This window comes from Mytilus californianus, unplaced genomic scaffold (assembly GCF_021869535.1).
Source record: "Mytilus californianus isolate M0D057914Y unplaced genomic scaffold, xbMytCali1.0.p SCAF_1, whole genome shotgun sequence".
NCBI lineage: Eukaryota > Metazoa > Mollusca > Bivalvia > Mytilida > Mytilidae > Mytilus > Mytilus californianus.
The window spans coordinates 27,193,733-27,337,911 of NW_026262581.1; the positions used below are offsets into that span (position 1 = coordinate 27,193,733).

A 144,179-nucleotide genomic window follows, 5' to 3' on the forward strand; every position below is an offset into this window, starting at 1 on the left:
GAGCATATAAATTTTGTTTTTAAAACCGGAGACAAATTACTGATTTCCAGTTATTGACCAATCTCAGTATTATCTGCAGTGGGCAAAGGATTTGAAAAAATTGTATTTAGAAATGTATTTAATCACTTAATTAGTTATATTTCAAATAGACAAGAAATCGTGTTTCTTTCAAGTTCATATTCGCCTTTTGAGAATACTAATGCAGGAGTTCAACAAGGCTCTGTATTGAATCCCCTACTATTCCTTATTCATGTATATGACATAGCTGGTAATTTGATAAGTCTAACTCGATTGTGTGCTGATAAAACAACCCTTTCTAATTTAAGTAATTGTCACACAATAGAGGATGTCTTAAATAGCGATTTAGAACAAATCACAGCATGGTCTAAAGATTGGCTTATTGATTGTAATCCTAACAAGACAAATGCTATGCTATTCTCCTGTAATTCTTCCCCAGATGATATTAAAATAGAACTTCAAAATCAAGTAGTAGAATTGTCTCCTGTTATAAACACGTTTTGAATTGGGCAAGCACATGAAGATTAAATTTCTTGAAAAAAATGAAATATGTATTGACTAGAAATGATCTTACTTGTATAAACTTAACACTTATAAGACCAATTATAGAATATGCACGTGAGTTATCATGGTATGGTTGTACTCAACAAGCTTCCGACAATTTAGAACATGACGTTAAGTTGGAAGCAGGAAGATTAGTAACTGGGTTGCCCGTGTTTGCTAGTCGGAACGTTATATATTTTCAGAGATTCAGGCCGACATTTGCTAGTGGACAGAAAAAAGTCCAGAAAGCTCAATATGTTCTATTCTTCACACAGTGGGACTGCCTCTACGATTTAAAATGCCAATTTTTGTTCAAATATCTAATTATAATTTGCGAAACAGTAATAATTATGTGCTACCCAGTTACAAATAGATATAACCAGAAAAAAACTTTTTTTTCCATCTACTTCTATCCAATGAAATAGCCTAAACCCCGACATATGTACGTCCTAGAAATATGAATATATTTATCTAAATTGATACAGACACAATTGCACACCAATCTTTATTATAAAGGACAGTTGATTGGATAAAAGTGATGGATTGCCACGCCTATATAAAAACTGAGATCCAATGAACTGACTTCAGACAGCTTCCAGTATATTCGAATTTCATAAAAAAAATATTGATATATCGCATTGTTTCAATATTGAAAGTGTTGAGTAACGTAGTTGAATTTTAGATTAAATTTGGGAAGTCGTGTACATCCCAAAGTTATTCAACATGAAGAAATCCAAAAGAAATCAGCTGGTTTTGAATTTTTTTAAGAGTTGCGAAAATTTAACAAATTAAAATTATGATACAGAATGATTTTTTTTTTAATTTTTTTTCCTCAACAGTGTTTGCTGAAGCATTTTTTCCCCGAATCCCGAATAGTTAATCATATGTTCCAGAGTTTAATACGTGTAAATCCCGAATTCACACAAATAATAAAGTCCCAACCCGACGTTCGTAAAAGGTCTGTTCTAGAGTTTAGTTTAATTTTCAGAAATTAAAAACAAACAAAATGTTTTACACAAATTCGGCTTCAGACACATTAATAATATAGATTACTAGCTGGACTGGATTGGGATAGAAAATATCCAATAATATGCATAAAATGGGCGTATGGCATTTGCGCCGATTTTTTAAATTTTCAATCTTTCATTTGCGCCGATTGTGTACAGGTAAATTACAGTGAATGTTATTAGTATTTATCGTTATAAAATCTTTCGTAGACCAGTTGTACATATGTTATGAATTGTAATTATAATTTTCGCACCACCCTAACCTATATGTATATGTCCGTACGGATGTCATCAAGAAAATCCAGGCCGATACTTATGTCCAAATGAGAACTCTTGAAATGCCCGTCACTGTACGAAAGTCAGAGAAAGAAAAGATGGATTTCATTGTTGGCAAGTACATGAATAGAAGAGATTACATTACATAAGATGCATAGTATATAATTACTCGGCAAAAGCAGATTTATGATTCACTGTACATATTCCGTTTTTTATGAATTTCAATGATGCGCTTTTGAACGCTGTAAATAGATTTTTACTTCGTGGTTTTAGCAGATGTAAAAAGAGTGCTCTTTCTTTTAAATTGACTTATCCTGCTCGAGATCCTACTTCCTACGTGGTGAGCAGGGGACAATATTTATATACATGTTATAATTGACAATTCATAATATATGTCCAACTACATGGCTAACGCTAGAGGTTTATAAGATTAAATAAAAAATTTGAAAGTTAAACAAATCTTAACTTTCACGGGAACTAATATTTTGTTAAAACGTTGTAGTGATCAGATCATCAATGATGTTAGTTTAAAAATAAGACGCCAAGGTCGAAAATAGTTCTAGCTCATAATGAAGAAAATATCAACCGTCTTATAGTAAGAAAGTATCCTCACGTACCCGAAGCTTGTGGACATATGTTGCTGGTGGATAAAGTCACACCGACTTACACTCGACTATTTCTCTTCGGTCACAAAGCTCGTTGTCGAAATCAACATTGGGGAGCTACCATTAGATTTTTACGGGAAGGGAGGGGGGGGGGGACTAAGATGAAAAATATTGTCCTGCATTTTTCTTTAAATATAATCTCAATGTAAATGTTGTCCTGCATTTTTATTTTACACTCTTTTTGGTTATTAATTTATCCTGACTTGTTTTACATAAATTTTCATTCTGCCTTTTCTCCTTGGAAAGTTGCCCATCCTGCCTTTTTTTACTCAAAACTCCTGTCATGCCTTTTTTCAAATTTCATTCTAGCCCCCCCCTACCCCCACCCCCACCACCACCATAAGAATCAAATGGTAGCTCCCTTATTTTGAATCATTTTTCCTCCCACAATAAAGTACAAACTAGCAGTAGTAGCAGTGTTTGACATTCCTTCATAAAATGAGCTGCGTGTCGACTTACTTTAGATATGCTTATTGTGAAATATAGTTAAAACTTATAAAGGTCTTTCTTCTAAAAAAGAATTTTCAAACATTAAATTATTATGAAGATTAGTACACTGTGTGTGTCCATGCAGCCGTGAGATATGGCACTATACGTATTTTCACGTCAGACAAACTTCTTCGTGCATGTGATTTCTTATTCGATTAAGTAATTTCAAAAGGGAATGGAATGCCAAGTGATTGATGAGCACATGTATAAACGTATATGTTAATTTATTATTGTGCACTGTTTGATATGGGCAACAGGGAATGCAACTTGCTGAAAGTCACAAATGATGACTAAAATATATCATGAAACAATTACCATTATGATATTTCATTTGACTTCTCGGGTCGGTTGACCATGAAATAGTGCATTATAGTTTTAACAAAGAAGTAATTCGGGATAAGAAGTGTCTAAATTGATAAGTTCTACATTGCATTTAAAAAAACCATTGCAAGAATATTGTGTAATTAGAAATCATCGCACGCTTTTGGAAGTTTAGTTTTGTCATGTTTCGTGCTTGTCATAAGACGATATTTCAGGGGTTTCGATTGTTAAACTAATTAAATCAAATAACGAACATATTCCATCTCAACCTGAGAAAGAGTGGCTCATTAACTTCTATCAATGTTTATCGTTTATAAGATGTTGTACTTTCAATGCAATTTATAAACGCAGAGTAACATTTTTGTTAAGAAAATAAAATACACAGTTACCTGTGTGTAAAATAATTTTTATGGAATAGTGACAGTTTTTAACGACCTTGACTGGCTCTACAGCCCTTGCACGGTCGGTCTAAATGGAAGCTTTCTGAAGATATTTGATAATACGTAAGCCAATTTATGAGTGCGTGACAAATTGTCACGAATGTCCAATCAGCTTTTCTTATGTACAAAGTTTGACGTGCGGTGATGTTTGAACAGTTTAAATGACATTGTAGTAGTATTATGACATTGTCTTTTAACATGAAAGGCTATTTACTGTATACTATTGTGACTGTGTTATCCTGATTCAAAACTTAATTGATTTAGAAAAAAGTATTTTGCAACCGCTGAGAAGTAGTTGAGTGTATTTTACATTAGCCTCGCATCCTGACCCAATCTAATACTTCGTCTACTGTCAAGCAGTTGGCCAAGATCCCACGCTAATTTTACATTTGTCATTTCGGAGCCTTTTATATCTTACTATGCTGTATGGATTTTGCTCATTTTTGAAGGCCGCACAGTGACCTTTTATTAATTGGTCATTTCTACGTTCAAATTCTCTCATTAAACATTATCCCATCATTACATAGATGATCAGGTGGAATATAAAAAAGAAAACTACATTATCGTATCTCGGATACTATAAAATATAATAAAGAAAACTTTAGTAAGATTGAGTACAACAAAAGCTTTGCCTTATTAAATCCCTGATGCTGTCTCCTTTAGACTGTCAAACACCATCAACCTTACTGTTAACATGGTATTATATGTGATAAATTGCTGTAAACAATAGTTAACTGAGTATTTACATGTATTCACAGTACGCACTTCCTATTTTAGCTGTGGTGATAGAAATCTTAATATCATTGATACACGTTTGAGAAATATGTGCAGTTTTTCAAATGCAGATTTAAACCTTGTTAATATCAAACCCAATCCCGCATGCAGCTGTGGCCATCCTGTTGAGGATAGTATTCATTATTTTTAGTGCCCTTTTCACGACGAAGCGTGAGAAATATTGTTTTCAAAATTTGAAAGATCTACTATGTCCATGTTGCTTCTACGGTGCCTTACATTTCAGCAAAACAAAGAAATTTTTGAGTCTGTACAATCATATTTTAGAAATACACAAAGATTTAGAACATTCAATTAAAATTCGGAATTCCTACTTTCCAACTCTTCACTCTAGTCCAGTTTTATATATTACTCTATATTATATTGTATTGTATTTTTTGTTTTTGAGACAAGGCCATATTTTGACAAAAGAGAAGCACAACTACTCCAAAGCGAATTGCGAGTAGTGGTTTCGTATTTCGTTATAGAAAAAAAATAATAGTAGTTTATGTAAAGTAACAACTCTCGTACGGTGTCGCGTTAATATCTTTTTAATAAATTGGTGCAATTGGATGCAAAAAGTAATAACCATACAATGTCAGGTTTGCGATATCAAACAGTAACCCAACAACTAAACAATTGAAATTCTAGGGATCAATATTTAACATTTGTCAGCAATAAGCAATTTTCATAAATAAAACATGATTTAGTCGAATAATTTGCGAGTAAAGAAAAAGAAACTACCATAGATTTGTTAAATATCCCAAATGCTTAATGGGTAAAAATCAGTATTCAGATGTAACCTTTTTGCATTAAACCACATTACAACAGAAATTGGAAAATAGGGCCTGGGAGTATTTCTATAAGACATTGTTGTTTTCCTGTTCTATGTAGCTTTCTTATTGGCAAACATGGTGATAGATTTTATAAATGCTGTCAGGCACCGACCATTGAAAAACAATCGATCTGTTTAAAAAAAGAAATGAAAATAACTGTTCGGTTGTTTTGTTTTGGCAAATAAGTAAAATGACCGTTTGATTTAAAATTATTCAAAATTATTCTGAAATAAATAAATGAAAATATTTGTTTTACACGTGAAAATGCTAGACTTTGTGGCGTAGGGATGTGATTGAGTGGTTTTGTTTACAATTATTTCCCATTATTTCGGCAGTGAAAATCTGCAATTGTTTCATCGTGTTGTTTGAATTACACATTATAACAAAACTATGAATATGACGGATGAATTTATAGTTAGCTGTTTAACGTCCAGTGGCAACTGTTATAGATGCAATATTAGGAGGACATTTAAAATTATAAATATGAACAAGGACATCCTTTGTTATGCAAACATGTGTATCACGGCAGAAGCGATGACCTACAGACCCTGTGTAACATGTGTATATTTAGGGTGGGGTTGCCCCAAATAAAGGGAGTATATACATGATAGATACAGGAAAATAAAGGGAAAAAAATATAAAATAACAAGTAACAATAACAAATAAATAGTCTTAGAAAATTAAAGAAAAGAGGGAAAAAGTATAGTTTTTTTGTTGTCAGAAAATACAATAGTGAAAACGCTAAATTATAATTTCATTTAAGAATTCGAAATTTTTCATTTGCCGGACACGCTCTTTTTTTGTGATTGTTTAAAGTCAAGTGCATTTGTAGTAAAAATAATACACAATCGTTTGTACATTGGTAGGGATTTATGTTTGGGGTTGATGAGGCACATAACGGGTAATTGTTTCTATTTGAAATTTCTTGAATATTTGTCTTTTTCGACTGATTTGATAGATGAATAAAAATATATCTAGAATCTAAAAAATGGTTTAAATACGATATATAGATAAAACTGTTATTCAGTCGATGTGAAAATACATGTGTTAAAAGAGAATACATTGTACATACAAATAATTAACAAAACTTTTGAACAAAAGGTCAATTGTAAGACCCCGAATATACTTTTGTTAAAAAATTAGATTAATTCCGAATTCCATCTAAAATAAATGGTTCATTTAGGTAAAAAAAAATGTTAATACCTTAGGCTATTTTCAAAAATGGTTGACTGAATACCCTGCAGACTGCAGTTTACTCGCACATTCACCAGGTAGTATTTCCACGGCTAACAAAATTCATAATCGTATCTTTTAATTTGTTGAAATTTATTTCAGTGTTTATTTTTCAAACTGTCGAGTCAGATTAAATTATAATTTATTAAATGATTTATTAAAAACTGAAATATGCATCCGATCTAAATTTAACGCCTATCATCACCTATATAAAAAGATTAAACAGAACACAATTCATGTTTTATATTTAAAAAAAAAACATATACGCTAAACGAAACTATGCACGCCAAGAAACGATGTACTCTAAACGATACGATATACGCTAAACGAAACGATGTACGCTAAACGATACGATATACGCTAAACGAAACGATGTACGCAAAACCATACGATGTACAATAAAAGGGCGCTTATGTTATCGTTTATGGTATAGTTTATGGTACATGGTTTCGTTCGTAAATCATTCGTTCAGCGTCCGTACAACGTTCGGTCAGCGTTTCGTTTGCATTCGTACACCGTTCGGGAAGCGTACGTACATCGTTCGGGCATCGTCCGTACATGATTCGGGCATCGTTCGTATTGTTAACTTTTACGTTACACGGACTGTACTACCTATGTAACAATCAATACCTCAGTCGAACTAGTTGAATTAGTCCATATGTCGCATAGCTCAAGAACAGTTCAATCAGGAATGTTGCATCTCTCCTCATTCATAATCCGGCTAGCTTCTATGGGTACCAGCCTTTTCTGGTAGCAAGAGACACGGCTTCTCCTAGATGTTGATTTGGTTTTAGAGAGTCTTGGCAAGAAAGTGGTTCATATAAGAAGAGGGAACACCCGCGAAAAAGATGCCAAGATCTTCGTAGCACTTCTTTTGTTAAACATGCATTGGTTGGAACTGCACTCAATTTTGGTGGCGTTGAGGAGGTATACTTTTATTTCTGATTTAGTTGAATTAGGACAGTTAGTAACCGGTGTGTCAGTTTTCATGGATTTGGTTGTGAGGTATAATGGTATTTCTTGTATTATGTCCTGGAATTCTGACGAATCGTTAGTTGTGAAGTTGTGTGATACGACTTATGTTTCTCCTTTTTTTGTCTGGATTGGCATAGATGATGATGATGATGTTGATGACGATAATGCTGATTAAGGGTGTTTGCTCTAAATACTATTTGTTAAATCTAGAGGCAAGGTTTCTCCCTGGGTGATATTAGTTTCGCCACAGTGACTTCAATTTTTTTTTTGCATACTTATTTTCCTTTTTGCAATCAAAATAAATTTCAATTTGCAGCGTCTTCGTCTCTTGGACATTAATTCCACATCTATATTTCATCTACATATCTACATCGCTATCTTTATTTTGACAAATGAACCCTTAATTAGAATAATATTTTTTTTACATTTATATATACTGTAAAATTACGCTTCAAAGGCAATAAAACAGTGAGTTTTTTGTGGACTTTCGAGAAGTGATTTCAAAATTCCTTTCAGGTTTACTAAAAGTTTTATTATAATATGCAACTACGTGCTCTTTGCTATCGTCACCAATTTGGAAAAGAATTGTTCAACTTTCAGTACTACTGGCATATGCATCTAGTATAAATTCCTTATCTAAAGTAGAAGTCCACAAGGGTGGTTGGGGAATAGAAATACGGTCACTACAGGTCTTCTTCCGACCAGCAGTAAAACCTTTGCCAAAGTGGGGCGTCCGTTTGGCTGTGCGGAATGTATCAAGAACGCAGCCGCGTCCGGTCAGAATGGGGACGTTAAATCCGATGACTCGTGTAGAGAGAGTGCCACGCTGTCTGCACGTTAAGAACCCTTGTAACAACTCTTTGAAGGGTCCGTAGTTGGCCTGTTGCACGGCTAAATTTCTGTCCCTATCCAATCACCCCCATTTTTTAGTAGTTGTCTAAATTTTCCCGACTTTCATCCCGGCCGGTCTCTAATTCAGGACCTACCTATCGTCTTTAACGTCAATTTGTTCTCCTCCTGAACATGCAAGAAATATTTGCCACTGGACGTTATGTTGTTTTCCTCTTATAGTTGATGTGTTTCCCTCGGTTTTAGTTTGTAAGCCGGATTTGTTTTCACTTAATCGATTTATGACTTTTGAACAGCGGTATACTACTATTGCCTTTGTTTGTCGAACATCTATATGGTCTATAGCGAATTGATAATACCCGCTTACAAAATCGAGTGTGCTGAACCATGCGTTGCCACTTAAATAGTCAAGGGAATCCTTTGCTCCAGGCAATGGGTTAGGACATGCATTCAAACTATCCAAATTGATTTTCATAAAATCACAGCACACTCTTATAGATGAGGCTGATTTCCTTACTATTACAAGAGATTGTTATAAGACAACAGGCTATCAACGGACCCCTCAAAGAGATGTTGTAAGGGTTCTTTAACGTTAAAAGGGCGTGACACTTTTTCTACACAAAGCATTGAATTAAACGTCCATTTTGAAAGGACGAGACTGAATATTTGTATCCCTCACAGCCAATCGGGCACCCAACTTTGGCAATGGGTTTACTGTCGGCAGGAAGAAGATCAAGGTGGTCATATGTCTATACTCCATTCATCCGTGGGTTGTGTAAATAACCATTTCATTTTTTCAGTCTAGATTTTCATTATTTTATATATTGATTGAGAACGTCTTGTTTCAATTTGCCTTATGCTTTCACATGTGATGGTAATAACTTGTAATGGCCTTTTGCGATTGATGAAGAATAAATTAACAGTCTGCTGAATATTCATGCTGAATATATAAATTTCCAGCAAAATGTTTGTGTCGGTATCTAGAAGTCATATATTGTGTTAATTGTTTAGTTGGGTCACTAGTTGACAGTAAGCAGGACTATTTGGTTTTATCAACAGGATTTACTGTTACCATTACAATGCTTTTAACGTTTTTTTTTCTTAGCACAAACCAACATGCATGCATCATTACTTGTGTAACACACTTATGGTTGATAAAAAATGTTGTTTGGTCAACTTTCCAATAAGTTTCTCTTCATATTTATTAACTGTTACCATTTAGATTGACACTTTTATCTTTTATTTTGTCAAGAAATTTCTATATCAACCTTACATAATATATTTGGAATCATTTATCTACAATATCATTAACACTAGAGTATTCAGATTGTAACTAACAATGTACACTGAATGAGGAAAGGCACAATTCTGTTCTAAGCTGACAGCTTTATTTTCAACAATATAAAAAAATCTGTATATAGTAAATAGTAGCCATTGTCGCTAAGAAATTGTCAAGTTATGGTTTAGAAAGTCAGACGTATTATTACTAATTAATTATGAAGTATCGATAACTATTTTTTATCCAAGCGTCATTGATTAGACTTTTGTAGACAAAACACGCGACTGGCGTTCAATTGTTTAAGCTTGGTATCTTTAATGATGTTTTGTATAAGACCTTACAAGTTCAACGAAACACAATTTCATTTAATAACATATGTCTGGCAATGTTCTCCATATAAATTTTCATTACATTAAAAAGATTTGTGTCACGGTTTCATGTTTTGCATGTGAAAATATCTGTTCGGCGTGGAAATATTCACATCTACGATTCGAATAGTTACATACCACTGCATCATAAATCATTTGCAATTCAATTGTTCTGTAAATGTAACATTAAAACAAAGTAAATAAAGATGACGGGCACCAACTGCTTTCGTATCCTTTTCTGCTACACTGCTAGCTAGAAAACAAAAGTGATTGATTGATTTGTGTTTACTTGTCGCCACCTTCGCACAAAAAAGGCTTTTTAGCGGCGATCAATAGGGAGAATTAAATGCCAGTTATTTTTGTGTTAAATAGCAAGCAATTAACGGACACCTTTTGCAATGAGCAACGTTCTATGTGGAAAATTAAGCAAGTTTTTGTCCTCTTTTATACTACCTCGAAAATTCTGGAACCGTAGAGTGCTCTAAAACAAATATCATGTTTCAATAAAAAAATAAAAGCTGCGGCACAATATGTGTTTTGCGGATTTATTCACACGCAGAGGAGTTGGAGCTCCAGAAATTTTCATCAGAATTTTATAGTATAAAGGAGCCTAGATGCATGATTTTTTTATTATTTGTTATTGGTTTGAACTAGCTGTCAGTAACTGTGAGTACTCTCAGATCTGTACTTATAGTGTCTTTTTGTTGTTAGGGATGTATAAGTACCATGCCACGTCCACTCTGTGCTTTTGTTACTTGTTTTTGTGCTTTGTATCTATTTGAAGAGTTAAGCCCTTTCCATTTTATAGTTTGTTCCTATGTTGTACTGGTACACCACTGTCCCAGGTTAGGTGGAGGGTTGGACGCCCGCTAACATGTTCAACCCCGCCACATTCTATATGTGCCTGACCCAAGTCAGGAGCCTGTTATTCAGTATTTGTCTTTTGTTGCTGTTTATCATATTTGTTTTTCGTTCATTATTTTGTACATAAATCAGGCCGTTAGTTTTCTCGTTTGAATTGTTTAACATTTGTCATTTATAGCTGACTATGCGGTATGGGCTTTGATCATTGTTGAAGGCCGTACGGTGACCTATAGTTGTTAATTTCTGTGTCATTTGGCCTCTTGTGGAGAATTGTCTCATTGGCAATCATACCACATCTTCTTATTTTTATATATACTAAAAATGTAACTATTGTCGCCTAAGAAAATAATTACTTCATTTAAACCTGAACAGATTGTGTAATTTTACTAGGATAATGTTCTAAAAATGTACGGTTTCAGTAGTATTGAATAATTACGCAGTCGGCTTTAAGCCGTTATAAATATTCATAGAATTTTTATTAATATCCTTTTAACAACTACATTAGCTAAGTAGGGTGATAAACAAGAAAATGGTATGTAAAACCTTACACATGAAAAAAGATACTTGTAAAGATTTGCATATTACTTATATAAGAATTCTATTAAAAAACAATTCTAATACATTATGAGTCATATGTTATAGGAAAATTTGTAAAATCTTATGAAATACATGTGAATAACTCATAGATACATTGGACATAAAATTGTAACAAGATTTGTTTGAATTTAAGCTCTTTTGACGTTATTGCACTAAACTATACGATAAACTGGATTGAACATGTTTATGTAAGAAAAAATAAGTCATTGAAGTTTACACACAAAAAAATGTTGCCATTAATGTTACTTTCTTTTTAATAGTTTATATACATGTTTCGCCAGTAGGTTTATCAGTAATTTTTTTCAGCAGCCTTTCTGTACAGTCTTTAAAATATCAAATTAGTTTCTCTAATTCTTTGGCAGTACAACCCTTTCTGGGCCCATTGTTTAAAACAAAATAATCAAGGAGTGGTTGCCGGTTATCTCAGTAGATGATTAGCTGAATCAAAGGGTCATAACCTTCATCAGCTCTGTGGATGAATCGAAATGTCCAAACGGGTGTTAGAGAAATTGACAACTTTCTATTTGTATGAAATAGAAATCAGAATTGTGGAAGGCACTCGTTGGGGATTTCAAAAATGAAAATGTATTTCATAATCATTCGAGAAACAGATTTTTACATAGTTACTCGTGGATTTTCAGATTTATCCAGTCTAGATAGTTAAATTTTCGAATCCTAAAGTCCTGGCCGAGGCTCCAACTTTAAAATTCGATAATATAATTATCGCGATTCGATAAATCTGATAATCCACCGGTAACAATGTTAGAATCTATCTATATATATATTGAAGATGTATCACATTTAAAGAGATACAAAATGGCAATGAATAGATGTTACACAAAAATCCCGCAAAGCGTTTTGTGGTCGTACTGGCCGACAAAGCAGCCAACAATGCAGTGGTGATGGTATCACGTAAATATTACATAAAAGTCCTTAAAAATGAAATTATACTTTACTACATTCAAGACCGTATAGATACAGAGTCAAATTGTAAATAATCAATGTCACTCCTACAGCTCAGAAGGTCCCCACTATGTTTTGGTTACCTAAACTACACATAAATCCCGTAAAATATCGTTTTATCTCGGCCTCTAGTAAGTGTTCTACTACTATTTTAACTAGTTCCTTATCTCCTTTGAAAAAAAAACTAACGTTTGTATTGAAACATAAAAAAAGTGGAATTAACTGTTTTTTTAGTGTAATAATTTCTTTGGATGTTATAGATAAATTTCGTGCCTTTGATATTCATTTTGATTCGGTTGAACCCCCAAGGGTGACTGGGGAATAGAAATATGGTCACCATTGGTCTTCCTCCGACCGGCGGTAAAACCCTCGCTAAAGTGGGGCGTCCGTTTGGCTGTGCGGGATGTACTAAGCAGTCACGTCCGGTCAGAATGGGGACGTTAAATCCGATGCCTCGTGTAAAGAGAGTGTCACGTTATTTGCACGTTAAGAACCCTTGCAACAACTCTTTGAGGGGTCCGTAGGTGGCTTGTTGCAAGGCTAAATTTCTGTCCTTATCCAATGTACCCTCATTTTCCTGTGGATGTCCAAATTTCCCCGACCTTCATCCCGGACGGCCTCTATTACAGGACCTACCTATTGTATTTATTGTTAACTTGTTCTCGTCCTGAACATGCATGAAATATTTGCCACTGGACGTTAAGCAACCAACAATCAATCAATCAATTGATTCGGTTGACCGATTTGACTTTTTCACTCTTTATACTTTATTATATTAGATATACTTACTGGATATGTGATGAGATTATGAAAGCTGTAAATTTTCTCCTTGACAATATCTATGTACGTTTCGGTAATAAGGTTAATCGACAGGTTGTAGGTAATTCTATGGGCACATATTGTGCCCTTTAATTGCATAAAACGTCATGTACTGTTATGAATCACAGTGTATGGCCAAACTCTGTTAAAACCTGTCTACATTCCATTTAATTGATAAATTCAACAACGCTTACCGTTATCTTGATAAGATTTTTTTCGTTAAATAATCAAGAATTTTTTAAATATACTACCGAAATTTACCAGAAGGAACTTACTTTAAATAAATCAAATATTAACAACAATAGTTTTCCTTTCCTAGATTTAGATATTCCCGTTTTAAACGTAAAAATCTACACACAAATTTACGACAAAAGGGACAATTTGTCTTTCCCTATTGTTAATTTTCATTTTTGGCATCGTCTTACGGTGTTTACATATCCCAACTCGTTCGCTATGCCATTGTCTGTAGTGACGTTTTGGATTTCAATGAAAATAATCTATGTATTAGTGGTACATTATTAAGTCAGGAATTTCGTTACCACCAATGATTTCCTTGATGAGGGTTGCTGCTCACAAGGAAACTAGTAAACCAAGAGTTCCAAGTGGTGAAGTTGAAATCATTCCTCCGAAACTTTTACGGACACTATCACGAGTTGGTTGACCGTTATGTAATATCTGTTTCACGATAACGGATATATTCCAATTGTCCTAACTACAATCCAGTTCCCCTTTCCCCCGAATGTCACCTACCTAAATAGACTTATTACCGGGTTTGTACTAACATGAGCAACACGACGGGTGCCACATTCGGAGCAGGATCTGCTTACCCTTCCGCAGCACCTGTGATCACCCCCAGTTTTTGGTGGGGTTCGTGTTGCTTCAGTTTTCTTTGTTGTGTTTTGTGTACTGTTGTTTTAAGCCATGGAGTTGTCAGTTTATTTTCGAGTTTGAATGTCCCTTTTGTGTCTTGTTTACTTAAATCCTTTCAAAGATACAAAGATTTGGTTTAGATGTTTGGCTGTATCTGTAGAAAACTTATTAACCGAGCCTGGAAATGTAGATTCGATACAGGTAAATTTATCAATCCTTTCAATAAACATATTCTAAAAGGTTATCAGTTCAACACTGTAATTAGATCTGTGAATATTATTTTTATTGGTATAATTATTGATTTTGTTATCAGTAAATATAAATCGTACTAGATATTATTGTTATAGACATATACACATTTACGGTTCTACAATCTGTGACACCTATATTTTGGCCTTATATAAGGTCATGTTTTTCTCTGACTGTTAATGACGTCTTTACACTAAATCCATTGGATGTGTACCGATTAATAGTTCAGTCTAAGAAACATGATTTTTTATTAGTTGTCATTGGCTTTGAAATAGCTGTCAGTGACTTCGAGTACTTTCAGATCTGTACTTTGTGTCTTTTTTGTTGTGAGGAATGTATAAATTCCTTATCCCATCTGGTCTGTGTTAGATGTTTTTCTGCTATGAATCTATCTGATGGGGTTAAGCCAATTTCAACTGATTTTAAGGGTGTGTTCTTGTGTTGTACTGTTGCTCAACTGTCCCGGGTTTGGGAAGGATTAGCGCCTTCAAACATGTTTAACCCTGCCACATTATTTACGTGCTTGTCCAAAGGCAGGAACCTATAGCCTGATATATGACTTTCCGTTTTGAATTTTCCTTCGAGTTCGGTATTTTTGTTATTTTATTTTTTCAGTAGTTGTCTTTGGATTATGTCTGTCATATTTGTTTTTCGAAAATTGTTTTGTTATATATTAGGCCGTTAGTTTTCTCAATTTTTAATTAAATTGTTTCATATTTTCATATCGGGACCTTTATAGCCGACTATACTGTATAGGTTTTTTTCTCATTGTTGAAGGCCGAACAGTTGCCTATAATTAATTACGTTCACTTCATTTTATTTTTGTTGGAATGTTGTCTCATTGGCATTCATACCACATTTCCTTATTTTTTTATATTTGGTGCGGAAGCTATGTATATTTTTTTTTACTTCACAGTTTTCCCTTTATATGTCTTCGTGCTTTATGTTCCTTTCGGTCGTACGCTTCTTGACGTGACTCGGTATTTAGACATCGTTGCATAATTTGTGTTGTTTTTTTATTAACCGTCTTTGTAAGATCGGATGTGTTTTATATTTGATGGTTGGTTGTTTTCTGTGGACTCACATATATAATGATTTGACTTCGCCATCTGAAAATCTTCTGCAACAGTCACAGACTTTAGAAAAAAGAACAGAATGAATCTTTTTGTCTGATTATTGACGACTGAATATTAATCCATTAAAGTTTATGAAATCGACTTCATAAATGGTAACACTTCTATATTTCTTACGAGATTTGTCCCTAAACTGAGACCTTGTATGAACAAAATTTTCAAAACTAATTTCGTTACCATAGTGTCTTTTCTTTTGCTCTCACAGTAACTAATTTTCAATCATAATGTGGAAATTTCATAGATAATTGACTTTTATCGTGCATGAAATCTTCTTATAACAAATCGACTTAATAAAACTGGTCGCATTATTCGACAGGCAATTAGTTTCTTTGATTTCTGTATATGGACATACGTTACTATCCGTCCTTCCATATACTGCTTTCATGATGCTTATCTTGGTACCGTTTGGACAGATAAAAATATCTGTCTGACCCTCGCATATATATGTAATGATTCTAGAATCCTCAGTCTGACCAGAGCATATGGCTGAATTATGAAGAAAAACCGATCAAAACAATTTGAAACTACATTTAAAGAAACACAAGAACGATAAATTTCACTAATTTGGAAGTATATTCGACTGCATTATTGACAAGCAGCATTCCTTCTGTAGAACATTATTTATTCAGGATAGGAAAGGTTATCGTTACTTCCGGTTTTTTTTTTTCATTTTTGAGAATTCGGAGTTCATGGTTTATTTGATGATAGTAAAATTTACTCTCATTTTTCAAGAGGATAAGAAGTATTTGACGTATTGTTTTGTTGCCTGGTCCAGTTTCTTGAGGTAAGGTATGGCAGTTCAAGACATATTATTGGGTGGATGAAGTGATAAAAAATTCACAGTTAAAAGCCTCCTACATAATTCATCTGATTTATGCTACACGATGTCATGCTATTTTTTTTAATTTTTTTTTTCGCTTATTTATTTTCACTTCTGTATATAATTGTTTCCTGAATTTGTGTTGTAGAATATTCAGTTGCATCCTGTCTTGTGCAAAGTTACTAATTTTAGGTCTTACCAGACCATCTTATTTATTTTCAAAATGCTCCTGAAACCCCCTCCCCCAAAAAATAAAAATCGTCCCCTAATAATATTGACCAGATAAAATATTAATTTTTGAATATATTATATACATAGAAAACAAATACACATAAACATGCACATGCACGATAAAAATCCTAAGTATTTATTTCGTTGATATTCGGAAGAAGTATTTTAACGATATATATAATTCATAAATTGTTTGTAAATGCTCCTAACGAAAATATAATTTTAGATCATTTAACAAAAAAATATTGGAATTTAATTCAATGTTTAAATTTGTATGATTTATAAATGTTTATCTATAATTATTTATCATGTTTTTATGTATTAGCATGCGATTTTAGAATTTTGTTTTATATTTGGGTATATAGAATATACATATAAATGTATGTTGTATTAATTGAAAACATTGCTACTGATAAATATAACGGATTCCACCGCGATACAGCTTTCTTAGAATTTGAATTTTTGCAGATATTCGGAATCCTCTGGTTTTATCCATGTAGTGCCATTAAAATATTTTGCCCAACAATCCCTACTTTTCTTTTCATGTTTTTATTACACATAGTTTAATAAACCGTATTTGAAAATCTTATAAATAGTACCCTTATGTATGGTATAATATTTGATAGTTTTTGAAAGTAAAAGTGCCAATGTTAAATGTATGAAAAATCTAGAGAGAATCACTTCCCGCCAAATTTTCTGAGGCTTATATCTTGAGAACGAGCACACGGACCCTTCAAGTTTTTCTGCTTTTTTAGATCCTTTATTCATATAATTTCAATTAACAACAGTCTTTTAAAAATCTTTTTATTTTGAAACAAAGTAGCGAACATCCTTAAGCAATCAGCAATCAATTAATATTATACACACAAACTCACGCATGTGCGATAAGAAAACGTATGGAAGGGTACAAAAGAAATAAATAAAATTGAGAATGGAAATGGGGAATATGTCAAAGAGACAACAACCTGACCAAAGTGCAGACAACAGCCGAAGGCCACCAATGGGTCTTCAATGCAGCGAGAAAATACCGCAACCGGAGGTGGTCCTCAGCTGGCCCCTAAATAAAATTGTGTGCTAGTTCAGTGAAAATGGACGTCACACTAAACTCCAAAACATATAAATGAACTAAAATTAAAAAACATACTAGACTAACAAAGGCCAGAGGCTCCTAACTTGGGACAGGCACAAAAAATGCGGCGGGGTTAAACATGTTTTGTGAGATCTCAACCCTAACCCTATACCTCTAGCCAATGTAGAATAAAGAAACACATATCAATACGCAATATAGCAATAAAACTCAGTTTAAAAGAAGTCCGAGTCCGATGTCAGAATAGGTAACAAAAGAAAATAAGCAAAATGACAATGATACATAAATGAACAAAGGACTACTAGCAGTTACTGACATGCCACCTCCAGACCTCAATTATACTGATTAAAAGATTATGTCTTCATCATATGAAAATCAAGTATAATCCCTCCCGTTAGGGGTTTAGTATCATACCATCCTAAAAAATATGAGAAGAACATAACCCGTATCATGCCAACAACTGGTTTTAGAATAAATGTGTTTATTTCCGATGCAAAGACCCTATGAGTGAATCAATATTAATACCAAAATATGCAATCCTTAATGACTTGACAACAGTATCGTAACTATATCCTTTCCGAATAAGTCTGTTTAAAGGTTTGGTTAGCTTTTGAGGTGAATGCCGACATTTTTGTGCTTTGTAAAGAATATTACCATAAAATATTGGATGTGAAATACCTGAACGTATAAGATGTCTGCATGTTGATTTATATTTACGAATGATGTCCTTGTACCGATGATAAAATTTGGTAAATGTTTTGACTAGTTTGTCTTCTTTCGTTGAACTCAAATACGTTGTTACATACACGAGCGAATCGAACAAGTTGAGATATATAAACACCATAAGATGGCGACAAGGGAACGTCACCATCTAAAAATGGATAATTAACAATAGGAAATAAAAAATCGTCTCTTTTATCATAAATTTTGGTATTAAGCTTCCCGTTTAAGGTAAAGATATCAAGATCCAGGAAAGGGCAGTGTTCATTGTTAGTATTAGCTTTATAAGTCAGTTCGGCAGGATAACTCTCTTTAGTGTACATACTGAAGTCGTCATTATTGAGAGCTAATATATCATCTAAATATCTAAAAGTGTTATTAATTTTTTGAATCAGACGTTGTTTCGATTGGTCCTTGCTGATTTTAGTCATAAATTGTAACTCATAACAGTACAGAAACAGGTCCGCAATAAGTGTTGCACAGTTAGTCCCCATGGGAATTCCGATAACCTGACGATATACGGAATCTCCATAGCGAACAAAAATGTTATCTAGTAAATATTCAAGGGCAGTTATAGTATCAAAGCAGGTCCAATTGACATAGTTCTTTTGTTTGTTGTTACTAAAAAATGACCTAAAAGAGTTTGAACATATATATTCGCATTCCGACTTTTTAAATGCCCATTTAATCAGATGTGTGAATTTTTTCTTGATTATGAAGCCACGTGGTATATAGGGTAGAAAAATCAAAACTTTGAACAGATTCGAAATCACCAATATAAGCATGCAATTTATTAAGTACTTCCAACGAATTTTTGACACTCCAAAAGTAATGTTTAGTTTAAACAGTTACATGTTAATTTCTCAAAAAAAATCACAAAAGACAAATATAGCATAAAAAATAGGGATTCCGGAACACGAAAAACTTATAACTTTAAGTAGATACCTTAATGTTACCGGAGAAGGTCTGGTGAGGGCTAATTTTGGCCTAAAATTTGAAGTACATCTGATTAAAGTTTTTTGACACTTTTTACACACTTAAGTGTGTACTTCAGTAGATTGAATTAGTTTTTTGTAACAGATTTGAACTGATTTGGTCATTTAAGACACTCAAATTCAAGCTTAAATATGAAAAATCTATCAAATATGCCACAAAACGTCACTTTTCAGATTGTTTTTGTCTAAAATCAAAGTGGCCGCTTCCATGTTCAGTTTCAACCTTTATATATGTTATGTAATATCATCAAGTACAACATATATTTAAATATTAAGACTAAACACAAGTGCGGCCACTTCCATTTTAGACAAAAACCGTCCAAAAATTGTGAAGATTTCAGTAATTTTGCAGGAATTAATGATGCTAGTACCTGATGCATGTGCATTGTCTTGTCAAAAACAGCCAATATTTATGTAGCAAAAGTATTCTACTTTCCAATAAGTAGCTAAAAGTTTACATTTTAACAAATTTGTAAAAATGCTATATTATGGGGCCAAAATGGAGTCTTACCGGACCTTTGTATGTGATCATGAAAAATAGAATCGCTTATGAATTTAGAAGTGAAAATTATTTATTTTGACCAAAACCTAGGCATACCTTACTTTGATCTTGCAGTATCTGTATTGAAGTTTATTGATGTTGATTTTTTACTATTTCGGATCAAAACTTAAAAATCTTCCAGAGAAAATATTCCTTTTAAGTTTACATAATTTAACTTTCATTCGTCAAAATAAGAAATTAGGTCTACCGGCCAAAAGTTGACAACTTGTGAGAACCTGAAATCACGAAATTGCATTTTTCCGAATATTAGGCTTATCAAATTACATTGTAACTGTCTTTTTTCTTTTTCTTTCAGTGATACACATGATTAACCTAGAATGAGTATCCCATGTCATCTGAAGCAAAGAGTTGGACACATACATTTTAAACGTTAAATATTGTCCTAAACCATATCAAAAACCAGTACATTGGGATCCCTTCTTTGCCTATTTGCACTGTCGCCAACATTGAAATTGAAGAAATTGATAAAAAAAAAATTTATATAAAAATGCAGTTTTATTTAGAATTAACAAAACCAAAGAATTAATGGTAAAAAAAATTGTTGGTAGGACAACAAATAAACATTCACATACTGTTCTTTCATTTTTGTCCAATTCTTCCTTCGACTAAATGGAACATTAATTGAATACTCTTTAACAACTGTTTTAATGATCTTTGGATTTGGTGTTCGTCAATTTTTTCTGACATTTTTGTCATTTATGATATAATTCAAATATCTCACCGATTTCGCTAAGTAGTACCAAAACTACAATGGTTTGAGACATCATAATTAAGAATTTTCTGAAATATATATATATATATATATATATATAAAGAACGTTCAATTATTTGTAACGGAAATAATTTTTAAGTATCGTTAAGTTTTAAGTTTGTGCCTTAGAACAATAAATAGGGTGAGGGCCCTAGCTGGTCCCCAATTTATTTAGTTTATTATTTCAAGATGATGAAAAGTGTGGAGAATTAATGCAAAAAAAAAAATTGAGACTGAAGTGAAATAGAGCATTTCGTTAGGTTCATCAAATCCTTTCGTCAAATAAAGCCGTTTTTCCACCACATATTGTACTCCGAGTGCAGAAAAAATTTGCCCCTGGAAAAATTCTACGGCGTGGCTGGACCAAGAAAAATAAACTTTAAATGCTTTTTAAGTTTCAAAACTTAACTGGATTTTGCTAGACATTTTTTATCGTTCCTGCATATAGTGCCAAAATAAACTAAGTTGGGAAAAATGTTTGAGAAATTCACCTCATATCATCAATGAAGTGAACTTTATTAATTTACATGGACAGAAGAGGGACAATAGATATCTGCAAAAAATGGGTGATTTCAACTGTTCAACCGAATGGACCGTATAAAGTGAAACTCAGATGTTTGTATATTTTGCCAATTCTGCAGACTAAAAAAAATGCAAATCAAAATCTAGGTCAGTTTTTTAGTTTTAGTTAGAATACATATACCTTTTATATATCTAGATCCAGCCATGTCTTAACACAATTTTTGAAGCACCGGTTTTCTGTACTCCCAGAAGATTGTTTGTGTAAACATGGCCATATTTGTCAATTCCTTTTGATGAACTTTAAAGCGCTTTGTCATTTACACTTTAAATTCGCTAGGGCAAAACCTTTGCTTTGCTACAGATCACCAACGGACTCTTCAAAAAGGGGTTGTTGTAATGGTTCTTTAGCACGCACAGAGCGTAGTGGCACTCTGCCGAAAAGAGGCGTCTTGAACGTACCCATTCCGATCGGATGTGGCTGCGTATTTATACATCCCCAACCATTCATCGAACATTCTACTTTAGCGAGGGTTTTACTACGGGAACGAGAAAAGTCCACAGGATGACCCTATTTCTATTCCTTAATAAACCACGAGGGGTACATAAGTGGCTTGTTGCATGGACAAACTTCAATGCCTATCAAATATATATTCATTTAACATTGGCATTTGAATCGAAGTTCCCTACCTTCATCCAGGCCGAATCCATCTTCAGAACCTATCGATTGGATTTATAGTCAATTCTAAATATGCAAGTAAGATGTTCACTTAATTTTTAGAAAGCAACAAACAATTAATCTATTATTGGATATTTTTTCGGATGTTTTATTGCGCCATGCGCAGTCGAGCCCTAAACGAGTAAGATAAATTAATTTTTTCAAGGTTAACTTTCAAAAGTTCAAAAGAAAAAAGTATAATTCAATACAATGTATTTATCTTCAGGAACCTGGTTACTGTTGTTTGCGTTAATAATTGACTTTTTATACTACTGGCATGATTTTGCTGGTCCAATAAAATATATTAATTACTTTTCAAGATGTGGTTATATTTTAACAAGTGTTTCCCGGATTCAACTTTTGCTATGTTATGTCTATGGTGTAATGTGAATGTAGTAAATAAATTTGTCAATGTCTGATGATGTGTTTCTTGATAAAGATGCTCACTTGAATAAAAGAAAAGAGATAGCGCAATTTCCATCGAGAAAGTAAAATTTTCCTTTACCGAAATAGGTATTTTTAACATGGGTTTGCAGAAAACCGTTCATCAGATTCTATTCTTGTTACTCTAAGGGGAACATATTTGATATTCTGGTTGGGGCTAGGAGGATTAAAAATTCATTTTTATTTGTTGCTACGCATGTTTATTTCTCTCCCGAGCGAAACAGTTATTTTCACTTTTGCCATGAACATTTCCTGCATTTTGTGTTGTAGGATATTCATTTTATCCCAATGGCATATTGACCAAGATTATTTATGTTTAGTTCTTTCCAGGCCAGGCTATTAATTTTCAAACCCCTACCACCACAAGAAAATCAAATGGTCTTCCCCTTACCCCCTCTCTAACCAGTCATTACAAGTATAATTGTGTTGAATTAGGACTGGGGAAATCGGGAACTCGCGTACTTTGCATACACCTATATAGAATATAAGTCCAGCTGCAAACATTTGCACTCAAATGCAATAAATTCCCTTTTCAAAAAACAAATTCTCATAATTAACTGTTACACTGGTTTTCATTAGTCTCTCTCGTTGTTTATTGTCGGTGATGCCGTTGACATGAAGTTGAATAAAATTAAACAATAACTTTCATTAGCAATACCAACACTCATTCGTAAAACTGGTAGCTAATAGATATAAGATTCCGACCGTGCGAGACCCTTATGGGTAATCAAGGTCGTTAACACCCCCGTAGTAGTAGTACTTAATAGATCACATTTCTCAGACTTCCTTCAAATATTTTTACCTTTTCTACACAAGTGAGGGAGTGAGTTATGTATACATATTTGCAAGGCAAATCTACAAACACCGATATCGTTAAGATAATTTCCTACATGTTGTACTTTTCTCGTACAAGAGAGGGACGAAAGATACCAGAGGGACAGTCAAATTCATAGTACAAACTACACCCGCTGAGATGAAAAACATCTTGAATCATCCAATATTTGCTCTTGTTCCTGTTTTGTCTTTTTGCAGACCCAAAAGTCTGCAAATCGGTGCTGATCTACTTTGTAAACTAGTCAGGATCATGAAAGGGTTGTGGGCCGATCCTTAGTCCTGTTTTTGGTGTAGGCAGTTTGGAATGACAGTGGAGGGCTTTAAAAAAAATTTAAATGCTATATGAACATTAGCATTTGGAATAAACATTGAATTTGTTAAATTTTCCATTGAAATGGTATGTCACAGTCTAAATAAAAACGTATGATACTGATTTTAGTGCGCATGCCACGTGTTATTTTAATTGTTTGCTTTTGCAACTTATTTATGTATCAATAACTTATAAAAATGACCAATTGTCTTTTTGCCAATTCCATAATTGACCCTGTAATTGGTCATTCATTTGTATGAATTGTTTCTCTTAAAAGGGATATAACTTTTTATTGCCAATGAAGAGCAAGCGGAAAGATCGAATTCATATTTGCGTAATCTGTAAGTTTTATAATCTTTTAATTACATTTAATCTTTTGCTTAGCTAAAACTTCTGAAATCAGTAGTTGACGTTCAACAAAAATTGATCAAAACGCCTGTATATCACTTTCAACTTATGTTTTAGATTAACAGCAGACCAGTTCTGTTTAGAACCAGACAGTGAGTCTACAATTGGCAAAATGAATTAACTTTTCTAAAAGTGTCATAACAAAATCAAATATGTGAGGCAAAGATGGCGAGTAGTTAACAAATGTTCAACATTTATTAATGGAAGAAGGGCAATTAAATTGATAAATTCATTAATAAGATGTCATTCATGAAACACGAGTGTGAACAATATTTTTCTAATTTTTCAAGATAAATATCTTGATCATAATATCCGATCAATAATGATTTTACTGCGAAAAAAACAACAGTGAAAAAAAATTACATCTTTTTGGTAAAGCATTTTTTCTTTCCACGTAAGATACGAAACAAGAATCATTAACTAGGGATGAGTATTTATGCCGACTATATGAACGATTAACGTTTGTTCAATTCTAATAGCAATATTCGCTATTCTGAATAAATTATTGTTGAATGTCGGGTTATAACAACTTAAAGGAAATTATCAATTGATATTGTTTTTTTTAAACATGTTTAAGATTTATCCAATTCAAATTCAACAATGTCTCATCTAAGGAATTCTGACGAATTATCGTAATGTGTAGTAATATTTAAGATAATAGGAAGAAGAATGTTCTCCGGGCTGTGCGTCCGACCGTTATTCTGTCCGTCCCATATCAGGTTAAAGTTTTGATTTAAGGTAGCTCTAGGTTGTGGTTAAAAGTAAGTTGTGGTCACATCCACTTGAAAGTTGTTACCCATCTTCATTATGAAATAAACTTTTAAAATTCCATGCCAAATTTGGATTTTGACCTAGATTTTGTAGTTCACTGAACTATAAATGTGATATAGTCAAGACATGATGTAATATTATTCTCCTTTTAACTTTAATTTTATTTTATTCCTTGTGTGGTATAATATGAGATATTTACATGTAGTTAGATTGAGAAAAATAAAACTCTAAAATAGAGTGTATAATGTATGTTGTAAAATTCCAATACAAAACGTAGCTTTCTTTCAGGTTTTATTAAACATGATGTCGAATTGTTGTTTACATTTATCAAATTATTATAATTAAAGAATGTAAGTTTTGTGCATGACAAGAGTATTACTGTTACAAATATCACAACCTTCAGTGGTGACTCACTTTTGATGCTATGTCGTTGAAACAAATATTGGTAAATTCTAAAAATGTATGCAGTACACTAGAAATAAAGTGCTGATGCAAAAAACTGAAGGTGGGTTGGGGTGGCAGGAACTATTGAGCAATTTGGCAATAAAGGATTTGACAACGATGACAATCTTGGAATAAGCTTACGTGATCCTATGAACCAGGTGAGCTAACAAGGAAAAGCGTTTTACCAAAAAAAAAATCTTTTAATAAACTAGTTATATTACATAATTTCGGTTTTCCCTGTAATTTGGCAGCTGCACTTAATATTGGATACGTGTGTTGGTATGTATGTATGTACGTAGATCCCTCCGTTATTCGGAGCACCCTCAAGAGCTGCGAGGGTACAGTGGAATCCGTGTACACTCCATATCGGGATTAATGGAAATGTGTCACTAAAAGAGGGATGAAAGATACCAGAGGGACATTCAAACTCATAGATCGAAAACAAACTGATAACGCCATGGCCAAAATAAAAAGACAAACAGACAAATAATAGTACAGATGACACAACATAGAAAACTAAAGTCTAAGCAACACGAACCCCACCAAAAACTGGGGGTGATCTCAGGTGCTCCGGAAGGGTAAGCAGATCCTGCTCCACATGTGGCACCCGTCGTTTTGCTTATGTTATTACAAATCCAGTAAATAGTATAATTCGGTAGGTCACATTCGTGAAAAGGGAAGGATATTGTAGTTACGACATAAGGAACATATCTGATATCATCTGTGAAACGGTTATTACATAACGGTCAACCAACTCGTGATGGCGTCCGTTAAATTTACGAAGAGATGATTTCAACTTCACCATTTGTAACTCTAGGTTTAGTAGCTTCCTTGTGAGCAGCAATCCTCTATCAAGGAAATCGTGATAGGAAATACAAGCCCGGGAATATCGTATCAATTGGGAGATATATACTCCGTATGCAGGCGCTGCTGGAATGTTGCTACATAGAAATGGAAAGTTCACAATTCGGAAGCTGAAATCATCTCTTTTGTCGTAAAGTTTTGTTTTCATCCGACCCTCATTGTCAATTTCTAGATGTAAGTCAAGATCACTAGCGTGGAGGTGTGTTGTAATATTTTAATTTGTTTCGGGCGAATGTTTAGATAACAAATTAATTGCCCGATTTATTTAAATTTCTTTGTCCTTCACTGTTACTTCACAGATGTGCGTTTGATTAACATTTAGCAAAGAATATAAAAATAAGAAGATGTGGTATAATTGCCAATGAGACAATTCTCCATAAGAGACCAATTGACACAGAAATTAACAATTATAGGTCCGTTTAAATCAGTGCTTTTGATCGTCTTAAACGTCCAATGAAATGAGAGTGTCTGTTTTATTTTGAAGGTTTCAATGTGAGCTTAAGATGAAGAACAGCACTAAAATATGTGTTCATTCGGTCTTTTGGCATATTTGTATGTGTACGTAGTGATTGTGTGTCATATCTGTGCACCTGGTCGACTTCTTTTTTTTTTTTTTTTTTTTACAAAATGGACATATTATTAGTTCATCGTCACAATGAAGAACAAAACCTATAGAGTATAAAACATCATCACATAATCGCTCTCAATCTGAAAATAAAATAAAATACATCTATCGATTGAAAAATTGTTCTTATCCTTGTGTGTTTTACTTTTGTTTTTGATAATGCATAAATCTTAATACTATACTTAGTTCTAAACTAAAACTAAAGACGATTTTGGCTGTCCAGTATTGGTCAGTTTGGTTAAAGTGTATGAATTATCTTACACTTGGTTTGTCTCCTGCAAACATTAGCACACTGTAGTTGCCCTTAAATCTTTACGATGGGGTCGGGTTATATAATAAAAGAATTGCAAAACTAATCTTCTATATCAATACATATATAGTACAATGACCACAACTAGTTGTAAAGATTTTACTTGTCCTTTTGAATATCTTGCGCTAAATATACCATTGGAAGTCACTTATTTGCCATCAAGCAGAGTTAGTAAAACGCCTTCAATTAGTTGCTTAAAAGTACCCTCCAATGTTTAAACTCAAAACATGAAACAAGGGAAATGTGAGGCGTGTAGCAAAAAGGCAGCAACTAAGCAACACAAATTTTGTAAAAAGATCTAGATGTAAATATGAGGTCTTACAAAAATAAATGTCTTTAGAATATGCTAGGCTCTAAATTGTCCCAAATATAGAACATATGTGGATAGACTGTGAAAGCGTTAAACAATGGTATAAAAAAGTAACCACTTTACATTGTTTTTATTGTCAAACACTTTTCCCGCCAATAGTAATGCTTTCATCATGATCACAGCTTGTCATACTTCTATTTGACTGGTGAAATTTTACAGTAAAACTATTGTTGAAGGAGTTTTGCAACAGTGCAGAAGCAATGTGTTCGTTGTGTGATATAAAACTGTAGTTGTCATCATCGGCGAAGTGGTGTTGTGAAAAGTTGTCCGGAACTTCGTAGTATTTGTTGCCGTCGCTATATGCTTTCAATGTCTTGTCTATTGCTTTTTCCAGGCATTTTATGTCATCTGTAAGTTTTGAACTGGTCCTTAATGGGAGTTTTCTACCATACATGTAGTCCAAACATTTCGGAAGCTCATCGTTTAAGTCAAATGTTTGTAGACCAGTTGATATTGTTTTAGCTAGATATGATGACGTCTGATAATAAGACACAAGTGTAGGTCTGCATTCCCAGTTTTCAACTAACATTGATAAAGGATTGTTATCTACGGATGAACTGGTAAGCTGTTGCGACATCTGACCGGTTCCATGTCCACCAACAACTACAATTATATTAAATCTTTCTTCTGTTTCTGAATAGCTGTTCAGAAGAATATTGGATCTGATATCATTTTCCTCTATTGCATCCACGTGCCACACGTGCTTAAGAACGTCACAAAATCTCTGAACCACTTTGTCATGCAAGTCGCTACCAGATCGATAACAAACAACTAAACGACCGTTTGCTGTCGACTTTACGCAACCTGAAAAATAATTAACACTAAAATAGTAAAGACGAGAAACAAGGAACTCTCTTTGTTCTCGACACTAGTTACTTAGTACAAACAATATTTGTTTGTTTATTTCTGTTTCTTGTTACTAAGTAATTTGTTTTAAAAAAATGCAGTAAAAAAACCCAGCGCGATGAAAGTATCGCAATTTTGACATGGAAGGTCATGCCAATATAAAGAGGACACCATATAGTCAAATGGGAGTCGTTATGTCTATATGTGCTTGATACAAGTTAAACCATTTATTTGTAGAAGGGATTATTTTCATGCTTATAGTGCACTTTTACGAGATTCTTCCATTTATATGTATTCCAAGCGATAAAAAACTGTTTCGCTGAATATGCACGACAAAAATAGTGATACAAAATAAGCAAAACTCACTCAAATTCTATGCTGGATAATTTTTTATTTTAAATCTTCAAGAAACATATCGTAATGAAATATTGCATATACTTACACAATGTTGGATGTCTCCGAAAGATACACACTAAACATATAACAGTTACCAAAACAAACACTAGTAGTGCCACTGGAACCATAACTGTGTTTAAAGAGAAAGCGTCTTGACTGTTTTCACTTTCATCGGCTGAAATGGAAATAACATAGAACAAGTTTAACTTTGCAAGTTTACGATAAACACTGTATTGTATTCTATGTGTCTGAATTGAAACAAACCTTAATCAGAAATACTAGCGCCATTGGTATGGACACCACTTTTCTCCAGTTTTTTTATAGCCACCAGCTTCAAAAATTCGGAAACATATCGAACTTATTGGACTTCATGATCTCATGCATTGTTTATAATTTCATGCATTGTGTTTGACATCTACTCCCTTCGTTAGAAATGGACTTGACGAAATAAAAGTTTCCAAGTAGTGGCAATTTGAAATGTATGTGTAGCTGAGTGAGTTTACATACATATTACAAACAGAAAGAAAAGGGAAGTCTTTTTTGAGTAGGTACATGTCCGGATATTTAATTTACCGAAAATATGGTGCAAAAAAATGTGCCGGTGCGAACAGATGTACGATATCCAAATTGTCAATCTTTCCTGCAGAAAATAGAGTGGCATCATATATAAACTACTGTTCTGTTGATATCGTATGGACAAGCACAACAAAGCATTTTCTTTATAAAAAAAAAACTGATATAGAATGAAAGATAACAGTCCATGCACCAAGCGCCTATGGTCAGGATGAAAAGCAAACAATAAACAACAAATGATTTACAAAGAATAGTCTAGATATGATAAAGTAATCGTGTGTTCGCTACTATAGCAGAGTATCAGAAACAGGGTCACGTTATTGTATCTAAGAATTAGTAGCCAAGATTCTCTAAGGTAAATTTTGCAAAGTATAGGGAATAACAACTGTACTACAAATCTTTGACAGTCTGATCTATTTATGAACAACTTTTAAATACTAGTCTGTCAACTCTAAGGTTGTGAGTTCGGACCCTGCTCGTGTCTAAGTGCGTTTGACTCCGATCCCAATTGATAATCAGTGCATTTTTTTCTTCTCGAAAGTCGGCGGTTGACTTCAGGATCTCTACTCTCTCCTTCAATTAACACCATTATATGATCAAGAGTGCTGAACGTGGCGTTAAACACCAACGATCAATCGGTCAATTTAAACTCGATTAGATTTAGGGTTTAACTTTAAATTCTAGAAACATCAATGTCAATGTTTATAAAGTGGAAGGCTAAAGATGTTCAAATATATGGGAAATAAAATACAATCGATGAGACATATGTGCACAGACATACGCATGCAACTTTGTCCTGGGATATTGAAAAAAATATCAACTTCCCTCTGAACGGAATTATATCACCGGTGAGTAACATCCAACACCGATGTGCTTTATATCTTGATCTTTTCCTCAATATTGACACCGATGAACGACTTCAAACTAGAATTCATGACAAACGTGATAATTTCAACTTCCCAATTTGTCAACTACCTATTTCTCAGCAGTAACATATTCTCTGTTTCATCATATGGCGTTTACATATCTTATCTAATGCGTTACCATGGTTACGCTCGTGCATGTTCACACTTGATGTACTACCATTACAAGGGTTGTGCTCCCTACTCAAAAACTTCTCCAACAGAGTTATAAAGAAGCACTTCATAAGTTTTACGGTCACCATCACGACTTAGTTAACCGATACGGTGTGTAGGTGTCTTAACTCATTTGCGACATATTTTTACGGTCTTAGATCTTTATAGCTTGCTGTTCGGTGTGAGCCAAGGCTCCGTGTTGAAGGCCGTACCTTGACCTATAATGATTTACTTTTATAAATTGTAACTTGGATGGAGAGTTGTCTCATTTGCACTCATACCACATCTTCTATATCTATTAGATCTTTAGTATAGTCGTCTGATCTGTAATTTTACCGATTTACTAGTTGTCGTATTCTCGATTGTGACATTTTACTGAGTATGATTTCGCATTGTGGGGCATGCATGCATGCATAGCCGGAGACGCTATACCCTGTCGACACAACGTTCTTGTATACTCCTAAAACACACACACACAAACAGGCGGTAAAAATAAACTATGAAATATGCATTGAATTCACACATATGCATTACTAGCAAGTGTACAAGTCTTTCAATATACATACATAAACTAATCATAGATGCGAGGATTAAAATTGAGTACGCCAGACGCGCGTTTCGTCTACAAAAGTCCCATAAATCACGTTCGAATCAAGTTAAAAGACCTAATCAAGTACGTAGTTAAAGAGCATTGTGGACCCAAAATTCCGAAAGATTTGCCAAATACAGCTAGGGTAATCTATTCCTGAGGAAGAAAATCCTTAATATTTTTGGAAAAATTCAAACGTTTGTAAACAGTTAATTTAAAGAAATGACCCTACCAATGATAATTCATGTCAACAAAGAAATGCTGACTACTGGTCTGATATTACCTTCGGGGAGGAAACCTCCACCAGCAGTGACGTCGACCCAGTGGTCGTAAATAATCTCATCATAGATACGAGGCTTTAAATTGTACGCCAGACGGGCGTTAATTCTACAATCGTCTCATACATATATCAGACATTGGTTTTCAAACGTTTGGTCTTAATCGTTTCTCAGGAAGGTAAAAAGCATCCCATTCGATGTATGTATGTATGTATATATTTAAGTGTGTGCGTAAGCGTCTGTATAGTTTTTAAGCCCCCCCCCCCCCCCCCCCCCCCCCCGTGACAAAATAGGGGGGGGGTATAAATTTACCCCTGTCCGTCCGTCTGTTCGTCCGTAAGATGCATTGTTTGTCCGGCTATCTCCTACAGTTTTGGAGGTACAACTTTAATATTTTGTAGGATGTTCATACCCATAATAAAGGTGTGCATGGCCACAGGATTTTGATTTCTTCCAAATATTGTGACAATTATAGCTGATCACAGCTGTAGTTGCCTAAGTTGGACTTGGTCATTTTCTTGGTACTACAGCTGCAAATAGAGATCTTGGTTCAGAGGCGGATTTAGAGTTTTTTTAAGGGGTCCCGGACCACTCCCCCTTTTTTGTTTGAAAAATTTGGTTGATTATATAAGGAATCACTGAAGCATGACTGAAACGGGCCCCCTCTTAGGCAGTCAGTGCCCCCCCCCCCCCCCCACCCCCCCTTTTTATGAAAATTTCTGGATCCGCCACTGTGGTTTGTCCAGCTATCTCCTCCTACAGATAAATCATCATATATTTTGTAAAATTTATAATTTCCTATCGTTTGTGTCTTATAGACATGCACAATAACGATCATGTGTAAATTCACTAATCCCACCATATTCTATAATTGCCTACTCTAAGTCAGGAGCCTATAATTCATTGCTGTCTGCCATATTTGATTTTCATTTATTGTTTTGTATTTAATTAGGGCATTTCTGTTTTTTGTTTGCATGGACACACATTTGGTCATCTTTTTAGCCAATTATAACTGACTACAGTATAGGTTTTGCTCATTTTTGAAGGTTGTATGGTGACCTATTGTTGCTTACACCCCTAGTCATTTGGATTCTGTCAGCTACTGGTAGTTGTTTCTATTGGCAATCATACCACATCTCCTTATTTTATACAAAAGTCTAAATAGGGTTTTTGGGTCTTTCATTCAATGTCATTTCTGTATTGTTCAAAATTTTAGGTCATTTTTTCTGTATACTATTCTTCATATTTTTCCCCATCATTTTTCAATCACTCAATACAACACTCCATTATTCTATATTCTCCATTTTATTGTTCTTGTCTTTATTTTTTAATACGCCCGTTTTTGGTTTGGTTGATAAAAGCCGAAGATTTTATTATTGATAATAATCGGTGGGCTCTTGATTAAAAGCCGAAGATTTTATAATATAATAATCGGCGGTAAATTTTTAAAAGCCGAAGATTTTGACATTGAAAGTAATCGGCGGGGTCTTTATTTTTAAAAGCCGACGATTATAGAATTGATAATAATCGGCGGGATTCTAAAAGCCGAAGATTTATTTAAATCCATGTATTTCTAAGGGAAAAATAATAATGATCGGGGGGTTCACTGTGGCTTTCCATACATTCGGTACATTTTACTTTAAATTACTCTGTAAACTAGCCAATGAATGACTGCAATGTATGTATTGGAGGGGTATGATGTGATATGCTTATCTAAATCTTGTTCAAAAAGGTCATGGTCATCACTTTATATCTTTATATGGATATAAGAAGATGTGGTATGAGTGCCAATGAGACAACTCTCCATCCAAGTCAAAATTTATAAAAGTAAACCATTATAGGTCACAGTACGGTCTTCAACACGGAGCCTTGGCTCACACCGAACAGTAAGCTATAAAGGGCCCCAAAAATTACTAGTGTAAAACCATTCAAACGGGAAAACCAACGGTCTAATCTATATAAAAAACGAGAAACGAGAAACACTTATGAACCACATCAACAAACGACAACTATTGAACATCAGATTCCTGACTTAGGACAGGTGCAAACAAATGCAGCGGGTTTAAACGTTTAAATGGTACCAAATGTCCTCTATTAGTTCTCGGTTAAAGCAATGTCGATTTTACTTAAACAAAAACAAAGCATAGCTATTCTGAATATATATATATATATGCATTTATATATAAAAAGTACTGTATTTCAGGATAAAAACAAGATTCAAACTATGATAGATTTTATTGTGTACTCTTGACATGCGAAAGAAACGCTAGTCGATGAGTACAGCGTTTCATAAAATTGAGAATGGAAATGGAGAATGTGTCAAAGAGACAACAACCCGACCATAGAGCAGACAACAGCTTGTTCTAAAATTTTCCAATTAAATTTATATATTTTCTGTACATAATATAGTTTAGAATATACTTATGTAAGTAAAATTAACTAGAAAATAAAAAAAGAAAATTAATAAAACTGCAAACAAAACACATTTTATTCAAGCAAAACCGCTAATTGAAAAACAAGATTCAAACTATGATAGATTTTATTGTGTACTCTTGACATGAGAAAGAAACGTTTGTCGATGAGTACAGCGTCTCATGCTTGCTCTAAAATTTATCCAATGAAATTTATATATATTCTGTGAATAATATAGTTTAGAATATACTTATTTAAGTCGAATTAAATAGAAAATAAAAAAGAAAAATAATAAAACTGCAAACAAAACACATTGTATTCAAGCAAAACCAATAATTAAAAAGCAAGATTTAAACTATGATAGATTTTATTGTGTACTCTTGACATGAGAAAGAAACGCTTGTCGACAAGTACAGCGTTTCGTGCTTGTTCTAACATTTATCCAATGAAATTTATATATATTCTGTGAATAATATAGTTTAGTATATACATATTTAAATAAAATTATCTAGAAAATAAAAAAGAAAAAAGAAAACTGCAAACAAAACACTTTTTATTCAAGCAAAACCACTAATTTAAAAGCAAGATTCAAGCTATGATAGATTTTATTGTGTACTCTTGACATGAGAAAGATCGCTTGTTGATGAGTACAGCGTTTCGTGCTCTTTTTTAAATTTCTAAAATTAAATTTATATATATTCTGTGAATAATATAGTTTAGAAAATATTTATTGAAGTAAAATTAACTAGAAAATAAAAAAGAAAAATAATACAATTGCACACAAAACACATTTTATTCAAGCAAAACCACTAATTAAAAATACAAATACACTGTACAACATCAACCACTCTATCTAAATACTCGACTGCTCGCCTGGGACATGAAACTCTAAACTTTTTTTTCTTTCACATGTTAGACACTTTTTCTTGCCCAAAGTTTCAACATAACAAGGGCAGTGGTCTGAAGACATATTACTTTCTATACCATCCAGCTGTGAAAATGAAAAACAAAAATTACATATTTTTATTGTACAATTGTACAAGAATATTATGTAAATTATGAAAATTGGAGATGAAAGATTTTTTTTGAATGTTAAACATATTAAAGTTAAACAAAATTATTAAACAGCGTTTTGAAAGATTGATCAGGTATACTAAGATCGAATATATATACCAGAATATGATTTTGTACACAAGACGCTCGTTTCACTTACTGAAGATTAAGTATAGTGGCGCTCGAATCAAAGCAGTTGGAACAAATCAAGCACGAAGTATTTAAAAAAACGAAAGTTCCGAAAAATTGTGTCAAATACGGCAAGTTCAATCTATGCATAAAAGCTAGATAAAAAGGTAAAATGTTTTATACAAGAACACAATTTAGAGGTAGAAAATTATTTTGAAAGTTCATCAAATTTTAACTTTGAAACCTATCAATATATTAAGAATGAGTGTTCATCATAACTTATCTTAATCTACTTGAAATGTGTTTACCGTTTTAAAATACTGTAACGTTTTATCTTTTTTATATTCTGAGAGATCTATAACTGTTAGCAATTAGTATTTCATTAATATAAAAACCTCTTCATTCCTCATTTTTTCACTAACCTCAAATAAAATAAAACTGTGGAATAAACTGAATTTTACATTCCTAGTATATCAAATTGTCTTCACTTTTCTTTTGAAATTCTAAATTGTGAATGTTCATTCTTAAACAGTATTCACATTTTATTAACATTCTAATGTCAGAAATGTTACCCTAACATGCAGATAAACGCTTTAGTTTGTTCCATTGCCTCAATATCAGCAAAGTATATTTCATACTTTTGTTTGATAGTATTTTTATTAATGATATTTTTGGCACTAATTTAAAGCTTCTAAAGTTTCTACGTATTTATACATCCCTGGCTTAAAACGTTTCTGCTTTGAGTATATTCATGTTGAAGGTTAATTAAAAAAAAGCACTTCGGACACACACAATTTATAGTGTTTTGTATTTTTTCATACCTACATGTCAAATATTTTTTGTATACTTTAAATCGTCAAAACTATGAAATTTGTGTAATTTTCTTTATTAAATGATGAGATTTACGTACCTGAAAGAAATAGACTCCTTTTGAAAGATGCTTCACCTCAACCATTGACTACAATAAACAAGAAAATAAATCTTTCTGCAAGAATACACAAATTACAGTTTTCCTCTAGTATAAACGAATTATTATGATATTACTTGATTGTATGTAAGTCTGAATTGTACAAAAACATTGAAATCATGGAAACTTGTTGAAAAGGGTCAAACAGAAAGTAAGATGTGTTCACAAAGAGGATTGGAGGAAGGAGATAGATCGAATATGATGGATGACAAGGAATATGACCAAAGAAAGGAGGAAATAATCTCTCCCTATTCCGCCATTACGTAGATTATATTTAACAAATAATTACACAAATTCAAATATGAAGAATAAACTTAATCAATTTATGAACGTATTTCTCATTCACTAAATAATAAAATGACATATAGATATATTTGCATTTGACCTGAAGCATTCTTTTTGTATTACAAAAAGCATTCATAGTAATAAACAAATATATGTTAAACACGACGGCGTCATATGTGGAGCAGGATCCTAAAACAGCCCCTGCTGTTTTTTGAAGCTTATTATTGCTTTGACTTTCGTCTTCTATGTTGTGTGTTGTATTCTGTCGTTTGTCTATTAGTTGTTTTTCGTCATTTGGTTTTGTTAGTTTGTCATCGACATATGAGTTTGAACATCCCTCTTGGTATGTTCCGCCTCTCTTTTAATAGAGATATAATTGTATGTTCTAATCTTTGGGGTTCATCTCAAAATGTCAACACGCTTTTGTTATCAAACTAAATACTGTGTGGATATTTTGTAAAATAATTTAATTGAAATTTCTAATATAACGGTTAGATTGGTCCTTTAAAATCTTTTTTTTAAAGCTTGGTGACAAGGGAGATGACTACCAAAATAATGCACCTTGTTGGAGAGAAACAAACACAATTAACTCGTTTCTTTCCAGTAAAGTTTCAGCGATGATCAATAGCATGCACCAGAACATAAAGTATAAATTATTGATAAAACGATTAACTTTTGTATACTTTACAAAATTATGCTGTAATACAAATTTTCCCATTCAAGTCTTATGGAAAGAAGCAGCTCAATGAGTACGTACCGCATAGTGAGAATCTTACAGGGGCGGATCAGGACTTTTTAAAAGGGGGGCATACTTTCAGAAAACTGAATATATACTGCCGAGCGGAGCAAAGCTAAAATATAGTTTGGCCAAAAACTGACATTTATTTTTCGATCAAATGGGGGTGGCGTACAAACTTAAAGACATTTACATAATATATTTAACTGTATAAACTTACTCCGTAAAGACGTTTTAAATAGACAAGCTTTCCATTCTTCCTGTACAGACTGAAGTCCATGGACCTTATATGCTGTAGATCAAAAACAACTTTAATGCTGTTCCCAGATACATTTAAAAACGAAAGACCTTTCCACTGCACGTCTAGAAAGAGTATTGAGAAATTAAACAATCAAAATGTTTTTCATGCCTAAAATAAACAATACTCGTTAGGCAATTAAAGCATTGGATTTTTTAATGTGGACATGGAATACATATTGGAGTAAAAGAGACGACGCTAACAAAAATAATGAATAAAAATATTAAAATTCGAAGATAACACTAAAGATTAAAAAATACAATACCAAAATAATATTTCTGTTCTATTCTCTCAGATCTGTACTTAATGTCTTTGTTGTTGTAAGAGATGAGGGATAGATAGATATATACCCTGCATCGTCATGTCTGTGTTTTTGTTTGATGTTTTTCTTTGTATCGATCTGATGCGTTAAGCCTTTTTCAACTGATTTTTATAGTGTGTTCTTATAAATGTTGTGCTGTTACACCACTGTCCCAGGTTAGGGGAGGGTTGAGCGCTCACAAATATGTTTAACCCCACCACATTCTTTATGTGCCTACCCCAAGTCAGGAGCCTGTAGTGTTTGTCTTGGTTAATGTCTGTCATATTTGTTTTTCGTAAATTGTTTAGTTATAAATTATGCAGTTAGTTTTTCTTAATAATTGAATTGTTTCATATTTTTCAGGTCGACTATACGGCTTGGGTTTTTCTCGTTGTTGAAGGTCGTACGGTTGCCTATAATTGCTTACATCCACTTCATTTTAACGTTGGTGGATAGTTGTTTCATTGGCAATCATACCACATATCCTTATTTTTAATATTTCTCGAATTCTTACTCGATTTAACATTTTCCTGACCTGTTAATCATTTTTATTTAATCAACGTGTGGTTCGTTTGATCTCAGTTTGTCATTAGTCAAAATTCGATTATGACGTCAAATTTTCTTGCTTCCCATCGAAATTCCTATTGTGATGTCATGAAAAAAGGCGACAATGCCTGATGACGTCATATAAACAGAACACATCTTTTTTCAGATCGTTCGAAAAGAAGGATAATGATTATTTGCATTTTGTCTAAAAATCATTAGAGAAACAGATTCCACCACAAAATTTCGTGCAATACGGTATTTATCCCCTCTCGACAGTTGAATTTTAAATATTTAAAACGCATGGCAAGCCTCGCGTTTTAAATTTGAAAATTTAACCTTCTCGAATGGATAAATATCGTATCACACTCGATGTAGTGGTAGAATCTATATATATATATATATATATATATATCGACTTTTTGGGTCGCTCAAAACTAGAGGATTGTTTCATTCAAATTCCACGTTCATTCGTGGTTACAGGTTATAAGTACTACTCCGTCTTATGTCGTATATTTGGTTGTCACAGTTTTTGCACCCGTGTATGTAGGCGTGTCTTCTAAGAGTGGAACGTTAATACGAAGCATTTGGGTTAAGAGTTTGTCATTAAAATTCAGACAATCAAAATGCAAGTAGAAGTAAGTAAACTTGTATCATATACATTGTTATGTTTTGTTATGTCAAATAGAATTATTTAAAATAAGTATTTACGTACGTTTTATTGAGCCTATTTCTACAAGTGGATAGACAAATACTGACAGTGCAGGCGTACTCTTGAATCTATCTGGCAAGTGCGTTTTTAAATTCATCTGAAATTTTCATAAATATGCAGTCTATGGTTAGACAAAAAAGGGCAAACCTCGGACTGAGAAAACAAACGTTAGAGTTTTAGAACTGCCGAGCTGTGGTACGAGATGAACTTACCCAGATTGACCTTTAACAAATATTCCCACACCTTTTAAAAGTTTCAGGATGGCCAAAAACTTGTGAAAGCCTATATCAGGATTCTTTTATATTATCATTTTTACATTCTGTTTCATTTATTTGTTTGTTCATAAGTTTTTTTAAAATTGTCATTTTTCATATGCAGATGACTTGTAGAACTATAGAAATAGAAAGGTAAATAGATTACTAGTAATAGTTTCACAATACTTACTAAGTTATGAGGAGTATTATTCAACAATAAAAGTTTGCAACTTTCAGTTTCCCAGTCAGTAAACCATACCTTGAAACCTGTTAAATTGCTTTTATCTGAAAAAAAACCCTTACATTAAAAAAAGCTCGTGGCATGATGCATTTTTTGCAAAATTGATCATAACTTTAATTTCAACTACTAGTATTTCTAAAGCCATTTTGTTACAACCAATAGCACATCTCAACCACTGAAAATGTAACAATTAGATTGAAGATGATTTTTATTTCATTCATATCAATTTTCATCTTTCGAAATCTCATCTCTTTGTTTAAATTTAGATTCGGTTTTTTTTTCAAAGAGGTCAAATTTCAGCGGAATGCCTTTCATTCTAGGGCCGTGCTATAAAAGTTCTTCAGTCTAAACCAAAATTTGCAAAATCACCGCTTCATATGTAGTTTTCCCGCCTGTAACGATATTTTGTCGTATCTCTAATCTTGGAGCCCAATTTAAGAAGCCTAAAGGTGCCTCAAGACAGCAATTTTGAATGATCTTGGAAGCTTACGATTATTTATCCAATAAATTTTAAACCAAAAACCAAAATTTGATCGAAAGTAAATCTATATGTGTACTCTACTGAATACAATATAATTCATGTTGGTTATAATAAGGATGGTCTTCAATGCTATAAAACCATATTACACCAAAACTGTCTTCAACAGCAACGTAAAGTACTGAAAATCATTTGGATTTAATGTTCAGACTCTTTAATATTCAAAGGCTGTGTTCCATCAATTTTCGTATCTTGATCCTGTGACTGGAAGAAATTTAGTGAAAATTGACCATATACTCCTTTGTATTGCATCGTGAAGAGTTTTACCACCATTATCGTGACTTGATGTTCTGAGTTTTTTGTAACCTACGATTCGATAAAGATGACATGACGATTCCATGATCATGTTCAGAAATTCGATAATTTACGATAAGGGACATCACTTTTTGCGATGAGATATAATTTTATTTTCAGAACTTTTATTTTATAGTATCTGTCAAAGTTTAGAAAATATCTATACAAACATTTTATGGTTTGAAGTGAATACAAATTTTGAAAAACCGTCTCGGTTGTCTGTTTGAATTGTGCTCGCCTTGGTTGCGGAATGCCACTGGTCGCTAAGCACTATGTTCAGTCATCAATCAATCGAGTAAGGGAGTTTGTTGGTTAAACCTTGTGCACGGTCAAAACTAAAACTTTAAATCTGATATACTATGATTAAAAAACTCATCAATGACACCACACTTATAATTTAGTGCGCGAGATACGCTTTTAGTCTACAAAAGACGCATCAATGACAAATTAAAAAGGTTAAAAGGATAACAATCTAATTAAAAACCGATCTCTCATCGCTTCGGTTTTCTGATATGTCACACGCGACATATCAGAAAACGGGAGCGATGAGAGATCGGTTTTTAGTTAGATTGAAAGGATAAGTAGGTGGCATTTCAGAGTCAGAACACAAACTTTAATTGGTAGTGTACCTTCCTACGGTTTGTTACCTTTCACTTAGCACGTTACCAATCTGATACAAAGCAAGCCATATAATTGTAATTGTCCTGAAAATGTCTAGTTATATACATGTAGTTAAATAACAAAATAGTGTGTACATATACGGCGTTGAAAAAATCATAACATTGAATAAGCTACTGTTGTCCGTACTTAATTGTCAGATTTCTTTCGAGCTCAATTATAAGTGTAAGGTCGACTCTGTCAAACAATGCTGACTATAGAAACTCATTCATACACGAGTGGCAAGAGAACAACATGTGTATTTATTCAGACAAATCACTTTTAATGATATTTTAAACGCGGTGTATAACTATATTTGAGGTAAATTTTTTATACGTGTAACATAAATGTTCTACCTTGAATTGGGTATGACCAGGTTACAAAACGGTTTCTGATTTCTATTTTATTACTTGGTACATCCCATTCGTCCGGCAAACTTTCAGCATTGTGTCTCGTAAACTCGGTTTCCATACAATCTAAAACCATGTTTTAACATTTTACATGCAATATACAAACAAAAAGTATGTGAGTACATATTTCACTATCTTATTTTTACTGTTGAACAGAAAGCAAACAGAATACTTATTATCAAAATGAATAATGCTTGGTGTATACAAAACTGAAAATAAGGTTGTAACCCATAACAGGCAAAGTTGTCTAGAGGCAGTTGTGGCTTTGCTTCATGTTTTGCTGTTACTATGTATATATATGCCGACTTTAAATAAAATTTACTTACTTACTTACTTACTCTTCTTTTTTCTTCTATTGGATTTTTGTTTTTGTTAATGTTATATTGTTTTGTTTTTTTTGTGTTTTTTTTTAAATGTTATTTGTTTGTTTGATTTTTTTCTGGTTTTTTTCTGTTTTTTTTTTTATTTTTTGTTTGGGGGAGGGTAGTCTGAAAAAAACCAGGGCCAAACACAAGGTTGCAAACAACAAATCTGTTGAGATAGTTTTGCTCAAAATAAAAACACTGGCAATAATTGTAATGTCAATTTACAAATTTTGATGTTCTTTAGATATGGAATTATGCAGATGATGCAGGTTTTTTTTTCTGTCATGTCTGTTATATTCAATAATCAAACATACCTATGCTATACTCTGTAAAATTCGATTCAACGTGTCCTTGAGTCTAAAAGTGAGTTAATCCATATTTATAAAATCATCATAGCAATACAAAGAGAAAAAAAAACTATCTGACTCTAGTATCGGTTCACATTACTTTAAATGTTTTATACAACAAATATACATTAACAAAAAATACCTCTAAAATTCAATGTTCATAAAGGATATAATTTATCATAACATTCGATGCAATGTAGACAACGGCATTAAGTTTTGTTTGATATATTTACTAAGGTATTTTAATATGCTTACATTTTATATATACAAACAAATTATAAAACAAACAAATGAAAATAAAAATAAACAAACAAAATTACCTGAGTAACATGTTCATTTCCAATGTGTCTGCCTGTCACCCGAAAATACACGTTGATCGCTTGAAATACCCCTAGAAACAGAATACGCGTTTCCAAGAACATTGCCAGTGGTTGTATAAAATGAAATCAGTAAATTCAACGGTTTATATACAAAAATGGGATGGACAAAACTTTTTGATGAATAAATCCTAGAGATTTAAACTACAAAATGAGATTTGAATTTTTATTCACCAACAGTTTCTGTATAGCTTTACGCAAAATAATGACGCGCTTTCTGTGGCAGTTATTAATCTCCTAATGACCAATTTCACGATGCTGTCACGTTTCTCATATTTATTAAATAATCATTACATGTTATTTACAAAATCCTTCAGTAAATTAATTTACGTAAAGGCTTTGTCAATTTTTAACCCGTTACAAAGGTATGAAGAAAATGTATATCATATGTTTACACTATGATAGTAAAATCAAATATTTCCATATTGTCTTTCCGGACCCGGCGTCACTACTGATCTTTAACAACAACTTTTTATCGAATCAGATTCTTTTTCATTGATAGTATTTTCTTAAAAGTACATATAGTTCAAACAAAGTTTAACGTGTAAGCCATTGTATCCGGGTGTGTATAAATCGGTGAATGTTTAGCTTTTCAACTTGTATAAGAGTTGGGATTATATTAACTTTGATGCATTTATTTTTTACCTCCTGGCCGGAGAACACGCACAGTTATTTCGTATTGCATTTCTTTTAGACAATAAATCCAAATTCAAAAAAAAGCACCTGCGCTTTCTCAATAATATTTTTTACAGTGTGGTGTACTACTTTTGGGACAAATTATATCAAAATTATAGAAAACTGTCTTCACCAGCTCTAACTCAAAATACGGACACTTTTATGTTAAGTGGGTCTTAAAATTAGCTCCGGACACACTATTTTTTTTTTTACCTTTTCAACTGGACGAAACCACTTCAATCATTACTTTTTTTTTGCACAGCGTAATTTCAGGCCCCTACTTGCTATTTGAGGCAGGAAACATGAAAAAACAAGAATGTGTCCATAGTACTCGGATGCCCCACTCGCACTATCATTTTATATGTTCAGTGGACCGTGAAATTGGGGGTCAAAACTCTAATTTGGCATTAAAATTAGAAAGATAATATCATAGGAAACATGTGTACTAAGTTTCAAGTTGATTGGACTTCAACTTAATCAAAAACTACATTGACCAAAAACTTTAACCTGACACGGGACAGACGGACGAACGGACAAACGAACGGACGGACGAACGAACGAACGAACGAACGAACGGACGGACTAACAGACCGGAAAACATAATGCCCCTACTGCTATCGTAGGCGGGGCTTAATAAAACAGTTCAGTGTTGTGTAATCAAGCAAAAATAGTTAAGATAATATTTGACATACTACTATTTATTCCCTCTAGTACAGAAAATGATTAAGATTCCACACATATAATTGATTACTTTTTCAAAAAATTCCCCCCCCCCCCCCCAAAAAAAAAAACAAACTTTTAATTTCAATGTAAACACATTCTTTGAAAATGTAGTGATGAAAGCCCAAAAGTTGTCGCCTTCACGTGCGCTTGGAAGCGTTAACGCATGGACCCCATTTCTCTTTTACGGGTAAATTTTTGTTATTAAATCTAAATTCCTTTATAATTTCAATTTCTTTCACATATTTAGAGTGTTTTCACTGTAAAAGTTGTGCTTAGAATTTAAACGTGTTGCAAGACTTATGTGCTTAGGAAAGTGTTTAATTTCTAAACATAAAAAAATAAACATGTTTTGGCTCTCAGCACTTCGCAATAAACATGTTTTGGCTCTCAGCACTTTTCAATAAACATGTTGCTGTGCTAAACATGTTTAGCTACTTTGTCAAGTATATAAAGCTAAACGTGTTTAAATTCTAAGCACTTTCAATATTTAGACACTTTCCTAAACACGTTTAGAATTACAACACATTTAGGCCGAATACGGCATTCATATCACGTGCTAATTTTTGAGCGGGAAGAAGAAACAAAGAACCCGAATTCTAAGGCCACGCTGTAATAGTTATACACCGAGGGATAGGTGTGTCTGGATAAGAAACCCCGTCGGCCGGAGGCCGGAGGGGTTTCTTATCCAGACACACCGTATCCCGAGGTGTATAACTAACTTACACCCCATTCTAAACCCTATATTTGTTAACATTGATTATTAAATGAAAAAAAACAAAAAAAAACGATAGCATATTTATTGACAATATCAATCCATGATTTATAAGAATATTTTTTATTACATGAAACCCCACTAGTAACCTTACTTTGGTTATCTTCGTTCAAACTTTGACAAGTGAGTATATTTTACAAATGTCGAAGTTGTTTTGCATATTCCCGTTAAATCCATGTGCTAATATGGATCAGCAGGTCAAGGTTGACTGTTTCGTGTATTCTTATTACAAACAAAAAAATACATCATGCTCCTGGTATACAGTTGTCAATATGGACGGGTATAAGACGGACGACATTTTGTGGCAAGCGTTGGATTTGGTAGAAGAGACTAAAGATAAAGGCAATATTATAACCCAAAGTACTTACCTGTATCAGTTTAATAAAGGTAATCATAACTGTATTTTATATCTTACGATTTTATCAAAAACAAAAGCCCCCCCCCCCCCCCCCCACTTCTCGAGAATAAAAAAAACATTCATATTCGAACATACTAAGGGATAGGTGTGTCTGCATTAGAAACCCTACTACCAGACACGCTCAACATACAATATTTAATATAGAGGAACTCCGTTTTTGGGGCAATCAGGGGCTGATCAAGCCGGGGGTTCCCAACTCAAGAGAAAAAAAAGGGGAGGCCAACCATTCAAATGCATTGATCATTTAAATAAAAGTCGTGTCCAACCCGCGGAACCCCCCCCCCCCCCCCCCGGATCGGCCACTGGGTAACCGGAGGGGGTGTCCTGGAGTTAGAATCCCCATTTTTTTTTAAAGATCAATGCTTTAGAATAGAGACGTATGACTGGGATAAAAAAAATACCTTCAAGCAAAAGAGTATTAAAGGATTATTTTTGTATTCCATATAGATGCTTATTGGAATTTCCTAAAATGTGTTTTTTAATATCATGAAACAATTTGTAGTGAACATTATTAGTAATTTCTTATGTACATGCTATTTAAAAAAATAATCAATTTCTTTTGATACGAATAACAATGGACTTTGTTTACGGGATGTAGAAGCAGGGGTTTCCAGAAACCCCGCTCGTCACACCCTGTGGTCAAAATCCATTGTTATTCGTAACAATAGATCTATTCAATTTACGCTTGTTTCAGAAATAGAAACTATGAAGTATAACAATAGAACTGGGGTGTAAGTTTACTTCTGACCATAACTGACCGTAACTTGACTGTTTCAGAAAGGTAAGGAGTTATGATTATACTGTCTTTTATTTTGTAATGCCAATTTTAAATGATTATTGACAGTTATAAGCATTATTTACAAGTACACTACCGTATAGTCAATGCAGGAGAGAAAAGGGGGTACCATCCCACGAAACAAGTGCTTGTAAGAGCTTTAAGTGTTCAAACTATCTTGTGTATAGATGATACGAGTTGTTTAATGTTCTATCATGCAAGTTTGCATTTATTTTTTTATTTATATATGTTCTTGGAAAGGAGTTTGTGAGGATAATTTTCGTTCGGTACTCCTCGGCAGATTATAATGGAACATGAAGGTTAGCGGAATCTGCCGAGTCTTATCAGGATGAGGTGCATCATTCGCAAATCCAGTGTCATATCGAGTTCATTGTTTTCGTAAGCACTTCCGGTATGCACAATCAACATTTCCTCAAAATAAATAGAAAGATGCTTGTTTATTTCAATAGTTATAAGCGGTTGTGATTTTTTTATAATTTTATTGATATGTATTGTTTTATTCTAGATGAGAGAAGTGCAGAGGAAATCATCATCTCTCTTGGCAGTAAAAGAGGAGATAAAGAACAGTAGCAAATATGCTGCTAGGTAAGAATCAAAAGTGTATTTGATTTTAAAAATGCCAATATATATTTGATCAAATGAATAATATTAAGCATGAATAGAAGTTTTATATTAAAAAATATCAATTGATTCATCAGTAATCATATGTTTTTATACCACGATCCTTATGTTGTTATCTGGATCTTAAATCATGCTTTTACTTTTTGGTGTTGTAGTTCGTATTATTATATTTTTAGATTAATTCTACTTAGTTGCTTATCAATATTTTTCTATATTTCAGGCCATTGACCAGCAGTTGGGTACTATGGAAGGAGAAGCTCTTATTGACCTGTAAAATGAAAACAGGACATTTTCATATTGTTTTGTTGTAGGGATGGGGTACAAGTAGAAGATTGGTCAATATTATGTACATGTACCTTGATATGAATTTATTTTTGATTGTGTTCAATGATAAACTGGAAATAAATGATAACATAAATTCCTTTGTTTTATATGTTGTAATTTTGTTTTTAAAGCTAGAATTAGTATAATGATAATTTCATTTCAAAAGTTCTAGACTGTTTTACAAATATTTGAAATGAAGAAAAAATGCAATAGTCGAATGACGTGAATTGAATTAAAGAAAAAACTCATTGAGATTGAAAAGGTATTGGTCACATTCAATTTGATATGGAAATTCCAGTTTCTTAGTTTGATGCATTGGCTCCTTTTTGTGATGGTATGAACACCTGTTTTATTGAGAGCTATCATACGTTTTACAGTCAAGCCTTCCGGAATATTAGTTTAACTGGGGCCTAATGAAGTAACGGCTTCTCACAATAAAATGATAAACATGTTTCTTCACGACCCTTTATGTTCTAAACATGTTTACATTCAAAACACTTCACAGCTAAACGTGTTTCCAGACAAAACACTTCTCAGCTAAACATGTTTCCAGATACAACAATTCACAGCTAAACATGTTTACAGTCTAAGCACTTTTTAGCTAAACGTGTTTCTAGTCTAAACGCTTTACAGCTAAACATGTTTACAGTCTAAGCACTTTATAGCTTGACACGATTAGGCTGTTAGCACATTAAATATTAAACATGGTTAGATTTAAAACATGTCAAAAATCGGTTTCATAAATGTGTTTAGGAAAGTGTTTAGGCTCTAAACACATTTTTTAGAGTGTTGGCTCTTATCCGCACGATCTTGCTATAACAGTAATAGTTTATACGTGCCACCCCCGTATTCTTTTTTTCCACAATAGAATAGAGGTGTGAATGATTTATGGTGTAATATATAAGGTCACTAATACACAATAAGAACCTTGAAATGGTCATATGCGGACTTCAGTTTAGCTTTCGCACATTGGTTCGATCGAACGGGTCGTTATGAAAATTAAAAAAAAAGATAAGTGCAATCTTCTCTGTATTGTTTTACTCACAGTTTCAATTTCTGAAAGTGGTTAAAACCTACCTGAATATGAGAATATTAAGGAGTGAAATCCGTTTGCACCAAAAATGCGTCCAATTAAGTTAATGACATTGCTTCGGTACTACTTACATGATTTATTACACACCTTTCTTACATTTTCCGTTGATAAATTAAGAAATGATAATGAAAATAAGGTTCCAACTCCCTCAGGCAAAGTTGACAGACAAATTTGGCATTTTTAGATCCATTTTGATCATATAGCTCTTCATGTGTCTATGTCCTATACATGTTTGCTTTCAGATGTTTGGGTTTGAGGGTTTCCTGATTTAGGTAAATCCAGAAAAGTGCTTCGTACGCACGAAATTAAGAATGTGTTTATCATTTATTAGCACTGTTTGGATACCACAGCTTGTTGCGTGTAAGTCCCTAAGGGTATCATCAACTGATCTGTTGTCAGTGCTTCAGTACTATATATGTGCGGTAAATTTATAAACGCATGTACAGGTAAATTGGCGCAAAGGAATTTCGCAAACTGCCGCAATTGATACCTTTCTGAATTCAATTTGTGCAAAAGGACTGTTTATATATATATATATATATATATATATGGCAGTCAGCAGGATTTAAGAACATTTGTTGTTCGACCTGTTAGTCAAATGCTATTTGTTAAAATATACTTTTTCACTTTTTTTATCTTTTGGAAAATGTTGTTTGTGCTGTATTTAGACCCCTCTAACAAGAAATTTGTTATGCATGCACACGTATAAAAATTGCGGTTTTTATCCAACGCAATCATAGGTTTGAACGTTGTTTTCAATTTAGACTTGTATATATATATATATATATATATATATATAATTGATTAAACGATACGAAGCTGTTTTTCATCGCCATTATAATTACGAAACATGGAATTCAAACTAAGCAAAGAAAGGTTCTCTGAGCTAAAATATTAATATGGCCACAACATAAATGCACAGATCATGTAAGTTGCTGTAAAACAAAGGGGTGAAAGTTAACAAACATGGAATTCAAACTAAGCAAAGAAATGCAACAAAACGTCCAGAAATACAAACAGAACACATGGTTGACAGATTGAACGTCTTTAAAACAATTTCACGGGTATGGTTTTCTTTTCCCGAAGGTTCTCTGAGCTAAAATAATAATATGGCCACAATGTGTTTATATTTGAATGTTTCAGTTAACAAGGTTAATGACTTTTTTTACAGTTGTACATTAAAAAGGCAAATTTTCTTCAATAAATTCTGGATGGTGTGTTTGAACAAAAATTTATGTTTAACTGTGAATTAGTATAATCAGGGATTATGTAGAATCCCTGATTTTTTAGGGAATTTGCATAATCACTTAAATCATTAATGATTATATATAATCCCTGAAAATGACCAATGAGTTTACATAATCACTGATAATTTTAAGAATTATTCTACAAATTCCCTGAAATGAATGAATGAATGAATGCTTCTATTGCAAAACAGTAGTTACATGCTATAGTAACACAAATATATTTACATTATAACACATAATAAACAGCAGAGAACAATATTCTAAGATAGTACAATAGACAAACAATCAACAAACAATAGTGATTTCATGGATTATAATTTAAACACAGATTCTCTGTTTGGTAAAAAATATATTAAAGAGGGGCCTGATGGGTTATTTTCGTTCTTCGTGATTGGGCGCATTTTCGCTATCGTGATCCGTTTTTCTACAGATTTTTTTTTTATATTTTCGTGATCCGTGATCATGGAAATTTATTTTCTGTGAATCGTGATTGACAAAAAAATCAACTCGTGAATCGTGATGAGACCCACCCCCCCCCCCCCCCCCCCCCCACCAGGCCCCTCATTAAATACTGTAACAGACAAATAAATCATATGCATAACCTTCAAGTGGACAGTTTTCATTCCCTGTTGATTTATCAAATGTTATTATTAAAGTGGACAGTTTGTGTGGTGATATTCTATTTAACTGTGTTAAACCACATTAACTCATAAACAAATAAGTATTTTAAATTGAAATTAATAATACCAACATAAATGCACAGATCATGTAAGTTGCTGTAAAACAAAGGGGTGAAAGTTAACAAACATGGAATTCAAACTAAGCAAAGAAATGCAACAAAACGTCCAGAAATACAAACAGAACACATGGTTGACAGATTGAACCTAATTTTGGAGGAAGCTGTGATACCAATTCCGCTTGTTGATTGTGGAAAATTAGACCCCACAAAGATAATGGCCATCGTTCATAAAAGGGCTGAAAAGGATAATGCCTGACTACGAAACATTAAATTATGCTCAGATAATACACAAGGAACCAATTTGAGGTATCTGATTAACCTTTTTAGCACTTTCAGATGTTTCTAATGAAAACTTTATTTTTCATCAAAGTGCATTAAAATCAGATTCAATATGTGAAGGCTAAGGTGCTTTTTTTAGTGTTTATTTTTAAGTTTTGTTGCCCCCTAAAAAAAGCCGAAAAGCAGAGCATATGCATGTTCGATAGTATAGATTCTGTATGGGGTTTATAGAACAGAGAATAATGGACAACCAGTGCAAAATATAGGGCTAAAAATAAAGAATAGACAAAAATAAGAATAAGAAATAACAGGGTTTCAAAATATACAGAATAGAGAACAATGGGCAAAATAAATATAAAGAATAGAGAAAAAATGATCTAAAAAAATCAAAGAATAATGACACGAGGTACCCTCATCCATACCCTCATAGCTGGCCGTAAATATTATCAAAATATACAATGTAGTTTGTAAAAATAAATGATTTTTATTAGAATATTGTGCTTAAGATTGTAATATTTATGTTTCTTACGATGTTTAAATATGATTTTATAAAATAAATTATTTTACTTTTATTAATTGTCTCTTCATTCAAGTTATATGATGTATAATCCCTGACATTTTTCTAGCCTGTGATTATGCATAATTCCTGATTTTTTTGTAATTTTTTACTATAAAGTTACCAGTGATTATATATACTCCCTGAAAACCTGAAATTTTGAGGGATTATACATAATCCCTAATTCTACAAATTCACTGTAACCGTAGGCCTATATATACATGCACTAATTTTAAATAAACGGCGATTGAGGATAAATATGTCATTCGTCATAAGCAGGAACATATATATATATATTGACATATATTAGATATACTGTTCCCCGGTATAAGGGCAAGGACATCCAAAAGCGTAACACAAAATTCATTTCGTTTTACAATATACACATTCTTCATACTAATTTTAGTATTCTAGTTTTTAAAATATTGAAAAAATTCTTGATGTTTGCCACTTTAATAGAAAGGCATTCGAAAACTAAATTAAACAGGATGAGGCCGGAAAATCATGTCGACCCGAATTTGTTTACAAACATGGACTACCTCCCCTACTGGCCTGAGCAGTTGAAGAAGTTTTGACAACTTGAACTTCCAAACGATGAAACACACTGACAAAGGGGGATATCGGCTTGCATAAAAAACCTCCTTAAACAATGACTTCATTCCTTTTCATTATAAAGGTCCCTGTCGAGGAGTCGAAGCATAAATCAAAGGAGACCGATAAGCAAGGTATATCCACAGAAGTTTGAAATCTAAGCAATAACCATGATAACGGTGTATAAATATGCCAAACTCAACTATCACAGTAGAGCTTCTCTCGAATCAAACCAAATCTGAAATATAACATGGGATTCATTTTTTTTATAGACGGTCGATCTTATATAGATATATCTAGTTACCGGTTCATCAGCTCAAACTGCAGATATGCAGAACCTGTTAAACTATTTTTAAAAGTAGGCAACTTTTAGCTTTATATAATTGCATGTGTTTCCGCTAATGTTCTGAAAAAAAATAGGTTAGGTCGGTAGGCAATATCATTTTATTTTACAAACATTTTTTAGCTGGTTACTATTAGGGAATCAGTCTGACTTTAACTGTGCTTGTTCCAAAATGGCATAAAAAGTGTTAGGGTAGGCACTAAAAATACACCTTATCGCTATTTGTCTGCCATTACTGGACATCACACAAGTTCCCGTAAAATTTTGACGTCACAATACAAAATATCTGACGCCACAATGGAAAAGTGATTGTTGTATGACGTCAAAAGTTCAAGCGGGACAGATTCTCTAGTCAGCGGGGAATAGCGATAAGGTGTATTAGGGTAGGTAGGGTTAGCGGAAAAACACATGTATTATTTTTTTTTGGCCTTACCGAAGCGTTGCGCAAAAACAAAAATTCTGTGATTTTGTAGTTTTACCAAAACTTTAAACATACAGGTTTATATTATATCTAATTATTAGTAAAATTGAAAAAAATAAAACTTTTGCTTCTTTTAAGTAGCAAGATTTATTCCTTTGATGCAATCATTCATCTGTAAATTCTATATTTGTTGAAAAAAATGCTATAATGAAGCTCAACATAATGATCTAAATAAATACTTTCTTAACAGATTTTTCCTAGCAGTTGGAGTATTTTTCCTGTAAAATGCAAGGTTTCATCTTACAGATTATGTAATAAAATTTTACTGTTCGCGACCAAAATTTCACTGTTTGGGGGTGTTGAAATTAGTTGGGGTAATTAAGATAATAATACTTAAAGAAGTGATTTTTTTGAAGAAAATTGATGTATGATACTTAAACAAGTGATTTTCATGTCATTATCCCAGATTCAGTACAAGGTCATCACCTGACATGACCAGTCATCCTATAAACACAGATGTTGTTTTTGATAATTTTAGCAACATAATTAGTCCCTGGATCATTAGTATTATATATTTAAAGCTACAATAAAATTAAATCACTTAATCTAGTGATTTATTTGTACTACTTGAATATGTGATTATTAAAGAAAGACAACTCTTACTTCCAACATTTCTGAAAAAATGTTACGTTAATCAGTGATATCTTAATCACTCATTTAAGTAAATTCCCCAGACTGATAAAGCTAGCAGAATAGAATAATGAGGGTAGGAATGCTCTTTACCGTCAGACGTCAAACGGTCATTTTTGGCTACTGTTAGCGTCAAATTGATTAAAATTTTACCGTGATTTGTCAAAATATCCTTATCGTGATTCGTCAGAGGTCTCAAATAATTACTGTTACCGAAAAAATTAACGTGATTTGTCAAAATCAGTCGATTTTTTTTTATTGTCTTAAAGAAAGTGTACATTTTATCGTCATGCACCAAAAATTACCGTAAACGTCATTTGGCAAGATTTTTTATCGTTATTTGTCATGAAGGTATCCCTATTAGGCCCCTCAATAATGTTCATCCTGCAAATTCACAAAAAAAACTTAATTTAATAATGAAGCTAAGGTACTTCAGTTAACTCTGTATGTGTGTGTACATAAAGGTTCTGTGTTTCTTATTAGAAAGTAAAGACATCTCTAAAAATTGTACCTGCTAGTCTGGCAATTATTACTGTGTGCCAGATAATTCTTCAGTCCCACCAAAAACTGACCTCAAATCAAATTATAAATTTTAGATTCATATTCTTGTGGTAGTGTGTTCCCCTCAAGTGTGGTAGGTTGTAGGTTTTGAACCATGGCTTGGTCAAACCAATGTCTAAAGTTGGTATTTGCTGCTTCTCTTCTAAGAAAGAGGCATTAAGGATTAAGGGCAAAGACTAGTCGGTTTGTAGTCAAAATAATGTGTGCAGATACATTTGTAGGCTGACATGTCTTCCTGCTGACTGTTACCTTATGAACTAACAAGTTTAAAATTTTGGTCCAGCATGTAGGTTTTGTACAAAGCATAGACCATTTTCATATTGCACTAACATGTTCTCTTTCTGAATTATGAAAATATATGCTTTTAATTTGCCACTGAATGTTAAACAGCTATACATTAATTCATGATCCATCCATCAAATTCATGACTACAATATTTTTTTTTTTTACAGGTAACAAAGAAGTACAAACTAACGATTTAAAGAAGGATGAAGTACAAATTGACGATCTAAAGAAGGATGAAGTACAAACTGACGATCTAAAGAAGGATGAAGTACAAACTGACGATCTAAAGAAGGATGAAGTACAAACTAACGATCAAAAAATGGATGAAGTATCAATTCAGAAGAAAGAGACCAAAGATAAAGAAATAGAAATTTCTGATCAAAAAGAGGATAAAATTACCAAAGATGCCATAGATAAAGATGAAACAAAGAATACAAATAAAACTCCTGATGATAAAAATGAATCAGACACGACTGAAGGAGGGGTTGTGCAGCAATCATCAGCAACAACATTAGACGAATGGGATTTTGGTGAAGATGATCATGAAACAGAAGATAGTAATGGCGATGCTGAAGAAAAGTCTCACTTATTGGCAGAAACACTAGAAAAAGACGTTCTAGATAAAAAAGATTCTGAGCCGAAAATTTTTGAAGTTGAGCCAGTCGATGAAGCATCAGAAATATTACCTTTATTGGAAGGGAGTGAAAAATCAGAGGAATCAAAAGATTCTCCAAAAAAGTTATTTGCCGTTACAGCAGTTGAAGATCCAAAACCAGAAACTGAAAGCAAAGAAAAAGAACCTATTGCAACTGAGAATTTTTATAAATCAACAGACAAAAAGAATGCAGTCAGTTTACCAGAGATTAAATCTTCACTCATTCTAGGTATACCAGAGAATAAATCATCTGTCAGTCTACAAGAAGACAAATCAACTGCTAGTCTTCCAAGTAAAGAATCAGCAGCAAGTCTGGAAAATCTACCAAAAAAGGTTCAGTTTATGTCACAAGTTTCAGCGCCTGATGAAGAACATCTTCACCCCTTCATTGAACCAACAACTATTCTAGAGGTATGGTAGTTCAGTTCTTTATTTTTGTTGGAAGAAAATTTGATGGAACATAGTCCCTTTCGTGTAAGACTGAGGTTTCCACTAATAATTAATTCTAGTCCTGCTTTTTGTAGCTTCTTTGAACAAGGAATAATTCTAGTCATGCTTTTTTGTAGCTTCTGTGAACAAGGAATATATTTGTTGAAATGATTGAATCTGTGTCAAAAAGTCAAAAAGACAGTATTGACATGACTGATGCAAGCTTTGTCCATTTACTGTAATTATTGGTATGTGTTTGCTGATCAAATTAAGTCTAAAAAGAACTATTTAATGCAAAGTAAGCTTGCTTTTAGGGATATTGAATTCAAACTCTTTTTATATTTTTTATCTTTTCTAGGATACAGAAGCTTTATTAGATAATTTTGGAATTGAGAATTATGTTGTGTCGAAAACAGCCAGTGGAAAATTCTATCAGGTACATGTTCTTTAAGCCAAACATTTCTCTGCTGCACTTACATGTAGTGGAAAATTTGGTCACAAAATCTGTTATGGGCATATAATACAGAAAATATCTCTTGTTAATTTTACTTTAAAATTTTGACTAAAGGTCTCAATTGTCCTCCACAATTGAAATATGCAAAGAAAACCATATCTTCATGAATGACTTTCGAGGTATATCAGTTTGGAATTTTCATGTTTCATGTAAAAACACAAAATTTCATTTTTATGGCCCTTAGTGGTCGGCCATATAGTTTTACCCTTGTCCATCATTCCGTCATTCCGCTACAAACCATTATACAGAGTTTTTTTCAAAACTGCTTCAGGATATTGGGCTAATTTTTGGTATGTGAGTTTTCCATGATGAGTTGCAGATCAAGTTAACGTTTCGTTCTGCTCCGCTAATTTTAGCCGATATTACAGGTTTTAGACTTTGAAAATAACAGTTATACGTTCTTTTTTTCATAACCGCTTCAGGATATTGGGCTGATTTTGGTATGTGAGTTCTCCATGATGAGTTACAGATCAAGTTTACGTTTCGTTCCGCTCCGCTGATTTTAGCTGGTATTACAGGCTTTAGACTTTGAAAATTTCTTGAAAATAACAGTTATATGGACTTTTTTTCATAACAGCTTCAGGATATTGGGCTGATCTTTGGTATGTGAGTTCTTCATAATGAGTTACAGATCAAGTTTACGTTTCGTTCCACTCCGCTGATTTTAGCCGGTATTACAGGCTTTATTGTTATGTGAATCTACCAAGATGAGTTACAGATCAAGTTCACCTTTGTTCCACTCTGCTGATATTAAACTGCATCACCAATGGTGAAAGCAGGTCTAGTAATTACTCAACTCCATCTGTCATTCTGTCAGTCTGAAAGACCTTGCATATTAAACCATCATCAAAGATTTCTAGTCTTCTATAAAGAAATGATTTTATATTGGTCCAAAGCTTGATCATGTTGAGTTGTTAGGCATTAACAATTTTAAATCTGCAGTGCATCCACTTCCTGATTGCTGATAGTTTGAAATATAATTACTCTTTGTTAAAGAAATTGTTTGTCAAACCAGTATTGCTTTTGAATTCTGATTACTATCCATGCATGTCTGTGTCCACACTTGTTGTTGAAATATCAGGCTTTCGACTTTTTGCCATGGAGCCATTCGTGTGGTTCCAACACATCTAGTTCAAAACTATGCTGAAAATTTAAAAAAAAATTCAAATAGAAAGAGATATTTTCAACCTGTTTTTTGCAAAGTGTTCCTTAATTTATAGGCCTTCATGTAAGTCCCTACAATAAAGGCTGAATGATATAAATAGTTTGTGAAATAATCAACTTAGTGTTAATCAGTCAGGGGACTTATTGAAATAAGTGATTTTTAAATCACTTATTTGAGTAGCAAATTCAAAGTTTTGTCACAAATTGTGATTTTGTAGTTTTACCAAAATTTTAAACACATAGGTTTAGATAATATCTTTTCATTAGGAAACTTGAAAAAAATGAAATTTTTGCATCTTTAAAGTAGCAAGGTTTATCCCTTTGATGCTATCATTTAGCTGCAAATTCTATTTTAGTTGAAAAAATGCTATAATAATGGCTGTACATAATGAACTGATACTTTCTTCACAGATTTTTCCCAGCAGTGGGAGTATTTTTCCTGTAAAGTTCAAGGTTTCATCTTTCAGATTATGTAATAAAATTCTACTGTTCGAGATCAAAATTTCACTGTTTGGGGGTGTTGAAATTAGTGGGGGTTATTAAAATAATGATACTTAAAGAAGTGATTTTTGGGAAGGAAATTGAGGTATGATACTTAAACAAGTGATTTTTATGTCATTATTCTAGATTCAGTACAAGGTCATCACCTGAAATGACCTGGTCATCCTATCAACACAGATGTTGGTTCTGATAATTTTAGCAACATAATTAGTCCCTGGATCATTAGTATTCTATATTTAAAGCTACAATAAAATTAAATGACTTCTTCTAGTGATTAATTTGTACTACTTAAAAAGGTGATTATTAAAGAAAGACAACTCTTACTTCCATCCTTTATGGACATAATGTTACTTGAATCAGTGATTTAGAAAATCACTCATTTGAGTAAGTCCCCTGACTGTTAATAAAAAGGTGAATTTTCCTGCAACAACATAAAGAAAAAAATGAGGGGTACATATGCTAACTGTTTTGCTAGAAATAGAAGACTTAGTTTTTAAATGCTGGACATTCCAATTCTAATTTCCATTTTTTTGGCACTAAATTATGTTTTAGGGTATTCTTAATGCCGCATCATCATCAGCAAGTGGTGTTAAACACCAACAATCAATCAAATTCAAGTAAAGATTTGATGACATTAGTCATTTTTTAAGGAATTCTGGATGCTTTTCATTAAATAGCTGCATTGTGAATATAATTTTTAGTGTGCTTTTAAGATTTTTGTGAAAATATATCCTCAACTGGACAGAAAATTAGTGGAAAAAATGGCAATCTGTCAGTTAATATAAGTACTGTATTGAATGGCAATAATTTATAGATCAGTTACACAGGTACCTGTTCTTTGAACTGGTTCTAAACCTCAACATGCTCAGTGTACATATTTGTTTTCAAAAAGTGTTTGACCAATGTTTGATTGAAATTATTTGTTTATACTTCCTTGTAGATACTATTTATAGATGAAGGAGGAGAACAGTGTGAAATGATACTAAATAAATTGGTAGATCAAGGGATTGGAAAAATGGATAATACTTCTGTAGGGTAAGTCTTGGGGAGAAATGAAAAATACTTCTGTAGGGTGAGTCTTCAGGAAAAATGGAAAGTACTTCTGTAGGGTAAGTCTTCAGGAAACATGGAAAGTACATCTATAGGGTAAGTTTTCAGGAGAAATGGAAAGTACTTCTATTGGGTAAGTCTTCTGGAGAAATGAAAAGTACTTCTGTAGGGTAAGTCTTCAGGAGAAATGGAAAGTACTTCTGGTGGGTAAGTCTTCTGGAGAAATGAAAAGTACTTCTGTAGGGTAAGTCTTCAGGAGAAATGGAAAGTACTTCTGTAGGGTAAGTGTTCAGGAGAAATGGAAAGTATATCTGTAGGGTAAGTCGTCAAGATAAATGGAAAGTACTACAGTAGGGTAAGTCTTCAGTAGAAATTGAAAGTACTTCTGGTGGGTAAGTCTTCAGGAGAAATGGAAAGTAATTCTGTGTGGTAAGTGTTCAGGAGAAATGGAAAGTACATCTGTTGGGTAAGTCTTCAGTAGAAATTGAAAGTACTTCTGGTGGGTAAGTCTTCAGGAGAAATGGAAAGTAATTCTGTGTGGTAAGTGTTCAGGAGAAATGGAAAGTATTTCTGTAGGGTAAGTCTTCAGGAAAAATGGAAAGTACTTCTGGTGGGTAAGTCTTCAGGAGAAATGGAAAGTAATTCTGGTGGGTAAGTCTTCAGGAAAAATGGAAAGTACTTCTGGTGGGTAAGTCTTCAGGAGAAATGGAAAGTAATTCTGGTGGGTAAGTCTTCAGGAGAAATGGAAAGTACTTCTGTAGTTTAAGTCTTCAGGAGAAATGGAAAGTAATTCTATAGGGTAAGTTCAGGAGAAATGGAAAGTTCTTCTATAGGGTATGGATAAAATTAGGAATATTAGAAATGGAGGTTTATTACATAAAGCTGTCATCTTTTTATAACATAATATTAGACACTTGCTGTGATACGAAAAATAAAGTTGGTGAAAAAGATATTATTATGGCTGGTGAATCAAAATAAATATTGTCATTGTGATTTGACTGCTGAAAGGTTTAAATGTATCCTTTGATCCAGCAACTAGTTATATTTGTCCAAATCCAGATATAATCTGAATTGATAATCCAGATTTACTAATCAATTGTTCCTCAGATCCAAAGGAGGGGGTATACTAGCTTGGAAATGTCTGTGTTTCTGTCAATCTGTGCATACAAGTTTTATAGGAACTACACATTAGAGTTTCTAGAAATTTGGTATCTAGCTTTTTGATAGCATTTTATACTGTGTGATGCAATTTCAGATTCACCACTCATCAGCTTCCTGTTCACAGAATTCTTATATATTCTTCCACATATAAATGACAATGTATGAAAGTTTTGTTGCAGATAATCTTAACTTTTTTTTTCAGAAACTACAAATCAAGGCTTTCTGAAATTTGAAGACAAAATTCATTTAAGCATGCTATACTTTGTGAAGCTTTTTCACATCCCTTTTATCATACATCATCTTCCTGTTTACTTTAATGCCAATCTGTTTAAGAATCGGATAGTGGTGAAAACTTGACAAACAAAATCCTGCTAAGTTCACATTGATTTAAGTTCAAAATGTATAATAGTGCACGCATAAACATTCTTTTCCTTTTCCTGTTCTGGTATTTCAAGATATAAGTTGGTTGAAATGCACTAGAAATTAAGAATTAAGGGGAGCTAACTCTGTAGTTAACCAAAAGTTATGTTGAAATTACCGGAAATTACCAGACACACAGAAACGTAACACCATTTCTAAATCAGGATGAAGGTACCTTCAAAATAAGATGGTAAGTTTGGCGGCTTTTTTTCAGCCATGTTTGGAAATTCTTCTAAATTGCCTGATTACAAAGACTGGCACTTACCGGTAATACTTAGACTGGGTGTAATTAAAGAGCAATAGTGGTCAGTTCAATTTGTTTTTTGTCAGTTTAGCTGAGCTATTTTATAAAGACAAGTAAGTACTGGAAATGTAAAAAAAAATCATATTTTGTTGCTATTCTGTTAAAAATGGTTTGACAAACTGGTTTTGAATTGTATTGAAGTCTACTTTGGTCAAATTATGTTATTGAGTTTCAGTCTATATAAAAAAAGAAGATGTGGTATGATTGCCAATGAGACTACTCTCCACTAGAGACAAAATAACGTAGAAGTTAACAACTAAAGATCACTGTAAAGCCTATAAGTCTGTCTTGCTAATCTGCTGTGAATTCATTTATTTTTTCGTTGATACCAATTTTCTTGGATTATTTTATTTCACAGTTTTGCCAAAGTCTGAATACAAAATTTGTACTTCATTGAACATTTAGATTCGTGATTCACCTGTAAATCTCACTATATCCATGAAAATGGATATCCCACAAACATTAATGTATTCATATCATTTTCTTCTTCAGAATTTATCCATCGAGCATATTTAAAGGTGCAGTAACAGACAACAATGATGAGAGTGATTGTGACAGCGAAGGGTATGTACTAAGTACTAACGAATGGTCATGTGTAAATTATATGGAAATATTTGAAGCTTATTTTAGATTTAGAAAATTTGAGTTGCTCTTTATATAAATGCAAATGTTGCTGTATATCATATTTCTTTTTCATTCATTATTTATATAAATCAGGCTGTTAGTTTTCTCATTTGAATTGTTTTTCATTTGTCATTTCGGTGCCTTTAATAGCTTAGGTGTGTGGGCATTACTCATTTTTGAAGGCTGTACAGTGATCTTTAGTTGTTAATTTCTGTGTTATTTGGTCTCTTGTGTAGATTTGTCTCATTGGTAATCATACCACTCTTCTAATTGTCTCGCCTTGACGGTGTCAAAAAGCAAGACATAGGTATGCTGTTTCCAGGGGTGGCAGCGGCGTCACCAATGTATTAGTTTGTGATTAGGTCTAGTTTATGGTGAATTACTAGTGGGAGGTCAATGATATTTGGTATGCAGTTGTATTAGCATTGGCACATCTCATTTTCATGGAGATTATTTGCCCCCCCCCCCCTCAGTCATGGTCTATTGACTTTGAAACTTTTGCTTAGATTACAAGTATTAGTTTGTGATTAGGTCTAGTTCATGGTGAACCACTAGTGGTAGGTCAATGATATTTGGTATGCAGTTGTATTAGCATTGGCTCATCTCATTACCATGGAGATTTTTTGGCTTCGCCCCCTCTGAGTCATGGTCTATTGACTGAAACTTTTGCTTAGTTTACACATATTAGTTTGTGATTAGGTCAGTTCAAGGGGAACCATTAGTGGTAGGCCAATGTTAATTGGTATGCAGTTGTATAAGCACAACTCATTTCCATGGAGAATATTTGGCCCTGCACCCTCAGTCATGGTCTATTGACTTTGAACTTTTTGCTTAGTTTACAAGTATTAGTTTGTGATTAGATCAGTTTAACATGAACCGCTTATGTTAAGTCAATGATATTTATTGGCAAGTTAATGTTTGTGTTTAGGTTTGTTTGAAGGGAACAACTTTTGATAATTCAATGGTATTTGGTATGCAGTTGTATTAGCATTGGCACATCTCATTTCCATGGAGATTGTTTAGCCATGTGCCTTCAGTCATGGTTCATTGACTTTAAATATTTGCATGACTTACATGTTAAAGTATTGCTATTTTAATTTCAACATTTGCATTATCAAAATTACAAAAAGGCGAGACATATCTCTGTGTTAACAGTTTATTTTTATAAATGATCTTTATGATCCAGAATCCAGAATCCTTAAGAAGTATGTAGACTGATGATACCTTCAATTTTTAGCTTTAAAGCTTGTATTCTCTTTTGAAGACTTCTCAATGAAATACGTTCAAACAACAGTCAATCTTAATTTACCTTAATATTCACAGAAATAGATAGGTTTCGTTTGACACAATCTGAGCAAGAGTTATTTCCCTTGTCTCCATTTTTGGAAGTCTTAAGTGCACAAATTCTTTCATGAATCAGCGAAATTCAACTTGTTATACTAACAGCTAGACTTTATAAAAAGTTGTTTTCTGAACAATTTTGATTTCTTATAGCCTTGTTTGATTCATCACTATGATCTAATAAGGGTCTTTTCTCAGACTTATTTGTACGGCATGTGTCAATATGGTTAGTCAAATATGAAGAAATTCAACCATTTCCCCTCCAAAAAGGTGACCAAGGGAAATAACTCAAACTCAGATTAGGTCATATTGAAACCTATATCTATTGCATCAAATAATCACTCATTGCTGCTAATTGTTCAAGATTTTACCATAAACAATGCAGGGATTAAAGAAAAATAATACTTTATAATATTTTGTGTTTTTTAAGTTAAGTTCTGAATTAACAAATTGCTTAACATAAATAACTTTTTGAAATGTCTTGCTTAATAGAATTGTGGGTGTTAAAAGGTAAATTATTGTTCTTTAGAATTTCAATGTGTTCGAGTTTTGTTTTGATGTGTTGAATTGTTTTCTTAAACTTGTGGGTATATTTAATATTTTGGTGGCATGATCAATCATAGAGTGTTGATTTTTACTCTGTAACAATGAACGGTTAACATTGTTGTGGCATGATAAATCACAGGGAGTCTTAACTTTTACTAAGATCGGTAGCAATGTACAGTTAACATTTTGTTAGCATGATAAATCACAGAGTGTTAACTTTTACTCTGTAACAATGAACAGTTAACATTTTGATGGCATGATAAATCACAGAGTGTTAACTTTTACTCTGTAACAATGAACAGTTAACATTTTGATAACATGATAAATCACAGAGTGTTAACTTTTACTCTGTAACAATGAACTGTTAACATTTTGCTTGCATGATAAATCACAGTGTTGACTTTTACTCTGTAACAATGAACTGTTAACATTTTGGTGGCATGATAAATCACAGTGTTGACTTTTACTCTGTATCAATGAACTGTTAACATTTTGGTGGCATGATAAATCACAGTGTTGACTTTTAACTCTGTAACAATGAACTGTTAACATTTTGGTGGCATGATTAATCACAGTGATGACTTTTACTCTGTAACAATGAACTGTTAACATTTTGGTGGCATGGTAAATCACAGATGTGAAATTTTACTCTGTAGCAATGAACAGTTAACATTTTGGTGGCAGGATAAATCACAGAGTGTTTACTTTTACTTAGATTGGTAACAATTAACAGTAAATATTTTGGTGGCATGATAAATCACAGAGTGTTAACTTTTACTCGGTAACAATAAACAGTAAACATTTTTGTGGCATGATAAATCACAGAATGTTAACTTTTACTTTGTAGCAATGAACAGTTAACATTTTGGTGGCATGATAAATCACAGAGTGTTTATTTTTACTTAGATTGGTAACAATTAACAGTAAACATTTTGGTGGCATGATAAATCACAGAGTGTTAATTTTTACTCTGTAACAATGAACTGTTAACATTTTGGTGGCATGGTAAATCACAGATGTTAAATTTTACTCTGTAGCAATGAAAAGTTAACATTTTGGTGGCAGGATAAATCACAGAGTGTTTACTTTTACTTAGATTGGTAACAATTAACAGTAAACATTTTTGTGGCATGATAAATCACAGAGTGTTAACTTTTACTCGGTAACAATAAACAGTAAACATTTTGGTGGCATGATAAATCACAGTGTTGACTTTTACTCTGTAACAATGAACTGTTAACATTTTGGTGGCATGTTAAATCACAGATGTTAAATTTTACACTGCAGCAATGAACAGTTAACATTTTGGTGGCATGATAAATCACAGAGTGTTAACTTTTACTCTGTAGCAATGAACAGTTAACATTTTGTTGGCATGATAAATCACAAAGTGTTAACTTTTTTCTGTAACAATGAACAGTTAACATTTTGATGGCATGGTAAATCACAGAGTGTTAACTTTTACTCTGTAACAATGAATGGTTAACATTTTTGTAGCATGATAAATCAGTGTTAAATTTAACTCTGTAACAATGAACAGTTAACATTTATGCCAGACACTTCAAGTAAATGTATCACTGTAAATATATTGCTCTATATTTTTGCATTTGAAAGACAAAATTTATCAAATAGCAACAAAAAAGTTGTGGAAAAATTATCATAATAATAATAATTATTAGAATAAGAATTAACAACAATTATTCCTAGTGTACAAAAATCTATGTTTAGCATGGCATTCATATCATGAATAAGAATGTGGGAATGACATTTTCATGTTGTCACCATGATGATGGTATTGCCATGTAGCATGCATATTTTCTGGACTGAGCAAAGTTAAAAGAAACATTGTTGGGACAGTAAGACTTTTTCGATTAATATTTTTGGTAGAAAATATTATCTCCCCTTTATGTAACATTTTTGGGGTTAAAAATAGTTTTTAAATCTACATTTTCTGTGAACATGGTGACAATTATGATACATGTAGTTTGCATTATTCTTCAACTTTTTCAAAAGTAGCTTTTAGCTTGGTGAGTTTAAGCTTTTAGCTTGGTGAGTTTAAGCTTTAAGCTTGGTTGAGTTAAAGCTTTTGTGCAGTGAGCTAGTTTCATATATTTATTGTTTGCATTTTTCCTGGTTTTATTTAAAGGAATGATCTAAGGTAAGTTTTTGTTGGATGCAGCATGTTTAATTGTGTAGAAAAAAAAATAGTCGTAGATAGAAATATATATTAGTTATTGTATTTTATTTAATACCATATATTAGTTATTGTATTTTATTAATATAATACCATATATCAGTTATTGTATTTTATTAATATAATACCTCCTCTTTCGTATTGTTTGTATATATGTAAATATTGTATAATGGGTCTGAGTGATCAAATAAAGTTGTCAAAGTTGACTTTAGCACGAAGAAAAACCATTAAAAACATCAAACTATAGTTAAAAAAAATCATGTTGTTTGAACTAAAAGGCAGTGTATGTCATGTATGTCATCATGGTCATGTTAGTTGCACACAAAAAAAATGGGAAAAAAAGCTACTAAATTTTCTCCCTTTTATACAGTTTATACAAACATACTACTCAACTTTTGGATTTCTCAACTCAAAATTAAATCTGTTTTAGTTCAAATTTTGATTTTGCTGTATAGAGGCTTAAGTTTGAAATTGTTTTGAGAAATTAAAACAAGAATTTTTTTTGGATAGAATTTTGAAAATGATATTTTCAGTAGAAAAATATGTATTAGATTGGTGGTGTGGTCATATAATCAAAAGGTACTGGTAAAATTTTCAATGTATTTAAACACAGAGTTAGAAAAGGACAGTGGTTCAATGATCAAAACCAGTAAAACGCTTGAATGTCTGTAAAGGAAAATACTATTTTTACTAGAAAAAAATTTCCACTTATTTTTTTGTTTGGAACTTTTTAGATAAATAATCTTTAATTGTCGGGTGAAAAAATTCTTTTGGCTCTATACAGGATTATTGTCCATTGAACCAATTAGCACCTCATGTACAGTTAAATCTGTCCGACCTAACTTTAGTATGTACACAGTCAAACCTGAATTAAAGGTCACATCTATTTAGCATACACCTGTCTTGTCAGTCACCCTTTTCTTTTCTCTTTGTAGTAATATCTTTGCATTTTGAAGTTCATTTCAGAGGTCACCTCTGACATAATTTTCTCTGGTCAAGAGGGTGAACTTTATATACAGGTTTGACTGTACCTGTCTTAGCTGATCATTCTTAGTATAGAACACATTTTGATTTAATTAGTCTTCTGGGTTTGATAGATAATTTAACTGAAACCAAACTGATTGTGTAAAAAATCTTTTAACCGAGTAAGATTTGTTGAATCAACATTCACTGTTCATTCTTGGATGAATAGGGTTGAAATTTTCACTACATCAAATACACGATTGATGCTTTAAATTATGCACATCAGTACAGTGAGAAAATGAAAATAAACTGTTGAAATATTTCAGGCAATGATCATTGATTTATGGACACACTTTTTCACAACTAAGTGGCATTATTGATAGGTAAAAAGTTACCAATATACTGTAAATTAAGAAATTATTAACCCTTTTTCCTTATGACAAAAAATGAGACCAGGTTCAAACAACATTATATTTCAATGAAAAATATCTTGATTATGTTTAAGGGGTAGTCATTGGTTAAAGGAAGTAACTCTGTAAATCAATATTGTATTTGTTATAGTTAGTTTTGTCAATGCTTTTTAAGAATTCAAATAAGACAGAATAGATAATCTCTGTTCTTTAGAAGCTTAGAATATGTTTTTTAAAATAGATGAAACAAAAACACCAATGATTTTCAAGAGTTATGTCCCTTAAATACATAAATAGGTCTACCTTCTAATTAGATTTAACATTTCAGTAAACTTTTGCTCATTTGCATTTACAAATGTCCACATTAATTAATTTCCTAATTTACAGTAAACGATCGACAATGATATTGGGCTAAATTTGATTATCTAACAATATATATCATACACTATTCAGGCATGGGGCAAATTACATTGCAATGTAATGCATTATATTACAATTACTTTGACCAAACCATGCATTATATTACAATTACAATTACATGCATTTATCAAAGTAATGCATTATATTACAATTACTTTTGCAAAGTAATGCCTTGAATTACACATTACATTTGAAAATTTTATTAGTGAATAGAAAAATTAAACATCTTGAAAAACAACTAGAAGTCACAAAAGATTCTAGCATATGCAGTAACTGTTCCATGAATTGAATATAAGTATACATGTAAAAAGTCTATTTAATTTGACTTTTACAATTTTTAATTATTTTAACTTAATGTTGACTTTACTTTTATAAATATATTTTTTGTTGGTTTTTTTTAATTTTAAACGAAATATTTAATTACTGTGAATTACTTCCCTAATTATAAAATAAACATAGACCTTCATTAATGAACAATTGTCTAAATGGTGAAAATATTGATTGTTAAACAAACTAATTAGTGTTTTATAACAAAGGTTAATTATCTTTTATTTAAGCAAAACAAAGATATTCTTTGACAACAATACAGCTATGCTTTTCAAATATCAATCTTTTTATGCAGGAAAATGTATGAAATAAGATGAAATAAAGAATATATTCTAATGATTAACATTTTCTTAGTTAATCAAGAAATCTTAAATTTGGTTTAGTTAAAACTCCAACAATATGTTAAAGATGTAGTATGTGAAAAAAGTAATGACATGTAATGCCATGTAATGCATGAAATTATTCAACTTTTTGCTAAAGTAATGCATTATATTACAATTACATGTAATGCACAAATTGCTGCATTACACATTACATGCAATTACTTGGAAAAATGTAATGCATTACCATGCATTACAATTACAAATTTGCATTACCCCATGCCTGCACTATATAACTAAAAAAGAATTGCCTCTGAAGTAATTTGGCCATATTAATATGAAATTTTTAACAATAAAGGCAAAATTGTTATCTTTTCTATGTAATTTAATTTTAATTGTATGTACTCACTACTCATGGTTAAAACACCCCTATTCATTGTACTTTTATTTCTGATGTCACTTGTCTCTGTAAATCCTTGCCTGTCGTAAAGATTTTTGTAGTACATGCATGATTTTATTATAAAATTGAAATTGAAATTGCTTTTCAATTAAATGAAATAAGGAGCATGGCTTTGAAATATTTTTTTTGGAAAAAATGGTCATGTATATGAAATATTGAATGCAATATTCAAGTGTGTAAATAGTTATAGCCAGCAACAATCTCTTCAAATGTTACAGCTGAACTATTTGAGTCTGAACTTCGTCTATGAAAGTTAAATTTGTTTGTTTGTTAGGTGAACCATGGACATTTTATTAGCTATCACAACTGGCTAATCAGGTATTACATCATCATTTTTTATGCCCCATTTATGGGCATTATGTTTTTGGTCTGTGCGTCCTTCAGTTCGTCTGTCTGTCCGTCTGTCCCTGCAGGTTAGAATTTTTGGTCTTTCCGGTTAAAATTTTTGGTCAACATTGGTCAAGGTAGTTTTTGATGAAGTTGAAGTCCAATCAACCTGAAACTTAGTACACATGTTCCTTATAATATGTTCTTTCTAATTTTTATACCAAATTAGAGTTTTGGCCCCAAATTTTCACCATCCACTGAACATAGAAAATGATAGTGTGAACGGGGCATCTGTGTACTATGGACACATTCTTGTTTAACTGTCCATTGTTTTGATTTGGTACTAATAACTTTCTTAAGGTAGTATAAAACAAAGGTAAAATTAATTTAATGGTCAGCCTAGCAAAGAAGCAAAATTAATTTTATTATTCCTTGTACAAACCTAAATATATTTAAAAGCTTTAAGATAACTGCAATAAAGAACTATTTGTGGGGCATACTTAATTTTTTCTGCTTTTAAAGTTAACTGTAAAAAAAAACTAAAAATATATATTTTGAAGATCTTTATCTGATATCAGTAACAACATGATACATATGGTATGATTTATATGTAAAGGATTTTCAAAATGTTGTATATATTCAGAAGTCATGAATAGTTTTTCAATTGGGTCCTTGAAATTCAAGAACTATGAACTATAATAATTTTGGTCTGAAATTATTCACTTGTTGCTGAGTTTTAAGGATGATTGCTCCTCTTGTTTTTGGAATTTTTGCCAGATATTCGGAATCCTCTGGTTTTATCCATGTAGGGCCATTAAAAATTTTGCCCACTAACCCCTACTTTTTTTTCCATAATTTGATTGCATATAGTTCGAAATGTCTTCTTTGAAAATCTTATAAAATCCTTGTTATTTTTTCATGGTTTTTGAAAGAAAAAAGGTGCCAATGTTAATTGTATAAAAAATTTAGAGAGAATTATTTCCCGCCAAATTTTCAATGGCTTATATCTCGAAAACAAGCATACGGACCCTTCAATTTTTTCTGCTTTTTTAGTTTCTTTATTTATGTACTATCAATTTATAACAGTCTTTTAAAAAGCTTGTTATTTTGAAACAGAGTAGCGAACATCCTTAAGAAATGAATTACTTCTGTTTGTTACTTGAAGAAGTGTTTGACTCATTTGAAAGACAAGCCCCCATGATTAAGTACAGTTTTACCTGTCATGTATGGAGTAATAAGAAAATGAATCCTAAATTTTATTTTGGAATACATGTTTGAAATTATTTAATGTGATAATTTACTTTTGCTGATCAAGTCAGATTGGCTGGCTTACAGCATTAACAGTTCTTTTATTTAATTTCTTAACTGTTTACTGTTTCAGGTACCAACTAAAGCTTTTATCATACCTCTTTCTGTATTCTATTAAGCAGAATCAGCATAACTAGGAACTCAAACATTATACTTTTGTATCACATTCATATACTACATTACTACATTGCAATGTTACCTTAGTATTACTATCATACAGAGAGTACCATTTTAAAATAAGACTATGCCTATGTGGTGGAGGTAGGACAGATGTAAAAGTGACATTTACTTATTCATTTATGTATTTCATTACAATCTTTTTTAGATTTGGAGCCGGTGTGGTTTCTAAATGAAAACCAATAATTTAATATTTAGTAAAATGTGAAGTAAACAAACAAATACCAATTGTCCCATTGACAAGCATACCACATCTCCTCATTTTTATACCCCTGCTTTAAAAAAGTGGGGGTATTCTGTTTTACCTTGGTCTGTCCATCCGTCAGTTCGTCTGTCCGTCCCATGAATATTTTTCGTCGCATCTTTCTCAGGAACTACGTTACAAGTATTTGTGAAATTTGGTTTCAGGGTTTATATGAGTCAGCTATACCCTGTGATGCGTTTTCAGATTCATCACTCAACAACTTCCTGTTTACCTTATACTTTTAGCGGGGGGGGGATGGGTATCATTAGTGAGCAGTAGCTCACAGATTCACTTGTTATTACTGTCAATATTTATCATTTAATGACACTGTAGTTTCAAATTTGACAACTATGAAAAATATTGCGACATCCAAAACACAGTGCACAATAACCTGTTATTTGTCTAGGACATTGATATGGCTATATGGTTATGGCAATAGTGTGGTTATTTCATATTCAGAATCTGATCTTTTACCAATAATTCATGTGATGAATGAATTTATTGTAAGCCATGCTGATTTGATAAATATTAACTTTTCAATCCTGTTACGTAAAATGCATTATACAGACCTTCTAAAATTCAAACTGACCACACGCACGATACACGCACGCACGATACACGCACGGTGAATGCACGATACACGCACGGTGAATGCACGATACACGATACACGCACGATGAGCGATGAGCGTTACACGGAGGATTAACGAAAAATGAATGATGAATGATGAACGCACGATACACGCACGATGCACGATGAATGATGAATACACGATACACGCACGATACACGCACGGTGAATGATTCATTGACGAATGAACGATAAGTGCTTAATACACGGTTCTCAAAGCCATTTTATTTGGAATTGCATTTAAAATTGATGTATGATAATGAAAATCTATAAGGGTATACAAATTTTAGATATCTCGCTTTCTGTGTTGATTGGTCGACAGTTTCACTAAACACTCCATGTATTAAATAAATTAATTGTAGTATAGTATTTCCAATATCAATGAGTGTTGTCAAATTATAAAACTCATCGATTTTATAATTCTACTTAATATAAATAATTTATAAATTGCTACGTTTTAAAGAGTGTCGATTCCAGCCATTTTTAAAAAGAGGGTTCTCAACCCAGGATAAAAGGGGTGGTTTTAACCATATGTCCCCATTCAAATGCATTGACCCCCCCCTTCTTTTAATCTGCCTAAATTTGTAACCTTAACTAATTAATTATCATATGTTTACGTTCCGAAATTTAGGAAATATTTGTATGTTTCGAAGTTAAGTATGATGTCCATTATCACTGAACTAAAATTCATTTTTGTTTAAGGACCAGCCTTCGGTGCGGGATTTTCTACCCATTGGTGGCCTTCGACTGTTTTCTGCCTGTACGTCTAAACACTGCTAAGGACTTATAATATGCCACTAAGGACTAGAAAGGACGTGTTACTTGTACTCTGTTTTCATACTATGGTAGAGATAGATAGATTTTTATTACATAAATTCCAATTTTTAAAGAAAAAGAATCACCATTAAATGAGTAGTTGAACAATATTTGGAACGTGCCGGTTTTTCCTTGATATTGCCGAAAATCAGTGATCCGACTTACACGAGCGAACTTACATAACAACTGATTAAACAATCATAATCTCTTTTTTTTTTTACTTAAGTTACAATGTTCCTTATATTATCAGAATCGTATGAGTTAATTTAGAGCAAAATATATAATTTGTCAGAAAAATCTGATTCGTACAAATTAATTAGAAATAGCTAAGAAAATGAAATTTACCAAATAATGAGAAAATTTAAACATTTGTAATACCAAATACTTCATAATATACTTCTGAAACGACTTTTCGTCCTGAATATGCATGAAATTTTTGCCACTGGACGTTTAAACAACCACTGAATAATCAATCAATCAAATTTTGCTCTCAGTAAAAATGAATTAAACAATATAAGCCACAATTGTATCCATCACTTGGTGTCTGTTGTTTGTTTGTACAGTAAACATACTGAATCTTTTTATATTCCTTATACAATTTCAAGTATGTAATAAAATTCATACATATTTTCAAACATCCTGGCACTTCAAATTTCTAGGAGGTGAGATTCTCGGGGTTTTACCTGAAACTCTTTGGGAAATGCAATTTTTAATTCCAATTCCAATTCCAAACTGTAAAAGATATCACAGGGTTTTTTAAAATGCAAAATTAAAAAAATATTTTTATTCTAATATATCTAAATATCTGGGTTATTTTCTTATCCAAATAATTATTTTTTCATTTTTTTAAGGAAAAAGTGTTATCAGTTATGGCCCCCTCATTTTAGACATGACATTTTGCTTGATACTGTATGAAGATTATTCGTTGCAACTTTTATGAAGAAATTACCGACTTTTTTTTAACTAGATAAATATACAACAAAAATACCGTTTTTTCTTCTTGTATCAATTTCTTTTCACAAAAATTAAATATTAACAAAGAATTGTTACACAAATGTAGAGCCCAATTTTATAACGAAGATATTCCTAATCTCTTTACCGAAATCCACATATCCTTATCTTTTGAAACAAAAAAGTTAAGGATGTCTGTTCAAAGGACAAAAATGTCCAAGAAACCGAAATGTTATTAGTAAAAAATTTTAATGTCGAATAATTCAAACCCATTTGTCTTTTAAATTTAGCACATGAAGATATAATTTTTATTACATATACAAATTGATTTTGTAAAAATTAGCTTGTATATATGTGAACTTTTGTAAAAAAAAAATCACTGTGGTTCTAAAACTGTATCACATGCCCATAATTGTCCTAAAGCTAAATGTCATCGTCAGATTATGAGGGTCTGAATAGGGATTCATTATTTCTGTATTCTATCATTTTAGGCAATTTTTTCTAATCGTTATACCTTTTGTCGATCATTCTTTATTCCATATATTCTAGTACCTCATCATTTTCTTTTCTATATATTTGTCTGGTTATTTTTTGTATTCTTTATTTTTTGGTCAATAATTTTCTATTCTATAAACCCCCATCCACACCCTCATGTATAATGGAAGACGATAAACATTTTAGTATACATACCACCCGTTGTCACTTTCACCTGACATACAAACCACAAATTGTTATTTTTACCTGGACACGGGACTTATATAATTACGTAATAATAACGGATATAGTAAATTCAGTAGAATATAACCTGTATCAACGCACTGGCTTGTTAAATGAATATTGATCTGACAACTGTTTATCATATTTTTAGTTATTTTAAATTTGAGAATGGAAATGATGAATATGTCAAAGAGACAACAACCCGAAAAGAGCAGATGACAGCCGAAGGCCACCATATTTGATAAGGTTTTAGTTTCTAATGAGACAGTATAACCATCGTATTTTCAGAAAATCTCTAAGCGGATAATGAGAGTTTAGCGACCTTGACTGGCTATACAGCCCATGCACGGTCGGTCTCTAAAAGTTGCCGAATTTAAGAGCCTATATCAAGAGATAGGTTTTACCTAGCTTTAGGTGTTTAAAAAATATCCATTTAAGAACCAAATGTGGCTTCTTTATATTTATACCAAAATTCAGTTCAAGGCAGTATTTTGTCGAAGAGAACAATTACACAAAGTGCAACATGCGAGAAGAGGTTTCATTTCCCTTATTTATTTTTTATTGAAGTGAGTAATCTTTTGAGATTACTTCACGGAAATATATTTTAAATGAAAAGGTGCAACTGGATGCATCCCTAAAAAACAAATTTAAATATATATATATTACCTGAAGTCCTGTAAAAGCAGTGAAAGCGCTAGTAAAAGTGATGAATTGAAACCGTTATTATCTTTTATTAATGTTCTTGTATGTTACCAGCATACGGATTCTATTTAACTTTTCTTTATATATATATATAATTTAAATTTGTTTGTTATATATATATATAAAATGACGGATATTCGTCAATCAGACAGCAATCCAACATAAACACGAGTAAGTTACCTGACATCTAGAATAAGAGGTTTAAAGCATACCCCGCGCTGGTCAACTTTCTGAGTTGTGGGTAAAATTCAATATACATGTAGGACTGTGAAACGGGAAATATACGAAAGATTTGTTTTTACGTACGATGAAGTGTCATTTCCTCAATACATACGGGTCCACCGTGAAACTATTCTTATGATTATATAACGGTAAATGATGATCTCATTAGAGGAACAAATTAAGTAAAGATACATGCTGAAGCAAGAATAATTTCCACATGCAAAACATCAAATAGGACGATCTCTAAATTAGTACGCGGCAACTTTAACTATTACATTCATAGACAATAACACTAGTAAATGCTTTATATACTGACATTGAAACAAATATACTGCTCATAATAATTGCACATCTGTAGACTTTAATCTAGGTATCCCGCGTTATATAAACCATCGCAAACCATCGAACAGCTCATCGCACTTCGGCGCAGACCAGCGCACTTCACGCGTGGCCATCAAACTTTATGATCTCCATTGCACCTCCGAGTCATACACACATATATATTCCGATTTTCTAATAATGGTTTTTATTATTTTAATTCCCGTAGGTATTGCCCAAAGAAATAGGGTTTATTTAAGGGTTTACACATCTTCATAGCTAAAATATTTTGATACTTATATCACGAACAGATATCTATGACAAACATTTCTTAAATTGTCGGTATATAAATTTAGATATTTTTTTTAAGATACGTAGGTTTCAGCTACAGCAGACTAAATTGGCTTTTGATGGATTGAAGGCTTATGTAAAAATAAGAAAATGTGGTATAATAGCTAGTGAGTCAACTATTCAAGAAAGTTCAAATCAAGAGGAATGCTAGCAGTTATATCTATACGACCTTCAATAATGAAAAAATACGGGAACTGTAAAGTCGGTTATTAAAGGCCCCGCCCCGACATGAAACAAATATGAAACAATTCAATTGAGCAAACTAACGGCCTTCTTTATTTCAAAGCTACATGTATCTTGCCACAAAAAAAGCCCAAATACATGTATATAACAGAATTGATGTTACGAAAACCACCGAACTACGTGCTTTTGACTTTGGACAGACACATAAATACACAGAATGTTGTGAATGTGTATAGGCCCTTTATTGGTCATATAGCTCTACACTCCTATCTATTTTATACATTCTTTGGCTTTCAAATATTTAGCATTGAGCGTTCCTAGTGAAAGTAAATCCAGAAAAGCGTTATAGATGCATGAAATTTATAAAGTGTTGTTTTGTGAGGGGATCTAAACGTAGGGATCGATGTTAATGCCTGTTTTATATGTGCAATAATATCGGCCTTCTAACTTTAGTGAAATTCTGCAGTTGTTCAGTGACGGATCCAGGGGGAGGGTTCAGGGGGTTGGAACCCCCCCCTTTTTTTTGACGACCAATGCATTTGAATGGGGACATATAGTTGGAACCCCCCCCCCCCCCCCCCCCCCTTTTGCCCTGGGTTGGGAACCCCCCTTTTTAAAATGGCTGGATCCGCCCCTGTTGTTTCATGTATTTGATATGCAAATTATCACAAAACTAAAAGGATAAGATGGATGAATAAATAGTTGATCGTTTAACGTCCAGTGGCATATATTATAGATTCATTATTAGGGGAGTACAATAATTATGATATAATGATGAACATTGGCAATCATACCACAACTTCTTTTTTATAAGAACGTACATGTGTAGATTTTCGTCTTTTACTGTAAACGACAGTGTTCCCGGGAGTCAAAGCCGAAATCAAACTTGTGTAAATTTCTGAAACATACATTTCATTATTTAACCCAATGTAAAGCAAAACAAATGATACCGTTTTGAGCTATAAAACCAAGGCAACCCTTTATACTAGTCAAAAGTTGCTGGATCGTGATAGATGCATACGAAACTTCAATTAATTGTTTGTATTTTTCAATCTTTTATATCCGATAAAGATGAACACAAAATCTATCGGATAAAAACTACCGATTTTTCTATAAGATAAAATTTATCCTTATTGGAGTCAAATTTGTTATATGGATTCATAAAGGACAAAAAAATGTCCTCAGTAACGGAACAAAAAATACCCCCATGGTAAAATAATCCGTCATTCTTTAATACAAAGTACTATTGTGAATTATTTTTTCGGATATTAATCTTTTAGACATACATTAAAAACGGTGTCCTTGATATGCAACCATGAACACAATGAAAAGTGAATCTGTGAAAGTGTTCCATGTTTATTCCATTTAAATAAAGTCTTGTTATGATAATACAATATATTTAACTATTTTATCAAAAAATTTAAATAAAACAGAATATCTTAAACTCGTAAACACAATTTCAAGTTTAAAAAGTTCCTCAATTTAAAATCCTTCTTAAGGAATACGGGATATATTTGCGTGATCTTATACTTGTTTAATTAAAAAAATGCCTTCAAATACATATGTTTATTTGTATTCAATTTTCCACAAAACATATTTAGCTTATTTTAAATGAAAATAAAGAACAGAGAATAAAAACACTGTTGAAGAGAAAATACATGTTCGTGTTAAATTCGCCTCAGTTTAATTTGTTAATTCAAGTTTGACATCTAAAATCTTAATCCGCAATCCACATTTACCCGACAATCTTGTATATTGTATTTTCTCAATGGAATAACCTTACCTGCACGTGACCATCAGAAACGAAGACAAAAATTATATTTGTAATGGTATTTATCAAAACTTAAATGTTTGAATATTTAGTAGAATATGAATTTGCCAAATAAGCGAAGAATTATAATCTTGCATTGTTCAACATTGGAGAAATGACTCAAGTTGAACATTAATCATGTTAATACTGATTCAATATTTTATTATAGTCTTCACCACATACAAACATAAAATGAGAATCACAGAAATAAACATAAAACATTAAAACATTTGCATTGTATGTACCAATCTTAAAAAGAATAATGAGAGACTTTTAAGACACAATATATTTACTCATTTACATTTAAAATTTACAGTGTCCACCTGTACTATATGAAAATAAAACATTTTTTCTTTGAGAACTAGGAAATAAAATGCCGTTTCTTTTCAATGAAATATTGTTGATTTTTTTGGCAACTATAGCAGCAACATTGCCGTTATTAAATAAAAATATAAATTTTTCGTTATCTGATAATTAAAGGTTAAAATTTCATTAAAATGTTTAGCTTAATGTATCATAATTTGTCTTAAATCTACATATAATGGGCATTTTAAAATGACATGAAGTTCATCTTCAATAGTAGAGCTACAACACATGTCATCTCGTGGACTTCTTTTCTTTCATACTTTCCAGTTTCTATTTTTAGTGGAGCTACCCCACATCTAAATTTTGCAAAAGCACTGTTGTTTTTAATTGGCGGAATATTTTTTAACAAATAACAGTTGGCCAACAGTATATTTTTAAGCCCATTTCGCTCAGTTGAATAGAAATTCCAATTTTAACTGTTCTGTCGTAAAAATGTCATCATGTTATTGTTTGTACGTAGAACATGTATCATTATATTAAAATGTGTCAGTCCCAGCCAAGATTCACTGAATAACCACGAAATGTTTACAGATGATAAATAAATTTTACACAAAAATTCATGAATCTGTATGAACGTTATGTACGATGACGTTAATTAAGTGTTCACAAGAAAGTAAGTATGAATGTAATTTTTTTTAAAGTCGGAACATATATATACACTTTAACCGTGAGATAAAATATAAGCTTTGATGAGCTCTATAACCGACTATCATATAAAAACCGCAATGAATGAACGTTACCCGATTAGAGATGAACGTTTGACAAATGCACGTTATCTGATGTACACAGTTATACACGATTGACGAACGCACGATACACGGTTAAGAATGAATGATTGATGAACGCACGATACACGCACGATACACGCACCATACACGATTAAGAATACACGATGCACGCACGTTACACGGAAAATACACGGAACGATGAATGATGAACGCACGATTGGTACACGCACGATACACGCACGATACACGCACGCAACACGCACGATACACGATGAACGCACGGAATAATGGTCAGTTTGAATTTTAGAAGGTCTGTATGTAGTAAACAGCTTTGTACTTTTTTTCTAAGATCGCAGTACAAAACTTGGGAATGTGTGAATATTAAAGCTCATATTCTAGAATTTTTGTACTTCTAATTTGGGGTATTATATATAATATATATGTCTGCCATAGTTGAAAAATTCAGCTGGCAAAATGTAAAGTTGAGCCTTTTATAGAATTTCACATCTTTTCATGCTAGAAGGATACGAAATAGATTTCAATTATTTTCATAAAAGAGTGTTAATATACACAAAACCAAAACTGAAAAGATACAAAAGGGGAATAACTGCTGTACACATGCTGTTTATTTGATCTTGCAGGTATTTTAGAGTTATTATATGTAATGATAAAAAAAAAAATTCAGCTAATGTTGAAATATGTAAAGCATTTTTTTAATTTATCTTCATAATATTGATTTTTTTTCTGCATATCTTGTAGTTTACTGGAAATTAAATTGCTGGTGAAAATGAAAGACTTTATACAAAATTATTGTTGTTTGGTAATTAATGAATTTGTCAATACATTGTAATTGAAAATGGATTAAATTTTATTTTACAGATCACTATACGAGGGAGAATTTAGGAAATCCATAAAAGCGAGACTCTTAGTGTCACAGGTAATTTAGGTCTAACCAATAGACTATTTTCATATTACCGACTTTTGACTCCGGATTATATAAATTTTTGACAGGTTACATACTCCACGCTAAGACATCCTGGTACTTGGTCAAGTAAGAGCAACCAAAAGAAGTAAAATCAAACATATAAACAGTGCAATTTGGGGGGAAAGTTTACTGTTTTCCGATTATTTTGTCATGTATAAAAAAACATGAAACAGTTAATCTTCCCCCCCAAATTGTACCCATTGTAAGCTTGATTTTACTTCTCTAAGTTGCTCTTCCTTGACCAAGTACCAGGATGTCTTACCACAGAATAGGTAACCTGTCGAAAAAATATAAACTCTGGAGTCAAAAGTCGGTAATATGAAAATAGTCTATTCTATTGAACAATATCAAGGAATAGGTTTGAATTAGTTACTAATTCACAAATCATCAATTAATACAATATAATCATAACCTGCCTTAAAAACATCATTTCAATGACATTTTATCAAAATTTGAATCTTACAAGTAATAACCAATTTTTGGTTTGAAAGTTTTTTTGTAAGTCGTCATGTTTTGCCATGATGTTAATGCTACAAAATCTTTCATGAAGTTTTGAAGAATTTTATTTATCTTAGATCTATTCATTTGTACAAGCTCTAATATCCAATTTCATTTTGTAATGCATTAGAATAGGAATAACAATAGCTGCCTTCAATTAGGCTCCTCTATGCGTTGCTAGCTTATATAGTAAAGCTGCATTTGCAACCGTTTAATCGCCTATTGACGACAGCAACTTTTCAATTACAGTGCTGTTATTACTTGAATAATATGTGTTTGTGGAAAATAAGTTGCAGAAATTTAAACATTTTTTGACAGGTATTGGGCATGTCATTAACTGAATTATATTTAATGTATTCTTTCAGGTAGTAACTGCTGTTCAGAGTAATGCAGAATTTAAATTTGACTATCTAATGCTTATAATTACAGCCAGGTAAGGCCAAACAAAACAAATTCTTTTTTATGGTAAAACAATTTCTTATGCAACATTTTTGTCGAGCCTGCGACTTTTGTCGCAGAAAGCTCGACATAGGGATAGTGATCCGGTGGCGGTGGCAGAGGCATTAGCTAACTTCTTAAAAGTTTTATATTTTCCAAGGTGGAAGACCTGGATGCTTCATACTTTGTATATAGATGCCTTATGTTATGAAGTTTCCATCTGTCATATGTCCATTGTCCTTGACCTCATTTTCATGGTTCAGATTTTTTGAAATGTTAATTTCTCTCTTATTATGAGTAAAAAGATAACTATATTTAATATTTGCGTACCTTGCAAGGTCCTCATGCCTGTCAGACAGTTTTCATCTGTCCTCGACCTCATTTCATGGATCAGTGAACAAGGTTAAGTTTTTGTGGTCAAGTCCATATATATCAGATTCTATAAGCAATAGGTCTTCTATATTTGGTGTATGGAATGATTGTAAGGTGTACATGTCCAACTGGCAGGTGTCATCTGACCTTGACCTCATTTTCATGGTTCAGTGGTTAAAGTTAAGTTTTTGTGTTTTGGTCTTTTTTTCTTATACTATAAGCAATAGGTCAACTATATTTGGAGTATGGAAATATTTTACAATGTACATATCAGTCTGGCAGGTTTTACCTCATTTTCACAGTTCATTGCTCAGTGTGTAGTTTTTGTGTTTTGGTCTATTTTTCTTAAACTATAACCAATAAGTCAACTATATTTGTTATATGGAATGATTGTAAGGTGTATATGTCTGACTGGCAGGTATCATCTGACCTTGACCTCATTTTCATGGTTTATTGGTCAATGTTAAGTTTTCATGGTTAAGTTTGTTTCTTAGATACTATAAGCAATAGGTCAACTATATTTAATGCATAGATTGATTGTAAGGTGTACATGTCTGTCTGGCATGGTTCATCTGACCGTGAACTTATTTTCATGGTTTCATTGGTCAATGTTTAGTTTTCCAGTTAAAGACTGTTTCTTAGAAACTATAAGCAATAAGTCAACTATATTTGGTGTAATGAATGATTGTAAGGTGTATATGTATTACTGGTTTGGTAAAAACTTTGGTTTATCTGACCTTGACCTCATTTTCTTGGACCATGTTAAGTTTATGTGATACTTTTAGTAAAGCTTTATATTTAGGACTATCAACATAAAATCAATGGTCAGTAAAGAAGGCGAGACATTTCAGCACGTGCACTCTTGTTTGGAATATTCATTTCAATTGGACAACATGATTTTCAGGGCATCGATTCCATGATTTATGGTCTTAAATTGTGCTTGCAAAAGCAGATGTTGGATGACTGATATTTAAAATGTATGATTTAGCAGTGTTTTTTTCAGTTGCATTAGAATGGAGATAATAGTATTCTATTTGGCGATTTGCAACCTTCAATTTTTGATTTGATGAATGTAAATATCCCTTTACTGGCTTTGCTAGCAGTTGCCAGTGTACTCAATTTCCGACCATCAAATCACCAATTGATGTCCGAAAGTATTCAAATCCAGTTATCTTACAAAATTGTCTCAGCTGACATTGTAGTTAACAGTGTTAGTAAACAAAACTCGAATCTATTTCCTAGTTTTGTCAAATAAAACACAACATTTTAAGGGAAAAAAAAGAATAACTACATGGGGCAATCAAAATTGAAACGTATTGGTGCACCCAGTAAAGCTATTTTTATTATGATATGTACCATACATATGTTAATTGGTTTTCCTATAAGAAATCAATTCTATTTCATCAATAGGAATTTTAAAAAAGACTATACATTGTTCAATGCAAATTGCTAATGTGTTAATCAAGTACAATTCAGTTCTGATGGTCTTGATTACCACTCATTAACATTGGAAGCCGGCAAAACCTCTTGATTGTCAAATGTCCCTTGTGCCCAGCCTATATAGTGGATTTGCGAATTCTTCTCTTTCATTATAAGTATTTAAAATGTACTTGTTATGGTAATTTAATAAAAAAAAAGTAAAGCCATTACAGTGAAATAAACTTCTTTGATGCTTGATGAAATATCAACCAAATCCAACCTTAGTTTACTCAAATGAATGTTTTTGTATACATTTGGCAATAGAGTACTAAACTAAGAAACAAGTATTCAGTCCATTATAATAAGGATGCCACATACAATAATGACATTGATAATCATACAATTACAATTCAGTTAATCTTTGTGGCAAATTTATTTCTGTTTATCCGAAAAGTAATGATAATCTGTTTTTCCTGAAAAAGATTCTGATGAATATAAGAAAAGATCGATTAATGTTCAATACAAATAGTTTACCTGACACAGGTGATCACAGGTAAATCTCACCTGTTAGACACTTAATTAACATTGATTGTAATTAGAGGGGATTATAGTAGGGCATGTTTATAGAGTACTGTCACTTTTATGACCGGAAAGTGTGGGTGCTTAAGGCACAAGGTCAAGTCAAAATGGTTGATATTTCTGAATCGCATCAAACGTTGAAATGGCAAACCCAAGTAGGGTGTCCGTTTCATGCTTGGCCCAGTTGGACAATGTCCGATAAATTTAAATTTGTTCGGCAAATATGACTTTTGGAAGCCTTGGGAATATTAGCTGTTCAACACAAATTGAAGCTTTAGAGTTACACATGCCAAAAAGCTTCAATTTGTAAATTGCCTTTTACTTCTTTTCAGTTAAATTATAAAAATGTATCTGTGAAGATTTTTTTTGTATTTTTCAGTATAATTGCAGCATTAGGATTGATAGAGAGTAGTTCTGTAATACTGGTAGCAAGTATGTTAGTTTCTCCTCTAATGGTGAGTGGGATTTATGAATTGTTGGACTTTAAAATATTTTTTTTATGCCCCCTCCTACTCCAATAGTCATGATAGCAGATCGGCATTATGTTTTCTGGTATGTGCATCCATCAGTCTGTCCTAGCTCTATCAGGTTTCAGTGTTTGATTAGCGGTAGGGTAGTTGACCATGAAAGTTGCAGTCACATCAGCTTGAAACTTAGTAAAGATGTTCATAATGATCTGAACTTTTAAAAAATATTATGAAAGGATTTTCTATTTATTATGATGTTATCGAAATAATTGAACCAATGCATGCATATATACTAAACTTAGTCCTGTATGTACTTTTTATGCCCCTGCCGTAGCGGAAGGGGTATTAAGTTTTACCCTTGTCCGTCTGTACGTCCGTCCATACATCCTGAAATTGGTTTCCGTTGTCTAATTTTCAACCAAATGTTATGAAACTTATACACAATGCTTATTACCACAAAACACATATCAAGTTTGAGTTTGGGTGGCGTAACTTTTATCTTTCTAGAGTTATGTCCCTTTACAAATGGAAAAATTGCAGAATTTTTTGTTTCCGTTCTCTAACTTTAGTTTGCTTCAACCAAATGTTATGAATCACATACACAATGCTTATTACCACAAAACACATGCATAGTCACATTTGTCATCCTAGCTTATGATTATTCAGTTTGGGTTATTTTGGGAGGAAAACGAAAATTAAAGGCATCTGGATAGTGTTTCCGTCATCGGACAGACTTTTAAGTCATAGACAAGACTTCCGTTTAGGACTGTTTTAAAATTACACATAATTTTCATAAGTACTTGGGGACAGGAAAATTATTTTCGCGTTTTTCTGTATATTATGATCATACATATACTATAAATAAAGTGTATTTGCTATTTACTATCAATTCCAAGTTTGCTATCAGTGGCGGACCCAGAAATTTTCATAAGGGGCAGCCCACTGACTGCCTAAGAGGGGGACCGCTCCAGTCATGCTTCAGTGATTCCCTAAATAATCAAGCAAATTTTTCCCACAAAAGGGGGGGGGGGGACCAGGGACCCCTGGAAAACCCTCTAAATCTAATATCTAAATAGTCTATCCACGGTGGTCACTAATGTAATATATGGAGAGTCTCTATATAATATATCAGTGACTGCCATGGATAGTAAACTTGGAATTGGTAGTTAATAGCAAATACACTTTATTTATAGTATATGTATGTTTATAGTATACAGAAAAACAGAAAATAAAAAATAACTGACTTTGGAAGAAAGGGGGAGGGCTAAAAAATTGTCCTGTCACCAAGTACCTATGACTTTTGATACCTTTCCTGAAATTCTCCAGTCAAAAAATGTTTTACAAAAATTCATCCTACAACAGTTTATATACTTTCAACCATGCTCTAAATGCCCGCGATTTCACGGGTATGTTTTAGACAAGTTTGAATTTTGGTGATCACTTTTACCGTATTAGAGTTATGCCCCTTTACAAATGGAAAAATTGTTGAATTTTTTGTTTCCGTTCTCTAACTTTAGTTTGCCTCAACCAAATGTTACATATCTCATACACAATGCTTATTACCACAGATCAAGTTTGAATTTTGGTGGTCACTTTTACCATTCTTGAGTTATGTCCCTTTACAAATGGAAAAATTGTTGAATTTTTTGTTTCCTTTCTCTAACTTTAGTTTGCCTCAACCAAATGTTATATATCTCATACACAGTGCTTATCACCACAAAACACAGATCAAGTTTGTTTTTGAGTAGCGTCACTTTTACCGTTCTTGAGTTATGCTCCTTTATAATGTTATATGCAAGCGTGGGCATCATCTGTGTCCCATGGACACATTCCCCATGTATTTTATTTATTATGAATATATAATGTATTATCGATAAATAATATTTCATTCCATGATTGTTGATCGCAAGCTAATTAACTTTCGAGTTTGTTGCCGAGGTGTACCAGATCATGACATTGATAAACAATCAATACAGAGCATGTGGAGCACATGAAGAATCAGTGAACTGATAAGAGTCATGATATTTCTTTTTTATATTTTTCCTGCATTCCTCTTTGTTTATTAAACTTTTTCTTAACAGTTGTTCAAACATTTGGTGTATTTAATTTATTCTTTAAGAGAAAGTTATTACTATTTACCTTCCAGTGCACATTTGTTTACACTCTATCATCATGGTTTTCCCCTTGCACTTGCGCTGTGGGGTGTCCAAAGTTCTAATGAGAGGTCTCATAGTTTAGGGTAAATGTCAGTGAACTAGTGTACGGGAAAACAATAATTCAATAGCAGTACATTTATGAAGATTTTGATTATATGAAAGATTTTCTTTTACAAGAAAGTTAACACACACTTATTTTACAGTAAAACTTAGCCATTCAAGTATATAAAACATATTCAACTTTGTTTTTAATTTGAAGTTTCATATGACTTTAAAATTATATGCCAAATTATTTTTTTGCCACCAATTTCATAGTGTAAAATCATATTAAACATTCGTAGGTTCAAGGTTTTTGGTTACAGTAGTTTTTGTATTATACATGTTATATGTCAAATAAAGGGTTTTGATCCCAATTCTTTACGGTTAACTGAACATAGAAATTACTAGCTGGTGACCTGTAGGAAATGTTTTCTGAGTTAGCATGTTGAAAATCCAACTCAGTGTTTTATTCAGTTCAAAGCAGTTTTCATATTTACTGTAAATTCGGAAACTATTGCAATGTTTTTATTATTGCAAAAAATGCAACAGAGTTGCAGTTGCAATGATTTAAACTGGTATTTTGGATTTTTTATATGAATGAAGCAGAATTTTTTCAAGTATCACAAAAATAAAAATCTCATTATACGACTGCAACAAATTTTTGCGGTCGTTTATTATTTGTATGACGTTGGCGTCATCGTCGTCCGAAGACACATTGGTTTTTCGCACAATAACTTTAGTTTAAGTGAATAGATCTCTATGAAATTTTACCATAAGGTTCAATACCACAAAAGGAAGGTTGGGATTGATTTTGGGGGTTATGGTACTAACAGTTAAGGAATCAGGGGTCAAAAAGGGGCCAAAAATAAGCATTTTTGTAACTTCCAGACATAACTTGTGTGTTAGTGTATGGATCTCTCTGACATTGTACCACAAGGTTTCATATCACAAAGGGAATACTGGGATTGATTTTGGGGGTAATTGCATCAACATTTTAGGAATTAAGGGCCAAAAAAGGGGCAAAAAACAAGCATTTTTCTATTTTCATGACAATAATTTGTGTGTTAGTGTATGGATCTTTCTGAAATTGTACTACAAGGTTCCATATCACAAAGGGAAAGCTGGAATTGAGTTTGGGGGTATTGCCCAAAATGTTTAGGAATAAGGGGCCAAAAGGGGGCCAAAAATAAGCATTTTTCTAGTTTCCAGACAATAACTTGTGTTCAAGTGTATTGATCTCTCTGAAATTGTACTGCAAGGTACTATACCACAAAGGGAAGGCTGGGATTGATATTGGGGGTAATTGCCCCAAAATTGTAGGAATTAGGGGCCAAAAAACAAGCATTTTTCTAGTTTCAGGACAATAACTTGTGTGTAAGTGTATGGATCTTTATGAAATTGTACAACAAGGTTCCATATCACAAAGGGAAAGCTGGGTTTGAGTTTGGGGGTAATTGCCCTAAACGTTTAGGAATTTAGGGCCAAAAAGGGGCAAAAAAACAAGCATTTTTCTAGTTTCCAGACAATAACTTGTGTTCAAGTGTACGGATCTCTCTGAAATTGTACTGCGAGGCACCATACATTGTAACACAAAGGGAAGGCTGGGATTGAGTTTGGGGGTGATGAATCATAAGGGGGTTCAAAAAATTTGAGGGGGGATTTTTTTCCCCTTTTTTTTCTTTAAAATTTTTCATTTTAAATTGGTTATTTCTGATTTATATATAAAAGCAAATAATAATGATATGGTTTGAATAGGTAAATTAAAATTTTTTAAGTTCTTAGACCACATTCATTCTGTGTCAGAAACCTATTCTGTGTCAAATATTTAATCACAATCCAAATTCAGTGCTGTATCAAGCTTGAATGTTATGTCCATACTTGCCCCAACTTTTCAGGGTTTCGACCTCTGCGGTCGTATCAAGCTGCGCCCAGCGGAGCATTTTATTTATAATTATGCTGACTCTAACCATGTTGTTAGATTTTGGATATCAGATAAAATTGAGAATGGAAATGGGGAATGTGTCAAAGAGACAACAACCCGACCATAGAGCAGACAACAGCTGAAGGCCACCAATGGGTCTTCAATGCAGCGAGAAACTCCCGCACCGGGATGCGTCCTTCAGCTGGCCCCTAAACAAATAAGTATACTAGTTCAGTGATAATAGACATCGTACTAAACTCCAAATTATACACAGGAAACTAAAATTAAAAATGATACAAGACTAACAAAGGCCAGAGGCTCCTGACTTGGGACAGGCGCAAAAATGCGGCGGGGTTAAACATGTTTGATGAGATCTCAACCCTCCCCCTATACCTCTAGCCAATGTAGAAAAAAAAAACGCACAACAGTACAGACCATACTAGGTAAATTAAATGTCCAATTTCAAATTTTTAAGATCTTTGACCACATTTATTTTGTGTCAGAAACCTATATTATGTCATGTATGTCAAAAATTTGATCACAATCCAAATTCAGACAGTATCAAGCTTGAATATTGTGTCCAAACTTGCCCCAACTGTTCAGGGTTCAACCTCTGCGGTTGTATCAGGCTGCACTCGGTGAAGCATTTTATTCATCCTTAGTATGGTTTAAATATTGCCTCCAACCACCAGTCTATATAAAATTAATATCCTTTCCTGTATTATATGAATGAGGATCTACATGTGCCAAAAAAGGTTGTGAAATCAGAATGAAAACCATATTCCAGTGATGCTTAAAGCCTTAATCAAGAGAATACAGACAAAAATTGTAAGATTTAAAAAAAAAGTTCTGATCCACAAATACTGTCAGAATAAATGCTCGAATAAAGATGTATGATAGTAATTTATAACATGATCTCACTGCTATTTCTTCAGAAATTTAGGTTTTATTATTTCTCCATATCTTTTCAGGGACCAATACTAGCAGGAACCTTTGGATTTGTTATAAAAAATGACTCATTGAGAAATCTAGGAATATTTTCTGAAATCAAGGGCTTATTGATATGTGTTCTATGTGGTAGGTTTGTTTGTCTCGCCTTGATGGATTCAAAAAGCAAGACATAGGAATGCTGTTTCCGGCGGCGGCGTCAACAATGTATTAGTTTGTGATTAGGTCTAGTTCATGGTGAACCACTAGCGGTAGGTCAATGATATTTGGTATGCAGTTGTATTAGCATTGGCACATCTCATTACCATGAAGATTATTTGGCCTCACCCCCTCAGTCAAGGTCTATTGACTTTAAAACTTTGCTTAGTTTTCATGTATTAGTTTGTGATTAGGTCAGTTTATGGGGAACCACTAGCGGTAGATCAATGATATTTGGTATGCAGTTGTATAAGCATTGGCATATCTCATTTCCATGGAGATTATTTGGTCCTTTCCCCTCAGTCAGGGTCTATTAAATTTGAAACGTTTGCGTAGTTTACATGTATTGGTTTGTGATTAGATCAGTTTTAGATGAACCTCTAATGTTAAGTCAATGATATTCGGTATGCAAATGTATTGGCATTTGCAAGTTTCATTTCCATGGAGATTATATAACCCCACCCCCTAATTATGGTTCATTGACTTTGAAACTTTTACATAGTTTACAAGTTAATGTTTGTTTTTAGGTTTGTTTAAAGGGAACGACTTATAAAAAGTCAATGGTATTTGGTTTGCAGTTGTATTAGCATTGGCACATCTCATTTCCATGGAGATTGTTCAGCCCTGTACCTTCAGTCATGGGTCATTGACTTTGAATATTTGCATAACTTACATGTTAAAGTATTGCTATTTTAATTTCAACATTTGCATTATCAAAATAACAAATAGGGGAGACATATCTCTGTGTAAACAGTTTATCCAAATACAGGCAATATGGATAATTACTAAAAATTATAGCTTATTTACGTGAGTGTGTACCAAGAAACAATGTTGTTAAGTTTTTTGTTTGCTTGGTTGACCATTAAATCACTATTACCTTTGTTTAATACCTATTGAAGCATAATGTATTGGCATTTGCATTTTTATTGCGATCCAATGAAACCACTTATATTGGTCACAACGGGGGTGACTAAAAACCTCTTTTGAACAGTAGTAGTAGTTTTCAATATTAACGATGGCTGAATGATAAAGAATTCGTGGTTCACCTAACAACTAGCAAACTTAAATGTATTCTCATAATACTCTGAAAAATTTGAGCTGTAAAATGAACAGAATTTAAGAAAGAAATGTATTGTGTAAATACTGTAAACCAACTGATTTTCACAAGAGATTTAATTTCGCAAGCAGAAAAAAAAACAGCAATACACCAATATATCGATGTGTATATGTATATATCATTCTGTTATATAGAATTACACATGTAAACATTCTAGTTATAAATGAACAGAGGTAACTTATTGAAATGGAATTTAAAATCAAACACACCTTTAACCTTAAAATGTTATTTTTGAACTAACTTGAACTATGGGGTGTTTAAAGACCTTGACTACCCATGAGGGTCTCGTATGGAAGGTTGTCCTACTACTAGGGATAAACATGTAAAACTGGTTTCACAATATTTATATATTGTTCCTACTTTTGATTGGTTCCCTGCTTAAATATTGACTCCGCCCAAAAGAAGGTAGTACCTTAGCTAATAATGATTTCATGGTTCAGCTAGCAAGCGCGCTAACCAAAGATATTACCTTTACCTACACACTCAAGTCAGTGTGCTGCAAGAGAAATCTATCACTCATTGATTAATTTCCCTGAATAAACAAATTATCTTCTAAATAGATTAAAATACATGTATCAACTCACAAAACTGCATGTGATGTTGTATTTATTCATTATCAATAATATATTTTCAATCTGTTCAATATAGACACAGATTTAATTATAAAAAGTTGATTTTCTGACCAAAATGTTTAGCATAGTTCCTTTTGAAATATGCGATTAAAAAAAAAAAAATCGCTAAAGAAAGCCTTAATTTAAACATCGTCATTTTCCAACTTTTATTTGTCAAACACACAAAAAAACAAATTTCAATAGGAACAATGTTGAAAATTTTGTCAGAAATCAACTTTTAATGTTAAGTGAAGAAAATAGCTCCTGTTATGTTATTTTTCTTCAATTACAAATTTGATGTGAAAGCAGAGTTTGCAAGCATTTGGATGAGGTAGGCTACTTTTACACTGCTAGAGTAACAGACATTTTACAAGCTTTTGTATAAGGTTTTCTAACTTGACAACAATAGACTAATTTGTAGATTTTACAAACTTTTGAATGAGGTGGGCTAGTTTGGCAATGCTAGACTAACATAGATTATATAAAAACTTGGTTGAGGTGAGCTAGTATGGCAACACTTGACCAATTTAGATCCTAAAACATTTCAGTAGAATGGAATAAAATTGAGAATGGAAATGGGGAATATGTCAATGAGACAACAACCCGACCAAAGAGCAGACAACAGCCGAAGGCCAACAATGGGTCTTCCATGCAGCGAGAAAATCCCGCACCCGGAGGTGATCCTCAGCTGGCCCCTAAATAAAATTGTGTGCTATTTCAGTGAAAATGGAGGTAACACTAAACTCCAAAACATATAAATGAACTAAAATTAAAAAATATACAAGACTAACAAAGGCCAGAGGCTCCTGACTTGGGACAGGCGCAAAAATGCGGCGGGGTTAAACATGTTTAAGCATGGCAATGGTGAACAATACATTTGAAATTACGGATTTGTAAGATAAAATTGTGACATTCTGCATAAATGGTTCTTACAGACATTAAATGTTCCTCTTGTAGAATTATAACTTCATTTTAATTTTAACCTTTGATAACTATTTACACCACTGGGTTGATGCCACTGCTGGTGGACGTTTTGTCCCCGAGGGTATCACCATCCCAGTAGTCAGCACTTCGGTGTTGACATGAATATCAATTATATGATCTTTTTTATAAATTTCCTGTTACAAAACTTTGAATTTTTTCGGAAAACTAAGGATTTTCTTATCCCAGGAATAGATTACCTTAGCCGTATTTGGCACAACTTTTTGGAATTTTGGGTCCTCAATGCTCTTGAACTTTGTACTTGTTTGGCTTTATAACTATTTTGATCTGAGCGTCACTGATGAGTCTTATGTAGACGAAACGCGCGTCTTGCGTATTAAATTATAATCATGGTACCTTTGATAACTATTATGACGATCATTTGGATTATTTACCATACATGTGTAATTTCTGAAATTTTCTATTTGAGGGTTCATAGTAGGGTTAATTGCATCTAGTATTGCTGTCAACTATGGAACATTAGGAGGAACAGAATCATGGCCAACAGATGAAATGAAAGTCAGGTAGTGTTCACCTAAAGCATAGGCTGAATAAGTTATCTCTCTGTCATTCACATCTTCACGATATTACGTATTAATTCACTTAACTGAAAATTTAATGTGTTTTCTGATTCTCATTTCACTATTTTTGTTTCTAATATTTACAAAATTTATAAAATAAATGGGGATGGCAGGAAAAAAATAATTTAAGAAATGTAGTCTATTTCTTAATAATCTCCAGTTTTTTTATGTATAATTTTATTTTTTATTTTCATTACAGGGGAGTGTTAAGAGGTCTTGTTCCAGGATTAATGATTGCTTTAGCCTCTGGTATTGGTGTAGCCTTGTCTGTTTTAGGAGGTAATGCTGGGTCATTGGTGGGTGTGGCCATCTCAGCTTCACTCCTTCCCCCAGCTGTAAATGCTGTAAGTATTTTGACTTGGCACTGCTGAATCATTGGTGGGTCTGGCCATCTCAGCATCACTCCTACCTCCTGCTGTCTCCAGCTGTAAATGCTGGAAGTATTCTAACTTGTCACTGTTGACTCTCCAGTCAGAAATAATGTGTGAGTTAGGTGCTTGTCTACCAGATATAAGCTTCAGCTAAGTCTGGTCCTAGTTTATACATGGCTACATAAATCTTTAGCTCAGTAATGTTAGGATCTCTGATTATTTTGGTCTTCTCATTTTCCTTAGCTCATATAGAAATTAACCAGAAAGCTATATTTTAGTCCATCTTCTATTTTGTTTGTTTGTTTTTTTATTGGTTTATTAGTGTTTTAAAGGGAAGTTGTAACAGTGAGGCTGATAGTTTGTAAAACCAAACTCATACATTCTTAAAATTTCTTTGTATTCAATCAGTTTTATTGTATGAAGACGTCAATGAAAAACTCTTGTCACATAAATGTGGTAGATAATGTACAAACTGACCTTTTGTGTCACATGAGTGGGTTTTTTGAGATAGACTAAAATGACTGTATATAGTATACTAAACAAACATGTAATTTAGACCCTTTTTCGGAGTATGCTTTTGTGCATCAGATCAGCAGTGATGGTCAGTAAGCAGGAATGGTTTTTCCAAGAAGGACATATTCTTCAAATCTGTTCTAACAGAGATTAAAAGTCTGAACATAGTCAAATATTTCTGGAATCAAAAAAGTCAAATATTGGTCACGAAATGCAGTTTCTCAGTCCTTACACGTGGTTATTAGGGTATAATGACACTGACGTTAGTATAAAGTTACACTAAAAGATATCTAGTTTCCTGACACATCTATCAACTCAAAATTTTTCTATTGAAATAATGCTATGATTTGAAGATTTTTGGGGCTATTAATGATCTTTTGTAAACATTTCGTAAACAAACTAATTTTGTAGGCCAGATTTGTTCACCTGCACTAACCAATCACAGTGACGTAGGGTTGATATTTGTTGTATCATTTAGGGTATATATTTGTTGTATCATTTAAGGTATATATTTGTTGTATCATTTAGGGTATATATTTGTTGTATCATTTAGGGTATATATTTATTGTATCATTTAGGCTATATATTTGTTGTATCATTTAGGGTATATATTTGTTGTATCATTAAGGATTGACATTTGTTATATCATGTAGGTTGATATTTGTTGTGTCATGTAGGGTTGATATTTGTTGTTCATTTAGGGTAGATTTTTGTTGTATCATGTAGGGTTGATATTTGTTGTTCATTTAGGATAGATATTTGTTGTATCATGTAGGGTTGATATTTGTTGTATTGTTAAGGATTGACATTTCTTGTATCATGTAGGTTGATATTTGTTGTGTCATGTAGGGTTGATATTTGTTGTTCGTTTAGGGTAGATTTTTGTTGTATCATGTAGGGTTGATATTTGTTGTATCATTTAGGATTGACATTTGTTGTATCATTTATGATTGACATTTGTTGTATCATGTAGGGTTGATATGTGTTGTGTCATTTAGGGTTATTATTTGTGTGTATCATTTAAAGTAGATATTTGTTGTATCATGTAGAGTTGATATTTGTTGTATCATGTAGGGTTGATATGTGTTATATCATTTAGGGTTGATATGTGTTGTATCATGTAGGGTTGATATTTGTTGTATCATGTAGGGTTGATATTTGTTGTATCATGTAGAGTTGATATTTGTTATATCATTTAGGGATGATATGTGTTATATCATTTAGGGTTGATATTTGTTGTATTATGTAGGGTTGATCTTTGTTGTAAAATTTTGGAGTGATATTTGTTGTATCATGTAGAGTTGATATTTGTTGTATCATGTAGGGTTGATAGGTGTTATATCATTTAGGGTTGATATTTGTTGTATCATGTAGGGTTGATATTCATTGTATCATGTAGGGTTGATATTTGTTGTATCATTTAGAGTTGATATTTATTGAATGATGACGTAATTTCTACAAATCATAAAGGTTTAATATTTTAGAGGAAAAATCTCTTCGGGAAATGAGATTTAAAGAGCACTAAATTGTGCAGTTTGTGAAGGATGTATGGAATTGAAGATGTTTTTGAATAAATAAAAAACAGTAATCAATTATTTTAATTGGTTTTTATTTCAAATAAAGGCAACAGTAGTATACCCCTGTTCAAAAGTCAGAAATTGATCAAGAGAAAACAAATCTGAGTCACAAATTCTTAATTTGAAACTGCCATACTCCCTTGCTTTTCTAATTACTTAACTTGAACTATTGACTTGTTTTGCAGTTGTGTTTTATATACTTGCAGGGCATGTTATGGGCACATTCCTTAGTAACTGTGATAAAACCATTAGAACTAGTCCCTCAAACATTCATCGAAAACCAGGTAAGGAAGACTTCATGAAACAATATGGGATAGTCACATTATTATTTTGATGTTTTTAATATAATAAAAAAACTTTTTTGCAATTAAACATATCTATGTGAAAATACTGAATTAGTTTTACTGTCTAACTATCTTTTTCAGAGGATTTCATTTAGTTTAATTTTAAGTAAACGGCAAAAATTGTCAATCTTTTTTCATGGTACATGGCAACACTTTTTATATTAGGGAAAAGTGGAGTAGATAAATTTTTTATGCCCTATGTTTTTCGGTCTGTATGTCTGTCCGTTCGTCTGTCCCGCTTCAGGTTAAAGTTTTTGGCCAAGGTAGTTTTTGATGAAGTTGAAGTCCAATCAACTTGAAACTTAGTACACATGTTCCGTATGATATGATCTTTCTAATTTTAATGCCAAATTAGAGTTTTGATCCCAATTTCACGGTCCACTGAACATAGAAAATGATAGTGTGAGTGGGGCATCCATGTACTATGGATACATTCTTGTTTTTAAAATATTAGACATGGAATTTGACCTTTATAAAAATGATATTATATGATTTCCAAATCATTATGTATTGCTCATTTTGAAGTTGCAAATGTATTTATGTTTAATTACAACTGTGACGTTTTCTTTAGATTCATTCACAGTCATGGTTTTAAAAAGTAGAAGTTGCTAACTTAATAATGCAATAAACTCTTTTTTTTTGTCACTTTAGAATACATCCATGAATACAACTGTCAACGTGACTGTAAATACATCAGTTTCTCTAGCTTGTCCTGCCTTCCTCAACAATAAATATGAACCAGTCCATAGCTGTCAGATGGAGATTGAGTCAGTCATTTTAGGATTGATAAGCCTCAGTCTGACCATACTTAATATTGTCTGTATCTTTGTTATAGGAATTATATTCCTCAAGGTATGTTACAGCAAAAACAGTTCACCTGTGAACCAATTTTTTTTTAAAAAGTGTTCAGTTGTATTAAATTCGCTATAAGATCTTGACAAAATCAAACTTAAATGTGCAGAACTCCTGTAAATTAAAGGTAAAATTACCAATTAGAGTCAAGCTAGTTTACCTGACAGTGTGTATAAGCTCACCTGGCCCAAAGGGCCAAGTGAACTTTATTCATCATTTGTCGTCTGTGGGTGTCATCCGTGGTTGTCGTCCGTGAACTTTTACAAAAATCTTCTCCTCTGAAACAAATAGACCAAATTTAATCAAACTTGGTCACAATCATCATTCGGGTATCTAGTTTAAAAATGTGTCTGATGATCCCTCCTTCCAACCAAGATACAGCTGACATGGCTTAAAATAGAACATGGGCGTAAAATGCAAGTTTTGTCTATTATTTTGAAATCGTTATAAATAGAGGAAATCTGACGGGATAAATGTTCAGAATGTTGAGCTCTACCAATTGTCATTTTACGTTAAAACTGTCAGGTGACTTCTTATAGTAGTTATTGCCCTTAAGGTAGATAGGGTGTCTTCCTCCATCTTGGATTTTGAAATACAAGAAAATAATCGGTCTAGACCTTTAATAAAATGTGCAAATTTTGAGAGTAGTGGGTAATTCATGTGTAAGAATTTTCATTTTAATATAGAAAATGACATGTTTTATTATATTTATTGTTGTATTTTACAAAAAACAGAATACTTTTGTTTGATTCAATTTTTTCCAACTTTGCCACATAAGGGGAAGCAACTCAAATGTAAGGGCAGATAATTCAGATAAAGTTACTTTTACAATAGAATGTGTTAGGAATTTATCTATTTTATAATGTAGCAAGAAAACGGGCCGGGTGACCCCATTTTTTCTTTTTCTTATCTGAAAGTATAATATTAGAGCTATCATCTCAGATTTTATCTCAAAATTCTATGGTGTAGTTTTCGTTTTATGGCAGAAAATTGCGTTTTCCATGCATAATCTATACAAAATCTGTCAATTTTGCACAACCTGTAGCGTGAAAATAAGCCCTGTGAACCTTCAAAAAAGCATGATATAAACTACATTTTGGCAAATTATTAAAAAATTCTATGGATTATAATTTAGACACCCCATCTACCTTAAATGACAAATTTTAATTTTTTTTTCATTTTTGCCCTTTATCTTGAAAACTATGGTAGGTAGAGAGAAACTTTAAGTTACAAAAATGATCAACAAGACCCGATCTACAATTAAGTATCACATGGTCAAAATCATCTGTTGACTCCTTATTAGAGTAATTGCCCTTTGATGACGATTTTTACCAATTTTTAGAATTTTTGCCTTGTATCTTAAAAATAAGAATAGATAGACAGAAACTTAAATAAGTCAAAAAGAATCAGCAAGACAAGATCTACAATAAAGACATATGGAGGAAATTGTTGGACAACTGCTTATTAGAGTTATTGCCCTTCAATGACGTTTATTACCAATTTTTGCGTTTTGCCTTATATGATTAAAATTATAATAGTCAGATAGAAACTTTAAATAACAAAAATGATCACCAAGGCAAGATCTACAAACAAGTTGAATTTTGTCGATATTAATAGTTGACTGTCACTCTTCATAGGAGTGATTGCCCTTAAATGAATGAGGATCTTTTTACCCTCTTTTGTGTTTTGAGCAAAAACTAAAGTAGATAGAGAGAAACTAAACAGACAAAATGATCAGCAATACAAGATCAGTAAAAAGGAGATTTTTGTCATGAATTCTATTCTTGTCTCCAATGTTGGAAAGTGTCCTTTGTTGAATATGCACATAGACCATGTAGACCTAGGTGAGCGACACAGGTTCTTTAGAGCCTCTAGTTGATTTCATCAGCTTACAATTATTGAAAAAAAAAATTTAATACTGAGTAGAATTGACCATTACATGAATATTAGTTAACAGATTACTGGTTTTTGCTTCAGCGAAACCATTACTATACTCTATATATTTGAAATTTCTTTTACAAGGGTACCAGTTCTCATTAAAAACCAAATATTAGTTGCCATTGAAAGGATTGATTTACTTTATGCTTAGTCTGAAGGCATAAGTTCAGAACACCACAAAACCACAAAAATATGAACCCAGAAACAAAAAAGTGTATTTTAAAAGAAAAAGAAAGGATCAAGGATGAATATTCATGAGGGAGCAATCAATAGAAAAAAATGTATATCATAGAAACAGCTCTTTTTGTAACCCGCCAACATTAATAGGGGCATTATATTTCCCTGTCCGTTCATCTGTCTGTTTGTTCCACTCGTATCAGGTTAAAGTTTGGTTTACAGTTATTTACAATATCATGGTCACATCAACTTGATTGATTGATTGATTGGTGTTTAACACCACTTTCCACACTATTGTGCTATTTCATGGCGGTGTTTTTATTGGTGGAGGAAGCCGGAGTCCCCAAAGAAAACCACCGACCTTTGGTAGGAAAACTAACAATCCTAGTCAATTAAGATTAGAGTCGAGTGCAACGGCCTGAGCAGTGTTCTAACTCACAACCTCAGTGATGACCAGCTAGTGATTACAGAAGTTGAACTACTTATATGTACCACTTGACCACTGAGGCCCCTCAAATCAACTTTAAATTTAGTTCCTATGTTCATTATTGTGTGAAGTGTATTGTATAAAAATTTATGCCAAATTGGATTTTGACACAGAATGAGCTCTAAACATGGAAATATATGAGGTTAAAATTTTGAGTTAAATTAGTTTACCATGAAGCTGTGGTTACAGGAATTTTACACATGTTCATTATGATGTGACATTTTTAAAGATGTATGCCAAATTAGAGTTTTTACTAAGATTTCATAATTCACTGAACATAGAAATATGTTTATGTAATTAACTGGCATGGTTTCTGGAGAATACATTTTATTGCTTTACTCTATTCTTCCGTTTGACAGTTGCATTTTTCTTAAAATAATTGTATTACTAAAGTTTTGTTAATGTGTTTATCAAGTAATAATTTAATTTTGGATGTAACGCGTCTTCCGATTGGCTGACGTTGTTTTGTTTATCAGCTCATAGACATAATTTTGTCATGTGACCTTGACGTCATCAACGTTTTTACTCCGGTTTAAAATGGAATTAAGAATTAAATTATAAGAAATGACTGTAATATTTTTTCTTTCTATTCGAAATAACATCAAAAATGTGGTGCACACTTTAAAATAACCCGCTACGCGAGTTATTCAGTGTGCACCACATTTTTGATGTTATTTCTTCATAGACAGAAAAAATATTACAGTCATTCCTTAAATATAAAAAAAAATGGTTTTATAATCATTTTCATATAGCATACTATAGTTTTCAATCATTCAAAATTTTGCAAAAAATATCTACTGATCACTAACACGTCATTGTTCAAAAATACATATCAGTACTCTTTATTTATTTTATTTTGAATTTGAGGAGATTTCAACAATACATACCAGATGATTGGAATAATTGGTTTATACAACGTAGCTTAAGACATATTAAACAGATAAAGATATAGCAAATTTCAAGCATAAAAATTGTAGAGTTATGTCCCTTTGAACATCATACTTGTTCAATGAACTAGGCTCTAGAGCAAATGTATAAAAACCATAATCAAGAAACCCCAATATTATAGAAGAAGTTCACAAACTTATCAGACAAATGAAATTACCATAACTAACTGTATGGAATTATATTTCCAGATAAAAGAAGTGGCACCTCAGACTTCAGTATCAGATGAATCCAGGGGTTTTTGGAAAGATGACATCAAGGTGATCATTATTCAGTAATTGCATTTAATTGATAAACATTCATTGATGCACTACTGTAAATTCAGAAATTATTGTGTGCATTTATTATTGTGTTTTTTGAAGAATGGACATGAATGCGAGATCAATTATTGCAATTTCTAGAATTTCTATATGCATACAAATATATGTATCAGATATCCGAATGCGAGTTCTTAATATTAGAATACTCACTCAGTCGCATTATTCGAAATAATATAAACCTGGCAATAATTTCTGAATTTACAGTATATGACTCGACACAGAAAAATTTCTGAATAATAGGGATTCATTATTGTTTGTGGTATACCAATTTTTGTGGAATTAGTGGGTATAGGTGGACCACAAATTTAAATGTTAAACAAAGTACACATTTTTAAAGGCTTGTATACCAGGGCTTCCAAAACGATCATATTTTCCGGACAAGTCCGATAAATTATATAAATGACTTGTTGTGCCAACGCTGAAACGGACATTTTAATATAGTTCAGAAAAAAAATTGAAGCTTATGTGATCTTTTTGACATGACCTTTTGCCTTAAACAGCCACACATTTCCAGTCATATAAGTGACATGATTAACAATTACTATCAAAACTAACCCTACTATAAAACCTTCTCATTACAATCAAGGTTAATTAGTCCTCTGACAAATGATTTTACCTGTTCAGGCGACAGGTAAACTATTTTGTTCCAGAAATTGATCGGTCTAGTATTAAAAGTTATTTTCTTAAATTTCAGCGGTTTGCATCTAATTAATTTAGTCAACAAGATTCAGATTATCAGAAAATGTATATAAATATGATTTGATGAAAAATAAAAAAAAGTAGTAATAAAGGTTTTAAGTGAAAAATCGTCAGAACCACATACTTGCCAACCTCTGACAATGAGAAATCATGTCATGACATGACATGACATGTCAAAAAGCGTGTGAAAACGTGTGACGTAGATGCAGACTTTTTAATATGAACAATGTTCATAATTTCACATTATACAAATTTGTTAATATAAAAAACAATATTCTACTGTAAACTTTTATTGTATTCAACAGTGGTCTGTTTTTCTGCTTTTAAAGCAACACCACTAGGCACATATTCAAAACAACTGCCAGTTTGGTTACATTTACTTGATTATAAACAAGGCACACAATATATCATTGTCGAGTTCTGATCAGAATTCAGTGTAAATTTCTTTATAATTGAAAACGCTCTCTCACAGTCAGAATTGATATTTGGCTGAACTAAAATAGCTTTATCAAGCTTTGGAAGAGTGTCATAACGTTTTTTTGCCATTTAAATGTCATCTATTATCTCTGCCATTGCTTCCAACAAGCTATATGTTGCTTTTGCCTGGTCAAAACTGGGTAGTTCATCAGAAGACAGCTGGTACTATGAGAACTGATCCAACAGTTTCGTGATATTTCCATCCCCTATGGCCTGTGGAAATCTGTTGTAAGCGTTGGCTAGATTTGAAACTGAAAAAGAAAAATATTTTATAATTTGATTACCATTAAACATGTTAAATGCTTAATCAAATAGCTACATTGTAGTTCTCCTCTCACATGTTATGATTGCAACATAGGGTGCACAAGGCGTTACTCTTCCCTCTATCATTTAAACTCGAACTCCCAAATTATAATTTATAAATCTTGAATCTTGGTACGTACACATGGTTTTCGCTTAGACGACGATACAGGTCCTGAAAGCGACCTCTTTCTGTGGACATTTCCCCTAAGTGAATTTGAAAGAAGTCACAAAATCGTAAAAACTAATCACAAACTACTTACCTTAAGGGCTTTTTCTGTTCGTCCATATTGAAAAATAAACAATGGCGATCAAACAATTACTTCGAAATTTTCGGTATTTATCATCAAATAATGACAAAACCCGAGAATCGCGATACCACTAACGACCAAAAAATCAAAACAACGAAAAAGCGTGTAGTTGCGTGTAAAGTGATGAAAAGCGTGTACACGCCATGTGACAAAATCCTCGCGTGTAAACCGTTGAAAAAGCGTGTATTACACGCGAATATCATGTCAGTTGGCAACTATGCAGAACCATGTTGTTTGAACTAGTACACTCTTGCACATGTGCACAGGTGTGAGATTAAATATGCATCCGCATTTTCAAAAATGCTTAAAATATCATTGATAACTATATCATGTATATGTAACGTTCATATTGAGTCTTTTCCTGTAGAAATAATGCGGAAAGAGGTTTAGTTATTGACAGCGTAATTTTGCACAAATAAAGAGTTCTAGACAGATATTAATACGCTGATGTTACACACTTCGAATGGTGCACTGTCAATTTAACAGTCAGCGCCAGAACATCGAATTTATATTAAAAATCAAGTCAAATACTGTGTTTGGTCAATCATTATTCATATGATGCCCAACTGATTACTATGGTTGCCTTTCATTAATAAGTCTTAAGGGATTAAAATCGGGATAAGACAAAAAAAATGTCCGGCTGGCTCAAATATATTTTGGAAGCCCTGTTGCATACAGACTTTGGCAAAACCATGAATCAAAAAATGAAAATATTTTTTTTTTTTTGCATAATCCACAAAATTGATTTCTAGAAAAATAGATAAATTCATAGTAAAAGGGTTCTGTGGATTCATTTATTTTCGTGGGTATCAATTTCCGTGGATTGAGGAAAACTTGCATTTGTAATGATATTTGATTTCGTTGTTTTGCCAATTTCTGCACACATAGCCTGTAGAAAAATTGTAATTCGTTGAAAATTTGAATTTGTGGTTCACCTGTACCCACAAAACCCACAAAAAATTGGTATCCAACGAATAGTTATTTACCTTAAGAAAGTATTTGAAAATTTCTTGAAATCTTTAGTAGGACTTAACAATTTTAAGTTCAGACTTTTTAGATTGAAGTCAGATCTAATTGTCAGCTTTAGTATATCATTAATTAGAATGAGATCAAAATTTTAGTCCGAAGATTTCCGTCTGACCCAAATACGAATTACCTGGCACACAATTTTGAATATATTTAGACAGATGTTTTGTTATGTTTGTGGTTTTGTGTTGGTTTGATATAGTAACTGTTGTCTTTGACATTAATAATATTTTTGATACAAACGTTTGTTTAAATGAAATTATATGTTTTAGATTGCCAGAGATTCATATGTGACTTTGAAGGGGAAAGATTCTCTGAATTTTGGAGCTGAAGCAAAGAAACTCTTAGAAGAATTGAGGGTAGAAATGATTATTGAGACTAATTTCAAGTCATGTTGTTTACAGCTTAATTTTGGGTGCATAGAAAAGTGCATTTCAAGAGAAGTACTTAAGATAGACCATTGAGGATTTGTTTTCTGAGGAAATAACAATTATACATCTCCTTTCAAATCTGAATATGAGACTCTATCCCCTCATGCATACTCCTGTGACTGAATGGTGTGAACATTTACAGTGTTCTATGTTAAAATCTTGCATAAGGTCCACTCAAGAGGAAGCCCTGAGAAAAAATTCAGGAGGATATAGTCATCCCTTTGTCCTCCCAATTGTCTGCCTGTGCAGGGGTTCAAATTTACTTTAGGAAATGGAAGGTCCAGGACCTTTGACCAAAAATACTTAAAGGTCCTCCTTTATTTTTTAGAAGGTCTAATTTTTATCGAAAATTCAATTTATAAAAACAGAAAAGGCTTTAATACTATTCCAAAACACTCATCATATCTTAATTACTACATTAACCTCATTTTTTTTTCTGAATTTCTTAAATAAATTCAGTCAGAAAAAGGCTTCCCCTTTTCCCCAACACTATATGCTGTGTTAAATAAAACTTTGTACCTTTTTAATTGTCTTGGTTTCAATTGCTGCTTAAGAACACACTGGCCGAACTTTGTGTCAGATAACAGCTCAACTTCGTTTTCAAACTTAATTGGGGTCAGTTTCTTTTAACCACTTTTTTGGCAAGATATATAGATGCTGGTGGTAATTTTTCATCATGATTTTTTATGGGGTCAATTTTTAAGTTTTTTGTCCAACAAACCAGGGCACTTTCCCTTTCTCTGTGTGTGGGAAAAAATTTACATTCTTGTTTTTCCCTGTCATGTTTTTGGTCTTTAGTCAGGTCCTGTCTTTTGGGCTGCATTAAGCAGTTTCATCAATCACCTCCCTGTATTCCCTGTTTCATTAGGTTTTCTTTTGGAAGAGGTCATCCAAAAACCAAATAGACTCATACCATTAACTAGTTATGTTTTAATATTATATTCACGAGTATCCCGGTACCCCGGAATCTTGTACGACGACTGGTCACGTGACTACAAATCAAATCAATTGTGAAGAATTTAAGCAAACACAGAAGTTCCCTTTCAGTAAAGCAGCAGATCTTAAGATTATTTTTATATTTTTTGTTCAAAATGCTTTTATAACTTTTTTAACCTGTAAAAATACGAAAGTCCGTCGGGTGTAACTTACTTAACCGATGGGAAGGTCCGAACCCGTAAATGGAAGGTCACTGACCTCGGACCACCGCTAATTTGAACCGCTGCATTGGAATTGTTACAAATGACAATGAATGAAAATATTAGTTTTTCTATAATAAAATAAATATAATAAGCAATATACTAGTCTGTTCACCATTCTTACATGGAAATTGAGAAATGAAATACTTTCAATCCCGCCATGCCTTAGACGTAGGGTTTTGTCATGGTGAAAGTTCCTCCAGCGTTAAATTTTCATCCATGGAGATCCCTGTGCATTTGCTACCTTGAAATCCCCAAATGACAGTGGCAACTCTTTAAATACAGTACTGGTATTCCTTAAATGTGAGGTTCTGATTGGACATGATTCAATGATATCATAGTAGCTGGTGTATTTACTTCTTGATGGGAACTACCCCCTGTCAAAGAAAGTACAGCGCAATTTCTTCAACAGAGAGGATTCACTGAAATTTTGAGATTTGAAAATAAGGAACACCACATAGTTAAGCAATTAACAATAAAAAACCAACATGCTTTTTATGCCCCTGCTGTCTTCAAAAGTGGGCATTAAGTGTTACCCTTGTCAGTCTGTCCGTACATACATCTCAAAATTGGTTTCCGTTCTCTAACTTTAGTTTGCCTCAACCAAATGTTATGAAACTTGTACACAATGCTTATTACCACAAAACACAGATCAAATTTGGGTGGTGTCACTTGTACCGTTATAGAGTTATGCCCCTTTACAAATGGAAAAATTGCTGAATTTTTCATTTCAGTTCTCTCACTTAAGTTTGCCTAAACCAAATGTTATCATTGCTATGAAACTTATACACAATGCTTATTACCACAAAACTCAGATCAAGTTCGAATTTGGGTGGCGTCACTTTGACTGTTCTTGAGTTATGTCCCTTTATAAAGTTATATGCAAGCGGGGGCATCATCTGCATACCATGGACACATTCTCCATTTATTTTTTTTCAGAAGAAGCAAGGAGTTAAAAGTGAAGGAACTGCTGAACGTCTTAGAACTATCATAGAGGTTGGTATCCTTTCTCACATTTTATGAATAAAGAGCAATATAACAGCAAAAGTGGAGCCAGAGTGTAAAGCAGGTTTTTTTGTGATGCCATGGATCTTTTTGTCTAGATTTGCCTGTTATGATCTCAAAATCATTTACCCACACCACCTTTGGTTCAGTTTTTGCACATTTTGTTCCTTTTGTCATACACTTACCTTTTATTAAAGTAGTTATTAAATTAACTTCCCTGAAAAAGTTACTTTATTAGGTGAACAGGTTTAAACTCCGGTTGTAAAGGAAACTATTTCACATAAACACGTGCTTATTTCAAGTCAAATTAGCAAATTATATATAAACTATACTGTGTTGCACTAGGTACTGATGTACATATCTATAATTCATAAAATGTTAACATGAGCAACACGACGGGTGCCACATGTGGAGCAGGATCTGCTTAGGGATCATAGATTTATTCTTATGAGGAAGCTCTGAGCATGCTCGGAGGATGCTCGGAGCTTTTTCAGTAGGCTCTTCTCTGCAGTTTATGTGAAAATAATTATCATGATCCATTAAGATGTCAATCAAATCTACACCACTTCTATAATAAGGAAAGTTGAGCATTATAGAGGAAGCTCAATTAACACCTGTGTAAACAACTGATCTATTCAAATACATTTTGCATGACATTTTACAAATTATAGAAAAGATAAGAAATTCTTCAACAGTACTGTGTAATGCTTGGAAAGAAATCTCAAGTCTCCACAAAAAAGTGAAAGTCATTTAACAAAAAATATACAATTATTATATTTATTAATCATTTATTTTTTTTTAATAAAAAAAATTCTCAAATCTTATAACTAGATGATATGATTTAAATATAGTTTATATTATATAATATGCTACATAAAAGTTATCAAGACACAAACAACAGTCAGGGGGCGATACTAAACAAGTTATTTTTTTTAGTTACTTAATATATATTAATAGGTATTTTTTGTTTTTTTAAATTATTTGATATAAACTCAATAGTTATTTTAAATGTCAAAAGTGGACTAAATGTAGTTTTTAAGAATTTTTTCATCATTTCATTAAGTAAAATTAAGTATTTATCCAACTTGAGATGAGTATAGAGAGATCACTTTAAAAATAATGACAAAAATATTACTTTTATAAATTATTTATACATCTTCGAAAAACTAAGCATACTTACAATTATTTAAGGAACATATGTAATTGTTTTTGATAAAGATTTCAAATTATAAATAACTTCAAGTCTTAATTAAATCACAAAGTTCCATCCATTTATATTTGTTCATCTCTAAGATTTTAAAGGAAAATGTTATTTTAATAGCCCCAAGAGACCAATCTATGACCAAGAAGTGTGGCATCAGAAAGGCAATTAGTGTTTCAGGAGGATTTAAATAGTTTTATACTGCATGGGGAAAATAACCAGATGTGAAAATTTGGTAAAGCTTGTAAAACCTGTATGAATGGACACCTATAGAAATAATATTAACAGAAGTTACTTATTCATGATATATAAGTAATATTTGAAACAACCTTGTTTTCAATATAACTTGTATAAGTAATTTTGAAAATTACTTGTTTAAGTAATGCCCCTAACTATTAAAACAATGATAATTTTTTTTTTTTTATAAAATAGCAAAGTTAGTTTTTTATGAAAAACATTATGGCTACTCTAAGAAAAGTTGAGGAGGTAATACCACCATTGTTTTCCCTCTAGTACGTCTCACTTTAATTGTCATTATTTTTATAATTGTGCAGATTTGGTTTTATTTTAAATAAAGAAATACTTGGCATAATTATATAAGTGAAGTTTTATCCTGACCTGTACTTGAATGAAAATCTAATATAAAATTGTTTCCTCCTATCAGTCTTTGTTTAATTGGTATTTTTCCAAAAATATGTGCAGAATTTATCTATGTTTTAAATAAAGAAATACTTGACAAGAGTAAAGTTTTTTCTTGTCCTGTACTATAGTAATAAAACAACATAATTTTTCAGTGCATATAAGAAAGAAGACATCACCAGAATTAACTAACCAAATTCTATCCCCCTTTTTTTTCTCTGTTTACAAGCTTAAGTAGCCATGTCCCCTAAAATTGCAAAAATATTTTATATCAAAAACTAACTTTGCTATTTTATAAAAAAAAAATACCATTGTTTAGTTAAGGGCATTACTTAAACTAGTAATTTTCAAAATAACCTATACAAGTTATATTGAAAACAAGGTTGTTTTAAATATTACTTATACATCATGAATAAGTAACTTCTGTTAATATTATTTCTATAGGTGTCCATTCATACAGGTTTTACAAGCTTTAACAAATTTTCACATCTGGTTATTTTCCCCATGCAGTATAAAACTATTTAAATCCTCCTGAAACACTAATTGCCTTTCTGATGCCACACTTCTTGGTCATAGATTGGTCTCTTGGGGCTATTAAAATAGCATTTTCCTTCAAAATCTTAGAGATGAACAAATATAAATGGATGGAACTTTGTGATTTAATTAAGACTTGAAGTTATTTATAATTTGAAATATTTATCAAAAACAATTACATATGTTCCTTAAATAATTGTAAGTATGCTTAGTTTTTCGAAGATGTATAAATAATTTATAAAAGTAATATTTTTGTCATTATTTTTAAAGTAATCTCTCTATACTCATCTCAAGTTGGATAAATACTTAATTTTACTTAATGAAATGATATAAAAATTCTTAAAAACTACATTTAGTCCACTTTTGACATTTAAAATAACAATTGAGATTATATCAAAAAATTTAAAAAAACAAAAAATACCTATATTAATATATGTAACTAAAAAAAAATAACTCGTTTAGTATCGCCCCCTGACTGTTGTTTGTGTCTTGATAACTTTTATGTAGCATATTATATAATATAAACTATATTTAAATCATATCATCTAATTATAAAATTTGAGAATTTTTTTTATTATAAAAAAAGAAATGATTATTTTAAAAATATAATAATTGTATATTTTTTGTTAAATGACTTTCACTTTTTGTGGAGACACGAGATTTCTTTCCAAGCATTACACAGTACTGTTGAAGAATTTCTAATCTATTCTATAGTTTTGTAAAATTTCAGGCAAAATGTATTTGAATAGATTAGATGTTTACACAGGTGTTAATTGAGCTTCCTCTATAATGCTCTACTTTCCTTATTATAGAAGTGGTGTAGATTTGATTGACATCTTAATGGATCATGATAATTATTTTCACATAAACTGCAGAGAAGAGCCTACTGAAAAAGCTCCGAGCATCCTCCGAGCATGCTCGGAGCTTCCTCGTAAGAATAAATCTATGATCCCTTACCCTTCCGGAGCACCTGAGATCAAACCTAGTTTTTGGTGGGGTTCGTGTTGCTTAGTCTTTAGTTTTCTATGTTGTGTCTTGTGTACTATTATTTGTCTGTTTGTCTTTTATTTTTTAGCCATGGTGTTGTTAGTTTATTTTCGATCTATGAGTTTGACTGTCCCTCTGGTATCTTTCGCCCCTCTTTTGACACAAAGAGAAATAGGTGAAGTGATCTTTATGATATTTCAACCAACCAACTTAAAACACATGAAAAGAGATCTGTTTAAATATAAGAATTTCACAGTGAATGGAAGGTAATTAGTTTTAAGTTCAAACCAAGTAAGGAGTGTGCATTACAAATTAAAAATATCCTATCCCAATGAATATAGTTAGTCCATAATAGAAATATAAAACAATGGTATAAGACAAAGTTTTGCTGATAATGAGAATTCATAAAACATATTTTGCTGCACCATGATGACGATTTGTGTTAATTTGATAGGTTTAAATATCATTTAGAAAGGGTCAGGTATGCAGACTTGCATTTAAATCATTGCTAATTAAAAAAAATGATAAAAAAGAAAATATCAAAATTAAGTTTTGATGCAAATGACTTCCAATGTATGCCTTATTTTGTTTGTAGTCGGTTGAACAAGAACCATCAGTGCAATATGTTCAGAGTCGTATTCCAGGCTCAAATAGAACTAATGTAAGTTTTATAAAACTTTAGCTTATATGCTTCCCCCTAAATGTAATATATTTACCCAGTTTTGTCTGTCTGAAATGTATATGAAAACAAAATATTTTTGTCACACTTTTCTCAAAAACTACTGAACGCTTCATGTTTGGTCAGCAGTATGACAGTGATGAGTTGTAACATGCATATGTCATTTGTAGAGTATGCATAGCACAACAACACATACATTCTTGTATGTTTTAAAATTGGATCAGTCAGTACAATTATTATTTGTTCTAACACTCAATGGTTGAAAAGTTAGATAATTTCTTATGGTGAATGCAGGCAGATTTATTTTGTTTAGGGATAAAATATATTTATTATGACCTAAAAACACTCAAAATGCTTGAGCATTGTCTATATTTTTTTTGGTACAAAAACTCATGTTTGAACACACTGCTGTAATTTTGTTTCAGGCATTTTCTCGACAGCTTTCTACTGATCTTTTTACACCTGATGCTGTTTTTTCACCAACATTTCCAAAGCGTTATCATTACACATATCATGGTCCCTCAAACCAGTCAAGCATGGGATCCTTCAGACCAGTACGTACAAGAAGTGATAATACTCATAAGACTGTGACTACTACACCAATTGTAGATACGATGGATGAATCTTCTCCACTAACAGATGGCAGCACTGCATCAAGTTCTAAGCACAGTTCTGGTACCAGTATTTCATTCTTTGACAAACTGAAATCCCCAACCAGTTTACTATTCCAAAGAAGAAAAAGATCTTACAGTGTTGAACTGCATGAAACAGCTCCTGTTTAAATAATCGGGGAACTACTTTTGATTTCTGGAAGGTGCTGGAAACTGAATTGGTAGCATGATTTAAATGAAATGTTTTTTGTCTTGCCTTAAAAAAAATAATTGAATGTTAGACGCAGTATGTATGTGGGAGATGACACACTTTTGGGAGGTGGGATATAGGCGGTAAAAAAGTTGGGATGTTGGATAAAAGGGTGAAAAAATCTGGAAAAAGAACGAAAAAAAGTCCAAAGTTTGAAAAAAATACAAAAAAGCTAGATTTGGGAAATAAGAAACCCTGTGTCCTCCCCTTGCTTAATATTTGAAATGATATTAGTAATGAATAATCTTTATTTTGTACATCAATGTCTTTTACAGAAGTTACTGTTTGGAATATACATGTATCAGTTCTTCTTCACTTTTTGTTCAAGGTTCAGTGACTTTGTAAATATAAAATTTATTTGTCATGATTTAGGTTTTCTCTTTAGTAAAAGTAAGTAATACTCAGTTGATCAAGGTTTTATTTCAACAATATGATCAGTTTCTATGTCGCTATGAATAATATGTTAAGTAGGTCTTGCAAGGGGTTTATGCCCTTGACCTCATTTTCATACTTCACCAAACGATATTAAGATTTTGTGCTTAGTCCAATGTGTCAGTCACTCATAGTGATAAGTATAGTACATTTCACTTAATAAAACCATTTCCCATTGTACATGTACATGTTAAATAGGATTTTTAGGTGTAGACTTCATTTACATGCTTCATTGATTAACATCTAGATTTTATGAGTAGTTTTGTTATTTTGTTATTATCATGTTGCACGTAAACTATGTAGATTCTGTAGAATCAGAGATGTTAAAGACAATGAACAGCATTTGCAGCCTAAAGCATTAAACTGGAAGAAATTGAAGAATGCACGTTTGGTTTTAAATTGGACATGTGTATAAATTCGCAAAAATATAAAAATTTGAAATGAATGATTTCATTATTTATTACATTTTTTAACCACGGGGAATAAAAGCGCATAGAAAAACTAAATGTTAGACCTGACTTGATGACAGAGTTTGACTGTGATGTCATTTGTAAGCAAGGGTTTAAAAATCTTAATCCTGATATACAATGAAATCTTTATTTTTTGTTTAATTGTCATGTTTATTAAAGTCTGAAAGTACAAAATTATAACTCAATGCATAGATGATTTTTGGAAAAAGCAACGAATGAAAGGTGTAGAATTGTGCATCCTTTCTTCACATTCTGACAATAGCATAAAAGTAGAGCTGTGCTCAAGGATAAGTAAAAGAATCATCAGTAGAATGGAATCTATTCCAAAATAGTTAAAACATATTTTATTGACATAAGCAATTACAATAAAATCCAGACTTAGAAGGTCTTCTTTAAACAGCAAAGCAACATAGATTGTTCTGATATAGTTTCAGTTGATTTTTCATCCATATATGGAGTATGCTTAAATTTGACTGGACAAATGGTATTACCAATATGAGAATTAAATTGCAATGAATTGGAAAACCACCGAAAAAACTTGACAAGCAAATTAGCTGAATTTTTGTGAAAGATACTTTTGTCCAAAGCTGTAATTTCAAATTAGCTGTGTAATTATTATAATTGTTATGTAAATTATTAAGAATTTCTATTTACGAATTTATGTGTTTGTAATTTTCTTTAAGATTTTTATATTTAAGATTGTATTATATGCATGTGCAATGAATTATTTGTTGTATTTTTTACCTAAAATTTGAAAATTGTTGAACTTTTCAGAATGTCTTGCAACATGTACATTAAGAGTTTTGCTGACATAAGTTGAATTCTCTTGCTAGGGAATTTGTTAAGGTTTTCAAAAAAAACTAGTCATGTTGTTAAAGTGTCTTGCCTTATATATAAACAAAACAAAAAATGGTGCATTCCACCATAAATGTATCTAAATATATATATAAAAATATATAAAAAATTATATGTGAAAAATATAAAAAATCTTCTTAAGTCTGTCTAAGTTATGTATACATTTGGAAATCATATGATTTAGATTTCTAAAGTCTCATATTCAAGATGACTGAAAGGGAGACAGCAGAACTTATATAAATGTTTAAGGATGTTTGGCACTCTAGTTTTGAACTTTTTTTTCAGATATTCAGAATCCTCTAGTTTTATCCAATGTAGTACCAATAAAAATTTTGCCTGCGAACCCTCACTTTTCTTTGCATAATTTTATTACATATAGTTTATAAAGCAATTTTTAAAAATCTTATAAAGTCCTTGTTATTTTTTCATAGTTTTGGAAAGTAAAAAGGTGGTAATGTTAAATGTATGAAAAATCTAGAGAGAATCATTTCCCGCCAAATTTTCAGTTGATTATATCTCATAAACAAGGACACGGACCTGTCTTTTTTTCTGCTTTTTAAGTTCTGTTCTTTATAAACTATCAACTTATAATAGTCTTTTAAAAAGGTATTTTGAAACAGAGGAGCGAACATTCTTAAATATTATATTGCACTGTGGTTATATATTTACAAAATCCAAAACAAACTGTCCATTTAGTTGTGGAAAAATACCTGGTATTTTTTCAATCATTTTTTTCAAAGCTACTTAATCCTTCTATTATATTTGGTCAGATTGATAGAAGAAAATACAGGGTATTTTGAAAATATTACAGCATATGTACTTAAGAATATATCTCCAGTCTCACACATTTAACATTTTTGCACATGATCCTCTATATTTCTCAATCATTTCTTAAACATATCTCAAAATTGATTGTAGTAAATTATTTTAAAAAAATGAGATACTTGATATATATTTTTCATACAGTATTTATTAATTTCTTTCTGGTGCACTCCTTAGAAAAAATTCCTGAGAATTCATATACATACCAAAAATTCTAGTTTTTCAAAGGGTTATAACTTACAAAAGCACCAGGACCTTTCTTTATTTTACCCTTATTTTGATGTATTGTAAACTATGAATTCAAAAGACAAATTTTGTCATTAACAATTTCAGTAGAAAATATCATAAAGTTTTTTGTTTAAATCTACAATGGTTGGAAATATGATATAAATAATGATTAATTATTATTTATGATTTGTTATTGTTAAATTTATTGTATTTGTATTGTTGATTTGTTCTCATTCCGTGTTAAGATATATAGTCTGTTATTTTAATATTTGTATATTTATTTGAATTTTTCCCATTATTTTTCTGTTATGAAATATTTTATAGTATTGTACACTGAATGTCTAGATAGACAAACACAATGATTTTGACTACAAAGTACAATCTTCTAAAATTTCAAAACAGTTTACATCATTGATAGCAGGAAATCATATTAAATACAGTATTTTTCATTTTGTTGTACTGTACACAAAAAGCTGAGATATTTTTATATGAAGACCACAATACTTTTTTCTTCATAAGCACAACGATTTTCACTTATACAATATGAAAAAGTGTCAAAACAGTTGATATTTGTTCCCATTAAGTGATTATGGCAGTATTGTTTAAACTTTTGGTCTTGCATGTAATTTCAGATGTTTAGAGTGCTGAAAGTGGCATTAAACACAAACAACCAATCAATCAGTGTTGATGGCAGTGGATCTTATTTAAAACATGACTTTTTTTATTTTGTATTTTACACTAAAAACCAAAAGCGATTTTTTATAAGCAGACGACAAATACAATCGCCTTATATAAACACAACGATTTTCACTAAATCGATTTGATAAAGTGTAGTTGACAATGTTCATAACAGTATTTTGTAAACTCCTGCGCCTTGCATGTAATTTTAGTTAGTTTATTTCTCAGTTCAATCTAATATTTGGTCAATGTCAGTTAGTATATTTAAACAGTTTGACAGCTGTTTTAGTATTATTTGTCTAACAGAAAGTTATGTAACTTGGAAGTTTTTTTAAATATGGTGAAGAAAGAATTGGTGGTGGGCTTGTGGAGGGCTGCCAACAGTTTCAGTGCAATAACTTAAATTTTAATATTCTAATACTGATGACAAAATTTAGGTCAAGTTAGATAATGACCATTTTTACTTTTATCCTTCAGGATTTATGGTCCTTGATAGATTTTAAAATTGCACTTTATGTAGATTCCGTGTAAAAATCTGTGAACCGTTCAACCAATGCTTTTCAAATTTTGGTATGTTGTTGATCACAAAATGGAGGTCAATTTTAAATTAATGATTTTCACTTTTGCTGTTCAGGAGTTAAGGTCCTTGATATACATTTAAAAATAGATTCAGAATGTGGCAGGTCAAACAAGCCTGAAAGTGCCTTCAAAATACAGAAAACTCGGTTTGCTGTCAAATTGACAGCTCATTTCTTGTTATTTATTTTTTATACTGTCCCATTTATACACGATAATTTACACTTCTTTAACTGTGATAAAGTTGTCAAAAGTAATTTTTCAGGTTTTTGTCTATCATCGAAAGTAGAAAAAATGTATTAATGGTTCTTGAAATTAAATTGACATGTTAATTCATTGGAGGTTTCTAAACAAGTAATTAACAATATTTCAATTATTGTTTATGATATTTTTGTCCTGAATATGCATGAAATATTTGCTGCTGAAGGTTTAGAAAACGACTATCAATCAGTCAATCTACCTCAACAGTGACAGTAAATTCAGAATTGTTTGCGTGCATTTATTACTGTGATTGTTGAACAATGAAAAAAAATGTGATTTTTAGTTATTTTTATACGACCGCAAAAAATTTTTGCGGTCGTATAATGGTATGACGTTGGCGTCGTCGTCGTCGTCTGGCGTCGTCCGAAGACACATTGGTTTTCGCACTCTAACTTTAGTTTAAGTGAATGGATCTCTATGAAATTTTACCATAAGGTTCAATACCACAAAAGGAAGGTTGGGATTGATTTTGGGGGTTATGGTACCAACAGTTAAGGAATTAGGGGCCAAAAAGGGGCCAAAAATAAGCATTTTTGTAACTTCCAGACATAACTTGTGTGTTAGTGTATGGATCTCTCTGACATTGTTCCACAAGGTTCCATATCACACAGGGAATGCTGGGATTGATTTTGAGGGTAATTGCCTCAAAATATTAGGAATTAGGGGCCAAAAAAGGGGCAAAAAACAAGCATTTTTCTAGTTTCATGACAATAACTTGTGTGTAAGTGTATGGATCTTTCTGAAATTGTACTACAAGGCTCCATATCACAAAGGGAAAGCTGGAATTGAGTTTTGGGGTAATTGCCCAAAACGTTTAGGAATTAGGGGCCAAAAAGGGGCCAAAAATAAGCATTTTTCTAGTTTCCAGACAATAACTTGTGTTCAAGTGTATGGATCTCTCTGAAATTGTACCACAAGGTTCCATATCACACAGGGAATGCTGGGATTGATTTTGGGGGTAATTGCCTCAAAATATTAGGAATTAGGGGCCAAAAAAGGGGCAAAAAAACAAGCATTTTTCTAGTTTCATGATAACAACTTGTGTGTAAGTGTATGGATCTTTCTGAAATTGTACTACAAGGTTCCATATCACAAAGGGAAAGCTGGAATTGAGTTTGGGGGTAATTGCCCAAAATGTTTAGGAATAAGGGGCCAAAAATAAGCATTTTTCTAGTTTTCAGACAATAACTTGTGTTCAAGTGTATGGATCTCTCTGAAATTGTACTGCAAGGTACCATACCACAAAGGGAAGGCTGGAATTGAGTTTGGGGGTGATGAATCATAAGGGGGTTCAAAAAATTTGGGGGGGGGGATTTTTTTTTTTTTTTTCCTTTTTTGTCGAGCCTTCGACTTTAGTCGAAAAAGCGAGACATAGCGATCCTACATTCTGTCGGCGTCGTCGCCGGCATCCACAAATATTCACTCTGTGGTTAAAGTTTTTGAAATTTTAATAACTTTCTTAAACTATCCTGGATTTCTACCAAACTTGGACAGAAGCTTGTTTATGATCATAAGATAGTACCCAGAAGTAAATTTTGTAAAAATAAAATTCCATTTTTTCCGTATTTTACTTATAAATGGACTTAGTTTTTCTGCCGGGAAATATTACATTCACTCTGTGGTTAAAGTTTTTAAAATTTTAATAACTTTCTTAAACTATCCTGGGTTTCTACCAAACTTGGACAGAAGCTTGTTTATGATCATAAGATAGTATCCAGAAGTAAATTTTGTAAAAAAAAAAATCCATTTTTTCCTTATTTTACTTTTAAATGGACTTAGATTTTCTGCCAGGAAACAACACATTCACTCTGTGGTTAAAGTTTTTAAAATTTTAATAACTTTCTTATACTATTTTGGATTTGTACCAAACTTGGACAGAAGCTTGTTTATGATCAAAAGCTAGTATCTAGAAGGAAATTTTGTAAAAAAATAAATCCATTTTTTCCGTATTTTACTTTTAAATGGACTTAGATTTTCTGTCAGGAAACAACACATTCACTCTGTGGTTAAAGTTTTTAAAATTTTAATAACTTTCTTATACTATTTTGGATTTGTACCAAACTTGGACAGAAGCTTGTTTATGATCAAATGCTAGTATCTAGAAGGAAATTTTGTTTTCTTCCAGTTAACATTACATTCAGTCTGCAGTTAAAGTTTTTAAACATTTTTTAGATTCATAAACTATCCTGGATTTTTACCAAACTTGGACAGAAGCTTCTTACAATCAAAAGATAGTACCAAGAGGAATATTTTTATTGATTTACTTCCTCATTTTTGTTGAGTCTGCGATAAACAGAAAAAGTAGGCGAGACACTGGGTTCCACGGAACACTTACGAATTTTTTCTTTTTTTCCTTTTTTTTTTCTTTTAAAATTTTCCATTTTAAGTTGGTTATTTCTCTGTTTTATATTTAAAAGCAAATAATAATGATATGGTAGGAGATACACATCAAACAGGATGTGTAAATTATTATATAATAAGTATTGTGCAATAGCAAGAAATTTTCAATTGCACAGTATTGCACAATAGCAAGAAATCTTCAATTGCACAGTATTGCGCAATAGCAAGAAATCTTCAATTGCACAGTATTGTGCAATAGCAAGAAATATCCAATAGCACAATATTGCGCAATAGCAAGAAATTGTCAATTGTACAGTATTGCGCAATTGCAAGAAATATTCAATTGCACAGTATTGTGCAGAAGAAGATTCTTCGTATAAGTTGCTTATTTCTTGACCAATTTCAATGGGGTTTTATTCTTGAATTCTTGGGGTTCTTAAATATGCTGATTCTAACCGTGTATTAAGTTTTTGGATTTTTGGCCCCGTTTTTAAATTGGTCCACATTGAGGTCCAAAGGGTCCAAAATTAAACTTTGTTTGATTTCATCAAAAATTGAATATAGGGGTTCTTTGATATGCCGAATCTAACTGTGTATTTAGATTCTTAATTTTTGGTTCCGTTTTCAAATTGGTCTACATTAAGGTCCAAAGGGTCCAAAATTAAACTTAGTTTGATTTTAACAAAAATTGAATTCTAAGGGTTCTTTGATATGCTGAATCTAAACATGTATTTAATTTTTGATTATGGGCCCAGTTTTCAAGTTGGTCCAAATCGGGGTCCAAAATTAAACTTTGTTTGATTTCAACAAAAATTGAATATATGGGGTTCTTTGATATGCTGAATCGAACCATGTATTTAGATTTTTGATTTTTGGGCCCCATTATCAACTTTGTCCACATTGAGGTCAAAAGGGTCCAAAATTAAACTTTGTTTGATTTCATCAAAAATTGAATTCTTGGGGTTCTTTGATATGCTGAATCTAACCATGTATTTAGATTTTGGATATTGGACCATAATAGGTGAATGTCCAATTTAAAATTTTTAAGTTCTTTCCAAGACCACATTCATTCTGTCAGAAACCTATGCTGTGTCAAATATTTAACCACAATCCAAATTCAGAGCTGTATCAAACTTGAATGTTGTGTCCATACTTGCCCCAACTGTTCAGGGTTCGACCTCTGCGGTCGTATCAAGCTGCGCCCTGCGGAGCATTTTATTATATCAGAAAATGCTGTGTACAAATATCGCTATCAAATTTTAAAATGCAAGTTTTATTTTTGCGACAACTATCCCCTTGAATTTTTTGCAATAATTTAAACATAATAACATTTTTGAACTTTTATTATAAGCTGTCCTCTGGTAAATGAAAAAGTAAATCAAGTTTTAGCATGGACAATCTATAATAAACGTCATGTTTATATTGATCAACATCAAAAATTAAGAAAATAAAATTCTGTAAAGAATAATTGTTTTAGGGCATTAAAACTTACATATTTGTTCATTGGAATTCGGCCTCGATGGCTGAATGGTTTAAGTAGTCGAACACTAAGGTTGTGAGTTTGAAACTGGTGCATGGCATGTACGTTCGACTCCAATCTTATCTTTATCGACTAGGATTGTCAGTTTTCCTACTGAAGGTCAGTGGTTCTCTCCAGGCACTCCAGTTTCCTCCACCAATAAAAACTGACAGCCACAAAACTGCCCAAAGGTGCTGAAAGTGGCGTTAAAACACCAATCAATCAATCATTGATAGTACACCCCAGATTTAAAAGGAAGTATATATTTTCTATAGACTTGTTAGTAGATTTTGATAAAACCACACAATCAAATATTCATTAAAATATATAAGTTTTCCTCAATCTATGAAAATTTCATAACCACTTTCATTCATGAATCAGGGGCCTCGGTGGCCGAGTGGTCTAAGTAGTTAATTACTACTGTAATCACTAGCCAGTCAACACAGGTTGTGAGTTTGAACCCTGCTCGTGCAGGTGCACTCGACTCCAATCTTAATTGACTAGGATTGTCAGTTTTCCTATCAAAGGTCAGTGGTTTTCTCTGGGCACTCCGGCTTCCTCCACCAATAAAAACTGGCCGCCACGAAATAGCCCAAAAGCGGTGCTTAAAAGTGGCGTTAAAACACCAAAAAATCAAATCAAATCATTCATGAATCCACAGTAGTCTTTAAAAGGATGGATCTGTAAAAAAAGGAAGAATTTTTGCAGAGTATCACTTTACTAGTACAAAAATCAACACCCCTCTGGATATTCCAATGAAGTTTACGGTAATGATTTCTATGAATAAAAGAGGATGTGGGGTATACTTCAATGAAACAGTGACTCAATGACGCAAACATCCAAAATATATATATCGAGGAGAAATTAAAGTTCCCATTAAATGAACAATAGCTATTATATTTATTCAATGGGACAGTACAATTTGAAAAAAAAATTAAATAGCCAGGTAGAGACCAACTGATTCTTGGGAAGGGTTTTATTTCCTTCAAACCTCCAATAATAGAAAATGAGCTTTTTATTTTATATCGATCTACTCTCTTTTGTTTAAAATTTTATATTTGTTTTAGTTTTCGTTCTTAGTTTTATTCTTTAGAATGTAATGCAAGAATTAAATAATTAATGTATAAGTCACTTGTGTTTGTATTGCAAAGCTTATTTATTGCTTTATTATTTATAATATGCTTTTTTATTTATGCTTTTTTATTTATGCTTTTTAAATATAGACTTATTTATATTATTCATTTATTCTAGTAGCTTAGACACAATTCAGTAAGTCAGTACACATTTTTTTATTTTTAGATCAGAAGCAACAATTTCATTAATTTGAAGTTTTGTATATTGTATTGCAAAATGTTTCCAAAGGAAACTATAAAATGATTTTACTGTTTTTACCTATTGAATTTGAGACATACAAAAAGTATTATACAACAAATTTTATCAGATAAGACCCTTCAGATGTTTATAAGAGCTATTTCAATATTTTTATTATTTTTTTTTTGTCTTACATATTCACTTGAGGCATTTTTGCATTAAAAAAAACCTGCAAATAACCTCATTTTGTGACCTCATCAGTAATATTTGGATGTGATGCTTTTCTTATTAAAAAAAGATAGTTTGCTCAACGATGTTGTATACAAAAATGTTTAAGAGAGCTACATATCTGTTTGGTCCATCTGTTGCTGGTCTTTAATTCTGACAAAAACCATTATAAATAATTGACATCTAAAATCAAATTTTCCAATTTTGACATATTTATGCAGTCACTTCGCAAATGACATTTCAGCATTAAAATAACAAGAAAATATTTCATTATTCATTTTTGTTTTAAATGAGTATAAGAAGCATGACCATTTTTTTTAGTTTCAAGTGCCAAATGAGGGCTCTTATCATGTGTTTTTTTTTATTATTAGTGATTTTAATTTTGTTGAATATTCAGTGATTTTAATTTTGTTGAATATTCATACAAGGAAGTAAACAAAAGTAAATTTTCTGAAAGACTGAAAAAAAATCATTTTTTAGTATATCATTACACCTTATATATTTGATTTAACTTAAAATAAATATGATTTCTTCATTCTATCATTCGAAAAATTAAAAAAAATGTAATTGTGTTTAATTCATGCTAAACACATGACTATCCATAGTGTTTATGATTTAACAATTGAAAAATGAATTTTTATAAGCTATTAATGTAATGTTTCAAGGTTGTTTATTTGAGGCATGTAAGAATTTTTATTTCAATGAATGTCCTGTGATTATTGAGTTTATTACAAAAAATGGTAAAATCATATTCACACACATTTTTTTCTACCTCTTGAAAAAAAATTTGTTGATTTTAAATGGGTGAAAAATGGTGATGCATGTAGACAATTGTTTAGTTTTACTACCTCTTGATTATGATATATTGATTATGTATTTTATGATATGAAAAACAGATTGCATTTGAGTTCTTGGGTAGTTTATGAATGAATTTTAGTTTTGTTTTTTAGATGTTTTTACTACTTTTAAATATATTTATACTTAATAATAAACCATTACTTAAATGCACTTATCATTTTTTGTTTGTGAAAAAAAGGTGGTAAATATGCCAAATAGGAGCTATTTAAAATCTAGAACTACAGACAACCAACAAAAAGAACAAAGTCGAAAATAAAAACACAAAAACCATAGTTGAGAAAACTGCATTACTTAATATTATACACCTACTTTACCCATTCATCTGACAAATATTTCTGTCGCACTTTTCTACAGTACTACTGAACAGAATAATTTCATATTTGGTTAGCAACTTAACAGTGATAAGTTGTATTGTGTGAGCAGTTGTAGGATCTGTTGTACGCCTACCTCCTCTTTTCCAATACTATGAATTTTCAGTTTGTTGAATTAACTTAAAATTTTCATCACACATTTCTCAAGTACTTTAAGTAGAAGGACTTCATATTTAGGTCAACAGCTTGACAATGATACTATTGATGTGTAGGCTCTTTTCAGATATAGTGGGACACCTGTTTCTTATTTTCCAATACTTACAATTACAAGTAGGGATATGTTTAGCCAGATAACTCTTTCAATTTTTTATTAGAATTTAAATGTCAGTATACAGCCTACAGTGATCATAAAGTACATCATACAATAGGACAGGCTCTAGACTTAATTAGCCAGGATCTAGACAACATTAAAAAATGAAAACTACACATTATAAATTTGATGTGCCCCAAGAGCTTTTATGGATTTACCTTCATTAGGAACGCTCAAAAGCCGAATATTTGAAAGTCAAGGATGTATAAGGACCGAAAACATTGCAAAGATATAATCCAAAAAGGATCTAAAAAAATAGCCAAATTAATGCAAGGCCAACTTTGCCTGAGGGAGTTGAAACCTTAGTTGCAGTATAATTATTAAAATTTATCAATGGGCAATTTTAGATATCGGTAGTTTGTTATAAATCATGTCAGTACCAAAGTACTGACTACTGAGCTGATGATACCCTCGGGAACTGATTGTCCACCAGCAGACGTATCGACCAAATGGTTGCATGTTTAGAGAAGTAATGAATTGCATCAGAAATAAATAGATAAAATAAAACATAAAAAACATTTACAACGCCAAACCAAATTCCTGACATAGGACGGGCATATTGATCTCGGTGCTTGGTCAAACTTAGAAGTTGTATGAGTACTCTACCCTCTCCGGTTTTCCTTAGACATTCAGCATGTTGTTTACATCTTTGTCTTTTGGTCTGTGGTGGATAGTTGTCTTCGTGGTAATAATACCAGATCTGATTATCATACATAAATGAATAAAAAGATAATGCAGAAAGAAACCTTTTGACATAATATCAGCCCTGAAATATTACAGATGCTTAAAAAAGAGCACTTGACTGACATTTCTGCAATTTAAAGACTGTTTACATTAAAAAAACAAATTGAAGATTAAACAAATATATGGGAAATGATATGTCGAACATTTGTAGCATATTTGAGATAGCAATTCAATTATTTAATGAAAAATGAACCAATATCCAAGGGTATTGCTATTTATCATTCTCAATTAATAGCCATGAAGGAAGTTTAGAAACTCTCTACATGCCCTAGATGTCTAATATGGCATCAGTTGTCCATATTTCAATATTATTATATTTGGTTGTTCCCAAGTATAAAATACTTAAAATTCCTACATATTCGTAGCCATAATTGGTAACTCTTGGGTGTTTTTTAATTGTATATTTGAAAAAGAAAGATATCATCTATATCTAAGTAAGTACTAAGTAAATTTTAACTAGAGTCGGCACATATATTTAAAACAAAATTTAACATGAACTCTAAGGACTTGTATAAAACATTTGCATATATACACACACGCTAAATCATAAAAGCATTTAGCATAATAAAAACAGAGACTAATAAAACAATTGTATTATATGTCTCAATGACACGCGCATATATCAATATCATTTACAAAAGCAAAACTAAAAAAAAACATAGCATATACGTAAGCCATACAATCATGAAATGGGTTTATTTGGTTGTTAACGAAGTTACTTGCTTGTGCATTACATTTTTGTTAAAATACTTGTTCAAATAAGCAAAAAAAAAAGATCTTTCACACATTGAATATTGAACTTTTTTTAAAAGCCATATTAGATATGCCTTGAAAGATTAATACAGATGATGTCAATAAAACAGCAATATCTGTTTAGCATCAATAAAAGGAAATAATTAATCATTAATTCATGTTGGTGTACTTCATATATATCCTTTGTATTTGTCAGTCGTATAGAAGTATGTCATGATGACTCAATGACGGTAATATTTGATACCTACGTCGGAAGTGCATTGAGTTAATTTCCTAAATAAATGACCAAACACAAATACCATCATATAATCTAGCTGTAGTTTGAAGTTTATAAAACTAAAATAAAACTGGTTTAGAGGGAGTTGAAGATGGGGGATGCAGGAAGTAATTGTGTGCAGAAATAAAGATCTATTTTCATGCGGCAAAAATAAGCATGCAAAGCAATCGATGAAAATGACTATATTCAATCCGCAAAAACTCTTGCACCCCCTCATAATATCAAACATTTGTCCCTCTATGCAAACTTTTTCAGTTTTGAATCCTCGATGCTCTTCAACTTCGTACCTAATTTGGCCTTTATATCCTCAATCCTCAATCTTATGGCCTTATGGCACAACTGTTCCCATTGGTGCATATTACGCTCCTTTGTGAATCTTCCTCCATGTATTTTCCTCCATGTACTTTAATTTTGTTTTTGCTGTTACGATTGAGGTTGCGGATGTTCTGGTAAGTCAAAACGTCCTGTTTTTGCAATAAAGACCGAAATGATTTCTAACTTCCGTTTATATTCTTCTGTGTTTTCTTGTTCTAATCTTCCTGGCAGGGTGCCTGTATTTATTTTACGGATTCCTATTTCCTTTGTAATTTGGTGGTACATTTCTTCTCTGTAACATTCATAGTTGGAGCACTCTGTGAGGTAGTGTTGCGGTGTTTCCCTAGTTCCACAGCTGCATAATTCGGTGGTGTTTTGTCCTGTGTGTTGTTTATAGTAATTAAGAGTGGTATAGCCAGTTCTTAGTTGTATGAAGATGCTGTAGAATTTTTTTGTTGGGTAGTCAAAGATTGGGATGTTTTTAACGTATGGTGTTATATCAAAAAGGTCTCTTCCAGTGTTGCTTAATTCCCATCGTCTTTGCCACTTCAGCATGACACTCTTGTGTGCACCTTGTTTAATGTCTTGAATGGTAGTTATGTTGTTTTTTGACAGGAGTTGTGTTGCTTCTTCTGCTGCTTGCTTTGCCAATAAGTCCACTTCATCGTTCCCTTGTATATTTGAGTGTCCGGGTGTCCATAGGATGCAAATTTCCATCCCTTTAGTTCTTAGGTCCTCGATGTGTTCTCTGATGTCTCGAATCACATCAATATATGATTTTGGTGCCCAATTTAGTGTTAGGAGTCCTACTGCACTTTGACTGTCAGAAAAGATCTTAAGTGTGGTGATAGTGTCTTTTTCGAGCGTTACTGATGAGTCTTTTAGTGTAATGGAGACTTTCGCATCTGGCATGCATAATTTTGATCCTAATATCTATGATGAGTTTATTAACGTAAAGAAAAATCTGTGAAAGTTTGATTGAAATCCATTCACTGTTTTCGAAGGAGTTGTGGATGTGGAATGTTCACCACCTATAATATGAATTTGAAAAGTACATATTTTTTTATAGGAAACTCAAGAAATCTTTCAATTAAAATAATAAAATAGGAGGTGCACATTTGAATTATGTCACGAAGAGTCAGTGAAAGTTTGATAGAAATCCATTCACTGGTTTGGGAGGAGTATGTTCATCCCATATGCTATGAAAGGCAAAAGTACATTTGGCAAGGGGGAATTCAGAAATCATTCTGATCAAAAAGTCAAATAGGAGGTGAACAATTGCATTATGACATGCAGAATCCGTTAAAGTTTGATTAAAATCCAGTAAGTGTTTTAGGATAAATGACCAAAAACTAATACCATCATATTATCAAGGTGTTATTCTGAAGTTTATAAACGCAAGAAGTACTGGTTTAGGGGGAATTGCGATTTTAGTGATGTTAACTTCTACAATATGAAAGGGCAAATTTCATGTTTTTTGGGGAGGGGGGACTCAACAAGTCTTTCTGATCAGAAAGAAAAGAAGGAGGTACACAATGACATTGTGTCATGAAGTTGTTGTGAAAGTTTGATTGAAATCCATTCAGAGGTTTAAGAGTTGTTGCGGATTGGGATATTCACCCCTATAATATAAAATTGAAAAGTCCATATTTTGGTATTGGAATCCCCAAAAAGCATTCTGGTAAAAAAGTAAAAGAAAGAGAGGCACAAGCACATTACGTGATAAGGATTATGCGAATGGCATGGTTTAGAAGAAATTGGTTCGGACGTACACCACGATCACTATATTTGTACCCCACTTCGTTAAAATGGGGGTATAATAACAAGATGTGATTTGATTGCTTATGAGACAACTATCCACCTGAGACCATGTGACGTGGATGTAAGCAACTATAGTTGACTGTAAGGCCTTCAACCAGAGCAAACCCCATTCCGTATAGTTTAAAAAAGGCCAGACATGACAAAATGTAAAATAATCAAAACGGGGAAAACAATCATCGGCCTGATTTATGTTTAAACAATAAATAAGGACGAATATGACAGACATCAACAAAATACAACTACCCAATTGCAGGCTCTTGAGTTGTATATGTCCTGAAATTGTGTCCTTAAATCGACGTATCAGAATTTGTAATAACTATATGATAACCGGTTCACACGGTTACAACTGTTACGTCAAAAAAACATTGGTTAAAATTATAAAGACAGCAGATGCAAAGTAACGATCTGAAAGGCTATTATGATATATGACCTTAAGTGTTCGTGACTTTATAGCAATACATATTTAGTTATGTTAAGTACATTGTTACTTCCTTTCCTTGTACGTCTGTTAAAATTCAGTGAATTTTTATCTGTGAATTTTAACTTATGAAATAATGAGTACAACTGTACCAAAGATGAAGCCGAGCCCTCACAGAAAACCAGTAATATTAGTTTCATCAATTTATTTGGCTTCCGGTTGCTTTATGTCGAGTTTTTGAAATAATGTTTTGCAGGCCGTTTATTTCTACCACATATTTATGTTTTTCTTTCCGGCCATTATGCGTTGTTTTTGGTATGCATTTCTTGATTTCTACATCTCTTATATCAAAACAGAAACATGGAAATAGACACAGGTTGGAACGCTTGTGTACATATTTTTTGTAATATATAATAGTAACAATTATGCTATCGAAATTTGATTTATAAGAAACATAATACTGAAATTTTGATTTATAAGAAAAATACTATTGAAATTTTGATTTATAAAAACATGCTACTGAAATTTTGATTTATAAGAAACATTGAATTGAAATTTTGATTTATTAGAAATATTGTTACAGTACTGGAATTTTGATTTATAAGAAGCATGCTACTGAAATTTTTATTTATAAGAAACATGCACTGCCTTTGTTAAGAGATCCCAAAAGTTTGGTAGTTAATTGGCGCATGTTGCGTTTACCAGTTAATATTTTGTATCTATTTACTATTTTTAAAAGTCAATAAAATTACATATTTACCACTATCAAAAGACAGTAATTGTATACTGTTGCACTGGTGCAAATGGAACTTCAAATTATCGACGTCATTAGTGACAAAAATATGTTTAAAGTAGATTTTCACAAAATTTATATATATTTACAATAAAAATGTTATTTGTATAATATTGGCGAATATTATCCCTCACAGAATATACATTGCATCCACAAGCTCGTGCAATATGAATATCTACTTGGGACAATATTCACCGATATTCATTCAATAACTCGATAGAATGTTATTTTCCTTTCCCAAAGTATTGTAAAGATATTGTTTAATTAAAGAGATTCTATAACCACATCTCCTTGTCATTTAAATAAACACATTTAGTTCTTGTTTTTTAATCTTATTGTTCTTTTTGGTTTTGTTGTTGTTCTCCTTTGCATGGTTGGATTTACCTTCTTTCATTTCCAACCATAAAATTTGCACTTGCTAGTTATGTACATGTAATGTGTTTATATCTCTCGTTTTTACAAACAACGTCCTCAATATACACGAAACATTTAGTAGATTACGTTTAGCAAACAGCAATCAACCGATATTTTTTTTTAAATGTACGTTACAGAAATGGGAATTGGTTCATTGAACAAAAACAAGCTGGCTTCAGAGGGGGGAAAAGCACTACCGAACAACTCTTCACTTTAAGAAACATCATAGAACAATGCTCAATACAGGGAAAGCTTATGGTCTATCTTAAAAGCTTACCACATCCCAGAAAAACTCTTTTACGATTCATTTGAGTGTGCAGTCATAGACGAAAGAATACAATCGGAATGGTTTAAAGTAAAAACAGGAGTAAAGCAAGGATGGTTGATGTCTGGCTTCTTATTTCTGTTAGCCATTGACCATGTCATGAAGTAAACAATTAAAGATCATGAAACAGGAATAAGATGGAAATTTACCACCGAACTAGAAGACCTTGATTTTGCTGACGACCTAGCACTACTATCTTCCAAATTCCAACATATACAGCTGAAAACAAGTAGACTTCAAGAAAATGCCTGCAAAAAAGAGGACTAAAGATAAACACATCTAAAACAAAAGTAATGCGGATGATCACCACAAATAACAACCCGGTGAAGTTAAACGAGAAAGACCTAGAGGATGTCGATACCTTCACGTACCTAGGAGGAAAAGTTACAACAAAAGGTGGCTGTGACAATGACATGGACAAAAGGTTCAAGAAAGCTAAAGGCCAATTCAGCAGGTTATGAAAAATATGGAGATCATCAGTACTGTCATTTAAAACAAAGGTCAGGTTATTTTACAGCTTAGTCATATCAGTTCTACTGTATGGATGTGAAACCTGGAAAACAACTGAACAAGACAAAAAGAAATTGAACACCTTCCAAAATAGATGTCTGTAGAGACAGAACGAACATCACTCGGATGGAATAGTTGGGCTACAGCCAGAACAGCAGCTAAAGACCGTGTGAAATGGAAAAAATGTATCAGGGCCCTTAAATGCGGACCGGCATGAAGAGGATAGGTGAGGTGAGTTGAACAAAAACAACGATGTGGAGTGAGGTGTGTTTCTATTAATTTTTAACGACTTTCAGATAAAGTCTCAGTCTATTCATTTTTAAAAACTTTTAGGCAAAAAGTTGTAGGTGAAGTTACTGTTCATTTCAAACGATGTTCACATGAAGTCTCTATTCATTTCTAACGACTTTCAGATGCAGTCTCTATCCATTTCTAACGACTTTCAGATGAAGTCTCTATTCAAATAATGAGACTTTCAGATGCAGTCTCTATTCATTTCTAACAACTTTCAGATGAATTCTCTATTCATTTCTAACGACTTTCAAATGCAGTCTCTATTCATATCTAACGACTTTCAGATGCAGTCTCTATTCATTTCCAACAACTTTCAGATGCAGTCTCTATTCATTTCTTACGATTGTCAGATGAAGAATCGTTTCATTTAAAACCCATTTAAGGTGAAGTGTTTATTTATTTCTAACGACATTTAGAGGAAGTCTCTATTTATTTCTTACGACATTCAATTAAAGTCTCTTTTCATTTCTAACGACTTTCAGGTGAAGCCTCTTTTCATTTCTAACGATTTGTAGAGAAAACCAGTGATATAAGTTTTAATAATCAAATTTGGTTTTGGGTTGCTTTATCCAGTTTTTTGGGTATAATGGAGAACATGTAATTTGATACATTTAAATGTTTATTTTATATGTATTTTGTCCGATGTACATTCAACCGATACTCTTTTTCCCAAATTATACAAATAACTGGCTTAATCAGTAGTAAGTAAGTTATATAGATACAATGGATAAGCGTGGATTCTTGAAAAAGAAACCATGAGCCCGGAGGGCGAATGGTTTGTTTTTCATGAATCTACGCTTATCCATTGTATCTATAACTTAAACTATTGTGTTAATTTCTTTTCAAAATTAAAGCCTTTTCTAAATTAGAAGGTATTGTAAGTGAGTTTAAATAACCATGTTATCATGTCCAACGATGCATTGATAAATCTCAGATCACAATAAATTGGTTAACAGAATACAAATATAACTACCTTTAAAGATCTTTGTATTACCAGGCATATGAATATTATCTGTTTATACAAAATGAGACATATTCGAAATTATTTCTAATAAAATTGAAAATGGAAATGGGGAACGTGTCAAAGAGACAACAACCCGACCAAAAAGCATATATAAAGTATATATAATAAGTATGTTATCGAAATTTTTCTAGCACTCTAGGCACATCACGATTTTCTCGCATAGGAATTTGCGAACAAACCTTTGTAAAATTATGTAGTAAAACAGATGAAATCATACTATATTTATGAAACGAAAATTGACAAATAGAATGTAATCATTTTTGTTTCAAACATGTGAAATAGCCAATAATAATTAAAAAAAAAAAACCGGTAAAACTCGCAATTATTACAAAAATATCCACTATAACATGCAAAATTAGAAAAAAAACAGGATAACGTAAGAATTGGAACAACAGAGATAATACAGGGATTCGAACCTAAACCGACAAACCCTATCTTGAACTCATTGATTTTAACCATGCTAACCTCGCGGCAACCAACTCATACTATACGACTGCCTATTGTGTCTATATAAAGGTACAAGCCCTGTGTGTCCGATGAACCGATGTATATCAGATGTTCATTTAAATATATAAAATAGACATCTATAGTATAACTCATTGGTAGCCGAGAGGTTTCGTCGATGTGTTGATGTCAGTCACACGTAACAGATTTCAAGGAAGGGTTCGATTCCCAGTGAAGGCATATAAAAATTACAAAAATTAAAGGTAAGTTTTTAAATTAATTCCATTAGTGAACAGAAATCAGTAAATTAGCCAATTCAAACTTAATGAAATGAGGCACACAAAGGAAACAATTGAATATAATTTGGTGAGTCAATTTCAGCGGCAGATTTAGGAAGCGTTGATTCTAGAAAAAGAATCCACGGTAAATGAATAGGCTGACGTCACCACAATGGTTTAACAACAAATAACTCATGTCCGAGAAAACAAATCTTCTTCGACATAAATTTATCAATCAACTACAGACCTATTTTTTGTCTTACCTTGGATAACTTTCTTAACCTATTTTAGGTCAAATGAAACCTTTACTAAAAAATTGGAAAGTACACTTACGATTTTTATTTATAAATGCAAGTCTATCAACTTGTGCAAACAATACTCATGTAAAGATCCTCACATGATATCTAAAAAGCTTTTAAAATCAAATGATTACAAACACTTGACAAAATGTGAAAGTAGATACTTATGGTTATATTCGTGTCAAGGTTTCATTTGTGATCGTGTGTGTCTTTCAACGATTTTCTTCGTAAAAATATGTAAAATTTTCAGTATTTTATCAAATAGGTCTTCAACAACAACTTTTTAACATTCAAATTCCGCGAAGGTCTCGATCCAATTTTCCGATTATGAATCTGTCAATGACCTCTTTTGGTATAATTTCATCATCTGGAAATCTGCAAATCCACTATATCGAGATATTTAGGTAACAAACATGTCTTATTAGATGTTTGTATATCACCGCATTTGTACTTACACGAGCAACACGACGAGTACCACATGTGAAGCAGGATATGCTTACCCTCTGGAGCACCTGAGATCACCCTAGTTTGTGGTAGGGTTCCTGCTGCTCAATCTTTAGTTTTCTATGTTTTGTTTTCTGTACTGTTTATTGTCTGTTGGTCTTTTTCTTTTTTAGCCCTGGCCGTTGTCAGTTTATAAGGTTGAATGTCCCTTTGTTATAATTCGCCTCTCTTTTGAAGACTTAAAGGATATTGTGACACATTGGTTACTGTTTTATTAAAAAAAAAATGTAACCATGAGTTATTCTCTCGAACTTCATATATTTAACAATAGATTGAATGCATGTCCAACACGAATACACCTGGTTTCCAGCAATTATCCGAACATTGCTACAAGAGACAAAGATACAATTGTGTATCTTTTCTAACTTAACTATCATACGGAAGCTTATTAGTGTTGTATACTTCTATTTATTTTTTTCTCTCCTTATCTTTACAATTACGTATTATCATGTTTTAAAATATCAGAGAAATGAGAATAGATTTTAATATAAGTTATTGCATTGGTTTGGCTTTATAAGTTTAGCAACAACTCCTAATCATATAGTGCAATGCAATCGTTGCATTTTTAACAGAGTTAAATGACAGTTTCATACGTAGGCATGATCTTCTTACCCTTCCTCAGCAATCGAGTTGAACCGGTTTAAGTGGGTTTTTTTTTTTTTTTTTTTTTTTTTTTTTAACATTCATAAATTCTTTATTGCACTCTTTGCTCTTTTAACAAAATACTTGATGTACAGCATTCCATCAAGTATCCCTGTTATACACAATTATTACTGAATATCCAGGGAGTAAGTGGGTCGTTTCCCGTTATCATTCTATATATTTAAACAATGATGAGTTGTGAAGTGTGAGAACTTTTTGGATCTGTCAGATGCCCACTTCCTGTATATGGCGATATTTTGAATTTTTCAATATGTTAAATTAACTTAAGATTTTTTTTGTCACTCTTTTCTCAGAAACAACTCAACAAAATGACGTTTTAATTTGTCAGCAGCTCAATAATGATGACTTGGAACGTGTCTGCGGTTTTTGGATCCGTCAAACACCTTCTTTTTTGTTTTCCGACACATTGAATTACGAGTGGGGTATGGTTAGGAAGACAACACGTGCAGTCTTGTTCAATATCATTTGAGTCCCTTAGATACTATACAAATAATAAGTTAAACAGGTTTTGTATTCAGAAATTGGGACTACCCAGTGATAGAATTAACAAATTTTCAAGAAGTATCATTAAATTTCAATGACCATATATCTATATATAAAACTGACAGAGGCCACTTGTTCACGAACCAACAAGCATGAATATTTGCCTGGTTATTATAAAAATAAGGAGATTTGACATGATTCCCATTTTTTTTGCTATGACATTTTCAGTTTGTGTTCGACTAACGAGTTTGAATGTCCCTTTTTTATAAACGTCTTCAGCATGTGAAACCAAAAATATGTGAAACAGTAAAAAAAAAAAGAAGAAAATCAACCGACTGATTTATGTCGATAATACGTTATAGATTCGTAATAAATGTAAAAAACGTGCATAGATGACATAGTTTAGTATATATGCATGCATTGGGTCAATACTTTCCTCAACATTATAATTACAAGAAACTCGTTTCATATGACTTTAAGATTTATGAAGAGAAATCTGGATAACATTAATTAGTACGTGGATATATGAATGCAAAACAAACTACTTGTACAGACAAAACTAATATAAATGCTTCATGTGATATATATAAAGTTTAAAAATCATGTTCCCAACTACAGACCAAGTAGACACTTATGGTATGACTATTTCAAGGTTGTTTTTGTATCATTTGGAACATTACTAAAGATAAACATTGTCTGGAACGCATTGCATATGTCGCTTCAATGATTGCATTTTTTCATGATTTTCGATATTAACTGAACTAAACTACTATTACAATGTAACATTTTAAATTTGGCTATTTGTTTTAGGTATTTTTGCCATATAGCTCTTCAACTGTTTCGGTACTTATACATCCCTCAAATTGCAAATGTTTGGCATTGAGCGTTCCTGATGAAGGTAAATCCAGAAAAGCGCTTCGGACGCATGAAATTATTAAACGTGTTGTTTTCAATTTTTTAAATGCAAATTATACTCTCTAAAAGGTTCAACATATCAGTGAGTTGACGATTTCATGACAAAGTAATTTCCTTATAGATGGGAGTGTGCCAAATGTGAGGTGACTTTTGAGAAAATAAAATATGAATGAAAGAAAAAGTAAAATAACAAAAATACCGAACCCCAAGGAGTATTCAAAACGAAAAATCTCTTAACAAATAGCAAAACCAAAAGCTCAAATATATCAAACGATGGAAAAACAACCGTCATATTCCTGACTTGTTACAGGCATTTCCTTATGTAGAAAATGAAAAGCAGTTCTCAAATAGTATACATATTGGACATAATTTTATAATTTCCCAGTCACAATGCTTCAATTTGGTGTAAACAAATAAATTATCGATAGAAATGGTGAAAGTATTATCATTTGACGACACGCCTTTCCTCAGAATTCACGGCAATTGACTATCGAGGAGACCAGGAGTAACTTGATACTGTAAAGATAAGAGAGAACAGATGAAATAAACGAATATCAGCACTAACAAAACACGTATACCAATTTAGTGTCTTTACTCGTTAGGCGTACTAATCATATCAACTCTGGTTTAGGGAAATGAGGCGACCGTTTTGTCTAATGCGGAATTAATAAATATAACACAGTCACAACCGATAGGGGAAATGAACTCTTAGATTGATATATAGTTTGTTGGAACCAAAATGTCAATAATTGTAATGTCAATCAAAACTAAATTATTCTGATTGTAATCTTTTAAAGAGATTTTCCTTTTGATGATTATGTCCATATATATTAAATTTTAGTGTTCTTTGAGTTTTGAACATTTGGTATTTCATACTGAATTTACTTGTTAGCATTCTTTATGTCTGCAAATCAAATGTAATGCGTTTCATAAACGCTAATAAGGTTACAATCGTTTCTAAATTGATGCAATATATTGTAAAATCAATGATGGTTTTGTGTCACAATGTTTCCTGTTACAAACAAAACAACAAAAAACAAGTACTTGATGATAACAATAGATCAAACACGTTTGTTCCTGCTTTGTATCAGATAAAGTGACATTGCTTGCAATGAAAAATATTGAATTACTGACCATTATTACTTTTACAATATTGTATTTCTAGTCATTTCTCTATGTTGGTTCAACAAACAATTGCGTTACTTTGCAAACTTTTGTGTACTTTTTACAAACCAAAAAATGTATACAACATTTATTTGAAATTTTACCACTTTTGACATTTATCTACTTAATCTCAAAACTATCCAAGTTCTAATGAACCTTTTGTTTCTTAATGTCTCGAAAGTCTTTTAATAAATGAGACTCCCAAACTTTGTAATCTGAGCCAAACTGCATTATCGTTTACTTGCTATTTATAGTAAACAACTACAAAAAAATAACAAAGCATATCATTTGACATAATTTTCGAATTTAGTACATGGGAAAATATTAATATGACCTAAGCCCAATTCAGGAAGTTCAAATTGATAATCAGAGCTTGGAACATACAAACACGACGGCTTATTTATATTCCATTTATGCTGACACATAACATGATAACACTAGTTGTAAGAAATTTCAAACGAAGTGCTAGTATACAAAATTTGCTGCGTTTGGGAGAGTTTCGCAATTCAACAAAAGAAAGAAGATTCGACGAAAAGATAAAAAAAATACATAAAAAAGGACAGACCAAAAGAGAAAAAAGACACAAAAATAAAACCAAACAACATTCAACAAAACACTTCATAAAAAAGGTAAAAATTGAGCAACGCATACTAAACCAAACAATTAGGGTGCTAAGGAAAGGTAAAACTTCCGGTTGTAAAGCCACAGATGTCTCAATCAAATATGATATAACTTGGCTGTGAAACATTGAACTTAAGTTTTTACTTTACAGAAATAACTTCAACATATAAAAGAGGGCCGAAAGATATCAGAGGGACAGTCAAACTCATAGATCGAAAATAAACTTTTTTTTAAATTTCAAACTGCTGTTGTGTGCAAACTCAGTAATTGGTACTTAGAAGAACTTAGTTTGAACTCCTCTATTGCTTAAAAAAGGAAAACAATGCTTTATAAATGTCGTGCGTCCGAACCGCATTCGGGATTTGCATTGATCAGGAACGCTCAAAGCCGAATATTTGAAAGCCAAGGAAGAACCGAAATATTTGAAGAGCTATATGACAAAAAAGAACTTACAAATAATAACCAAATCCATCTAAGGTCAACGTTGCCTGAGGAATTTGAGCATCTTAATAATGTCTAAATTTGTAAAAGAACAATCTAAGAAAGGTTTGTTATAAATTATGTCAGTGCCGAAGTACTAACTACTGAGCTGATCATACCCTCGGGGACTGGTAGTTCACCAGCAGCGGTATAGAGTTAGTGCTGTACAAAATGAAAACAACACTTCATGCGTCCTTAACTTGCACATGTTGTATATTGTATGCTTTTTATACGGGATCATCTACAGTGTCCCAAAAAAACTCGTACAAAGTATCGGTCCTTGGTAGGGCACCCAGTTTCATTTTTGTAAGATGAAACCAATTCTTCTAACCACAATAGAGTAAATAAAATTGTTGTTGACTTGCAATTAACGTTTTTGATTGAAATCAAATGTACATGAAATCTCTTTAGTGGTTGTTTTCCTTTATATCTTACATTTGTTTTTAATTCTTTGACATGTTTGAGGAAAAAAATGTAAATGGTGAATCTGTCAAATTTATTTATAAGTTGTCAAAACTTAGACGATTTTATAGTTTTTTCCCAATTTATGAATAATACCCATGTTTGAGGTGTATGTCCCTTTTTATTTTAATTTTTTTCCCTTTAAATAAGGATGTGTATATTCTTTTGATAATTACACAACTGCCTCTGGGCAGAGCTGTTATAAACGGAAAAGAAAGGATATGGTTTGGTTTATCAATTCATGACACAAAATCACTACGCACTTAAGAAAAGAAAAAGCAACTTAACAACGCTATCATTGCTGTTCGTCTTTCCAAAGTCACAGTGAGGCCTGGAGAAAAACTCACGTCTCACTGCAAGTTTAAGACGCAACCTATCAGCTGTCTGAAAGGCCTACTAGATTGTCTTTGTTTGAATGGTCTAGTGGCAAAAAGGGGAATAATTCTTAGGACAATAAAGAGCTTATTAAACCTACTCTGTTTGAAAAAGATCGAATGTTGAATGTTGAATTTCGGAAAAATTTAACTTTCACTTAAAATAAATGGTATATTGGATAAGGACAAAACGCTTTCCTTACATTACCCAGGTCATTTACATTTATTTTAAATGGTTTAACTTGTAAAGACAATGATATTTACCAAACACGGTACATTCGGTTTATCGTCCAAATCCCATGCTATATGGACGCTCATCTATACAGCCAAGCTGATGTATCTTTCCTTAAAATGAGTCTGATATCCATAAAGCAAAAACAACCGTATTTTCCTACTAAAATCATCCTTGGGGTTTTTTCTGTGTTAAATCAATGCAGTAAAAAGGTTCGTTGTTGAGGACCATACAAAAGAACAAATATAAAAGAAAATATTATTTTGTAACTCACAGAATACAAGTATTTGTAACTCATGAAATTCATCTATTTGTTTTGACTAGGTGATAAAAAAGAGTAATGTTGACGTCCGTTGTTCATTCATTTTGACGTAGGCCTTGAGCTATCATAATCTGGATACAGATAAAATCTGTTATAAGAAAAGGATAGAAGAAAATGCTCTCCCTTGATTGCTTTCCAATTGATTATCAGCCCTATATCCCTTTCTCCTTAAGGATGTTCGCTACTCTGTTTCAAAATAACAAGTTTTTTAAAAGACTGTTATAAATTGATAGTATATAAATAAAGTTTCTAAAAAAGCAGAATAAAATGAAGGGTCGGTGTGCTTGTTTTCGAGATATAATTAAGCCATTGAAAATTTGGCGGGAAGATTTTCAAAGATGAGATTCTAAACTATATGTAATCAAATTATGGAAAGAAAAGTAGGGGTTAGCGAGCAAAATATTTTAATAGCAATACATGGATAAAACCAGAGGACTCCCAAAATCAGGCAAAAATTCAAAAATAAGAGGAGCAAACATCCTTAAGTAAATATATATACGAGTGTTGTTTGTTTGCCATGTCAACTCTTTTTAATAACATCTACCTTGTTTTGGATTAACACCAATGAAACTATTTCTTTGTTAAAGTATCGGCAAAAATACCAAACTACAAGGTAAATTTAAAAAGGGAGAAGTCCATAAAACATGACAGAATTTAACGTTGGACTATATCAACCATCAGAACGAATTAAAAACAACTGTCATATTCCTGACTTGGTGCAGGCACCAACCTTATTCTCTATGCCATTCTCTTCTTCTTAATTGAATTTGAATACGAGTGTGTATCAAAATTAAGTGATCGTACACTGAGTGAACAATATTGTATCCCTTTACCGGCAAAAAAAGGTGAAAGCCCAGAAGAAGATAACACACACACACAGTAAATCACGATCTATTTAAATGTGTAAGATCTATTGACGATATCTTAAATCAATATATTAAACATGTTTATAGAGAAATACGCATTATCGATCAATATAAAAACGATTTGTTAAGTCGACGATAGGTGTGCTTCTGGGTGTATGCTGTAAGCTCTTTAGTTCATGGTTAAAACAAATCTGAGTAGCTGTCAGTACAAAGAACATTTATTATAGAATTTCTATACGATGGTGTTAATTAAAGTAATTTCAAGCTTTGATGCTACATTTACCCGTTAATATACGATTCATACATAATTGCCCGAAGAATATTATTATGCGTGGGTACACATACAATTATTATTTGTATTAGTTTTTTTTTTTGTACCTTAAACAATGAATAGTTCGTGTATATTCATGTTTAATTGCGTTTTCTTTATTTACACATAATTTTGTTCAAGCACAAAAAAATTATTAAGGAGTATAAATATATATCCGCTATATAAAAGTATAACTTCAATAATCGTAGTGTTACCGTGTCACATAAGGCGAATCTAGAGATAGACATAAGACATGTGTTTAATCGTGTGAAGATGTTATATTATCTTTTTTTATACACAATGTATTTGTATTTGTCAGCAATCTAACTCAACAATTTTTATATACCGTATGGGATACTGATTCAATTCATTATACAGTCACTAGAAATAAGTTTATCATACAAACAAGTCTAAGCAAGTGACAACCATACAATATATATGCCCACTGGATCTCAGTGTGATTGAGATGCAGGGTTAATACAAATATTTATATAAGCCTGAAAATTAAACCCAACAGTGTTAGAATTAGATATTTACGCTGACATATTTTGTCCCTCAACGGGATTTGAACTTACACCTTTGATACAGCCTCATGTCCAGCGCTCTAGACCACTCGACCACATCCGCTTCACAAAAATATAACTTCAATAGTCGTAATGTTTCCTTGTCACGTAAGGCGAATCTAGAGATAGACATATATGTTTGTGTAAGACATGTGTTTTAAGCGTGTGAAGATGTTACATTATTTTTTTTTATACACAATGTATTTTCATTTGTCGGCAATCTGACTCAAAAATTTTCACATATCATATGGGATAATGATAAAATTCATCATACAGTCACTAGAAATAAGTATATCATACAAACAAGTCTATGCAAGTGACAACCATACAATATATATGCCCACCGGATATCAGTGTGTTTGAGATACAGAGTTAATACAAATATTTATATAAGCCTGAAAATTAAACCCAACAGTGTTAGAATTAGATTTGTATGCTGACAAAATTTAGTCCCTCAAAAGGATTTGAACTCAGACCTTTGATACACTACAGCACCAATCGCTTAGCCTCATGTCCAGCGCTCTATATATATATTTAAAGCATATATTTGAACTCTCTGCTGTAATTATTCATATAACCTATGTCGTGTTTAACACATATTTAGAATTGTGCAAGCGTCTTACCTGGTGTTCGGTTTGACTTTTTTATTGTAGGAATTTCAAGATTGTTATAGTTTAATTTAAGTAGACTGATATATGATTCATTCAACATCACAATCATATTTACTGATGAAGGATATCTGTTATCCGAAATATTTATAAATAATTACATTTATAGTTCCTTTTTTTGTTATTGGTGTTGTTGTGCACACTTTTTAGGCGTTAATATAATTTATTTATTGTGTACATGTATCGTTACTCGTAACGATCCAGCGCCCTCGTGGGAAAAATCGTTGACTATTATTCAGACGTTTTATATATATATATATATATCACTGAGGAGACATTAATTGTCGAAATCCGGATATTACATCTGGTGATCATTTTATTTGGCAATCGCCAATGGCAGTCAGCAGGGTTTAAGAACATCCGTTGTTCGACCTGCTAGGCAAATGCGTTTTGTTAAAATATACTTTGTCACTTTTTTGGTCTTTTGGAAAATGTTGTTTGTGCTGTTTTTAGACCCCTTTACCAAGAAATTTGTTTTGTATGCACACGTATAAAAATAGCGGTTTTTATCTAACGCGATCATAGGTTTGAACGTTTTTTTTTAATTTAGACTTGTATATATATATGTTTCAATAAATGGTACCAGGTTTTAGAAATCAGGTGAGCATTTCAACTCTGCAGTTATTCTGGAGGGCGAGGATCTGAAATATGCAATATGTGCAGTAATTCCTCAGCTCAGGGCGAGGATCTGAAATCTGTAATATTTGTATAATAGTACAATCAGAAGCAGTGGGTGTTTCCCGTACTTTTTTCTAAAAACATTGAAACTGAAAAAACATTTTAACATATTTATTACAATTAATTTTATGATCGTGTAGATTCAAGATTACATGATATGTTTTGGAAGGCGCAGAAGAAATTTGTTAAAGACCAGTCTTGAAGACTTCCCATCATAAATGGTGGAATAAAATCATTCACTAAATGTACATGGGCATACAATTTCTCAAATACTTTAGTATCTACTTTTGTCAAAGCACATGTTGTACTTGCAAGCATATCGTCAGCACTTAATGCATTGTCATCACTTAATTCACAACCTTTCGATTTCAAAGAAGATGCGCATTCACTAACCATTCGATTGGCTTTCGTTATACTTTTTAACTTTCCCATAATGCTCTTTGATCGTGTCATGTGTTCAAGTTCATTACACACATGTTTGAAAGCTTCTTGTCTGCATGTTTTCGTGCATTTAAAGTCTTTTTGGTGTAATTCAGGTGACAAGTAGGAGTCACAAGCTACCGTAGGACTTCCGAAAAAATCGTTTATCTCCTCGTCACTTTCGCACAACTCACTAAGCGTTAGGGTACGCCCATTTCGTAATGCAACGATGGCAACGTTCTTCTCAAAGCATTTGTTTGATGTGTTTCGCACACAGACGGATTCAATATGATGCTGGCGGTCTTCTTCATCAGATTGAAGCCATTGTTCTTGAACACCGATATCTTTCAAAGATGTCGAGGTAACAAAAGACGCCATTTCTGTTGCTTTATCTCTATAGATGTTTTCGAAAAGGTCGGATAATGGTTCAATCAAATGTTGATAAAGTTGTAATTCGTAAAATACCCATACATTGTTCAGGTTTATTTTGGTGCAATTGGATTTCTTGTTGAAGGATTGCTGTTTAGATAACAATTGAACCAATGACTGACATTGGTCATAAATATGTTGCATTACTTCTTCTTTTATCAGATTTGTAAATCCTTTTTCAGGTGACTCTGCATTTAGTTCTGTACTCACATTTTCGTAAGGATTTCCCGTTGTTTTTTGTTTTTCCTTTTGAGATGGAAGTGTATAATCAGTCATTTCCATAAAAAATGGAACATTTTCCGATCGTTTCCTGTCAATTAGTGCTTTTTGACTCAGAAAATTTCTTATTTTCTTCACTGTCGATGCACAGAAAGAAGTATATGTTTGTGCAGATTCAGTTGATTTGTCACTTAGTATATTTTGAATCCTTTCATTCAGAGTTAACCATTTCTTGGGTTTTGGGCTGTTACCAAGGATATCGGTTGACAAGCGCTCCCCACACTTGGGTACATCATAGCCTGTACTTTCACCGGAGGCCTTCAGATCATTACACGCTTGGATAATGGCTTCCCGGACGGACGTGATTTTCACTTTTCCTTCGAACATGCTTTGTATAGCTGACTTATCTGCACGTAAATTTTCTTTCAGTGTAACATAAGTGTCATGTTTTTCGTTATGTATAATCTTAACTTTTTTCCTCTTTTTTGTTCTTGTTGTTACATTCTTGATAGATTCACGGATGCATTGCAGTTTAAGAATCGAAGAATTTACTTCATCTCTTTTCTTCCTCCATTCTATTAAATTTATCTTACTTTCGTTTGTGACACTACTGCGGGTCATATCGACACAACTTTGGAATGTTATCAGACGATCCGTCAATGTTCTGATTTCCCTATTTACATCATCAAGAAGTTCCATTAAGAATTTGTCAGTGCAATGTTTTACATTACTGTAACTTTCAAAATTTTCAGTTTGCAACAAACTTTCTCTATATTCTCGAAGGTTTTTTTCTGACTCCATCAATTTTTTATCTTTATCAATTGTTAAATTGTTCATATATGTGATTCTATCTTCCACGTCATCTAGTGCAGCCTTTAGGCAAGTAAGGTCTTCATCTTTGAGAAGGACCAGAGGTAAAACATGTAAATGTAATATGCGTAAGATTTCCCTGGACACGTCGTCTACACTGCAATTCTTTTTATCACGTTTTTGAATAAGATTGATAACAGCATTAAACAGTTCGCATTCTTCTAAACGGTCATCCTCAAAGACAACTCTAGGGGAACCAGAACCACCCAATTGACTTTTCCGTTCCCAAAACACATTCCTTAAATCACAGTCTACCTGAATAGTTTTTATAATCAGGCTTTTAAACCAAATGGCTGGTTCGATTTGGAAGTCTGATTCGATGTTGTTCACCACTGGCATATAAAATTCCTTTAAGGCAATGCCAGAATAATGACACGTTTTACCGCGGTATTTCAATACCAGTTCCATCTTCATTGTCAACTGAATACAACTAAATTCACAAATTTACTTATTAAAACTTTAAGACGTTAGTGGATGTTCCTCTCGGTTTAAATTGATTATGTTTTTGTTTTCAAAGTTCTTTATATGATCTGTGTTTGAGTAGTATAATTTCTGGAAATGCCTAATGTACGTTTCACTCGTATATTTATTACATGTTCCTGGTATAAATAAACACAGATCACTTGTACTATCTAACAAGGAAGTTTTTATTGGTGTTACTATGAAAAACCACAAGTTACTACACTTTAATTTGTTTCCTCATATATTCGTAGGCAGGAAAACGTTATTAACATCTCAATTGGTTTTTATTAATGTGTATTGTTTTTAATTAAACAATTAAGGATAGCCAGTGAAAACCTTCAAAACAGCATGGAGGTGTCATTCATAAAAATATATCTTAAGACTGAATATCCATATATGGTATATTGACCTTGACGTACTTACAAAATTATTTGTTGCGTTAGTCTTTGCTCTAAACAAAACCACTTTACAAACAACTGAATGAAATCCATACCACAATAGTTTGAGGGTGAATATGGTCAGCCACTTCAAAGAAAAGCTCGAACTCTAATTAATCATAAAGAATACTTTTACATACATATACACATTTGACAGTTTTGAGTATTGAAAAAGTAAAACACAGAGTTAAAATGCTTCAAAATACACGGTTATATTGTATTTTATTTCGTAAAAAATTGTTTGAGAGTGAATGTCGTCACCCTTTGACACGTTTTTCAATTTTATGTGCTCAAGATCTATCACATTGGCGCAACGTATGCATACTGTATGCATTACATTCGTTTGAATGCTTGATGTCTTTCAAAGCAAAATTAGCATGGACGAGTATTAAAACCCATACATTGAAAGACAGAAAGGCAGACAAAAGAACCAGTAGTCGACAAAACTCCACACGTGTGTCACTTAGCTTTAGGTTATGATCTCATTTATTATTCACTTAGCATATGTGTAACGAGCGGAAGTAACCTAGCCATAAATTCACATCCAGACCGATAACCCATATTAGGGTCCTGTCGTGCAAACAACCCGTTACAGTGTCTCTCTCGAAAGTTACTTTTGGTATTTCCGTTGTCGTTTACGTAGAGTTTATTTATGACATCAATACAGAATACACGTTCACGGAATTTTGATGTCGTCCGCTTCAAATTAAACATGATGGATTTTACCCCAAATGTATGGTTAGTTTTTATATACTGCAACTCTTACATTTGGAACAGTTGCAGTATATAAAAAATAACCATACATTGTCTCGAAATATAAAACTTATTGGTACTCGGCTCAAAAAAGATGTATACATATTATTTGCCTCATATGAAAAAATTTGTCGGAAGTATATGATAAAAAGATTAATACATGTCCTTTTCCATATAGGCCCGGGTATCATCTCTAGACCCATATCTACCATGGACTAACATCCCGGACTGATATGGGGATTTCGGGATGAAAAGGCCACGGATTAAACTGTATGTTAAGTATAGCACTGCATTAGATTACCAGTGTTCAAATCCCATAAATCCATTATGAAGATACAAATTCTAGTAACAACTACAAAAACTGTGGTATTCACATGAACTACAAAGGAAACGAGACGGTAAGCGTCTCCTAATACTTATGCATCAACTACTTTGCACTCAGTCAAAATGTGACTTTGGGGAATAGGACACAATCGGTTAATGTAGAGATCACATGGTATATTAAGATCTAAGACCGTGAAAACATGAGTAATGAGTTCAGATACACCACATCGCATCGACCAACCACTTCGTAATGGTGAACGTTAATCCGATGTAGCGTCGATTCCAGTCGATATTCTTTATAAATCTGCTTGAGCAGTTTTTGTGTCATGGCCACACCCTGTTTATGAAGGCCATATTGTGTGATGTAAATTTGACTAGATTCTTACTAGAGCTCATATTTTAAGAAACTTAGTGTAATTTGAGGAATTTTATTTTAATTCGCAATTTGAAAGGATTGTCTATGACGATTTTACATATGCAAACATTTTCCCTTCCTCCTGTCACCTGGTTTTGCATATCCTTTGAAGTCTCTGACATGTCCACTCATTGTCTTGTAAATCCCCTTTACATTGTATTACCGACTCCCGAGTCCATCCATCAAATAATTATAATTAGAGAGGGAGACTGTAGGGACAAAATTATAAAGCAAGCAATAGAATTAATTAAGACCTGGGGAATCCACTTTTTCAGAAAATAAGATAACTCGGTAGTACTTTTTAACAGTAATGTAATTAATCTGATAAAAAGTTTACTATTTGAACTCTGACTTAGAATAATATTTTTACAATTTTGACTTTAAGCTAAAAACAAAAAACACAATCGGATGACTTTGAAAAAATTATCTTATATAATGAATGCATTGCTTAGGCTAGAAACATATTTTTGAGCTGTCAATACAGATGCACAAAAGGAAAAAATCATGTACTTAACAGACAAAGGTGCTGAATCACACTTTTCCTCCCTCCTTTACCACTGTTTCTTATTGTCACTTATATGCTTCCTTTTCCCCTTTCCTCATTTATAGGACAAATTTCAGCATTTTACTTTCACATTTAATTTCGTTTAAAAACTTTCATATCAAATGACATAGCTGGTTATAAAAATAAACTTGATTTCTTTCAAAGTAAATGCATGACGATGGTGAATTATAAAACATGGAAAAGTAACATCAAAAACAAAGTTCAAACTTACCAATGTTAACAAAAAACTGAAAACAAAGTGTAAACAGAGTCTTGCCTACAATGAAGATGGGGTATGACATGTATGAATAGAAGCGATTTAAAAAAAAATCTAAATAGGAAGACTTCCTATGAGGAAATTTTCGACAGTTTATCATTACAAATAATACAAAAGATTAAATAGTTATAGGATTCTCATAAATAACAATTAAACTTTATAATGTTTAAATGTATAAATAAGTAGAAACTTTAGTAGCTATATGACGAAGAAGGAACATTGCATGAATAGTTGCATCATTGGCACTCATACCACATTTTTTACTTATATAAAAAGAATAGCTAAATGCATCTAATAAAAAAATAAGAAGATATGGTATGATCGCCAATAAGACAACGTTCAACTACAGACCAAATTCGTGGACTTAAGCAACTAAAGGTCATCGTGTGGCCTTTAACAATGCACACAACCAATACATCATAGCAAGCTTTAAAAAACTTGTTATGTTGGCTGGGTTTTCATCATTATTGAAGGCCGTACGTTTAGCTTTGGTAGTGGGAATCATTCATAACATGAACGTTTGATACAGTTTACAGTGCGAACTGCAAGAGTTTCTGGTATAACCTTCATTAGGTACGAGCCTAAACCGTCTAAGTTTCAACCTTGGTTATAATGCATTATCATGATTTATATACAAGTGCTAAAGTACCCAAACACCGACTATTGGTCAGATGATACCCCTGTGATTGTTAATTAACCAGCAGCAGTATATGCAATTAAGTTACAAAAGCTAGCTGTTGCAATCTAAATTGCAGACACCATCACAAACGGTTGGGAGACGAATTTGTCGATGGGTGTCTTTATTCTTTTTAACAGTCACGTTGTATCATTCCTGTCCCGAAGCAAGATAAGGAGGAAAATAGAAAGCTTTAGTGGTTTTTCTTTATTTTGTTGGCGGATTTTTAGTTAATATATCAGAACAAGGGAGAATAATTTTACAGCTGTTGTCGCGTTTTACTTGTGAAAAACTTTTATTAGTTTTGTTACAAAGGCACAAACCATGTTAATGCATTATAATGAAGGTTGCAACTTAGACCTTTGAGGCCTTTTTGTATTGATAAACTGCCTCATGGGAAGTCTTCCTATTTAGATTTAAAAAAAAAAAGTTTCTATTCATACGCCATCTTCATTGTACCCAAGTATAATTTCTTTGCATTTACAAGATATGATTATTTAAATTTTGGTTTTCATAATGCTTTCTATTTTGTTGATATTCCTATTTTTTCTGGTTGTTTGTAATTTATTTGTTATATCTTGTTCTTTTGTGATTTGCCGTCTGTATTTCAATTGCTTCATTTTTTTGTACGCATTTCTTGACACTTATATTAAATCAACATTTTTCTTGGAATTAATTCAAATTTAATTTACAAGCGGATATATCGTTAAAAAGAAATACCACTTTTGCGTTAACGTCATCTGTTATGTAGTGCGGTTGAATCCGGTTCGATGTCGGGCTATTTCAGGTTATTAGGGTGTAAGGTTGGACCCGTATACTGTTTTGTTTTGAGTTGATAAAAGATGATTTGAGAATAAAGATGTACAGTTTATTTTAGTATTGACTTGTCTTGTTAGTCCCCGTCCAAGGCAGATCATATCACACCTTCAAAAATATATTTATATTTAACAATCTACTGATTTTTCGTAAGTCATTTATAAATTTAACGCATTCCGTCCTATATGCTCCTTTATCTAGGCTTTCATGAAGTCGATGTTTAAACATAGCATCTATAGAATTGCCATTATCTAGCGCTCCTGACCATTTAT

The 144,179-nt window shown here is 32.4% G+C and overlaps 3 protein-coding genes and 1 long non-coding RNA gene across 5 annotated transcripts; 2 read left to right on the forward strand and 2 right to left on the reverse strand.

Moving 5' to 3' along the window:
- Positions 1-34,078: 34,078 nt before the first annotated feature.
- On the reverse strand, positions 34,079-42,112 carry LOC127714142 (uncharacterized). The gene is made up of 8 exons (XM_052220145.1): positions 41,969-42,112; positions 41,616-41,658; positions 40,883-41,002; positions 38,987-39,081; positions 38,546-38,639; positions 36,909-37,051; positions 35,611-35,658; positions 34,079-34,509 (listed from the first exon to the last, which is right to left on the reverse strand). The coding sequence occupies exons 1-8, from the start codon at positions 42,068-42,070 to the stop codon at positions 34,372-34,374; spliced, it is 783 nt and encodes a 260-aa protein (XP_052076105.1). The 5' UTR covers positions 42,071-42,112; the 3' UTR covers positions 34,079-34,371.
- Positions 42,113-45,809: 3,697 nt separating this feature from the next.
- LOC127714150 (uncharacterized) lies at positions 45,810-46,450 on the forward strand. The gene is made up of 2 exons (XR_007987576.1): positions 45,810-45,994; positions 46,251-46,450. It is a non-coding gene; the product is annotated as an uncharacterized LOC127714150 (long non-coding RNA).
- A 4,287-nt stretch (positions 46,451-50,737) lies between these two features.
- LOC127718108 (uncharacterized) lies at positions 50,738-113,149 on the forward strand. Of its 2 annotated transcripts, XM_052224049.1 has the most exons (19): positions 50,738-50,993; positions 53,327-54,225; positions 54,602-54,679; positions 57,363-57,457; positions 59,850-59,921; positions 61,815-61,832; positions 77,692-77,749; positions 78,661-78,728; positions 81,483-81,558; positions 86,658-86,763; positions 89,972-90,065; positions 90,322-90,466; positions 92,790-92,867; positions 93,579-93,779; positions 97,518-97,586; positions 100,732-100,818; positions 103,026-103,082; positions 107,048-107,113; positions 107,557-113,149. In XM_052224049.1, the coding sequence occupies exons 1-19, from the start codon at positions 50,918-50,920 to the stop codon at positions 107,911-107,913; spliced, it is 2,700 nt and encodes an 899-aa protein (XP_052080009.1). In that variant the 5' UTR covers positions 50,738-50,917; the 3' UTR covers positions 107,914-113,149. The 2 variants fall into 2 exon arrangements, with proteins under 2 accessions (XP_052080009.1, XP_052080018.1); XM_052224058.1 differs by lacking the exon at positions 61,815-61,832.
- Positions 113,150-137,361: 24,212 nt separating this feature from the next.
- On the reverse strand, positions 137,362-139,818 carry LOC127718118 (uncharacterized). Its single transcript, XM_052224070.1, has one exon. It carries the CDS (start codon positions 139,615-139,617, stop codon positions 137,392-137,394), a length of 2,226 nt encoding a protein of 741 aa, XP_052080030.1. The 5' UTR covers positions 139,618-139,818; the 3' UTR covers positions 137,362-137,391.
- Positions 139,819-144,179: the final 4,361 nt, after the last annotated feature.

What these genes read in the sequence shown, in the direction of transcription:
- LOC127714142 (XM_052220145.1), bottom strand. Translation starts at nt 42,070, where the DNA reads ATGTTCTTGGAAACGCGTATTCTGTTTCTAGGGGTATTTCAAGCGATC. An exon ending in TTTTACAGAGTATAGCATAG is followed by an intron (nt 41,003 to 41,615) that starts GTATGTTTGATT and finishes ACATGGTTTTAG; the next exon opens with ATTGTATGGAAACCGAGTTT. An exon ending in AAGGAGTCTATTTCTTTCAG is followed by an intron (nt 34,510 to 35,610) that starts GTACGTAAATCT and finishes TCATTTTCACAG; the next exon opens with CTGGATGGTATAGAAAGTAA.
- LOC127718108 (XM_052224049.1), top strand. Translation starts at nt 50,918, where the DNA reads ATGACTTCATTCCTTTTCATTATAAAGGTCCCTGTCGAGGAGTCGAAG. An exon ending in TGTTAGTTTCTCCTCTAATG is followed by an intron (nt 81,559 to 86,657) that starts GTGAGTGGGATT and finishes ATATCTTTTCAG; the next exon opens with GGACCAATACTAGCAGGAAC. An exon ending in AAACATTCATCGAAAACCAG is followed by an intron (nt 92,868 to 93,578) that starts GTAAGGAAGACT and finishes TTGTCACTTTAG; the next exon opens with AATACATCCATGAATACAAC.
- LOC127718118 (XM_052224070.1), bottom strand. Translation starts at nt 139,617, where the DNA reads ATGAAGATGGAACTGGTATTGAAATACCGCGGTAAAACGTGTCATTAT.